Raw genomic sequence first — 140,795 nt, 5'->3', positions numbered from 1 at the left:
CTTGGTGCTCAGCAATCCCTCTTTGCTTAGCCCCGTCAAGCCAGAGAAATAGGTTTCTCAAAAGTTGTAAAATGAAGTCCTTCCAAGTCCTGGAAAGAAGAGCTTCCTTTCTTACTGTCACAGACCTGAAAGGACTCTCATGGATTCGCCCTAAAGCACAGGGTCTGCCCACCTCTGGCGGTCACAGCTGTCATAGCTCACCAAGAACAATCCAGGATGGTAGTCAGTTTGTAATCACAGCGGCATAAAGCTAGTTATCTCAGTCACCCAGGCTCTCCCGCCAGCATGGAGCTAGCAAGTTGCCTGACCTCAGCAAAGCCCAAGGTTTCTGTAGGTCAGAAGCCGGCTGATGAGGTAAGTGGCAGCAAGGGTCATAGGGACCGTGGCCACGAATAATCAAAGACAATCTGGGCTTTTTAAAAGAGACCAGCACAGAGATCCTAGGCAGTTAATCTGGATGGTCAGTAAGCGCCTACTATGGTCACCCCAACCTGGACCCTGGCTGGAATGCATTTCCATCTGCCTGTGGTACGAGGTGCAGGGTTGTTCTCTGTGCGTTTCTATCAAATCAACAGGGGGAAACAGCAGCCCCAGATACACGTCATTAGAACCTGGTATTATCTTGTCATATCCATTGTCTTCACTCCCCATGCACCTAATCTTTATCCCAAACCTAATATCCTGCTCTTCATTCAAGGGCCTTGCAGCTCCCACGCTCTCAAAAGCTTTTCAACTCCCCCCGCGCCCCCCACCCTCCACAAATTAGAATTCCTTCTCTCCGTTCTGCATCCCTTTTCATGGGTAGCTCTTTGTGAGCACACACCACAGTCCACTTTGCCTTGCCTCTGCTTGTGTATCCGTCTGCCTGCCTCCACACTTGCCTCTGGATTGTGACATTTAGAAGGCAGTGATCCAATTTTGTTAATCTGCTGATTCCACCCAGCTCCTACCCTGCTCTGTGTACACAGAAGGTGCTCAATACATGTCTGTTGATCCACTACATGGACATTTTACGATGGTCAATTTCCCTTGTCAACTTAAGAAAGATTTCAAATACACATAAAGGTACCAAGAATAATAAAACCACCCTCAGAGTGGCATTGGTTTCTCCCGAGGCATTTAGAATCCCAGGCAGTATAGCCTAGAGGTTAGCAACATGGACTTTGGAATCAGAATAAGGTGGTTTGGGATCTCAGCTCTGTTTCTTATTAACTATGGGTTGGGAAGATCCCCTGGAAGAGGATATGGCAACCCACTCCCATGTTCTTGCCTGGAGAATCCCCACGGAGAGAGGAGCCTGGCTGGCTATCATCCCTAGGGTCGCAAAGAGTCTGATGACTGAAGCGACTTAGCACACGTGTCCCCAGTCAAATTTCTTCATCTCTCTAATCCTCAGCTTTCCATCTATAAATTGGGGCTTTAGCAGCAGCAGCAGCAGGAGCTGGATTGCTTTAAGGATTAAATGAGATAATACATGCAAAGCACTGGCCACAGTGCCTGGCACACAAGAATGCTATAAAAGGCAGCCATTGTTAGTGCTGTAAGCGTGACCACAAGCTCCTGTGACCCCAGACACGGTCATCCTAAATGTCAAAAACTATATTGGTGGGACTTCCCTGGAGGTCTAGTAGTTAAGACTTCACCTTCCAACTAAGGGAGGGGGTGGTCAGGGAACTAAGCTTCCACATGCCTCCTGGCCAAAAAACCGAAAACACAATACAGAAGCAATATTGTAATAAATACAGTAAAGAGACTTTAAACATGGTCCACATTCAAAAAACCTAAAAAAAAAAAAAAGTTTACTATTTAAAAACTGATGAGGTGGAGAAAGAGCCTACAGACCAAAAGAAAATTCAGAGACGTATCAATCAGTTACAGCACGTGCTGTGCTAAGTCCCTTCAGTTGTGTCTCTTACATCTCCTGCATCGGCAGGCAGGTTCTTATCACTAGAGCCATCTGGAAAGCCCTAGTTACAGAATAGGGGATCTCATATAGATTCTGACGGACTCTAATGGAACACTGGCTGTGTTGGGATTAAAAAATTACTGTCAGTTTTTTAGGATGAGACAGTGGTATCGCAGCTATGGTTTTTAAACAGAAGAGTACTTATGTTTTAGAGGTGTATCCTGATACCTTCACAGATTAAAATTTATAACACCTGCTTCAAAATAAGCTGCGGTGGAAGAAGGAAGCAAATGATGAAATAAAATTGGCTGTTAATCATAGAAGCTGAGTAGTGGGAACGTGGCAGTTCCATTTATTTGAAATTTTGGAGTTTTCCATAAGTAGTCCCTTGGACAGCAAGGAGATCAAACCCATCAATCCTAAAGGAAATCAACCCTAAATATTCATTGGATGGACTGATGCTGAAGCTGAAGCCCTGATACTTTGGCCACCAGATGCGAAGAATCAACTCACTGGAAAAGGCCCTGATGCTGGGAAAGATTGAGAGCAGGAGGAGAAGGGGGCGACGGAGGATGAGATGGTTGGATGGCATCACCGACTCAATGGACATCAGTTTGAGCAAACTCTGGGAGACAGTGAAGGACAGGGAAGCCTGGCGAGCTAAAGTCCACAGGGTCACAAAGAGTCAGACACAATTTATCGACTAAACAACAACAAAAAATCAAACTATGCAGTACTTGCTAGAGTCTGGATGTGAGGCAAGGCTTGGGGCACCAGGGTGTGTCCAAACTTGCACAGAGAAAGAGGCCATCCTCCAAATATTGGTCCCGAATGGCCACCGTGTGTTACAGTGCTGGCGCAGCATAGGCTGTGAAATGGCAATGACCACACTTTTTCACAATATTGTTTCTGTAAAAGAGATCATTAATTTAGTTTTTGTTCAGGGACTACATTTCCATTAGCTAATAACAATATACTTTCCAATGACCTTTGAATCTAATGAGATTCTCATTAGAATATCACAGAAGCTTTAGGTAGCCTGTGGTTAAAAAAAGGGGGAGGCAAGTCTGTCTTAAATATTGAACCAATGTCTATAATGTTATACAAACTATAAAGACAGTCTGAATTAACATTTTAAGTCAAATTCTGACATAGGTTGAAGTATTCATAGAACTAAATTAATTACAAATTACCTTTAACAGAACTGCTTACAGATTGGGTGACAGAATATATCAAGATTATTGTCATTACTATTCTATCTGGGATTCCCAGGTTTTTCAGTGGTGAAGAATCCACCTGCCAATGCAGGAGACCCAGGTTTGACCCCTGGGTCAGGAAGATCCCCTGGAGGAGGAAACGGCAACCACTCCAGTATTCTTGCTTGGAGACCAATGGACTATGGAGCCTGGCGGGCTACAGTCCACGGGGTTGAAAAGAATCAGATGTGACTGAGCGCTGAGCACAGCATATTTTATCTAGTTTAATGAAAGAACCAAAATGCTTCATTCGAAAACTTCGTTATGATCCATCTCCTTCTGAGTTCCGGCCTATTTCCTTGAAAAGGACCAATCACATTAAAGTCTCTGTTAATTATTTTTTCCTTTTCAGTACTTACATAAATATAGTCAATAGCTATAAGAGTACAAAGTAATGGCCCCAGTAGGGCTTCTTGGACTGACCAGTGGACATTGTCTGAGAATGTCCTGCCAGGGCCATGATCCCTAGGGACCTAGGTCCTCAAAGGTAGGATGTGGTTTTCCTATCTCAGAGCACTTTCATCTGCTGTTTTCTTCACCTAGAGGGATTCCCCCTAGATTTTCTCATGGCTTCGTAACTGCTAGTTCTGCCAGTCACTGAGCTCTCAACTCAGATACAAGCTTCCCTGGTGGCTCAGATGGTAAAAGTGTCTGCCTGCAATGTGGGAGACCCGGGTTCGACCCCTGGGTCAGGAAGATCCCCTGGAGAAGGAAATGGCAACCCACTCCAGTACTCTTGCCTGGAAAATCCTGTGGACGGAGGAGCCTGGTGGGCTACAGTCCATGGGGTCTCAAAGAGTCGGACACGACTGAGTGACTTCACTTTCACCACATCACTCACATTTCTTCACAACACTGCTCTAAAATTATTTTGTTTATTGTCTTATTCCTTCTCATTAAATAGAAACTTCATAAAAGAAAAGGAGCTATAATCTTCAAGGCTTTATCTAGAACATCTAGAGTCAACAGGGATTGGCACACATTTTTATTAAGGACCAAAGAGTAGATACTTGAGGATTTATTGACCACAGAGTTCAGTCACAACTACTCAACTCTGTCATTATGGCATGCAAGCTACCATAGACAATATGTAAGTGTATGGACAAGGCTGTGTTCTAATAAAACTTTATTTACAAAGAACAGTCAGCTGGCCAGATTTGGCCTATGGCTGTAGTTTGCCAAACTTTACTCTAGAATATTGTATTGGAATGTAGTACTCAGTGTTGGTCACTCAGTCATGTCCGACACTTTGCCACTGTCCATGAAATTCTCCAGGCAAGAATACTGGAGTGGGTTGCCATTTCCTTCTCCAGGGGATCATCCGAACCCATGTATCAAACCCGGGTCTCCTGAATTGCAAGCAGATTCTTTACTGTCTGAGCCACTAGGGAAGCTCCATAGTATTCAGTAAATATTTTTAAATGAATGAACGTACATTTTTTTTTCACCTAGACTGATACAAAGAAATGATTCAGTTCAGTTCAGTTGCTCAGTCGTGTCTGACTCTTTGCAACCCCATGGACTGCAGCACACCAGGCTTCCTTGTCCATCATCAACTCCCAGAGCTTGCTCAGACTCACAGTCCATCGAGTCAGTGATGCCATCCAACCATCATCTACTTGTTACTCCACAACAACCAAACAACAATGTATTGTTTTGTCATAAATCCTTAGCCCTGGTAATCCTGAGTAAAAGATGCACTAAATTGTTGGAGGTAATCAAGCAGCACCAGTGTGGCTTCATCTGGTTTTACTCTTATTTTTCAGACTGATAGTCTTGGGCTACACCCAGCACGCTCCAAAGAAGGAACCCAGAAACAGCAAAACAGACATCCAAGTCTTAAAGGACGGGGGACCTCACAAGTCTGAAACAAAAGGTCCTGGAGCAATACCCCCACCATGGACAGCAAAGGGCAGGCAGAAAGCAACAACAACCTTCACGCCTCAGGCAAGAAAGAAGCTACTATTTCTTGGCGAAACTGATGGCAGGGTGGCTCATCAGTTACCAGGGAAACAGGCAGCTGGGACGGGGGCAAGCACAGAGGCACTTAATGATTAAGCCCTGTAATTAAGAGGGTTGGTTAACCAGATGAGTGAAGTGGGACTGGTCAAGAAGGGGATGCTGCTGCTGCTGCTAAGTCGCTTCAGTCGTGTCCGACTCTGTGCGACCCCATAGATGGCAGCACACCAGGCTCCCCCGTCCCTGAGATTCTCCAGGCAAGAACACTGGAGTGGGTTGCCATTTCCTTCTCCACAAGAAGGGGATACAGAGTGAGCAAAGAAACAGCCACCTTGAATGGCCTGACCATATACACCAGGACAGAGCTTTCTTTACACAAAGGAAAGCATATGGCCATGGAAAGAATGTGATTTCTAGGGTCGGTTTCTATCGTTCGCCAAAAAACACAAACACTCTGAAGAAAAGCAGACTGATTTAAAGTCACAATAAATTATGAGTGATCCATACAAGAGAACAAGTAATAAAAGAAAAATCTTATAAAAGCATATTTATTGCATATTAATTATGGACAAATGAATGGGAATTCATGTTATCTCTGGTCAGAACGTGAAGATATGATCCCAGTTCCGTGTTAACAGGGGTAGAACCATTTCCTTTTTCTATTTAATGAAATAATTAGTGGGAAAAAGAATACCTTCTGGCATTTGCCATCTCCTATGTTCCTTTATTGTAGCAACAAGAAAAGCCGTAATTTATTTTAAGTGATGGATAATAATATATCCGTGACATTTTAGACCTCCTTCTGGACCTGTGGGCTGATAAATATTTTAAAGTAATAAACAAGAATTATCAGACCAAATGGGAAGTATAATTCAAAATTTAAGGGTTTACACATGTGAACCTGGTGTTCTTTGCAAGGTATAGATGACATCAATGGTATAATTTCTACAAGCAAAGAGCAGAACGCTTAGCGGCTAGCTGTCACACTCTCCCCCCTTCCCCCACCTCCGCCATCTTGTTAGAAAAATAAGACTAAATCCTTCCAGAGATGACGGACTTGTGTTCTCAAAATGTGGTCCGTGGCCTACGTGCCTGCATCAGCCTCACTTGTTATGCTTGTTAAAAATTTGTATTCCTGATCTGCAGCTGAGAGCAGCTTGATGCATCCAGGTCTCTGTAGTTGATTAAATCCTCAGGTGCAATTTATACACAATAATGTCTGAGAATACGTTGAGAATTCACACTGCGTTACAGTAGATTAATCATACAGTGACACTGAGCCAGTCTTTTCCTAGTTGAAGGTCCAAAGAATGTGAGAACCATTTTTGTGGATTTAAAATTATAAAATAATACGTGTTTTAAAAAACCCTGAAAAATGAAAAAATATTAAGACAAATCATTTCATAATACGGCTATTGGGGGGAAAAAACAATTTGGGGTGAGTACTGGGGTGAATTTCCTTCCCACACACATTTTTAATTCAAGGAACAAGACCATCCTCTTGAGCCAGAGCCTCACGCGAGACAAGGGATCTCCTGCGGAGACTGACCAGCTCCCGACCTCATCCCCGAAAGGAACCGGACTGACCCCTCCATCTGACCGCTGCATCCTGCAAAATTCAGGGTCATCCTGCATCCCAAGTGGGAGCCTTCATCTGCCTTTAACGTGTGCTTGAAAGCCCTGGAGCCGAGTCAGCGAAGGACGAACGACGACGTCCTGGCCCCCTGCAGCCCCCTCTTCCCCCAGATCGGCTGCGCTGGCAGCCTCCGGGGCTCGGGGTGGGTGAGACCGGGGTACAGCCGGCGGGCGATGCCTCGGGTCCTGGCTGAGCCTCCGCGAACGTTGAGCATCCGAGCGCAGCGGGCGCCCGCGGGGCCTGCACCTCGCCGCCCGGTCGGTAGGGGGCGCCGGTGTGTATGTGTGTGTTTGTGGCGGGAGCCGGGCCTGCACATCGCCGCCCGGCCGGCAGGGGGCGCCGGTGGCGGGGGGTAGCCGCCGCCGCCTGGCCCGCGCGCCCCTCCCCCGCCAGCCCGCACGCGCGGCGTTCCGCGAAGCCCGGGCGAGGGGCTGGGCGGGGCGCGGCGGGCGCCCGAAACGGCCCTGCGGCGGGGGGCGCGCGCGCGAGCCCGAGGGGGCGGGGCGGCGGGGGCGCGCGGCGCGCGGGGCGGGGCGGCGGGCGCGCGCGGCGGGAGCGCGGGCAGAGGACGCCGGCTACCCTGGACAGCGCACCGCCGGCCGCCGGGGTCGCCGCGCCTCCGGCCATGGTGAGTGGGCGCCGCGCGCCTCTCGCCGCCGCCGCCCCTTCCTCCTTTCCGCCACCGACGCGCGGGGCGGGAAGGGGGCCGAGCGGCCGGCGGCGGCGGCGGCGGCGCGGGGGGCTGCGGGTTCGGCCGCTGGAACCCGTCGCTGTCGGCGGGCCGCGCCGCGCGGGCCTGGGGAGGGGGTGGCGGACGTTTGGGGACGGGGGGCGCGCGGGCCGCGCCCGGGCTCGCCGTGTCGCCGGCTCCGCGGTCCCGCCCGGCCCCTCCGGCGCCCGCCGCCGCGTCCAGTCCCCTGTTGCATGCACGTGCCCTCCGCGCCGCCCCCCTCGTCCCGCGGCGGCCGCTCCACGCTCCGGGTCCGGGGGACGGCGCCCCGCTTCGCGCGGGACCGGCCCCGCCGCGGGACTCACGCCGGCTCCGGGGCGCTAACGGTTGAATTCCCGCCTGCACGGAGCCTGCAAGCGCCGGGGGTGTGTCTGCGCGCGGCCCCCCCAGGTTTGCACGGCGGGGTTGGGGCGGGGTGTCCCCGTGTGAACCGGGGTGAGCGGGCCTCTCTGCTCCGTTCTTCTCCCCCCGCAACCGCTGTCTCCGCAGGCTCCGGCTCATTTCCCAGTTTACGAGGCTTTCTGCTGGATCTTAGGCTTAGTTCCCGGAGAGAAAGGGGCGTGTGTGTGTGTCCCCGCGTGTCCCTGACCCAGGCATCGCTCGAGACTGTTGGTGGCAGAGCCCTATTCTGTGACTCCAAAAAAAAAAGGAAAGTGTGCGCGGAACTCAGATGTGAAGTCTCGTACGTCCTCGGTGGCCCCTGTTTATCTTTGCTTCTCTCCTCCCTCCCAGATGGTCCCCTCTCCCCCACTTCAGGGCTCGTTAAAAGAACGCGCATCTCCTTTCACCCCGCTCCAGCTGACACCAGTCAGTCCTAGATTTTTGTCCACCCTCTCCCCTTTCGGGCACACGCAATCTCCCTGTGGACGGAGGAGCCTTCTTTTTTGGCCACTCACCGCAGTTCGTAGGACCCTAGTCGGCTTCATTTTCTCCCCGCCTGAAGCATCTCTATTGTTTAACACACTCTCTATTTAGTTTATGGACTTTCTTGAATGCGTTCCCCACTGGACTGTCAGTTTCGGTAGGGCAGAGTTGGGGTTTTTATTTTTATTTTTTGTCATTTTGTTGACTGCTCCATTCCTGGTGCCTGCACAGATGCCTGGCCAATCGCCAGTGCTCCGTAATCTGAAAAAAGTAGCCCAGTAAAGGAGCATACTGATGCTAATGTACAAATAAGAAACAGCAGCACGACTATAGGTTTATCTATTCAATTAACAGTTGTAATGATGAGAATCACGGGTGATGTTGAGAGGAGACATGCTTTTGGATGAGAGGGACTCAGTGTGGTGGCCCTTGATGGTAAGAGTAGAGTTGGCCGAGCTTTTGGTAGCTTGGCACCTGGGTGGACAAAGGGTTTTTAGGGCTAACTGGCTGTGTCCTTCCGGTCCTGAACCTTTGCTCCAAATTATTATGAATTACAACGAGTAAGGGAAATGTCCAAGAAAGTCTCCTTAACTGAATGGAAGAATCATGGGAACCTAAAAAAGCCAGAATAAAGGGCAAGCTGATACTGCCTGAAGACAAGCATTTTTCAGAAACTTCGGGTCTTCAGAGAATTATTTCACTTGTAAATGTCCAAATCCGAGTCTTCCCACTTGGAAAAAAAAAAAAACGATGCAGAGTGTGTGAAACTTCAGGGTTTATAAGGTAGTGGTTTGGTTCAGAGACACCCCTCTGGATCCAAGTCCAACATGAACAGTCTCTCAAGGTGTGTCTGCTAATTCATCTTACTCCAAAACCCGTTTTTCTTTCAAGTTCCGTTTTTTCCACTTCCAGAGTATAAATTTATGGTAATCCTTTGTTTAAAGCCTGGGAAAGTGTGCTTTTATAGTCTGAGCCAAACTGCTTAATCTACCTGGTTAATGCTTAATCATTTCTGTAAATGATGTGATTTTAACCATCATTGTGCAAGTCTGTGGTTCTGACTACTGTCTTGCCCAGATAGGTAGTAAAAAATTAAAGATAAACAGGAAAGAAAATTTTCTTTCTAATTAAAAACTAGCAACCAACTAAACCAAATATAAGATATCTCATTTTTATGCAAGTTTATATTTTTAGGAGATTTTGCTATGTATGACTCCAGTCAAAATATCAAGCCATTTTTTTCTTTTCTTCAAAAGCATATCAAATCCATTTTAGACGCATCCAGTTGGGTAAGCTTACTTTTTGGTTCTCCAACAAAAGGCTGAAATTTTAGCTTCCTCCAAGACATGTTTTTTTTTTTTTTTTAGTTAAGATATAATCGATCCCTTCAAAACATGTTAATCACAGTTTTGGAGTCTTGTCTATCTAGTCATCTTCAGGAGGCAGGGCCCTTCTGGTTAGAGTTAGTTGCGTCCAGGATCACCTGCCTTGGACATGCGCTGTGTACAACCTAATTCAGCAGGTTTGGGTGTTAGGTGTAGACGTTGACTGAAGGCACGGAGCCGCACTGGAAGCTCTTCTTTAGGCTCAACATAGACAAAGGAGGTCAAATTGCTGCTGCTAAGTCGCTTCAGTCGTGTCCGACTCTGTGCGACCCCATGGACTGCAGCCTACCAGGTTCCTCCGTGCGTGGGATTTTCCAGGCAAGAGTACTGGAGTGGATTGCCATTAGTTCCCATAATTCTGAAGTTACAAATTTGCTCACTTGTGTTTTTTCTTAACCTTGGAATTAGGACATTGCTGGTATTTCACCAGCTCTTAACAATGAACTATTACAATAAATTGCTAGTTTAAATACAGCCATTTAAAATTTAACAATTTAATAGCAGAATATCAATTGTTCTGGGGTTGATGTAGCAATTTGGAACCTGAGGCATGGACTCAACTTTGGGTTTGAATTCCAGCACAGCATTTAACTGTGACCTTGGGCAGATTAACTTCTCTTGGCCCCAGCTTTTTATTCTGTGAAAAAAAGATGCTAATGTTATTCCATAAGGTTGTTTTCGGAGAAGGCAATGGCACCCCACTCCAGTACTCTTGCCTGGAAAGTCCCATGGATGGAGGAGCCTAGTGGGCTGTAGTCCATGGGGTCGCTAAGAGTCAGACACGACTGAGCAACTTCCCTTTCACTTTTCACTTTCCTGCATTGAAGAAGGAAATGGCAACCCACTCCAGTGTTCTTGCCTGGAGAATTCCAGGGACGGGGGAGCCTGATGGGCTGCCGTTTATGGGGTCGCACAGAGTCGGACACGACTGAGGCAACTTAGCAGCAGCAGCAAGGTTGTTTGAGGAACAAATAAGATAATGCACTTGATGTGGCTCATTTAGTCCTGCGCATGTTCAGTAAATGTTAACTGTTATAATGACGTGTTTTTTTTTCTTTCTCGCATATGTGTTTGCAGTTCAGACCCTCCTAAATGATGTATGTGATTCTTCTCAGAATTCTCTTCCCCTTATGTGGTCCTAAAACATTCCTAGTATTGTTCTGTATGTGTGCCTTCCAGGAGAAATATAATGCAGGCCATATGTGTGATTTAAAATTTTCTACTAGTCACTTTAAAAAGTAAAAAGAGACAGGTGAAATTAATTTTTAACATATTTTTAACCTAATTCACAAAAATGGTATTTCAACATGTAGTAAGTGTAGAAAACAGTGGGTGCTTTTTTTGTTCCATGTGTAATCTTTAAAATCTGGTATGTGTTTTATGCTTGGAACTTGTTCTATTCAGCCTCACCACGATTTCTCAATAGCCACACATGACATGGTTCGAGGTCGAGGTTACTGTGTTAGACAGAACAGCTCTGGGGTGATCCACACCTTCCAGATGTACCTCCTGTCTGCTGGGCCCTTTGCACTTGCGAGAGCCTCCCTGCCACCTTAAACCCAGCATTACTGAAAGAGAGCTCCTCGCCTTTCAGACTTGCCTCCGGTCCGCCTTGCTGTTAGTAATTCCACCAGCTCCGGCATCTACGGTGTCAGAAATCTGATTCTTACTCTTTCTCTCTTCTTTGTGTTGTTTATCGTCTAATCTCATATTTTAACTTGAAAATGTCTTTCACTGTCTCCAGCCCCTTTTCCACTATTGCTTTTTCTCCAGGTTTCCTCTTCTGTTGTCTGATTGTTTCTTTACTTGAAGCTTGTTCTTTCATCATCGTTTTCACGTAGCTCAATGCTGGGGGCTCTCTCCTAATATTTTCACTCCCTCCCACCTCCCCAGCCCCCTGCTTCCCTTCCCCAAGCCTGCCTCTCTCTCCAAACCACCAGCCTCCACACCCTGTCCATTCCTTCACTGGCTGTTTTTCGTGAGTCACAAATGGTTTCCATTTGATCGCTTCTTTCCGTGTTGAACATCTTTTCCTTTATCAAATATCCAAAGAAATAGACTTACTTTAACTGATGATGGACTTTAACTGATGATGTGGTATTAAAACGAACCGTCCAAGGAAAGCAGCACAGGTAGAGGGAGGAGAAATATCAACCACAGGCCGCGCAAAGGATGTTACTGTTGAGCTTCATCTACTTTCCAAGAACTGTCAATGGACCCGGTTAATAGCAGCAACCAGCACATCAGTGATGACACCCTGCCTTTCTCAGTGCCCTAGCGGGACAGGGCACCGCCCTCTGTGCCTGGAGAGCAAGGGCACAGAGCAGAAGAAAGGCCTGAATGGGGAGCCAGGAGCCCTAGCCTCTCGTCCTGGGTCTGTCGTGGACCAGCTCTGTGCCCTTGACCAGGTTACTCTGGGGCACTGGTTACTCATCAGCAAAATGGGCTCCTCTCGTTTTCACAAGATGATTTTGTCAGAAGCAAATGGGGCCTTTACACTGGCTGTTCTCTCTGGCTGGGTGTTTCCTATGCGAGCTGTGTGGTTGTCTTCCTAATACCTTCTTAGTTGGGCTTACCCCAACATCACTATTTAAAACTGGAGCCTGCTCTCGGCCGAGTTACATGCATCTCCTTACGGCTCTCTGCTTTTTCCATAACACTACAACTTTATAATTTACTCATTTACATAGCCCTGGGAATCTTCTGATCATTTATTACGTTGTGTGCTTTCTTGTCCTTCCTACATGAAGGCAGGCTTCGCAAGGCCAGGTGTCTGTCTGCGTTGCTCAGTGACGTAGCTCAGGCACCGAGCCTAACCCCTGACGGTCGGTGAACGCTGAGCCACTGTTGACCAAGTGCTGGCAGGTTCTGCTGGCTCCCCGAGCAGTGCTCCTGTCTCCTTACGTCCCATTTCCCACCTGCCGAGGACGAATTGGGAAACGAACTTTTGCTTTGCAGACATATCCACAGTAACTTACTTCAAAGGACAGTCTCTTAATGCGTTTAAAATCACCACCATTCAGTTTAGGCCTGTTTGAGCAATATAGATACTTCACCAAGGCACAGACGCCCGAGTGACCTGTTAGTAAATGATCATGTGTGTGTATTCCCACATCTGTATTATACTTCATAATCGTTATATTTATGGAAGGTTAGGTTATTTCTAAATAGGGAAACCTGTAATTTCATAAGTTCTTATTGAAATCAAAATGTGTGTGCATTTCTGTAATTCTGCTTGCATTTCATAATTTGTAGACCAGGCCAGATTATATTGTTTTTACATAATGAAATCTATAATTATAGATTTAAGTTCTATAATTATACAATTAAGTTCTTTAAAAACGAATAGTTTAATAATATAAACAAAGTTATCATGCATAAATTTACTGAATAATTACATATGTTGCCTTTTTTTGGCTTTGAGTTATCACTTCAATGCACTACAAGTATAGTAATATTCTATAGTTATTAATCAGTAAGATTTTTTTAATGCATTTTTACACACATTATCTGGTTTGAAGCCTCACAAAAGACTTTTGAGAGAGACAAGTCCTGTAGACTCTACCAATTTACAGGTGAGAAAATTGAGTTTAAAACAAGAAATGATTTACTCAGGATCACATACTACAGGTAACAAAACCAGGCACAAGCCTTCTGACTCCAAAAATGTCATCTCTTTTGCTAATCCTGATATCCTTATCCTAGAACCAGCGCAAATGTACTCTTCTCATACAAATACGATGAAAGAAGAGCTGTTTCTTGTTACTGTAGATGAGAAGGGAAAAATCAGAATGACTTCCCCATGTAATTTTTTTCTCATAAATTAAAAGAATAGGTAGGTAGATGGATAGAGATATACATACACACATACATTCAAAAGTAATGAGTATACATAAAACCTAAAAGTCTGTTTCATTTGTATGGAAATGGAGCACATAAGAGAAAGCCATTTTAAATGGAGGTGATCATGAACAATATATGTGTGTATCAAACCTAATCTACTTACCAGTATAATAAATATGGAAACACCTGAATAGTAGATAATTAATTTACAAAGGAAGTAAAGTCTGTTTTTGAGTAGAATGACTGCAGTGTTGAGACATCACTCAGACCAACAGCAACTCTGCACAAGAATTTTTGGTTCATAATGAGAGTTCACCATTTGGGTTTATTTCCAATACTTAAACAATGTACTGATTTTTCTATAAGGCTCAGTAGAATTTGGTTACTAGAATTTTTGAGTTTAATAACAGATGCTATGGCAACTTGGGAGACCGTAATTTTTTTTTTTTTTTGACCAGGTTCAAAAAGTTTATTGACCAGTATGCTGAAGAGTTAGGTTAAAAATTAACTCGCGCCTTTCAAGAAGAAATCAGAAGGTGTGTATAAGGCAAAAATCAGTGAGGCCACTTGAGTTTTCCGGAGGGCTCAGCCTGAGAGCGACTCTCCTCTCTGCCTCTGGGGGGGTCCATGCGGGGCTCACCAGGCACCGTGGGAAGGAGGGCCGCTGCGCTTCGACTTTCTCAAAGGCTTTCGTCCCAGGAAGACACCCTCTCTTGGAGCCAGCAGCTTCCTTGATTTTTGGAAATTACAGATTTCATGGCTGTTTAATGTCGGTGAAGTTATGCCCGAGAGAGGGTGTCTTGGGTTGTCGGCAAAATACTCTGCTGTCAGAATTGTACCTGGAAGCTGTTTCACATCCCTTCTCTCCACGGGCTGAAGAGTTGTTAGTTCTTTGTATATTCAAGGAAAGCATTGCTGTCCTTTGGCCTCTTATCTATTCCGATTCCTAAAAAGGAATGGCATGTGTCACAAGTCATCTTGGGATTTACTGGCTAAAATCTGTTTCAGACTCAAAGCACACTGCCTTCCCTACTGTGTTTCTTCAGCAACGGTGTCATGCTTACCTTGACCCCTTCAAGATCCTGCCTCTCCTACTAAAATGTTTCTGTGGTTTTTTGGTTTCTTTGTAAATTAGATTTCAGTTCAGTTCAGTCGCTCAGTCGTGTCTGACTCTTTGCGACCCCATGAATCGCAGCACGCCAGGCCTCCCTGTCCATCACCAACTCCCAGAGTTCACTCAGACTCATGTCCATCGAGTCAGTGATGCCATCCAGCCATCTCATCCTCTGTCGTCCCCTTCTCCTCCTGCCCCCAATCCCTCCCAGCATCAGAGTCTTTTCCAATGAGTCAACTCTTTGCATGAGGTGGCCAAAGTACTGGAGTTTCAGCTTTAGCATCATTCCCTCCAAAGAAATCCCAGGGCCAATCTCCTTCAGAATGGACTGGTTGGATCTCCTTGCAGTCCAAGGGACTCTCAAGAGTCTTCTCCAACACCACAGTTCAAAAGCATCAATTCTTCGGAGCACAGCCTTCTTCACAGTCCAACTCTCACATCCATACGTGACCACTGGAAAAACCATAGCCTTGACTAGACGGACCTTTGTTGGCAAAGTAATGTCTCTGCTTTTGAATATGCTGTCTAGGTTGGTCATAACTTTCCTTCCAAGGAGTAAGCGTCTTTTAATTTCATGGCTGCAGTCACCATCTGCAGTGATTTTGGAGCCCAGAAAAATAAAGTCTGACACTGTTTCCACTGTTTCCCCATCTATTTCCCATGAAGTGGTGGGACCGGATGCCATGATCTTCGTTTTCTGAATGTTGAGCTTTAAGCCAACTTTTTTACTCTCTTTCACTTTCATCAAGAGGCTTTTTAGTTCCTCTTCACTTTCTGCCATAAGGGTGGTGTCATCTGCATATCTGATGTTATTGATATTTCTCCTGGCAATCTTGATTCCAGCTTGTGCTTCATCCAGCCCAGCATTTCTCATGATGTACTCTGCATGTAAGTTAAATAAGCAGGGTGACAATATACAGCCTTGACATACTCCTTTTCCTATTTGAAACCTGTTCCATAAATCTTTTTCTCTTTACAATTTAAAAGTAAGTGGATTTGTCCCTGTTGTAACAGATTTCTGAAAAGAACACTGATCTTAGTGGTGCTTGCTTTGTGTAAGATAGAACAGGTGTCTGTCATAGTCGTAAGTCTTTGGTGCACACTTTGCGAATTGATAGAATTGCATTGATTTTTGGAATTGCATTAAGTTTTCTTTTGATGAAAAGAGAACTGTTCTCTACATCGAGTGCCATGTTCTTTAAAATTGACATCAAGGAGACATGGCCGTACATGCCTCAGTGAGCCTTTGAGCAGGTGTGCCCACTGGTCATTCATCTGGCACGTGGTCGTAACAGGCAGTGTGCTCGGCACTGTCAGTCAGCCGCGCAGCGGGAGACTCCTGAGTCCTCCAGCAGGAGCGTATGCCCAGGTCAGCAGCCGAGACAACCAGTCACTCAGGCCAGTAAATGTGCTTTATGTAATATTTTATCCAGTAAGAAGACTTACATGATAAGGTGAATAGTTGTGTTAGTAAAAAAAAAAAAATCTAAACCCTGCAATACAAGGCACGTTTGCTTCAATATCAGGCCAAGAATGTGATCAGGACCAGGAGGTGGCTGGTAACTGAAGAGCTGGAAATCATCAGGGTTGATAAAACTGAGGTCAGGATTTGAGTCTGTGACACCAGTGTACTCAGAAGAGGAGGCAATTCAGTGAGAGGGAAAAACATCAAACCTATCATCGGAGAGCTAGCGTGGGTCGAAGGAGCAGGAATTTTAAATGTACATCTCCAGACTTGGTGAAGCCACACGTGCGGACTCAATCTGAATGCTGGCTGTGGAATCTGTTCGCTTGGAATCTCGTGTACATGAATGTGGAATCTAGTGTTCTAGATGGAGTTCTCAAGGAACGAGGGACACTTCGTAGCAAAGGTTAGTGTATGATCATAAAGGTGTTGGGGGTCAACACTGGATCTTGAGTAGGTTGGATTTTAGTAGGTAGGAAAAAGGAAGGTAGAATTGAACATTCCATCTAGGGATATAACTTGGTAGGGAAGCAGAAAGCAATAACAAGTGCATTTGAGTAAAAGCTGTGTGCTATGAGCAGCTTGTGGACAAGGACACATCTTTGCCGAGCCTAGCACAGAACGGGTGCTCAGAAAGAGTTGAGTTGGAAGGTTAGAGACCAAGGGGATTACGGGATGAATCGAGCCAGATTTTGAAGAGTCTTGAATCTGAGGCTGGGAAGTGTCTTCTAGATTTTGTAAACTGGATTTTGGAATGGAGAGCCAAATGATGAAAGCATTGTTTAGGAAGATTAAGCTGGTTTCCATAACAGCTGGGGCTGGAAGAGCCTAGATAAGGAGGTTATAAGGGGGCTAGTTCAGTGCATTAGTTCTCTTATTTTCATGTTGTCAACTTTTGAAAACAACTCTTTCACCACACACTCCTAGGTTCAATTCTCTACTCCATTTATCTCATCTATAAAATATATATAGTAACATAAGGTGAATATTAGATCAAATAAGATAATATATAAGGCCCCTCTTAACATATAAGCTAGCCAAGAGTAAATACTCAAAACTGGTGGCTGTTGCCCACAGAAACTTCATCATATTCATATTTACAAACCTAACTTTTCTCTGTGCTTGGGATAGAGATCTTTTAAAATCTAACTTGATTGATATATTTACATTAAAAAGTTTTTCATATTCCTGAGATTTTAGTTTTGACATTCAGGACTTTTTCTGGAGAGAATTAAAAAGTGATAAAGACTTTATTCTTTGTCCTTTTCTTTAGGCTGCATGAATTCTGTTAAATAGTGAAAAATGAAAGGTAAACTGTGTTCTCATCTTAGAGCAGTTTTTCTCAATGATTCTCACCCACAGCTGCAGTCACATAACTGAATGTATTTTGAAAACTGTTTAATGGATTTGAAGTACCATTTTGGAACCTGCTAAGAGTGCCATGTAATCAGATTAAACTTCAGCTATTTTCCCAACTGCCCACATCAAATTGCCTGTGTCTTGAGCCTCTTAATTGTGCTTAATCTAATGCCTTAACCCTTACAAATGTACAAGAAAACAGATCTTCCGTGCTCTGCCTTTGCCACCAGATTGCCATTACTTCACATACTAAAACCCTAAATATAGCTGATTCTTGGATTGGTATGTTGTATTGCAAATCATGAGGAAAGAATATATCATATATATATGATATACATGATTTTATATATTTACTGCTGCTTTTCCTAATTTTCCCCTATCAGTTTAGTAGTGGAAATTGATTAGAAATTTTAGTGTATTTGTAAAACCAAACAAAATAGGTGGACGATATGGGGCTTATTACTTTTCATGATCTAGGAGAGGACAGTGTTAGAAGAGGCTAAGATTAGGTGAGAAAAGTCAAAGACTCGTGGGGTGTGTTGCGGGCAGGGAACAGACCCATCTGCCTGGCATGAAGTTGTTGCTTAGAGGACTGGTTCAGGCGAGGCTGGAGGAGGACTTTGAACCAAGGGAGGGAAGTCTCCAGGTTGCTGGTCCATGATGCCCTCGCACATGAAACCCTTTCCTACCTAACAGTTACTTTGCCTTGTATGGTTCATTCTTTTTTAAAAAGAAAAAATAGGATAATTCTACCTTCAGTGTGTGAGCAACCTTAGAAGAACTTTCCACAATGTCCCTCACAGTGATAATCATAACACGACATATTTGTATGCTTTTCAATTTACAGAACACGTTCACAGCATCTCAGTTGTAGGTTAATTGCTTAGTTCATGATCTGCCTTCCCCTCTGCAGTATAAGGTCTGTAAGGGCAAGAACTTTGTACATCCTGCTTACCGCTGCAGTTGCCACACTAGGATGGTGCCAGTATGCAACAGATACCCAAAGAATACTCGCTGGATAAACGGTCAGATGTGTCCAGCAAGAGGAAACAGACTTGGGTTGTTTTATTCAGAGTCCTATGACTAGTACATGGTGGTTTGAGGATTGAAGCCCACTCTATACCTGCGTCTCATCCACCATCGCTTGTTTCATTATAGTAATTGACTTTCCTGCTACCCATGGTAATTTCAGCAAGACTGAAAAATCACAAATCATAGAAAGTGACAGGTTTGATCACATCAAAATGTTAAATTTTGACATGACAGAAGACACTATTAGGCAGAGATTTAAAAAACAAGCAACAGACCAGGAGAAGGTATTTGCCATCTGTGTAAGAGTATAGATTGTTATATAGATGACTTACATAAACTCAGTAGATGAAGGCTTCCCAGGTGGCTCAGTGGTAGAGAATCCGCCTACCAGTGCAAAAGACACAGGAGGTATGGGTTCAATCCCTGGGGCGGGAAGAACCCCTGGAGGAGGAAATGGCAACCCATTCCAGTATTCTTGCCTGGAAAATCTTATGGACAGAGGAGTGTGGTGGGTCCATGCGATTGCGAATAATCAGACATGACTGACCACGCACACATAAATGCAAACAACAGATAAGCAACCTGTTAGAAGCATAGATGGGCAGCCGTTATTAATGGCAGCTCACTGCAGAGGAAACCACAAGTCAATAAACATTGAAAGGCATGCACAACCGCAGTAGTAATAAGGAAATGCAAATTAAAGCCACGCAACACACATGAACTTGACAGAAACTTAAAAATGCTGACAGCAAATCCTGTAACTTTTCGTAGAGCACTATGGTAGTTTTTACCAAAATCAGAAATTTTAATAAACAACATGGCAATTCCCAGAGAAATTCTCGCTTATAAACACAAGGAGACTTGTATAAAGCATCATCATTTGTAATAGCCCCCAAACTGGAAATAACCTATAAAGCCTAAAAAACCTATAATGCATAACATTATAGAATATTCATATGATGAGATACATACAGCAGTTACAGTGAGTGAACTGGAATAGATGAAGCTGCAGAAATCAAGTATAATTTATATGCACCCTTAAAATGTACAAAAGCAATGTGATTTTTGTTTGAATATCTATAAATATATAAAAAATGGACAAGAAGGCCTTATATCAAAACGATTGCAGTGGTTATATCTGAGGAGGGAACAAGGGACTCAGGGTCAGGGAGGCATACAAAGGGAAGGGCGACTTTATCAATTATGTTTTATTTCTCTATTCCCAGCACCTGCTAGGTGTATTCAGTAAATACTGAATTAGTTTTAAAAGATTTGAAACAAATGTGATAGTTTTAACACGTGATACTTATTTTACTCTTCTTTACCTTTTTATGCCTTTCCGTTTTTTTCTTAAGTTGAAAATGGATGTGGGATCTGCATTAGAGATCGGATATGAATAGCACATGTAGGACAGATGAGCTGCAAGACAGGATGGTCTTCTGTTTTCTGAGACCCTAGTCCATCCTTTTTGGCTGGCGGAACCAACTCTGAAAGAAAGACCTTACAGGGTCAGACTCAGTCGCCATGTGGTTTTAGAGGACTAAAGGATAAGCTGCACATGGGCCTGTTTGTTGTTCTCAACATTCATCAGAGGAAGAAGGGTGTTTTCCCAGGAGCCATAAATAGCCAAACACCAACAATAGCACCTGATCACACTTAGTAAGCCAGAGCTCCAGGAACTCTCAGGGGAACCTTTCCTGTATTTACTCATCCTCAGGGCAGGCCTGTGAGGTGGTACCAACACCTCCTTTTAGCAGACAGGGAAATCGAGGCAGGCTGGGGAGAGACGCTCGTGTGTCCTCTCAGGAGGCCGTGGCGAGGGACTCTGAACGCCTGCACGCAGCAGCTGTTCGCTCTCTCTAACTGCTAACTTAGGCAGTGCTGTCTCTGCGAATATTCACGTTGAATATCCCTTGGGTCCTTTTCCTGTGTTATAACTCAAACTAGAATTTCGTTCCTCTCCTTTTACACTACTGCACTTCCTCTTCTAATTTTTTGAAAAAGGACCATTAAAAAAAATTTTTTTAAAAGACATCACTGTTGAGATAAGCCTAAATTCAAGAAGGGCCATTTCTCCTATGACATCACTCCCTCTAGATGATCCAAGGGTGATGGTGGAGAAGAGACACAGACGTGACAGTGTGCTGCTCAGTGGGGGCCTGAAAATGCAGGGAATGAATGAACACCTGTTAAGCGTCTGCTTCAGGCGCAGGCCCATCACAGATGCTTTCACAGATATGACATCCACTAAGCTTCACATAAGTTAGGATACTTATTTTATAGATAGCAAAGATGTTACTCTCAGATGATTATCTTGCCCAAGGTTATACAACTACTTAGTGTCAGAACCAAGACTAGAACCCTTGTAAAACTCCCATTCTTTCCAAGGAACCACCCTGAATGCCATGCTGCCTCCTTTAACATAACCCCCACACACACAAGACCCAGGATTGGCTAAAAATAATCACCAGCTGAGTGGGTGGCAAGAAGGCACAACATTCCTCTAAGCAGAGGGTAGTGGTTCATCATTTATTAGCTCATGGAAGTTAGACAAGTCGCTTTACTTCTCAAAGCCTCACTTTCCTGCTCTGTTGAAGGAGGTGAAAATACCTATTTTATAGAGTAGCTGAAAGAATTAAGTGAGATAATAGTATCTAATATCCCCAATAAATACAACAGCTTATTCCTGATAAACACATTCCATTTTCATTTATTACTGCAATTATTATTATCTGTGTGTGTGCTGTGTGCTCAGTCGTGTCCGACTCTCTGCAACCCCATGGACTGTAGCCTACCAGGCTCCTCTGTTCATGGGATTTCCCAGGCAAGAATACCGGAGTGGGTTGCCATTTCCTCCTCCAGAGATCAAACCGATCCTAGGAGATCAAGCCCATGTCTTACCGACCCAGGGATCAAACCCACGCCTTAAGTCGGCAGGCAGATTCTTTACCACTAGCACCACCTGGGAAGACTATTATCATCTAGTTTCTATAATGAAGAAATCAGTGATATTGGAGGTAATTCTGAAATTAGGAATTCCTCATTTTTTAAAATTCAAAAAACTTTTTTTTTTTTTAAATCTTGCTTCCTGACAGCTGTAGGTAACTAATGAAGGAGAATGTAGTGCTTTCTTTATGAACCAGTCAGTAAGTAAAAAGAAGGAAAGGAGAACCTACACCCATTTTTACAACTCGTAGGCAGTTCTCTGCTGATGGAAATAGTTACTCTGGGCTGAAGCCATTCAATCACAGATCAGCCTGTTCGTTGCCACCAGCTTCTTGCCAAGAGTAAAATCTATAAAAAGTGGCCAAACTGAAGAGTCAGATAAATGTAAAGTTAAATGAAGCTGGAGCTTATCAGAGCAGCCACCGCAAGGGAGGTGTATAGCCTTCTAGGGCAAGAAGCTATTCTATTCCAGAGTTAAAGCGCTACATCCAAATCTAAGGCAAAACCAAATCCCCAAAGAGATTAAGCAACTCATACACTACATTAAGAAGCTCCATAGTCATCATTTAGTTGATGGAAGAGAAGAGAAATCTGTGTCGGTAGATTCTCCCCAACAAAAGTCCAATTTCAGCCCATTTGGAGGTATGGTATTGGAGGAAGTTTTTAGGCACAGGCAAAAGGAATTGGTTATATCAATGGAAATTGGTTACTCCTATTCACAGTAAGGTAATAGTTCTACCACATTCTGAAAATGTTCACTTCTGAAGGCTCTGTATTTTACAAAGATATTGACAGACTAACTGGAATAAATCCAGAAGAGAAAGCTGAAGAAAGCGAGGGTCGAGAGTGCCTGTCACGTTTGTGGATGGGTGTCTGATAGTTTATGAATTAATGGGAGGAGGAAGAAGGGAGCAGGAAAGGCCAGACAACAAAGTTGGGAGTGAGAGCAGGGAAGGGGAGTTTACTGAGGCTTTTGGAAGAAGTGATGGCTTGGTGTGAAATGTCAGGTATGTTCAGGGCTCTCAGGTGAAAGGAAAACGGTCCTGGTCGTGTGTGATTTTAGAGAGAACTAGGACTGGTGGGTAACCGTTGGATGGAGAAAGATTTTTAACCCAAAATAAGGAATGGTTTCCTAAAAATGAGAAACACTCTAAAAATAGACTGTGCTACCTTGCCAAGCAGTGAGAAGTGTTTCTCTAGAGGTTTTCCAGTTGGGTGGGTGGGTTTCTATCAGAATTATCGTGGAAATCAAGCATTTCCGACTTCAGCTGCAAAGTTGAATTAGATGCCTTGATTTTTCCCCCCATATTTTGTAAATGAGGTTCACGGCCACAGTACTTGTTGGTGCCGGTTTCCAGGCAAGAACTGGGTCCCTTAACTCGTGTTCCAGTGCTTTCTGCCACATGAAGATGGTTGCTGACTTTATAGGGAAGCAGTCATCTTTACTAAGTGGGTAAATAAATGTGTGGGCATCTCCTTTAAGAGATCTCACGGAACTGGGAAAGCCCCTTCTGGGAGCTTTAATTAATACATGTGTAACATTGAGTCAGTCCTACATTCTGACACTCTGCCAAGTGCATGCAAGTTACCCTTATGAGACTGACATGAATATATTTTATCCTAAAAGATTTTATCCTAAGCTAAAATAACTATTGGAAGGACTGATGTTGAAGCTGAAATTCCAATACTTTGGCCACTTGATGTGAAGCACTGACTCATTTGAAAAGACCCTGATGCTGGGAAAGATTGAGGGCAGGAGGGGAAGGGGACAACAGAGGATGAGATGGTTGGATGGCTTCACCGAATCAACAGACATGGGTTTGGGTGGACTCTGGCAATCGGTGATGGACAGGGAGGCCTGGTGTGTTGCGGTTCATGGGGTCGCAGAGAGTCGGACACGACTGAACTGAACTGAAAATAACCATTGCTGTCATGGAGTTACATAGCTTTGTCTGTGAACATATTTAAGTGACTCTATTAGGAAATTCTTGAGATTGAAGGAATAGCAAGCTAGAATAAGTCCCTGGTAGCTCAGTCTGTGAAGAATGTGCCTGCAGCACAGGAGACCCAGATTCAATCCCTGGGTCGGGAAGATCCCCTGAAGAAGGAAATGAAAATCCACTCCAGTATCCTTGCCTGGAAAATCCCATAGACAGAAGAACCTGGTGGGCTGCAGTCCACTGGGTCACAGAGAGTCGGGTACGACTGAGTGACTAACATTTAGGCTTATAAACAGTTAGGTGAAAATCGGGCTCCTCCTCACTCAGAGGGAAGAGAGAACCGGGGGAAAGCGTGTGTGTGTTGTAAGGTTTTCCCTTTGATGTTAGCAGCTGCTGCCTCATGCTGCGTGTCCTGGTGGGCTTAAGAGCTCTATTTTAGTGAGACAATGGACACGAAAAAAATAAAATGCTTCCATTTCCCCACAATTTCTAGCTTGTCTGGTGAAGAAACCAAGGAGACTTGCTATTTAAGAATCAGCTGCTTGGTGGCTGTCCCAGAGATCTGTAATATAACACCTAACCCGAGTCCAGGATTAACGTGGAAGAGTTGGCTGGTCCTTGGTGTTACAGCCGAGAAGGATTGCTAAGGATTTCCCACCACGTGCTGCGCAGCTGAAGCTCGCAGCCCAGCCGGCGTCTTCTGACCTTTTCGCCCAGCCTGCTGCTGGCTGCGGTGGTCTTTCCATTTTCAGCCTCCGGGCTGTTTAAAAGCCATGCAAATTAGTTGGTCAGACTTTCTTTAAAACAACAACAACAAAGAAAACCAAACAAAAAAAAACCCTGTCTAACATCTCCTCCTTTGACTTTCCACATTTATCTAAGTCCAACACCCATTTTCACACACTCAGACTGGGGAGCTTTTTCTGTCTCTTAAGTCTCTAGGGTCTAAGTTGGGCTACAACTTGAGAAATAACTAGAAACAACTAGAATCAAGTGAGGTCACCAGTGAAGTTCACATGCTCAGCATCCTGTGCCTTCCTAAATAGAACTCTGGAATGTTGCTCACCCCAGTTCTACTGCCCAGAGGTGGTACCCGTTAGCATTACTGAATTTATCTTTTCTCTTTTAAAGACTGGGAGGGAAAACACTGTGAGCCTTTTATAGCTGCTTTAGCTGGGTTGGGAAGATCCCCTGGAGAAGGGAATGGCTACTCACTCCAGTATTCCGGCCTGGAGAATTCCATGGGGTCACAAAGAGTCAGACACGACTGAGAGACTTTCACTTCTTCAGGCATGTATTCACTTTAAAACATTTCTTCTACTCTATTAGAAGTTACATGGCAGATAAGCATTCAAAAGGCCTTGCTTGCATAAAGTTAAACTAAAAAATTACTGAATGAAAATGAGTGAAGTAACCCAGCTTGCCAAAGAAACGACTCAGTGTTCCTCTGAAAGGCTGTGGATTCGGTTTCACCAACTTCAGTCCTGTATGCCCAGTTCATTTCCAAATTACCTGTTGGGCCAACATACTTCAGACACTGGCACCATACATGAAGTTAAACATATTTTTATTTAGTTATAAAGTAAATCACTGTGTTTTATGTTGATCTCCAGTAGTAGCTTCAAAATTCTTATATAGGCAAAGAAGGGGACGGCTGTCTTAATTGGAAGAATAGATAGAGGGTGGGGACCACAGAGGAGGGCTTGAAGCATCTGTTGCTTAGCACTTTAAAGAAAATTGAGAAAACACACTACAAAATACTTTCTATTCTCCACTGAATAGAAATGACTTGTCAATAAGATTAAGGATAGTGAGCCTTCTCTGGTGGTCCAGTGGTTAAGACCTTTCCACTGCAGGGGACTGAGGTGGTCTGGGAACTAAGATGCCACATGCCATGAGGCTAAAAAAAAAAAAAAAAGATTAAGAATGGTAATACTTCATAAAAGTGCTCATCTAACAGGATTCAAAACAATAGCTTGGGAAGAACTAGGAGAGATTTGTGATGCAATGCTGTTTTAAATGGAGAAGGAAATGGCAGCCCACTCCAGTGGTCTTGCCTGGAAAATCCCAGGGACGGGGGAGCCTGGTGGGCTGCTGTCTATGGGGTCACACAGAGTCGGACACGACTGAAACGACTTAGCAGCAGCAGCTGTTTTAAAAAATATGGGTGTCAGAGACTTATATTTATGTAATTTTCTTTATTTTGACATGGTATCTTGGCAGAAATAATCGGCTTAGCCATGCATGATGTATAGTTATAATCATTGTATCTTCTGCCTTATCTCATCTGTCAAATAGATAATACTTCTCACTGCTCTCTTCTCTCCACACCCCCCATAGAGTTGTCTTGTTTTTATCCTCAGTGCAGTGTTTTGGGAGACAGTGTTGGCCTGATGGTTGAATGTTGATTGATGACATTAATTAAGGTGACATCCAGAACGTGCTCAGAATAACATGAGGTACCTAAAATCAGTGTGTAAAATTCTGACGTCATCATAAATGTCAGTTCAGTTCAGTTCAGTTCAGTCGCTCAGTTGTGTCCGACTCTTTGCAACCCCATGAATCACAGCATGCCAGGTCTCCCTGTCCATCACCAACTCCCGGAGTTCACTCACAGTCATGTCCATCGAGTCGGTAATGCCACCCAGCCATCTCATCCTCTTTCATCCCCTACTCCTCCTTCCCCCAATCCCTCCAGCATCAGGGTCTTTTCCAATGAGTCAGCTCTTCGCATGAGGTGGCCAAACTATTGGAATTTCAACTTCAGCATCAGTCCTTCCAATGAACACCCAGGACTGATCTCCTTTAGGATGGACTGGTTGGATCTCCTTGCAGTCCAAGGGACTCTCAAGAGTCTTCTCCAACACCACAGTTCAAAAGCATCAATTCTTCGGCACTCAGCTTTCTTCACAGTCCAACTCTCACATCCATACATGACCACTGGAAAAACCATAGCCTTGACTAGACGGACCTTTGTTGGCAAAGTAATGTCTCTGCTTTTGAATATGCTGTCTAGGTTGCTCATAACTTTCCTTCCAAGGAGTAAGCGTCTTTTAATTTCATGACTGCAGTCACCATCTGCAGTGATTTTGGAGCCCAAAAAATTAAGTCTGACACTGTTTCCACTATTTCCCCATCTATTTCCCATGAAGTGATGGGACCAGATGCCATGATCTTCGTTTTCTGAATGTTGAGCTTTAAGCCAACTTTTTTACTCTCCTCTTTCACTTTCATCAAGAGACTTTTTAGCTCCTCTTCACTTTCTGCCATAAGGGTGGTGTCGTCTGCATATCTGAGGTTATTGATATTTCTCCCGGCAATCTTGATTCCAGCTTGTGCTTCTTCCAGCCCAGCGTTTCTCATGATGTACTCTGCATGTAAGTTAAATAAGCAGGGTGACAATATACAGCCTTGACGTACTCCTTTTCCTATTTGGAACCAGTCTGTTGTTTCATGTCCAGTTCTAATGGTTGCTTCCTGACCTGCAAATAGGTTTCTCAAGAGGCAGGTCAGGTGGTCTGGTGTTCCCATCTCTTTCAGAATTTTCCACAGTTTATTGTGATCCACACAGTCAAAGGCTTTGGCATAGTCAATAAAGCAGAAATAGATGTTTTTCTGTAACTCTCTTGCTTTTTCGATGATCCAGCAGATGTTGGCAATTTGATCTCTGGTTCCTCTGCCTTTTCTAAAACCAGCTTGAACATCTGGAACTTCATGGTTCACATACTGCTGAAGCCTGGCTTAGAGAATTTTGAGCATTACTTTCCTGGCCTGTGAGATGAATACAATTGTGCAGTAGTTTGAACATTCTTTGGTATTGCCTTTCTTTGGGATTGGAATGAAAACTGACCTTTTCCAGTCCTGTGGCCACTGCTGAGTTTTCCAAATTTGCTGGCATATTGAGTGCAACACTTTCACAGCATCATCTTTCAGGATTTGAAATAGCTCAAGTGGAATTCCATCACCTCCACAAGCTTTGTTCCTAGTGATGCTTTCTAAGGCCCACTTGACTTCCCATTCCAGGATGTCTGGCTGTAGGTGAGTGATTACACCATCATGATTATCTTGGTCATCAAGATCTTATTTGTACAGTTCTTCTGTGTATTCTTGCCACCTCTTCCTAATATCTTCTGCTTCTGTTAGGTCCATATCATTTCTGTCCTGTATCAAGCCCATCTTTGCATGAAGTGTTCCCTTGGTATCTCTAATTTTCTTGAAGAGATCCCTAGTCTTTCCCATTCTGTTGTTTTCCTCTATATCTTTGCATTGATCACTGAGGAAGGCTTTCTTATCTCTCCTTGCTATTCTTTGGAACTCTGCATTCAGATGCTTATATCTTTCCTTTTCTCCTTTGCTTTTCACTTCTCTTCTTTTCACAGCTATTTGTAAGGCCTTCTCAGACAGGCATTTTGCTTTTTTGCATTTCTTTTCCATGGGGATGGTCTTGATCCCTGTCTTCTGTACAGTGTCACGAACCTCATTCCATAGTTCATCAGGCACTCTATCTATCAGATCTAGTCCCTTAAATCTATTTCTCACTTCCACTGTATAATCATAAGGGATTTGATTTAGCTCATACCTGAATGGTCTAGTGGTTTTCCCCACTTTCTTCAATTTAAGTCTGAATTTGGCAATAAGGAGTTCATGATCTGAGCCACAGTCAGCTTCCAGTCTTGTTTTTGCTGACTGTATAGAGCTTCTCCATCTTTGGCTGCAAAGAATATAATCAGTCTGATTTCGGTGTTGACCATCTGGTGATGTCCATGTGTAGAGTCTTCTCTTGTGTTGTTGGAAGAGGGTGTTTGCTATGACCAATGGGTGACCATCAAAAAAGCCTCTTTTTTTCCTTCTTCACATACAGCTCAGACTGCATTTTGCCTTTCTATGACTTCTTTTCGTCTTAGAGCCTGCTAACGGTGCTCAGTTTGATTTGACATCTGGATTAAAATGTTAAGGAAAAGGTATGATTTTCCCTTATCTTTTAGAAAAGGCCATACATGGTGAAGTGCGACGCAACTGTCACTATCACTAATACTTGAAACAGAGAGGATGTGATGAGGATCTCACTCAGCAGGGAGAGATGCTGGATTGCTCAGTAACTCCCGCTTATCGGTTGATTTTTATAGCTTGAAAGGAGGAGAATATAATATAGTCTCTCCATGTGACTCATAGATGTCTCTTAGGATTAGCAGTACACATCTTTTGATGTTACCATGAATTTACTGAAATGCTGTGGGTATTGTTTTTGAGTTTTTTTTTTTTTTTTAATGTGGACCATTTTTAAAGTCTTTATTAAACTTGCTACAATATTGTTTCTGTTTTAAGTTTTGATTTTGGGGGCCTGAGGCATGTGGGATCTTAGCCCCCCGACCAGGGATCAAACCCACACCCCCTGCGTTGAAAGGCAAAGTCCTAACCACTGGGCTGCCAGGGAAGTCCCTGTAGATATTATTAGACCATATAGAAATAGAATATAGATGTATAAATAGGTAGAAGACAAAGGTGTGATTATCGCTAAAAATTAGAAATAAAGTCTGGCCCATGTCTTTTACAAGAAACCATTAAAAACATTGCTTTGTTTTCATTTTTGGAAGGATAGCACTTGTACATGCAGAACAGCCAACCTGCCTCCCCTCTGGTCAGCACTTGATAACCAGAGCACATACAAACAGAATCTCCTTTCATCACTGCTGTTAATTGTGAAAGAGCTTCATTCTTCCCCATGTGCCCAAACACAGAAGCTGGTACTGTTCCAAGGTGTCCTGAATACAACTATCTGGCCTTGGGTTAAATCTCCAAGGAGTTTGGTATTCACTCACAACTTCCTGGGGAAATAGAAGTTGTAGTAATCATTGCAAATATCTTGCATCGCAGCCTTAGCAGCTTTCCTGGCTCCTCACATACCCCGTATAGAATCCCTGAATGGCTGTATTTTCTAACTGTGAGATTGACTCTTTTTCTGTATAGCAGATTTCACTTTATACACTTGAAATTAAGGCAAGTTATTTAATAATATCTTTTAATGAGACCAGAATATTATAAAAGAAATAATGTTGGTTCAGTTTTCTTTCCTTATTCTTGAAGAGAAGGTAATAACTTGCAAAACGACTGGCAGGGGAACCTAATATAATTAGGGCACTAATCCGATCATGAAGACCCACCCTCATCAGGTCATCAAAATCTAATTATCTCCCAAAGGCCCTGTCATTGGGGGAGAGGCTTCAACATACCAATATGAGAGAAACAAACATTCAGTTTATAACACGCAGACTATGCCACTTGTTTTAATTAGTAATTTGAATAAAGGTGCCGAGACTTTAAAAGTGACTAAGCCCAAAGGGAAAATAAATATTTGGAGTTTGCATAATCTTCAGAGTACAAGGTGGGGCTGGAAATGAAGATAAATTCAAAAGGGATAAAGGTCTAAATTCCATTCAAGTAAAAAAAAATCAGTTGTGTAAGTATAGAATGGGTAAAGCTTGAATTTAATAGCAATTAACATGAAACATAATGACAACCTCGGAGATGGCAATGGCACCCCACTCCAGTACTCTTGCCTGGAAAATCCCATGGACGGAGGAGCCTGGTGGGCTGCAGTCCATGGGGTGGCTAAGAGTCAGACACGACTGAAGGAACTTAGCAGCAGCAGCAGCAGCATAATGGCAATCTGCTCTAGTACTCTTGCCTTTAAAATCCCATGGACAGAGGAGCCTGGCTGACCACAGTCCATGGAGTCGCAAAGAATCGGACACGACTGAGCATGCACACACGCAACATGAGACGTACCTGGAAATGCTTGTTGACAGTGACTAACTGGTGTGAGTGTGAATGCAGGCTTCTGATACTTTAATAGAAATACAGCATCCTGATCAAAAGGGGCCACCAGTTTCTCTGCACTCTTCCTCAGTAGGCCACTTTCAGCATATCGTATTCAGATACAACACATAAACGAAAAGTGATTTTATTTCTGTTTCCACAGTGCAGACGCTGTCTAATGGGTTTGTAGAGACAGGTAATTACTAAACTGCCTGTGATATGTGTGGCCACATAACCAGTGTACAGTTACAGACTCACAGTGTACAGTGAGTGTGAGTTTCACAGAGTAGAATATGCAGTGAAGTGCTCGGTGCTGTGCTCAGTCACCTCAGTCATGTCTGACTCTGTGATCCCATGCCTGCCCGGTTCCCGGTCCATGGAGATTCTCCAGGCAAGAGCACTGGAGTGGGTTGCCATGCCCTCCTGCAGGGGATTTTCCCAACCCAGGGATCGAACGTGCGTCTCTTACATCTCCTGCATTGACAGGCAGGTCCTTTACCACTTGGGCCACCTGGGAAGCCTTGATTATAATCAAAGCACATTTCAAGAGCATGAAATTAGAGCATGGAAAACTTTTAGTTGTGTTCAGTGAAAGCTTTAAAAAAGAAATCTATGATGATGTCCCCAAACTTTCTTTTATGAGTGACGCAGTACTTCAGGTAGAGTGAAAGTGAAGGATGATGTGATATCGATGGGTGGTCTCTGAAGGCGGGCGCAGGCGTCACCTGGGTGACCCCCAGCACTGCTCCGGGGGTGGGATGCTGGGGGTGTGGGAGGGAATGCTGGCGTGGCAGTGAATGTGGTCAGGTGGGCGGAGGTTAGCTGGCTCTGGGTTGAGGCTCTGTGATCAGGTAGAGACATTTCGGATGCTCTTTATTCTTCTCTGTAAATGCTACTTTCCATATGGAATCATTTCCCACTAGATTTTTTTCCCTAAAGAACAACACCCTTCGCACACCTTGGGGTGTCGTTCTGCTGCTAGAAATTCTCTCACACGTGTGTATGAAAACGTTCCCTGTTTCCCTCTCATTTTTGAAGGCTATTCTGCTCCTCTCTCCTGCTGCCCTGGGCAACCACTGATTTTGTGTCACACAGATAATTTTTTATTTTCTGGAATTTCATGTAAATGGAAGCTGTGTATTTTTGGGGGGGGGGTCTAGCTTCTTTAATGCAACATCATAATTTTGAGATTCATCAACACGTGTTTGCATCAATAGTTCATTCCTTTATGTTGCAGAGTAGTATTTCATTGTAGGCTATATCACAGTCTGTTTATCCATTGATCTGCCTGTGTTTCCACACGCCAGACCCAGAGTGCAGCTGCGAACTCGGTACCCAGGCTCCGCTCTCACCCTTTGCTCGGAGTTCGTCCTGGGTGACTAACGCTGCCCCAGCTCTGTACTTCAGCTTACCTTTTCCTGACCCGGTGGGAACTCTGATTTGTTCTTCCGAAGCCATCTCATCCTTGTCTTTTTAAACTGCATCCTCAATAACTGTTTTAAAGAACTCAGAACCAAAGAGGTAATTGTCCTCAGGTTTCTGACCTTCCCCGGTTCGCTTTGCTTCTGTCTGTCAGAAAGGTCACCAGGGGCCCTGGCCACGAGCGTCTCCCAGCTGAGCCTCGTCTCCGTGTGTTTGCTGCTGCTTTCTCTTCGTCTAGACGATGTCCTGGAATCCTTCAAAACTCAACAAAGCGGCAGCTCCTCCTTGGAAGGCTAAATTTATAAGAGATTTAAATGAAATCTAGTATTTTTCCTTTTGTTTCGGGTGTACAGTATAGTGATCTGGTATTTATAGATATTGCAAAATGAACACCACAGTAAGTCTAGTTAACATGAACAGTTACCATTTTTTTCTTGTGATGATAACTTTTAAGATCTACTCTCTTAGCAACTTTCAAATACTCAATACAGTATTGCTATTATTTTGTAAATTGGAGTATAATCGCTTTACAGTGTTGCGTTAGCTTCTGTTGAACGACAGCGGGAATCAGCCACAGTGGCCTGCTGTTAGTTGCTCAGTCATGTCTGACTCTGCGACCCAATGGACTGTAGCCTGTCAGGTTCCTCTGTCCACGGGATTCTCCAGCAAGAATACTGGAGTGGGTTTTGCCATTTCCTTCTCCAAGGATCTTCCCAACCCAGGGCTCAAACCCATGTCTCCTGCATTGCAGGGGATTCTTTATCATCTGAGCCACCAGGGAAGCCCAGCCAGCAGCCATAAGTATACACATCTCCTCTGCCCCGCTCCCCCCAGCCACTCATCTAGGTCGTCACCGAGCACTGAGCGGAGCCTCCTGTGCTGTGTAGCGGCTTCCTACGAGCTGTCTATTTTACACACGGTGGTGCCAACACAGTGTTGCTGACTGTGGTCACCATGCTGCACGTTGCATCGCTGGGGCTCAATCTTGTTTAATAACTGAAAGTTTGTACCTTTTGACCCCTTCAGTGCTTCTCCCACTTCCCAGCCCCCACCTCTGGCAACCAGCGATCTGTTCTCTGTATCTCGGTTTGGTTTTGTTTCTTTCAGATTCCGTACGTAAGTGAGATCATATGGTATTTGTTTCTCTCTCTGACTTATCTGTTCACCCAGCATCACGCCCTCAAGGTCCACCCACGTTGTCACAGATGGCAGGATTTTTCTTTTTTTTTTTTTAAAGTATGTTTATTTTTTTAAAACTATTTATTTGGCTGTGCTGGGTTTTCGTTGCTGTGCAGGCTTTTCTCTAGTCGGGGTGAGCAGGGCCGACTCTAGTTTCGGTGCTTGGGCTTCTCATCGAGGCGGCTTCTCTCGTCGCAGAGAGTGGGCTTCAGTAGTTGTGGCTCCCTGGGCTCTCGAGCACAGGCTCAGTGGTTGTGGCCCATGGGCTTATTAGTTGCTCTGCAGCATGTGGGATCTTCCTGGACCAAAGATCAAACCCGTGTCTCCTGTCTCGGCAGGTGGACTCTTTACCACCTTCTTTGCCACCAGGAAAACCCAGGACTCCCCCCGCCCCCCACCTTGGGAACAACCTTCTTTCCCTTTTTATTCATGTAATTATGAACAATATACTCAAGGACGCTTTTTTATGGCTGGAGTGACTTCGCTTTCACTTTTCACTTTCATGCATTGGAGAAGGAAATGGCAACCCACTCCAGTGTTCTTGCCTGGAGAATCCCAGGGATGGAGGTGCCTGGTGGGCTGCCGTCTATGGGGTCACACAGAGTCGGACACGACTGAAGCGACTTAGCAGCAGCAGCAGCGGCAACATTTCCTTTCTCATGGTTCTTACAGCGCACCACTGTTAACCCTTCCTATCATACTTAAGAAACTGACCCCTAATTACTGATGACTTGTCTGTTAGCCTATGTGATGATAAGGGCCATGCCTCATTTGACTTCATATGTCAGCATCTAACATGGTGCTGTTACATGGTAATGTCCAGAAAATTGGTTAATAAATCATGAAGTTAATGAGAAAGAATTCATTCATAGTTATCTTTCATTCTGTTTACTCTTCCTGTCTTCTCTTCTTAGCTTTTCTTTTGTTTCTGTTTTCCTCCACTGTGACTGAATTTCTGAAAGATAATAGAAGTAATACAAGCCTTGTGACTTTCAGCATTGTATTAGATCTGCTGACACTGGAAGATGGATTTTGAATGCTAGCAAACAAACTGGGAAAGTTTAAGCATTGTGGGTAGATGTGGCAATGGAAAAGATTTCGTTGGTGTTTGTTGTGAGGGTGGGTACATCAGCGAGGTTAACCTTCTTTGCTCGGGAATGAGAGGCCTCTAGACAGGTCTGCCCTATTTGGACAGCAGCGCAAATAAAACCGTTTCACCTTGAGATGTTAGGTAACTGACCTTTCCCCAATCTGGAGGTCTCCCAGGATGTCCCTCATGGAAACCAAAGATAAAAACCCTATTTAAAATCTTCCAAAGTGGGTTTAGTTCAGATAGTTGTTTGTTTGTTTTTTTTCTAATTTATCTATTTATATATTTTTGGCTGTGCTGGGTCTTCATTGCTGTGTGGGCTTGTCTCTAGCTGGGGCAAGAGGGGCTCCTCTGTAGCTGTGGTGCGCGGGCTTCTCATTGAGGCCTCTTCTTGTTGCAGAGCACGGGCTCCAGGCACACAGCCCAGGCTCAGTAGCTGAGGCGTGCGGGCTTAGTTGCTCCGCCGCATGTGGGGTCTTCCCGGACCAGGGATCAAACCCATGTCTCCAGCACTGGCAGGTGGACTCTTTCCCACTGAGCCACCAAGGAAGCCCAGTTGAGTCTATATACTTTCCATAGAGATACAGTGAAGTAATAAAGGTCCTAATTCACTGGTCAGCAAGTCGTGGGTGCTCATAAATGCTCGTCTTTCATCCTCATCCTCCTCCCCAAGCTGCCTGAGGTTCCCAGAGACCTACGTTTCCTTGAAATTCCCTCCAGATCAATGTCATGAATGTGGGACAGGTGCAGACAGTAAGTGCTGATCACCAACACACACGTCTTCTTTTCTGAGTCTCCTCTGTGGCACTTAGATTTTCTTTGAGAATAAACTGCGTTTGACTGCACACCAGCTGTTGATCAGGGAGAATGTTCTGCGTGAACTTCCTGACAACCATCCAGGAAACTCACTTGCTGTCAGAGACCAGTCCACTCACCTGAAATCCTTGTCAGAGTTCCCTTTCCTAGGAACACTGTGCATTGTTCTTCTCTTCCTACCTTTCCTGGAGGAGGTGCTCCAGACCTTAGCAGCAGGGGAAGGGAACACCTGAGCAGGTATTCTGAGCGGTGTGATGGCACTCCAGCGTGAAGAGGGGCCAGCAGCCAGTTTATCAGCCACCCAATGCTCAGCAGAAACTCTCCAGTCCCACCCTGAACCCACTAAAGTGGTGGTAATTAATTTGGGATACCCTAGTGACACTATCTATTGTAATAGTAAATGGATGCTAATGTACTGAAAATGTTTTGAAAAACAAAACATAAAGACAATGGGAAAAATAGCCATAGTACCTAATTTCCTTCCTTGAAAAATGAGTTGTCTTTGTAGTTTTATGTTTAGCTTTGTGAAATACAGTTCAGCTGAATTTTTCTTTAATATTAGGTTGTGTCCTGTGGGTGTAGACTCTCCCTGTGGCTTGCACACAGATATTTCACACATCCTGCGAGTGTAGACTCTCTGTGGCTTGCCCACAGACGTTACGTGCATCCTATGGGTGTAGATTGTCCCTGTGGCTTGCTCAGACATTATGTGCGTCCTGCGGGTGTAGACTCTCCCTGCGGCTTGCCCATAGACGTTAGATGCGTCCTGCAGGTGTAGACTCTCCCTGTGGCTTGCACACAGATGTTATGTGCATCCTGCGGGTGTAGACTCTCCCTGTGGCTTGCACACAGATGTTGTGTGTGTCCTGCAGGTGTAGACTTCCATGTGGTTTGCACATAGCCCAGGAACTGCAACGGTAGGAGTTGTTTGTGGAGAAGCTTCTACCTCTCTAAGCATCCTCAAAGGACATGGGACAGTCAGTCACCCTTCAGCGTTTGAAGGTTCCAAACTGTCCTCCAGGACTCCTTTTACCTAAGAAATGGAAAGAGAAACTGTTTCCTTCCCAGTCCTTACAGGCTGGTGATGGTGAGGCCGCATCCCTGGTCCACCTCCCATAAATCTCCGCAGTCAAAAGTCCCCGAGGCCAGGACCCTTGGATTCTGTCAACCGTGTGTTGTTGGCAGTGGTTCATTTTGAGAGATTCCAGAAGCATCTGCTTAAATCATTTTTTCTTTGTCTTTTCAGGAGCATCTAAAGGCCTTTGATGATGAAGTCAATGCTGTTTTGGACAATATGTTTGGACCTCGGGGTGAGTGAGAACTTGAGAACTCAATGTGGAAGGAGCACCGTCTAGTTAGAGAAGAGGATGGTGCCCTTGCAGGTGTCTGGGGAACAGTCTGGCGCCTCCCCTGAGAGACCTGCCACCCCTCCCCCCGGGGCCCCTCCTCCCCTGAGAGACCTGCCGCCCCTCCCCCGTCCCTGCAGGGCCCCCGCCTCCTGCCCTCCAGCCTCTCCTGGGGGCAGGAACACAGCCCAGTGCCATCCGTGTCTCTGGTCCCTCCGCGGCTGCCATGGTGGCAGTCCTTTCCTTCCAAGCCTGCTTCTTCCTCTCTTCCCCTCCTCCACCCGCCTCCCACATCCTCACACACGGTCTCTCTGCCCCTCCCTGTCCGATAGACTCCCTCTAGACACTCTGGGCTTTCCCTGCCCAGAGCCACGGTTCAGACTCCTCAGCTCCCAGCCATCCGGAGGGTCCTGGTGGTTCGTCCATCACCGCCCACTCAGACCACGGGGGGCCTCCTGACGCGGCTGCCCTTCCTCATCGTCTGCTCAGCGGCAGCTGCAGTAAGACTTCAAAAGCCTAAGTCATATTGTGCAGCACTCTAGCTTAAAACCCATCAGGTCTTCCCTGCGTCCTCAGGATAAAACCCAGCTCCTCGTGGACCACGCAGCCCTGTACTGTCCGGCCCCAGCTGTCCACTCTCCCCATGCTCTAGACATCTTCTCCTTCCTCTGAGTGTAAAGTTCATTCCTATGCTGCTGCTCCCCAGCACGGTCAGCTCCTTCTTACACTGTCAGATGTCCGCTTAACTGTCCCCTCCTCAGATAGCCTTTCCCTCACCAGGACGGCGGAGATCTGCCCTCAAAAGCAGCGACTCTTAAACCTGTCATTATGCTCTGTTTCAGCTTCTGTTTATTTCCTTCATGCACTTGATTAATAGCTCTTTCTTCCATGAGGACAGGACCCATGACTGGTATCTCCACGGTGTCTTAACGGTCCTAGGAACCAATTAGACACTATGTATTTTGCAAATAAATGAGGAAAGTCTCAAGAGCATGCTTTTGTTTCCCTTGAGCCTTGCTGGTTCACAAAGCTGGAGAATTTACAAGTTGTCTGCTCAGCATTAGGGGGTGGGAGGAGAGGGAAATGAGGTTTTCCAGTTTCTCAGAACCTTTAAATAGAATCACGCTGGGACACAGGCTGCGTAAACTGTCCTGAGCGTGACCACTTGCATAGTGTTAGTGAGATGCTACTCTGATTGTAGAGAGCTTTCAAATATACTCATCTGTGTATTCACATTGTCTTTGGTCTTCGTTTTGTTTTCCATTTCCTCCTTGTGATGACGCCGTGGGGCGGGCAGAGTGGGATGTCGGTCGCTCGTAGCCCGCTTTGTGTGACGTGCCCTCTGTGGCACTGCTGTAGCAGGCAGTGTCGAGGACATGGCACTCCAGCAGGCACGCGGGGCTTCTGGGTGACGGGCCAGCACGTGACGTCTCCACCAGAGACTTAACAGGCAGTGTCTGAGCCAAGGTCACACTGAGCTTTGGCATCAGTGAGGCCACTGTCACCTGGAATTACGTGGACAGGAGCAGTTAAGGACGGGATTGCAGTTGTTTGCTCAGTTTCGGTCATTTTTATGGAAATTTCCTTTGCTGCGAGGAGACTGTGAGGTTGACAGTTGATCGCTGATCAGGTGACGTCTGTGGTGACAGGAGGCTGAGCCTCCCGGCCGGCAGGCACCCTCCTCTCCCTTGAGAAGTGGGTGGGCTGAAATCATGTGGCAAATCCCCTGGGGAACCGACAGGCATCCCCAAGCCTTTTCCGGCTGTACCCGTGCCATGTTGGCACCATCCAGAGAGATTGTTCTGGGCAAATACCTGACCCCGCTGCAGAGTTAATGTCTCAGGTCCCAAAGACGATGATTTATAAGTGCTCGGTCCTGAGTTTTGGTTAGGGCAATTGTGAGCCTCCCTAACAACCATGGCCATTGTTTACAGGACTGTGACACAAGACAGTCACAGCCTTGAGCACTGCATCACGTACTTGACCTGTCGGCGGGCATGCGTTTGATGACTGTCCCCTTCACCTCCACATTAAGCAGCTGTAAGTTATGAGTGAGACTGAGTAGAAATACAAGGTAGTCTCACCTCTCAGAGTACACTGGCTGGGGCCTGAAACCACAACCTCTGAGACAGAAAGCGCAGAAGTCAACTGCATGTGTTCGTTTCCGGGGCTGTTGTAGCAAAACTCCCACAGACTGTGCGGCTTAAGACAACAGCAGTTCATTCTCTCCCTGTTCTGGAAACACGGTGTCAGCAGAGCCTTGCCCGCCCTGCGCTTCCGGGAGCGCTCTGTCCACACCTCCCGCTCAGGGCTTTCCGGCCGCTGCCCTGGAGCTCCATCGCTCCATCACCCCGGTCTCTGCCTCCGTCTCCACGTGGCCTTCTCCTCCTGCACCTCCCCTTCTTCTCAGGACACAGTTCCCTGAGCAGGGCCCACCTCACCTGGTACAGCCTCATGTTAGCCGGTTTGTGTCTGCAAAGGCCCTATTTCTCAGTAGGACCGCATCTACAGAGACCAGGAGTTTGGACCTGAACACACCTTTCTGGGGGACACTGTTTAACTCAATACCATAAGCAGAGGCAGGGTAGGGTTTAGTGCAAGTTACTTAACTGTTTTACTCAGTTTTTCTCTATTGTAAACCAGAGATAATTCCACCTATAGGATGGAGTTATCCATCACCTTGACTGTGGTGTTGGCAGCACAGGGGTTTGCATATGAATGGCACCCCACTCCAGTAATCTTGCCTGGAAAATCCCATGGACAGAGGAGCCTGGAAGGCTGCAGTCCATGGGGTCGCTAAGAGTCGGACACGACTGAGCGACTTCACTTTCACTTTTCACTTTCCTGCATTGGAGAAGGAAATGGCAACCCACTCCAGTGTTCTTGCCTGGAGAATCCCAGGGACGGGGGAGCCTGGTAGGCTTCTGTCTATGGGGTCGCACAGAGTCGGACACGACTGAAGTGACTTAGCAGTAGCAAACTCATCAGATTGTACACAGGAAAAGTGTGCAGGGTTTTTTGTATATGGCAATGACACCTCTATATAGCTGTTCAAAATAAGATCACCTATATAATTAGATTGTTTTGAGAATTTTAAGTTAACACATATAAAAGGCTTTAGGTCTGTGTGTGGCACAGAATCAGTGCTCAGCAAATGTTCATTATAAAAACAGTGCTATAGCCACATGGGCTTCCCTGGTGGCTCAGATGGTTAAGAATCTGCCTGCAATGCAGGAGACCTGGGTTCAATCCCTGGGTCAAGAAGATCCCCTGGAGAAGGGAACCCACTCGAGTATTCTTGCCTGGGAAATCCCATGAACAAAGGACCCTGGCAAGCTACAGCCCATGGGGTCGTGAAGAGTTGGACACGACTGAGCGACCAGCACACACACTATCGCCATGATAACATGCAAACTGTAAATTGATCACTGTTTTGTTACACTGAAGAGTTGTAGTTATGGAAGAGCAGTGGGAAGTGGCTTCCCTCAGAGGCCAGGCCCTTGACGTGGGCCTTGAAGGACGCGCAGGCTTTAGATGTGGAGGTGGACATTAGGAAGTGGCACGGTGTGCAGACCTCAGGACAGATGGTTATGAGCCCCTTGTGCAAAAGATAACTTGTTACCTGCAGGAACGCTCCCCTTACCTTTCAGCTCCGTCACAGATGTGGGAAGTTCACAGCATCAGTGATGCCACAGAGCTCGAGAAGGCACTTGGCTCATAGAAACTGTGCTCTGCAGGATGGGATGTGGAGAGCCAGGGGCTGGGTGGGGTGGCAGGGAGCAGAAGGGGAACTGGGGCTCTGGGGACCAGAGGGATCCCGGAAAGGGAGAACCCAGCTCCAACAGCTCTGTTTACAGAGATCGGAGTCAGTGTGAAGTTCTCATAATTCTGGGCCAAACCATTTTCTCTCTCTAGACTACAACAAAAAGGAGCAGAACAGAGAACAAAAATCACTTTGTGCCTCCAGTTATTTTCTAATTACTGACTGTATTATAGTTCTATTGTGTATGTTTTCTTTAGGTTGTTTTTTTTAATAGTGAAAACTTTTATATTTGGAATTAGCTAGCTGGACTCCGTTTCAGTTCAGTTCAGTCGCTCAACTGTGTCTTGATTCTTTGTGACCCCATGGACTGCAGCACGCCAGGCTTCCCTGTCCCTGACCAACTCCCAGAGCTTGCTCTAATTCATGTCCATTGAATCAGTGATACTGTCCAACCATCTCATCCTCTGCCGCCCCCTCCTCCTGCCTTCAGTCTTTCCCAGCATCAGGTCTTTTCAAATGAGTCAGTTGTTTGCATCAGGTGGCCAAAGTATTCGAGTTTCAGCTTCAGCGTCAGTCCTTCCAATGAATATTCAGGACTGATTTCCTTTAGGATGGATTGGTTGGATCTCCTTGCAGTCCAAGGGACTCTCAAGAGTGTTCTGCCACACCACAGTTCAAAAGCATCAACTCTTTGGTGCTCAGCTTTCTTTATAGCCCAACTCTCAGTTTACATGATCCCAATTTTGTTGGCAACATCCAAGCATCATAGTCCGGAGCCAGTCAAACATATGCCTTCTCCTCTCCATCAGGCCTGATCAGGGTGTTGACCTTGGCCACGTCAGCATTAGAGGGCTTCTCCACAGCCTGTTGGATTGGGCGCTTGTTGGCCTTGACACCCACAGTGGACACCCGTGTGGTGTGGTCTTCTGTCTTCTTCACGGCTGACTTGGTGGTGAGGGGGAACTTGACGATGGCACAGTGGTCCAGTTTGTTTCTCTTGGGGGCGCTCTTCGAGAATGTTTGAGCTGCCTCCTGAGCCACAGTGTTCTGGGCCACTGGAAGGTGGGTGACGTCCGGTCTTTGTTTGTGGCTGTGGATGCCTTTCAGCACAGCTTTCTTGGCCTCAAAGCCTTTGCTTTGGCTTTGGCTTTAGGAGGGGTTGGGGCTTCCTTCTTCGCCTTTGGTGCCATCTTCATGAAAAGCTTCTTTAGGTTTGTACGTGTTCACTCTCCAGAGTAAGGGACACTTGCCTCCTGGCTGTGCGTACTCTTGGTCCACGATCAGATTTGGATCCTTGGTTTGTTTCCTGTTCTCCATTCCAAACCCTCAGCTCCAAGGCTCGTTCCAGCCTCTCGCCCTCGCCCTCCTGTAATCCCGCTGCCCTGTTTGGACCAGCTGGACTCTAACCACTCCTGGTTTCTATAGTGATCCTAAGCTGATTCCAGGGGGTGCGGGTGCTGGAGCTAGGGCGCAGTATGGACGTGTGCTCTGTCCCGCCTCCCAGAGCTGCTCCATGGAGGCAGCAGCAAGATGCAGTGACCCAGGAGCTGGGTGTGGATTCACGTCCTGACAGCTGCTGACTGCCCGATGGCCTCCTGCAGGTGCTGACGCTTGCTTAGCCGTTTGTGTGGGACAGCGTAATACACATGCCTGCTGCTTACTGAGCGTAAACACAGGACTCTGCCACTTAGACATCGAGAACCGTCACTTCCCACCTCTCTGATTTGTCACTGCGTGTTCGGCCTAAGCCCTGTTGGCGCCGTGGAACCTTCCTTAACTATTTCAGCCCCACTGGTTTCTTCTTCCGAATGGAACCCGAATCCAGCTTGCTCACGCTGCGGCCCACGGTTCCCTGCTGGGCCTGGTGCGACACACGCAGCGCACGAGACGGCATCTCCTTACTAAGCACGCAGGGTGCTCTGTGGGATTCTCACTGTGTGTTTCTTTTCAGATTCTCGAGTCAGAGGATGGTTCATGCTGGACTCCTACCTCCCTACCTTTTCTCTCACTGTTTTATACCTGCTGTTGATATGGCTGGGCAACAGATGCATGAGGAACAGACCTGCTCTTTCCCTCAGGGGCATCCTCACCTTGTACAATCTTGGAATCACACTTCTTTCCGCATACATGCTGGCAGAGGTAAGTGTCCGCAAAACAGTTACGTCTGGCATTCCAGAACTTTCCACGGTTTCTATCAATACTGATCTTTAATATCTCAAGAAGCTGTTCCAGCGTCTGATATTATTCCTTCCACATGGGTGGAAGTCTTTGTTTCTAACTTGAATTTTTCTTATTGTAATTTAGACCTATTTCTTTAGTCCTTAGTCTTTAGTTGTAATTTAAAATCACAATTTAGATCTGAATGGGCTTAAAGATCATGTATTATTGTTTTCTCCTTTTATAGATTACCATACTGAGGCTTAGAAAAGTTAAACTGGTTTGCCTGAGCTATTGAGTAACAGTATTTTTTTCAATTAAACATTAAATACAGTTAGTCTGACTGAAATGCAAACATAACATCCCTTAAAGGATGCTCCTCGCATCTCCGGGCCACTGTGTGTCCTGAGGACCACCTCCCGGAGGCCTGGGGTGACATCCCAGCTTGGCTATAGTAGCCTGCATTGCATCATGTCTTCCCTATTCCTTTATAATCTGCCAAACCTGAGTGATTTCACAAGAAAAAGAACAAGTAATGATGGCCCTGCCTACACAGCCAAAGGGTATTTACTGTAATACAAGAGGAAATCTTAAAGTGTTAAATAAACCTCGAGAGAGAGAGAACTAAAACAGAATCTTTTTGGAGAAAAATTAGGATAAAATCATTCATATATATTATAAATGGCTAACAGTGGCACACACATAGCTGCCTTCCTGGGCTCCTTGGATTCTGAATGGAAATAAATTCTTGTCTAAAACATAGGCCCTCTCACCCCTAGTTTTTAATCTGTGTTTAATTAGCCTAATAGGCACCATCCTAATGATGGTTAATAACCATCATCTAAAATGTTTTGAAACGCTAATTATGGGACTGGAGGCATCAGAGTGCAGGTGGCAGAGCTTGGGGTCAGGAAGGCCACCCTGACAGCTCTAAAATCACACCACCTGAGTCTAAACGGGGAACTTGCATTTTAGTTTCCCTCCTGGCTCAATTTTAGTTTTCTCTTGCGAGAGAGTAATTTACGGGCTTATTCCTCCCTGTGCAGCAGGGAGAGGCACTCTTCCCGGGGCGGGTCTCAGCGGCCACGCGTCTGCAGGGCCCGCCTGGCGGGCTCACTCGGTCAGAGGTGTGAGCCCCGCGGGAGGCGTCGGCGCAGCGGAGGCGGGAGGCCCGAGCGCGGTGGCGGCTCTCCACGTCCTCTGCGGCCCTGGGGGACTCACTCAGCCAGCTTAGCTGTAAGATGGAGACGCGACGTCTGTCCTGCCTCACTCCCTCCTGGGTGTCAGGACGTCAGTTCTGTTCAGCCGGCACTCAGCGAGCCCACGCTCGTTGCGGCCCAGGGGCCACAGCGAGGTCAGAGGTGGTTCCTGTTCTCGAAGAGCTCACAGACGCGCGCAAGTGCAGGAGACAGTCAGTCCTATGAGTCAGGACGAAGTCCACAACAGGCACCGACGGCAGGAACGAGAACGACAGTTCAGTGCCTGAGCCGCCACATACATGTACGGGGTTTGTCTCTTTTAGGGAGAAACCCCTGCACAGAGCGCATTCTCCACTGTGAGCTTTAGCTCCCACTGGTCTGCTGTTTCTCTTCTCAGACTTTTCCATCTCTCAGTTCAAAATCACTGCTGGTGGTTGAGTGCCTCCTAGTCTCCTGACCTAACCTCTTTCGGGGTTTAAGGTCTTCCCCCTTACACTACAGGCTGTGTTCGTAGACTAGTCAAGGGGTAGCTTACCTTAACCTTGCTAACCTGTTACACTCAGGCCAGACGTGTGCTTAGGCCAGGAAGCTGCCCTGAAACCACTAACACTGTTCCAGCAAGCGCACCCTGCAGGCCCTGCACGGTGTCAGGTCGAGTCCCAGGCTCTGGAGCACAGCCTCGGCCCAAGTGCAAGAGGGAGCACTGGCCCAGGCGGGGTTGGGGAGGCCTCTCTGAGGAGGCGATGGCTGAGCTGCGCGCAGTGATGAGAGCAGGCCAGGCAGGTCAAGATCTGGCGAGGCCTCGAGGCCGCAGCAAGCTCAGGGTGGTGGTCGAGGACCACGAGAAGCAGCGGTGTGCCAAGGAGAGTGGACAGAGACGGGTGATGCGAGACGAGCTGGACGGGAGCAGGTTACCCAGGGCCTCGCCAGGAATTTGGCTGTTCTTAGGAGGAGCCATCGAAGGATGTTAATGGATGAGTGATGGGATCTTCTACATGGAGAATGGACTCAGCGAGTTGGGGCAAGCATGGAAGCAGAGGCTCTGCTGGGGGGACTTGATGGTGCTACAGTCACAGACACCAGTGGTGTGGACTCGGAGTGGATTCTAGTCATATTCTGGAGCGAGTTGGCCCACACCTCCTTAAGGCTGACAGCCCTGTTTGAAAGCCTGGTTTCCTCCTCTTCAACACTCAGGTTGGGTGCTTCCTGCAAACCAGCACGCCCAGGGCAGCAGGAGGGGTCTGGGGTGAGGCACTCTGAGCCTTCCCCAGCCTGGCTGCTTGCTCTGCCACTCAGTCTGTCAGATGGTTCTGCAGGGGTGCGGTGGGGAGGGGACAGCCGGGGGACAGCTGACTAAGCAGAGCATGGCCTGTTCTTTCCTACTGTGGTGTTGCTATTACATAAACACGGTAGATGGTAGAGCCCCGAGCTGCAGAACTACAGCCTGACCATGGAGGTTTTTAATTAATCTTTCTAAACAAAGTTAAGTAACTTTATTTTGAAAAAGGCAGAAAAAATTTACATACACTTCTAGATATTCCTGGATCCACTGGGGCCTCCCACCAGCTCCCATTTGAGAACCAACATGGACAGCTCTGGGACCTGGGGGTGACTTGATCTGTAATAGACCCACCAGGAAGGTTCAGTCTCTCTTACTTTCCCTGGATTCATTTATCCTGATAACCTATACTTATCACAATGTTAACTGGGGTGATTTTGTTAGAAGAGAAGCAGTGGAGGATATGGAAGACTCATGAAGGTTCTGAAACATTCTGTGTTCTTTGAGTTTATCTCTTTTTCTTGGTGTTCAGTTCATTAACATCCCTCCCTCCCTGCTCTGTCTAACAGTCGGTCCCTTTACACCTTTTTGATAAGCTACAGAAAATTATAGGCTTTCACATATATCATATGTAAATCAAAGCCAAAGACCTTATAGTCTAGAATTTTAAGTTTCTTAGTAACAGTGAGCAAGAAGGCAGAAAACTTTTATAGAATTTCCCACAAAGAAAGTTCATTTCCTTAAGTTGTAGAAGCAAAACTAGACAAGGAATTAGAAGACCTGAATCCAGTTGTCATTCTACTACTTACAGTCGTGTGATTACAAGCAAATAGTCATTGAGGACTTTCTCTGTGCCAGGCATTGGACAAGGAATTGTAGTTGCAAAAAATGAGCAAAGAAGGAGGCATGGACTTTATGGAGCTTTGTTTTTTGAGCATAATGGGGAAAACAGATGTGTATCAGTTATAATCGCAAAAATGACTGATTACAACATAGCATAAACACAATGAAGAAAATGACTTCAGAATGTCTGTGAGCCCTGGTTTTCTCATGGAAAATGGTAATAAGTACATAATTCATAACTTTGGGATGATCAAATAACAAATACATGTAAGCCAATAAAGTACTTAAATTTTAGTGTAGTTTCTTCACATCTGTTTACATTTAATTCTATATTGTATTTGTAGAGCATATGATTAGATAATTGCTTACGGAAAATATTTTGTTACTCAAATGATAGCTAAATTCTGTTTCTGGTGGCTGTGAAGGTTAGAAGTAAATCCTATATTAACCAAGGATTTTAACCACTGATACCAGTTCAGCAGCAAGAAATTAGGTCCTTTGATACTGTGTATTTGGGAACAGGATTGAGTAAAGCTCATACTGGGAAGAACTCAAACCTTGAATAGATGCCAATCAGAAACATGAATAGGAAGTTGAGTTTTCGTCCAAATTTTTGCACTGATTTTTTTCCTCTCCTTTGTTTCTTTGGCAGCTTATTCTCTCCAGTTGGGAAGGAGGGTACAACTTACAGTGTCAGGATCTGACCAGTGCAGGGGAGGCCGACATCCGGGTGAGTCAGCTGTTTGTAACCATTTCTCACTGAAAAGGAGAGAAAGCTTTCTCCTCCCAGAGACGAGGATGGAGGCTGGGCTTAGATAAGCAGGGGTCTCCGTCGTAGTAGAAGTGCTCATTTGGGGGACAGATGGAACAAACCTTGAATAGATCCCTTTGCAAAGTGGAATGGGGATGACCTCTGTCCTGATACAGAATCATCTCCAGGATGGAGCTCAGTGAAAACAGCAACCCACAGACCATGCCTATAGTACAGGGCCTCATGTGCAGAAAATGATAGGAATATGCGTGTCTTAGCTTTTAGTTTATTCTGCCATTGTTTCTTTTTAAAACCATAAGCAAACATGCTTGTTTCCTTTTAGGGGAGGGACCAGGGCAGAGTAGATAGAGGTGGAAATTGGACTTCTCTGAATGTCCCTTGTCTAATTTTCAGAAACAGTAGGTGTTTTCACATAATTATAAAGCAAATTTTAAAAGAATGCAAGGCAGCCTCTTATTCCACATCTTGGAAATAAAATAATTACCCGTATATTAAGTTGCTGACATAACCACCCAAGGAATTCTTTCATGTGCCTTTAAACAGTGTTTGAGTGCACACCCTGAGCGAGATGACCTCAACGGCATTCAGTAATTTGGAAAGGGGGGCTGCTCTTATTAATAAAAATATTGGTATTGCTTTTTGTGGGACTATTACAGGTATGCTTAAGATAAAGTACATAATAATGTTAATATCATTACAACTAATATTTGAAACATAGAAAAGAGAAACCAAGACTCAGTAATCATAGATTTAAATCAGAAATATCAAAATGAACATTCTTTCTAAAACGTGCTTTTTAGCTCTGTTCACAGGAGAGGTCTAGTTAGTCTCTGAGAAACCAGCAGTGATACCCACATCATGCTCTCTAAATATAATCCACCAGGAGGGTTTAGTGCTCTTAGAGAGTTGACCGATTCCTGTTTGGTTGGGGGGAAGTACATATATGAGAAGAATCCAGGACATCATGTGACAGAGCCAGGAAGCTGGGGTCACGACAAGAAGATGTAAGGGCCAGCTTAAAGGGACTCCCACAGCTAAAGTGGGACAGTTTGAGTATCAAAAGGAATACTGACAAATTTATAAAAACTAAACGAGTTTAAAATGACACTAAAAAAAAATCGTTGTTACTTTTTGAAGGTTACTAGGACACCAAGTAATTCTAGAAAAAAAAAATTGAATCAAACATCTATCCTGCCATTCATATGTAAGTTTCCAAATAGCTAAAGAGGAAGAGCTTCCCTGGTGGCTCAAACAATAAAGAAACTCCCTGTAATGGGGGAGACCCAGGTTCGATCCCCTGGGTCAGGAAGATCCCCTGGAGGGCATGGCAACCCACTCCAGTATTCTTGCCTGGGAAATCCCTCAGACAGAGGAGCCTGGAGGGCTATGGTCCACGGGGTCACAGAGTTGGACACGACTGAGTGACTAACATCATCTCACCTGCTATGTAAAGTTTCCAAATAGCTAAAGAGGAAGAACTATTTCTATAAAGACAAAAACATGCACGTAAGTATGAAGAGAATTTGAAAAGCACCATTTTGCAGCTTCTAGTGAAGGGTAATGGGCCCAGACGGCAGTCATCTGTAAACGATGAAGCTACCGGGTGAAAGCTGAGTGGAAGCTTCGCGATGATTAGGTGAGGCTGTTAACACCTGGACTCTGCTGCTGTTAGTGTCAGCGGGCCACCCAGAAGCTGGGTGCCTCTTGACGTGATTCCACAGGAAGTACACAGACCCACGCCTGAAGTACAGATGACCACTAAACCACGTGGGTTTGAATTACACGGGTCCACTTAATACACAGACTCTTTTCAGTACTAAATACTAAGTGCTGTACAACCCGACACGGAGGAACCATGCTATGGAGGGCTGGCTGTAAGTTATACACAGACTCTGGCCTGTGCAGGGGGTCAGTGCCATGACCATCCCTGCCCCGTTGTTCAAGGGTCAACTGTAATCTTACCCCCAACCTTAAACCTGAATCCAGCTAAGCCTCTGTCATTGCTCTTTACAGAAAACGTGGAGGATAGAGAAATAAGTTTAAACAACACTAGGAAAAATAAGTCACCTAAATCCATACTATTAGGAATTCTATACAACTGATCAAGTTTAAGAAATAAAAGATCAGAAAGAAAACAGTGGAGCACGGAAAGGGAACAGACTTTTTGGTCCCCCCCAATATTTTGGAAAGGTACAATAATTCCTTTCACTAGATGGGGCTGGATTGCTGGGAATAAGGAATAGATGGCAGCAGAGGCCGGGTGAGACGGTTCTCGCTGGTCTGGGAGCAGGGCGGGTGAGCCGGTGGAGCATGGCCCGGTGCCCGCAGGGGCAGGTGGCCCCGGGCAGCATCACAGCTCACCCTGTCTTCCTCCCGCTTGACTTCTCGTACAGGTAGCCAGGGTGTTGTGGTGGTACTACTTCTCCAAATTAATAGAGTTCCTGGACACAATTTTCTTTGTGTTGCGGAAAAAAACCAGCCAGGTCACCTTTCTCCACGTCTACCATCACGCCTCCATGTTTAACATCTGGTGGTGCGTCTTGAACTGGATTCCTTGTGGGCAAAGTAAGTATACATCTGTCGGTTCTGTGTAATGGGCCTCCTGCCCGTCACACGGGGAAGCACACGTTTGCTGGTGGCCGTTTCGTTTCTCATCTTTGATCCTGGCAAAACCTTTGAGTATTAGGATAAATTTTAAAAATGTCTTCTCTTCCATGCACCATACATCTGATGGCAGGAGCGCGTGCCCCAGCTGGAGCAGGTTACCCCACGCCCTGGGCTGGTAGAAACAGCGCCTTCTAGTCACGACCCCTCGGCTGTGGTACAGATGCAGTCATTTCAACTTCGGGGGCTTGTTTATCCATTCTGAAAAAATAAAATCACATCCCTCTGACCCACCAGAGCAGTGGCTTTCAATTTTTTTTTTTTTTTACTAAGACATCAATAAATATTACATTATATCACAACCCAGGGCACTCATACTGAATGAAACAAATTCCATGAAACAGTATTTAGCCTGGCTCTGTGTGATTCACTTAAAAAAAAATTGACCTCACTTTTTCAAAAAGTTAATAACTCTCACTGCACTGACTTTCACAGTTGACATGTCAGTTCTGACCTGACATATCAACACAGCGCTCAAGAGAGAACAATACTTTTCTATTGGATATTTATTGGTTTATACCCAAGAATTCAAAAGTATTCTATGAAAAATCAGGTACAACTCAGGTCAGAATGATTTTCTCCTAGGATATAGGAACTTGTAGAGATGATACTTAAAAAAACAAAACAAAACTGGGGTATCTGCAGCACATTGACTATGAAGATGTAAATTTAAACTCCAGTAAGCTTGCTGGAGGCACAGTGGACAGAAGAGACCCTTTTCCACCTCTCCTAGACTGACATACTCTGGTTTCAGTTTAGTTATTAAGAATATAGTAGACTGATGATATAATCAGTATGTAGACTAAAATCAATACCAAAGGACAGTTGTCAAGGCTAAGTATTTTTTTGATTATCAAGTTTCATTTCTAAATCACTAAAGCATCTAAAAGTCGATCTTAACCATTGTGTAAAGACATTGTATTTCATTCACGGGAATTCTGTGTGTGTGATGGTTTCTTTTCAGTCTAGAATACTATGAAAATTATAAGCAGCAACTACTTTTTTAAAATTAATTGATGGAAATGAAAACTCAGGTTGGTAAAAAAAAAAATCACTAATATTGTGCTGCCTGGTACTCTGAAACTATATTTGTGCTTTCATATAAATCCAGTGTCCTGACAAGTCATTCCAGCCAGTGTATAAGGACTTGCTAGAGTCCTGGTGCTGTTCCTCTTGTCATATTCACTGATTTGCATTGATCTATCCAGATTGTTAATCCAGGACTGGGAAACCAGGCAGGAGAATTTAAATTAATTAACCCCCATATGTGCAGTGCCTTTTAGTTTATATAGTTAACCCCATCACAACCTTAAGTGGTACTTACTTATATCAGTTTTCCAGATGAGAAACAAAATTTACAAAGTAATATATGCAAGGGGACAGAGCTATTTAGGTGGTCCTCCAGCTGCACAGCCCGTCTCTTGGGCAGCTCACAGACCAGCGGCCTGGATCCTGGACCCGCCCATTGCGCTCACCTTCTGCGCGCCCCGTCCGGAGCCCTTCACGTAGGCTGGCGTTGTTCTCACACCCTGCTTCCCGCTCCTTGGCTTGTGCACTTCCTCACCTCTTGCAGCTCAATCCTTTGACCCTTAGTTGAGCCAACACAGGGCTTAGCCCTTGCTCCTTAGTTTCCTGAAACACGACTCACCCACGTGGATGATAGCACCTGTCATGAAGGTGACGGCAGGGGACCGGGGGCAGGGGGGTTCCCCGCCACAGCTCAGCATAGCAGATACCCAAAAGTGTTAGACACCCCTTGTCCCAGAAGTTCAGGAGGCTTCCTGGCCACTGGGAAAGTCCCCAGCCCAGCTCAGCCTCTTCTCATCCTGCGGGACCTTCCCCGATTCACATTCTGCAGCATCTCCTGGTTCTAGGTCCCTTCCAGGGAGATTCCATTTACCAAACTATGAAGGGCAGTACATTTTCCCTGACTCTCAAGTGCCCTGTTCAGCCATGTATGAAGGCTATAATCATATAGTCTGTCTACAACCCAAATGGCTGGAAGGTTTAGTGAAAGCAAACACATGTTCTTTCTGAAATTCTGCCTCCTGGTTAGATGGTAGTCATGACAGAGACTGCATAGCCCTGGCAAAACGGTTTTCAGAGTCCCAGCCAGTCCCGGGTGAGCCCCCTCTCTAGGTGTCTGGTGGAATCCTGCGATGATGGCACAGGAATCGGGTGAGTCACGTGAGCGCTGGGTTGTTTGTGCTCAGTTATGTCAGGGGGAACAGTGCTTGACGAAGAACGGCCGGTCCTGCCTTCCAAAGGAACGATAATGCCTCCTGTGCTCTCCTAGGTTTCTTTGGCCCCACCCTGAACAGCTTCATCCACATCCTCATGTACTCCTACTACGGGCTGTCCGTGTTCCCGTCCATGCACAAGTACCTCTGGTGGAAGAAGTACCTGACGCAGGCCCAGCTGGTACGTCCGCCCCCGCCAGCTCCGCCCCGCGGGCTGCGGCGCATGCTCGGTCCCAGCCCTGGAAGCTGGAGGCACGAGGCTGCCAGGCTCTCTCTAAAAACGGGCTTTTAAGAGTAAAACCTTGTTAAAGTGTCCCTCGTGTACGGAATGCGTCCTGTGCGTATGGAATATGCAGCTAGCTCACTCCTTGCTGTGAAATGTAGACGAATACTTTTGAAGTTACTCTGCTGAAGCGTTTCTAGCTAAATGGCCTGAGATGTTCCCCAGAGAAAATTAACGATGGCCAATTTTACACACTTGCTAACTTCTGACAAAACTCCCAGAGAGGAGAGTGGGCCCCTCGGGCGCTTTGGGGGCTGTCTCGCCCCGGGAGCAGGCTTGCAGCAGAGCCAGAGCGATCCGCCCCTGCCGCCCACAGGTGCAGTTCCTGCTCACCATCACCCACACCATGAGCGCCGTGGTCAGGCCCTGCGGCTTCCCCTTGGGCTGCCTCATCTTCCAGTCTTCTTACATGATGACGCTGGTCATCCTCTTCTTAAACTTCTACATTCAGGTACGTTTAAACTCAGTCAACAGCGAAACATGAGACTGAGCACCTCTGCGTTACGTTCTTAATTTTACCAGTTAAACGTTATGGGAGTGCAGGCTTGTTGATCAGCTCAGATAACAGAGGTGCACAGAGTCCACCCTGCAACCTGCATTCCTAACTCATCTCCCTGCACCTCCTCCACAGGAGAACTAACCCCTGTTACTGCTCTGGTGGGCATTCTGCCAAACGTTTTTCAATGCATGCCTATGAAGTTTAATCAAAAATACTATGTATTTGAATCTTGTATTTGCACCAGGCTGCCAAAGTCTCACCTCTGAAAGTTAAACACTGTGTATAGTAACACAGATCTAGGAAATCTCTATGAATGGAGGAAAACATCGACTAAATGAACCTAATGGTGAAAACCTGTTGCCATTAGCTACTGCAAGGTTGTAGACTTCCTGTTTATTTGAAAACGTTCTTTTGAAGTGAACCAGGATGAGAAGGTCACATTGACTTTTCCTTAGGTGCCATTTTCTTTTTAACAATTTACGTGGAAGGGATTTCCAAAACGCAATTTCAGAGCAACTCTGTTCTAAAGAACCGGTGGCAGCAGTGACAGCACAGGCCTCAGGCGGTCGGTTTTGAATTGCTCCTCTGTGGGCTGCGGAAATAGAAAGCTTTGTAATAAAAATGAGAATATACAGTTCATTCAGAACAGTACTTCTGAAATTGTATTGGCTGTATTTTCTCCCGCAAATAAACAAGTGCCCACTGACTTTAGTTTGGGTTGACTTTGAGCAAATGTATGGTGGTTTTATACAGAATACGGCTGGGGGAGCAGAACTTCTGATAGCTTTTCAGCTCTTGTGTTTTGGAAATTGGACTGGCGAGGCTTTGTCTCCTGTGAGATAAAAGTTTCCTTTGAGAATTTCTAAAGCAGCAACCATTGATAGAACCAAACAAAGCCACCCCTCTCCTAAAAAAAAAAAAATGATGAACGTTGCTGGCAGACTAAGGGAATCATCTTGGTGTTGAAACTTGAAGGAATCCATAGTCCAGCAGTGGGGAACAGTGGTGCTCAAAGCCGTAGTCAAGGTCAGCCCTGATCCTGAGTTGATACTATTCGCTTTTTTTAAAAAAGTGAGATCATATATTTTGTCTGAATAGGAAGGCTGTACCAAGACATACATCAAGCCAAAATCTCAGGTACCAGTACTTTTGAAATAACAGCACTTTTTCACTTGAATTGTATTTTTTTTTAAATTTCTATCCTTAAGTAAGTCATAGTGCATACTTGAAAGTTGCTGAGACTAGATCTTAAAAGTTCTCATCACAAGAAAAAATTCTAGTGGGATGGGAAATGTGGTAAATCCTGTATGTGGGATGGTAAGCTACACGGTGTGACCACTTACCAAGCAGTAAATCATTTACAAGCATTAAATCATGTTATACACCTGAACTGATGCACTGAATTTCACTTATACCTTGACTTTTTAAAAAGACTTCAAAAAAATCATTCCCTCCATGTAAGCAACTAATGCAGAATTTGAATGCTAATCCCATAAAACAATATATCAATACTAACCTGATGTGGGTAAGGTGAGACAGCTTTTCCTTGGAATTCATGCATTTGTCTTGTTTTTAATCAGAAGCTTAACAACCATCATTTAACAAATAAGCATTCATACTAGAAAGTTCAGTACCCAATGAAATCATGCATTGTTTTAGACCCTAAGTCACATTACAGACAAGGTTCTATTAAAGAATCCCTTTCTCTTTTTCTCTTCAACATGTACACATCCCAACAGACATACCGGAAAAAGCCAATGAAGAAAGCCATGGAAGAGGCAGGGAAAGAAGTCAAGAATGGTTTTTCCAAAGCCTACTTCAGCACAGCGAATGGAGTAATAAGCAAGAAGGCACAATAAGTGTCGTGTCTCAAAGACAAAGCATATATAATAGCCTAACAGATCCGCTTGTTTTAAAGCAAAGACTGAATTGAAAGTTATATATGTTTTAGCATAAACTAATTTCTTTTGAGTTTATAAATCATTTGTATCCGGAACGTATTAATATATTGCTGTTGGGTTGATCTGTTAACTGAATGCTTTCATCAGCAGTGAGGCGAGAACTCCGCAGAACTCAGAACCGGTGCGCCTTCTCTCCTCTCCCCACCAACCTAGCCCCGCCCCCCCACCCCGCCCGGACACGGTCCCCACCACGCCTTACACACCTGCAGAGCCAGGGCACAGGGAGCACTGTTTCTCACAGCAAGTCTGCAAATAAGTTAGTTTTGTTCAGATTAAAATGTTTAAAACAAAATGTTATTATCTTCTAAATACAGGGTATGCTCTAATCTATATTTAGCAATAATTGTCAGTACACAATCGGTCCATTTGTTCCTTTAGGAATCAACCCCAGAAAATATTAAAATGGTCACATAGATGGACAACCCAGCAACCCCTTTTCTCTCTCAAGTCTGTCTTGTCTCCAGAATCTCAGATTCCCACAATTACTCCTAATTCTCAACTTAGTGACATGGTAATAGTTTTTTATTCCTTTTTTTTTATTTTGAAGAAAAATCTCCCAGACCCTCATAGCACAAGGGCTCTGGATAGGCCTAGTTCTTCTGTTTTAACTGGGTTTCCTTAGTTATTCATGCATTCACATCTACATCCTATGTTAAGGTACCCTGGGTTAGGATAACAGTGTTCATTTTAAAAGTAGGATCCGAATTTGGCTGCCTATCTCCTCTCTGAACAAGGACTCGAGCCCACTAATCTCCATCACTGGGCCCTTAGAATGATCTGTCAATGGACTATCTGTAAGTTAGAATTAATAGAGCATCGAGGGAAAAATAGATACTGACCTTGTCAACGATTTCTTAAGAGCCTACTTGAGAATATTATCCCCAAATAGCTGCTGTTTGTCTTTACAGGTTAGGTTTTTGAAAATAGGAAGAAAGAGAGGGCTATGGAAAGGTTCCAGCACTGCCCGCAGTAAAAAGCGCCGGTTTGGCAAGCCCAGCACACCCTTGCCCTGCTCGGGTAACCGGAGCCCCGCAGAGAAGCACACAGAGGAAGGCGAGAGGGACCACTCCTTTCTCCCCAAGGGCAGGGCGGTCATCTACCATTAAATTGTCCCAAGAATGGAAACAGGGTATTATCCGAAGATCTGATACAGATTTACACCCTATAAAATAATTCATACCCTGTAAAAACGAGATTTGCGCACTTTGACACTCTCTCTGCTTTCCTGCCTTACTTTAAGAAGTTTTTAGGTCGTAACATTGACATCAGAGGCTTAAATGCCCCAACACATTACAGCACAAAAGGACTTTGTCCTTTGGGGACCATTTCTGTTTTCTGAGCTTCCGTTTGAAAAAAAAAAATTTTTAATGGGAAAACAAAAACACAGACTGTGGTACTGACGTGTACACTGACACTGGGCATACTGACACTTCCAACGTCTGTTTCTTGTAAACGCCCCTCGGGGTTCCGCTGCCCTGAAAGGCAACTGACCTTACCAGCCTTCACGGCGAGGGCATCGTGCCCTCCAGCCCCTCCTCTGCCAGCGGACCCATTTCTCCGGAACAGACATCTTCCGTCTGATGTCCGCTTTCTCTTGGGTCTTTCTAGTCTCCTAAAGCTGTCTTGTTCTAGGGTGCTCAACCCCCTCCTTCCATCACATCATGCCTGCACAGCTCTAAGTACTGTGTCCTCCCAGAAACTCACTTTAAAACAAGGGCTCGCTTTGAGTATGACTCTCCCTGCTCCCGTAACAAAGTCCTTGACAGACTGGGGAGGAAGCCCCTCGGAGGAGCTAGACTTTGGTGCAGTTTTAGGTCTCAGAGGGGAGCTACAATGTTATCAAAATGCACTCACCGCAGGTAAAAATGAGGCTCAGAAGGCAGAGGTCACGGGTCAGCTGCTGTCTCCAGCTTCCCCTCAGTCATCAGGCCCCGGCTCTGCACTCAGCCTCGCAGCTGCAGTTCCGGAGGCTCCCGTGGGCTCCATCCCCACACGGCCAGGACAGAGGCGTCCTTCAGCCGAGGCAGACCCAGACAGCTGGAAACCACTGATCAAAGGGGAAGCTCGGTTAGTTTACACTCTCCAGCTCGATTTGGATAGAGGCTTCAGGATGCTTACTTCTGACTTGATCTGTAATCCTAGGGAAGCTTCATGAAACACTTTATAGCCTTAAACCATTCAAGGGCTGGTTAAAAAAAAATACAGGGTTATGAAGTCTTAGTCACAAAAACTGAATCAGGTAACTATCTTCACCTGTTATTAAGTGTTACAATTTTAAACAAAATGTTTACTTTTAATGTGATTTTCCTAAAGCAAAGCTGTTTTTAAAAAAGTTCTGTATAATTTGTTAGAAAAAAAAAGGGAAGTTTTCCCCAAATAAATTTCTCCTCACTCATAAGAATGAAAACAGTTATATGAGTATGGTAAGCATATGTTTATTCCAATTTTTCAAACAAAAGAATGTTCACTTACTGGAATTAAATACAGAAATCTCAACCCATCAAAATTACATACTAAACTATTTAGACATATTGAGGGGAAAGTCCTCCCCACATTGGAGAGGTATTTTTAAGGCAAAAGGTTACTATGATGGACAGAACTTCATTTCTTGTGTAAGAAACCAGTCTAGTTCTTTCCAGTATTTCCATTTCATTTTATGTTTCTGGGGACTTCCTTATTTGGAAAATAAGGATAGCACTTTTTTGATTTTCCTTGGAAAACACTTATATCTTAAGAACATAGTATCATGACTGAGGTGGCCAGGGAGGCAGGAGAAGCCATTTTTTCCTTGTAGATAAAAAGCATCTGTATGATTGTTGTATAATAAATTGATTTTTACACTAAAGTATGTCATGATTCCTTTTATTCGGTTCAAAGAAGTTAAAATGTGTTCTGCATGCTATTCCAAATGACCTATTACTCAGGAATTTTTTTTTTAACAAAGTTATATTTTAGCAATTAATTTTGGAGGTGTAATTCATTTCAGTAAGCAGTGGGCTTTTATATAACAATGTCACCTTTATGCAGTATTCATATACCAAGTTAAACTCTTTCAGAAAACGGTCATTCGTAAGGAAAAGTTAAGAGTAGACTAGCAGAGAGGATATGGTGGTGGTAATGGTAGAGTCTACCTGTCGATGCAGAAGATGTAAGAGATGCAGGTTCAATCCCTGGGTCAGGAAGATCCCCCGGAGAAGAGCATGGCAACCCACTCCAGTATTCTTGCCTGGAAAATTTCATGGACAGAGGAACCGGGCGGGCTCCAGTCATGGGTCACAAAGAGTCGGACACAACTGAAGCGACTTAGCGTTCTGCACAGCAAGCAGAGGATAGAAAGGTTATAACAAAAACAGCTACACAGCACAACCCAGGGGAAAGTGCAGGACTGGCTGAAGAGGCTAGGCTGGGCACAAGCAACGTGCAGCCACGCTCCAGCCCTGGGCACTCTCTTCGCAGGGTCAGGCAGACAGGAGGCCGCTGCAGCAGCTCAGGAGTGGGTCTGAAGCCTGAGGCAGACTTAATGGTCGTGGGGCAGATCACAGACTGGCCTAGTGTCGGTGTAGAGAGAAGAGGTTTAATGTGACGTTGACAGCAATGCGCAGAATGGTACAAGAGAGCTCCAAGTCTGCTTAGGAAGTGGCTTAAATTCCTGGACAGTAACAAGGATGGGGCAGAATATCCTGAAGAGCAGGAGCGGAGGAGAGTGGGAGGTGGCCCTGGAGAGCGGAAACTTCACCTCACCTCCCCAAACGGGGGCCACAGACCTCCCCATCACCTCCTGGGGTTTCCTTACCTTAAACAGTGGGTGCAACCCGTTCATTAAAAGCCTAATAACTTGTTGCAAATTAAAAGCTGCTTGTACATGACAAACGTTCACCTAAATAAGTTTCAGTTTCTCAGTATAAAGAGAAATTCAATGTGTTTTTATTATTCAGTTTATTATTACCACTTAAATTTATTATTTAGGATTTCTTCAAAATCAAATTATATTCACATTAAAGAAGAATTCTAAAAATAAAAAATAAAGGGTTCTACTCCAGGGCAAGTTAAAATAATAATCACTCTTACAACACCTAAACGACACTCACCTAAAATATCCCTTGACCTTCAGTAACACATGACTTTCAGTCATGGGTAGGTGGGGGAGCAAAAGCTATCGATTTGTAGGTCATTTTTCTGTCTTGAGAGGCAGCACTCAGGAAACACTGGGATGACACCAGGAGGACAAGCAGATGTGAAAGTCAAACCCTCACTGAGCACTTCGTGAATCAGTCAGTTTGGCTCTTGGAAGCAACCCACTGGGAGCCCATTATAACCCTGTGTGTGTGTCCCCAGCTGCTAAGTCATGTCCAACCCTTTGCAACCCCACGGACTGCAGCCCGCCAGGCTCCTCTGTCCATGGGACTCTCCAGGCAGGAGCACCACAGTGGGTTGCCACTTCCTCCTGCAGGGGAACGAACCCACGTCTCCTGCATTGGCAGGCAGCTTCTTTACTCCTGAGCCACGTGGGAAGCCCCGTTATGACCCCATCTGAAGCCAGATCCCATCTGACAGTGCAGCCGGGCTGCAGCAGGCACAGCCACCCTCCAGCCCTGGCAGGTACCTTGGCATCTGTACGCACCAGTCTGACCCTGAGATGGGAGCTGTGCTCTTGTGTGACCAGTTACCACCACTCATCCTCTTACATTCGGCCTGTTCACCCAGGTGACCCCCGAAGGCATCTGCATTTGTGACACCTGAGCACTGAAGAACAAAAGGAAAAATTCTGCACGGTTTTGCCTAGACCGAGTTCACACATTTCAAGGGAAATGAACTTCACTTTCCTGTTGACTGTGACCCTAATGATAAATATCACAAGTTGCAAATTTCTCTCAAAGTTTAGGCACTGTCCCAAAGATGGTCTGTGTACAGAGCTAGCCTTTATTTTTTAAGTCCAGTTTAATCCTATGAGCCTTGATAAACTCTGGAAATAGTCATGTTCAATTGCAAAATTCATTAAATCTACCTTCCCAGTGCTGTATGTTGTTATGGTGATACAGAAGTGACCCAGATGAAATATTTGCCCTTCCGAGTTCATAGTCTTGTAAAGCAAATGGAGAAACATGTAAAATAATAGAAATATGGAAAACTGCTTACCAAGAAAACTTTTCCAAAGGAGACAGTGTCTGGGCTTAGCTTTAATGGGTGAGGAATTTTCCAATGAGACAGGGAGGGAACTTTGTCCCAGCAAATCCCAGAGGTTAAACACCTAGGATTTTACCAGGACTCACCATCCTTCCACAATGAGGAGGCACTTCTCCAGTGCCCCCCATGTGGCTGGCATTGTACCAGGGCTTTGGAATAAAGTAGTGAAGAGATCAAACAGGGTCTCTGCTCAAAGAGCTCAGGTTCTGGGTGGAAGATGGGAGGTTGAAGAGGGAGGGGACATATGTATGTATCTATGGCTGATTCATGTGGATGTATGGCAGAAACCAACACAATATTATAAAGCAATTATCCTTCAATTAAAAAAAGAAAGAAAGAAGGGCTCACAACCAGTGAGTACCTGCTAGAGGAAAACAGGGGTTACCGCAAAACTGCAAGAACATGCTGTTGGTGCTGTTCCAGGTGTCAGGATTCGGTCTCCCCGTGTCCCGTGGGGAACCAAAGCCGAATGCTGAGACCACTGTTTGCACCTGATTCAGCTCCCAACACCACTCTGCTACTCCTGGCTCGAGCAGAACGACCCAGACAGCTGAAACGCCGTCACCACGGGTGAACAAGCGCACTTTGGGAGTCTATTTGAAGTTTTCCGTTCTTTTGGTAACAACTGCACTGTGTATTCGGGTGCAAGCTGAGCAGCAGAACCGCTAGGTGACAGCCACGTAAATCCCCCAGAACCTGACCTCACACAGCTGCGGGAATGAAGGAGGAGCCTTGGGAAGGTGGCTGTCATCAGGTGTGATGTGGGCGTTCAGAATGCACACCGCAGACATTCGGGAAGAGAATATGGACCTGGGGTGGGGAAGACCGAGAACGAGCCTGAGCTGCAGCCCACGCAGACAGACAGGTGCCTCTGATCTCAGTGGTGAAGGTGACCTGCGGAAGCCAAGGCCTGTGTCCCAGAGCCCTGCACACACCTGGCCCAGGAGGAGGAGCTGATAGACTGCTGGGGAAGCGGAGCAGCTGCAGGGCCAGCACGTGCCTCAGGGGGAGCCTGCGGACAGGCCATGAGGCAGGCATGCAAACCAAGCCCAGTCCTCTGCCCGCAAGCCTCCCCCTGGACACCCCCCCGTGGCCACTCTCACCAGAAAGGTACAGGGGCACGAGTCGCCCTGCCCAAGTCAACAGGTCGCAAAGCCACCATGTCCTGTGGCGACAATCGAAAGTGCCGTGCACATAGAGAAAGATCCAGCAACCCCAGCTTAGCTTACCTGAATTCCCAGAAAGAGAGGTCTCAGTCAACAGTGGCCAGTCCTCCGGATCCGAGACGGTGTCTGCTTCTGCTTCTCTATTATCTGGTCAGTAGTAACAACCGTATCATAAACGGGAGAATCAAACCATTCAAGGACCAGAAACGTAAGCGCTCAGCCAAGGACAGCTGGGCCTCCGCCTCAACAGATCCCAGTTCATGTGGAAACAAGTTTCTCCAGCTTTCCTTGACCCAAGGCAAAGCCGAGGTTTTTTGTTTTGTTTTGTTTGTATCTTAATTAGCATACTCATTTTCTAAAAGCATCAGAATGCTGAACTGACACCTATTGTCCATATGTTCTAACCACTCTGACCCCCTTACACTTTCCTGTCACACACATTCACAGACACACACACACACACACACACACACACACCTTGCATTCCGTAGGCTCCTGGGAGAGGTCTCAACTACACTGGATTGGAGACCTGTATTAGTCAGGATTCTCCAGAGAAAGACAACCAATAGCACATAGATATAAATATCTTGATGTACAATTTATATGTGTATATAACATATAAACATATATATAACATATACACATATAAATTGTATATAAAGAGAGAGAGGGAGATATCATTCAGCAGTTGGCTCCCAAAATTGTGAGAGCTGGCCAGTGTGAAATCTGCAGGGCTGGCCATCAGACTGGAAACTCAGGCAGGGTTTCTAGGCTGTAATCTTGAAACAGAATCGCTTCTTTCAGCAACCTCAGTCTTGACTCTTAAAATCTTCAACTGATTAGGCGAGGCCCACCCACTTTATGGCAGGTAATCTGCTTTACTCAAAGTCTACTGATTTAAATGTTAATCATATCTTAAAAAAAGAAGCTATTAAATAAGTGCTCTGATACTCTTATAGCTTACAATATACTAAAACATAGCTCATTAAAAAATTCAAGGAAAATGACAAATTGGGATTATAAAGACTGTTTTAGGCATATTAAACTATAACTAAGCTATATTATATAACAATTATATACTGTAAAATCTGGCCTTCAGTGTACAGTCTTTAACTGCAGTTATCCAATCATGTTCCTTATAGATGGGCTTAGCTTATGTAGGTTTCATTTTTCTAAAATAAATCCAGTCAGCTGTATATACAACTCCACGCACCAGACTTTATTAGAGCATTTAGTAATTATCAAAAGATGAATATTTCTCCTCTGCTAAAGCTGGAAGTTTTGTTAAAGTTCCAGAGAAACCAGAATATCTGCCAAACAGAAGAAGAACTATTTCAAAATACAACACTGTTTTCATCTGAGCTCTTTTCATCCCAAAGTAAGCTCTCCCTTAAAGAGACACGCTAAGTGGTATATACACACAGATGCTGAGGTTTCCCTTCTCCAAATAACTTGAAGCTGCTTCTCAAAAATCAATTTTACTTTCAAAAATTAAAAAAAAGGGCACCATCACTCCAAGTTGCTAAACATCCTGAACTTCTTATTTTCTGACCAAATTTAAATACAAAAGGTAAACCTTTGTGACCAAATGGACAAACGACCAACATATTTCAGTCTATCCCGACTTGGCAGGTCTCAGGAACTCCACTTGCTGTGAACGTGCACAGAGCACTAAGGCACAGCCTGTGTGGCCGGAGGCTGCTTTGTCTCCTCCCCGTGGCTCAGGCTGGTGGAAAGGGAACAGGAGAACAGCTGTTAGTGAAGCCTGAACCATCCCCTTCCTAGGCCCTAGAACTCAGGGAGCCAACGTGAATGTCACTCCCTGTCATCGGCTACTTCCCTAACTCAGATAATAACTTAGCTCCACTGGGAGCTAAGGTCACTGCACTGGGGGGAACTGCCCAGGGTCAAAATCACTCTCAAAAATCTCTTAAACGTGCTGCTTTCAAGACTCACGTATCATCTCTCCACAGTCTAATGCATGATTTTTTTTTTTCCTTCGGTGTTGGAGAAAAGACAGCTATTTCTTGGAGGGAGGGCCAGTTAAAGTGGCTGGTCTGACCTTTGGGAAAATGCCCATTGTTAATAAGCAGACTGAGTCCAGTTGGAGGTTCACAAAACAAGAGGTGGGTAGGGCCCATATTCTCCCATCCTAAAGTGAACACTAGGGCATGTGCTCATTGAGAAGAACAGACAGAATCACCTCTGAGATTTATTTCTCAATCTTCTCCTGCATTCAGCACATACAATTTAATTTGGGCATGACAGACATTGCTGGTTACCTACCCAACATCTATACTCCCCTTTCTCCTTATTAACAGAATCCCACTTTGCGGGAAGACAGTAACAAGCTCAGTTTAAATCTGTAGCCCCAGATTCCCTTGTAACTAACAAGCTTCATGTGATTCGGTTCCGGCCAATGGAGACAAAAGTCTACTGATTCAGCTTCCATGAAAACTATTTCCCTAATTTTTTAAAAAGAAAAGAGAGTCTACTGGCACACATCTTTTACCAAATCCTTCACCATCTGCCTGCCCCTCCCTGCCTGGAGAGCAGATGTGCTTGAAGGTAGAGCTGCTGTTCTGTGACCATGAAACCCAAAGCCAAAGGAAAGATAACAGAGCAGGAAGTGAAAACAACCTGCGTCCCTAACTAGCACTCAAAGCTGCCGTACCAGCCTTGGATGGGTTTCCCCGATGACTCAGCCAGAGAAGAATCTGCCTGCAAGGCAGGAGACACAGGAGATACAGGTTTGATCCTTGGGTTGGAAAGATCCCCTGGAGAAGGAAACGGCAACCCACTCCAGTATTCTTGCCCTGGAGAATCCCATGGACAGAGGAGCTTAGCGGGCCATGGGGGTCTCAAAGAGTCAGACGTGACTGAGCTCAGCACCAGCCTTGGACAAAATCCCTCTGGGCTACTGCTCACAGGATTCAAACAAAACCTCTATTTGGTTCAGCTTCTGGAGTCTGATTTCTCTTATACATGACTGATCATAACACATACATTTAATTCGCATTAGATCCAATTCCCCACTAGGGCTGGAATTCTAATATACTTAGCCCAGATTAGGCTTTTATCCATATCCTCTTTTAGTACTATTTTGACTTGGAGATTTTGTTATTTTTGTTTTCCCCAAATAAAACTGTAATGTTTCCCTGATACTGAAAGTCATTCAAGATACAGTTACAAGGGTATTCACTAAGATTTGTTTGTGATAATTTAAAATAATCTGAATGCTCATCAACAGTAAATCAAATGTGAAAGTATAATAGACCCATAAACTAGAACAGCTACAGTTATTTTAAAAATCAGCAGATCCTTATTATTGACTTGGAAAGAAATCCTACTTCTGTTACTGAGAGAACAAAGGAAGAACAATGCACATAAAACGTAGTTACGTCATTTATGGTACTTAAAATACACACACTGAAACTTATCAAGATGTTTGTATATATTCTTATGTAAACATAGAAACATAGCTGAGCACCGAGAAATTGATGCTTTCGAACTGTGGTGTTGGAGAAGACTCTTGAGAGTCCCCTGGACTGCAAGGAGATCCAACCAGTCCATCCTAAAGGAAATCAGTCCTGAATATTCATTGGAAGGACTGATGCTGAAGCTGAAACTCCAATCCTTTGGCCACCTGATTCGAAGAACTGACTCACTGGAAAAGACCCTGATGCTGGGAAAGACTGAAGGCGGGAGGAGAAGGGGATGATAGAGGATGAGATGGTTGGATGGCATCACCAACTCGATGGACGTGAGTTTGAGCAAGCTCCAGGAGTTGGTGATGGACAGGAAGCCTGGCATGCTGCAGTCCATGGGGTCACAAAGAGTTGGACACGACTGAGCAACTGAACTGAAACAGAAAAAAAATCAAGAAGAATATATACTAAAGAGATAGTTCTCTCTGGATCATAAAAAAGAGGGAAGGTTAGGGAGAGAGGAAAATTCACTTACTTGATAAATGTTATGTTGTTTGAGTTTATTACACAAGAGTCATTTATGAAAGTGAAAGTGTTAGTAGCTCAGTTGTGTCCAACTCTTTGCGACCCTATGGACTGTAGCCCGTCAGACTGCTGCATGAATTCTTCAGGCAAAAGTACTGGAGTGGATTGCCATTCCCTGCTCCAGGGGATCTTCCTGACCCAGGGATCAAACCCAGGTCTCCTGCAGTGCAGGGTGGACTCCTTACCATCTTAGCCACCAGGGAAGCCCAAAGTCATTTATATCTTGCACTACATCTAAAAAAATACAGAACAGCCTAAGTTAGAAAAGTCAAGTCACCTAAAATGTCACCACACAGAAATAACCATGGTTGACATTTTGATGAAAATCTCCTAGAATCCAGACCTCTCACTACATATGCATGCGCACACATCTTCTCACCTTCTGCAACACCACCCCCTCCTCGCACCATCCTCTCGCCCTCTTCTGCTGGCTTCCTCTCCCTTACCAAACTTCAGCTCCCTGGAGCATCCCGAGGATTCTGTCCTGGAACAACTTCTCTCTGTAACTGGTCCCTAAGTCAACTCATCCGGTCTCATTGTCAGACCCTCCACCATGAGTTTCAGTCTTGACTATCCGGTTACCCACTTGAGAGCTCCATTCAGATGCTGAAACCACAAATCTAATGTACACTCACACCCAGCCTTTAAGATCCAGCCACACCCCTTTCCTTCTCTCTCCACCAATAAAAGCAGAACTTTCCCAGTCTACACACACACACACACACACAAACACACACATACACACACACCCCACTACCAGCAGTTCCCAAAGTGTGAGCCTTTGGGATGTCTAAGTTTTCAAAGATTCTGTGAGGTCAAAACTATTCTGGTAATACTGTGATGAAAACTAGCACAAAATTTGCTTCCTTCATTCCTACTCTCTCTACAAACATACAGTGGAGTTTTTCAGAGCCTACCTGATGTGTGGTGTCATGATGGATGGAATTCAGAAGCAGATATAGAGGCCCTTATTAAGGCAGACTGTGTGGATCACAACAAATTGTGGAAAATTCTTAAAGAGATGAGAAAACCAGACCACCTGACTTGCCTCCTGAGAAACTTGTACAGAGATCAAGAAGCAACAGTTAGAACTGGACATGGAACAACAGACTGGTTCCAAATAGGAAAAGGAGTACGTCAAGGCTGTATATTGTCACCCTGCTTATTTAACTTCTATGCAGAGTACATCATGAGAAATGCTGAGCTGAGGAAGCACAAGCTGGAATCAAGACTGCCGGGAGAAATATCAATAACCTCAGATATGCAGGTAACACCACCCTTATGGCAGAAAGTGAAGAAGAACTAAAGAGCCTCTTGATGAAAGCAAAAGAGGAGAGTGAAAAAGCTGGCTTAAAACTCAACATTCAGAAAACTAAGATCATGGCATCTGGTCCCATCACCTCATGGCAAATAGATGGGGAAACAATGGAAATAGTGACATTATTTTCTTGGGCTCCAAAATCACTGCAGATGGTGACTGCAGTTATGAAATTAAAAGATGCTTGCTCCTTGGAAGAAAAGCTATGACCAACCTAGACAGCATATTAAAAAGCAGAGACATTACTTTGCCAACAAAGGTCCATCTAGTCAAAGCTATGGTTTTTCCAGTAGTCATGTATGGATGTGAAAGTTGGACTATAAAGAAAGCTGAGCACCAAAGAATTGATGCTTTTGAACTGTGGTGTTGGAGAAGACTCTTGAGAGTCCCTTGGACTGCAAGGAGATCCAACCAGTCCATCAAAATCAGTCCTGGGTGTTCATTGGAAGGACTGATACTGAAGCCCAAGCTCCAATACTTTGGCCACCTGATGCGAAGAACTGACTCACTGGAAAAGGCCCTGATGCTGGGAAAGACTGAACAGAGGATGAGATGGTTGGATGGCATCACCGAGTTGATGGACATGAGTTTGAGTAAACTCTGAGGGTTGGTGATGCACAGGGAAGCCTGGTGTGCTGCAGTCTATGGGGTCGCAAAGAGTCGGATATGACTGAGCGACTGAACTGATTAAGCCAGACATTAGAGATCTGCAAAAGCACAAAACACTAATCTTCTCATAGTTCTTGTTTTGAAAAGTCTGGTTATTTTTCATAAAAATCTGTTATTTATATCAATAGGTAAACATTTATTACTGTTCTTTTAATTTTTTAAATCTACTTATTTTTAATCGAAGGAAAACTGCTTTACCATATTGTGCTGGTTTCTGCCATACATCAACAATTACTGTTCTTTTTAAAGGAACACATTTCAAAAACTGTCTCAGAATATTTCCTACATGACAATAAATATACTATTTTAAAATTTAAAAAAAACTCAGTCTCAATTTTTAACATGGAACATATTCACAGACAGCTGACAAAGCCAAAGCTTTCTGGGGATCCTCAATAAATTTTAAAAGTGTTAAGAGATCTTAATTCCAACCAGCTTGAGAACCATTCTTAACAACCATGGGCATTTAGTGAAGAGATCTGAAATGGCTATCCACTATCATCATGCGTAATGAACAGTGCACGGAGTGGGATGTGTGTTTGGAAGAACTTTGGAAATCTAGAGGCTACACTGTCAATGTTATTTCTTGTATTAACTGAGAAAACAGTAGGATGGCTAATTCAAATGCTGACAGTTTTTGTTCTGGTTTGAAATACCTGATATGATCAGAATAATATCCTTTTTGAAACCACATGACAGATTTCTGTGACAAAAGCTGATTCTTATGTGATAGAGAAGGCTTTAGCTAGTGTAAATTTATATAGGGATCCCTTTTGATTCAAGAAAGAAAAAAAAACACTAGAATTCCTCCCAGGGCACAAGCACCAGAGTAAAGGACTTCACTATCCATTTGCCCACTTCCTCCCCTCTAGAAAGAGGAAACGATTCCAAATGGACAGAAGCAGCAGCCTCAGAATGGACATGGGCTAACCACAGTGAGAGGAACACGCAACAAGATAAACCCACATGTTGTTTTAAAATGTATATATACATGTTTAAAACTGGACTCTCCTGGTGGTCCAGTGGTTAAGAATCCGCCTGCCAATGCAGGGGACGCAGGTTCGATCCCTGGTCCGGGAAGATTCCCACATACCTCGGGGGCACCTGAGTCCGTGCACCGCAAACTCCTGAGCCTACACTTGACAACTACGGAAGCCCGCACGCCTAGAGCCCTGCTCTGCAACGAGAAAGCCGCTGCAATGAGAAGCCTGTGCCCTGCAACAAAGAGCAGCCTTCCCTCACCGCACCTAGAGAGACTTTGGTGCAGCAACAAAGACCCAGCGCAGCCAAAAATAAACCACGTAAATAAAATTGAAAAAAAAAAAAAAAAGTCTACATATACTACGTATATAAGGTGTGTAGAATGTACTCTATCAAGTACACAGTTCAGTTTAACTGAAAATGAACTGTTCACTCAGGAACCTCGATATTTTTCTCAAAATCTGTTTTAATTTTTTAAAATCTTGCTTAAAAAAAAAACAATGTGTATCCAAAAAAAAAAATGAAGTTTTCATGATCCTTTTTATGCTTTTCAAAATGTATATGTCTTGATGGGTATTGTAAGCCATACTCTATGCCCAGGGAGTCCCACAGAAGCAGCTGGTTAGAAAAGATGCAGCTAATTAGCTACCTAAGTAAGGTTTTACTAACATCAACCACTCATGCTTTAGCTAAATACCTCCTACTTCAACGAAGATACTTCTAGGAAAGATCCTTGTTAAAAAACAAACAAAATACCTCTGCAGCTGCAGTTCACAGAATGATTTCAGGTCAGCTGACTGCTTCCCCCAAAATTCCTAAAATTGAACAAGAGGTGGGTTGGTTGAAGTGGTTGACAGTTTTTCTACACCAGAACACATTCTCTTAAGTCACAGAGAATGTTCCAAACAAAAAGAACTTACCAGAACATCGTCCTCAAGGCGTTGAAGAACCTCGAAATCCTTGTCAAGATTGCTCAGCTCTTGAAGAACAAAACTGTGAAACTGTTCCAGTTTATTCAGTCTGAGAAAAAATAAGAGCAACAAATTTCACCAGACCGCTGGATGTGACAAAGACATCTCTAATCTTATTGCAAAGATACTCCATATTTTTCTCTAGATGTTTCTTGTCTTAAGAATATACATCTCCTTTCTCTTCTTTCCCCTTGGAAATGTTCTTTTGAGGAATCACAATTCCATAAACTTGCGTTGAAACCCAACACTTACCTGCGATGATGTATCTGGTTTAAAAGTTCTATCAGGCAATCTGGTACTTCCTTTGCATTTTTTGAATAAAGTGGGCTCCTTCTGTACCTAATCTAAACCATAACAACAACAAAATGAGCACATCCGGGTTAAACAGAACTACATAAATTGGATGTAGTCTTCATATTAAAAAGATGTTGCCCGCACATAATATTCACAGCAAACATCACTAAAGCACTGTGCATTTCATATATTACCTCAGGTTTGATATCAATAAAGGACAATAAGCTAAAATAGGAAAACGTGTATTCATGCCACGGATACACATATTGAGTATCACAAACAAATTTCCATTATAAACTAGCTTACATTAGTACTGCAGAAAATAAGACTGGAGATCTTTCAAGTTAGTTCAATGAATATACGTTAGGGTGAGATCGTAAGTACTTTTCTCAAATGTGCTAACAAATAATTCCTTAGGGATTTATAAACAGTAGGGAAATGGACGGGACACAAATGGTTTCAAAGTCCTCTTGCAGACAAGGTTCTGTGACAGCCTGCATGTGTGGCGTCTCGAAGATTTGCCCTAGTCAGCTGACCACCCACACCCAGTCCACCTGCGTCTCCATCCCAGACGCCTCTCTCATCCCCACAGTCCCCTGGTCCTCCCTTCCTTGTCTATCGCTGTGACCAAATCAATGCTTCCCGCTTGTCCAGTTTTCTGAGACTGCAATCAACAAAAACCAAAGCCTTTCCATACAGGTCCATCTGGTCCCATGAGAGCAAATGGACATGGAATAGCTGCCCTGGTTTAAGCTGGGGTTTTGTTTTTGGGTTTTTGGCGGAGAGCCACACTGTGCAGCATGTGGGATATTAGTTCCCCAACCAGGGATCGAACCCACACCCACTGCAGCGGAAGCTCTGATTCTTACCCACTGACCACCAGGGAAGTCCCCAGAATAGCTGTCTTATAAATACAAACCACAGTTCACAAAGACATTAAATTCAGCAACCACAGCTAGAACAATGTACCTCCCCAGAGACTCAGGTACACCTTCACACAGGAAGGACCACAGTGGTGTTAATGAATGTGAACCTGTTACTTCAAATGCATAACGAGCTAGCTTTTCATTTTTACTGGACCATTACCTCATAGTTTCTTTTCAGTTCTCTAGTGAAGTTTTCAAAAGCAGTGATCATCACAGAACCTTTTAAGTTCTCTGGCAGAACGTTTAAGGATGAAGTTGAAATGCCTTCTGCACAAGAAGAATAGAACATTAAGTAAAACTAACAAAGGGCTCAAAGTAGGTATGCTCAGCCTGCCTGCTGCCCAGAGCATGGGAAGTCCTTTAGAAACTCAGGCATGACCCAAAGAAGACCCGCTGGCTTCTGTGGGTCACGGACTTCGTGACCCACAGAAGTCCATGGCTGCAGCAAGACTGACTCCAACCGTGACTGACCAGACCAGCTTGAGCCAAGAGTCCTCAGCTGATGCTTCATGCAGCTTCCCACCAAAACTCACTGTCTGGCAAGGGCTCATTTCAACAAACTTTCCCAGCACCTTGAATCAGAGCAACTGATCAGATCAGATCAGATCAGTCACTCAGTCGTGTCCGACTCTTTGCGACCCCATGAATCGCAGCACGCCAGGCCTCCCTGTCCATCACCAACTCCCGGAGTTCACTCAGACTCACGTCCATCGAGTCAGTGATGCCATCCAGCCATCTCATCCTCTGTCATCCCCTTCTCCTCTTGCCCCCAATCCCTCCCAGCATCAGAGTCTTTTCCAATGAGTCAGCTCTTCCCATGAGGTGGCCAAAGTACTGGAGTTTCAGCTTTAGCATCATTCCTTCCAAAGAAATCCCAGGGCCGATCTCCTTCAGAATGGACTGGTTGGATCTCCTTGCAGTTCAAGGGACTCTCAAGAGTCTTCTCCAACACCGCAGTTCAAAAGCATCAATTCTTTGGCACTCAGCCTTCTTCACAGTCCAACTCTCACATCCATACATGACCACTGGAAAAACCATAGTCTTGACTAGACAAACCTTTATTGGCAAAGTAATGTCTCTGCTTTTGAATTTGCTATCTAGGTTGGTCATAACTTTCCTTCCAAGGAGTAAGTGTCTTTTAATTTCATGGCTGCAGTCACCATTTGCAGTGATTTTGGAGCCCAGAAAAATAAAGTCTGACACTGTTTCCACTGTTTCCCCATCTATTTCCCATGAAGTGATGGGACCGGATGCCATGATCTTCATTTTCTGAATGTTGAGCCTTAAGCCAACTTTTTCACTCTCCACTTTCACTTTCATCAAGAGGCTTTTTAGTTCCTCTTCACTTTCTGCCATAAGGGTGGTGTCATCTGCATATCTGAGGTTATTGATATTTCTCCCGGCAGTCTTGATTCCAGCTTGTGTTTCTTCCAGTCCAGCATTTCTCATGATGTATTGTGCATATAAGTTAAATAAGCAGGATGACAATATACAGCCTTGACGTACTCCTTTTCCTATTTGGAACCAGTCTGTTGTTCCATGTCCAGTTCTAACTATTGCTTCCTGACCTGCATATAGGTTTCTCAAGAGGCAAGTCAGGTGGTCTGGTATTCCCATCTCTTTCAGAATTGTCCACAGTTTCTTGTGATCCACACAGTCAAAGGCTTTGGCATAGTCAATAAAGCAGAAATAGATGTTTTTCTGGAACTCTCTTGCTTTTTCCATGATCCAGCAGATGCTGGCAATTTGATCTCTGGTTCCTCTGCCTTTTTTAAAACCAGAGCAACTGTCTGCACCTTAAATCAGAGTATGTCTAAGAAGCAGGCTGAGGTGTTGTTAGAGATCTCTAGGATAATGTAATGGGTAAGACATTCTAGGGACTGGCGTTTAACAGCTTCTGGGTACCAAGAGGCTTTACAAGGGCTCACGAAGGGTCTGGCACTGTGTGGACCAACTCATTTAATTCTCAGAAAATCCAAGTGAAGCCGGTACTGTTCATGTCACTTTTCACACAGATCACACAACTGGTGCGAACTCACACTGACAGCTCCAGGGTCAGAACGCAGGGCTGCCCGGCTCTCACCACCCACTTCGAGTACCTGGGGGCCTCCAAATTTGCCTTCTTAGAGCCTTTGGTCTCAAAGGATAGGCGTGTTGCTCATCCAGAAGGCCAACCCCATGTACGCAGACACTTCAGATCATTCTCCTTCATCTGTGGAGTGGATATTTCTAACACAAACATTTGGCTATACTAAAGCAGATACCTGTAAGTTTAAGAACACTTGGGGCCTGGAAATTGCCACAAAGACTTAAGAGGCAGAAATCAAAATGCCAGGAGGAGACAGTGCTTGCTCTTATCTACAGTGTGTGCAATGATTTACTTATGTCTGAAGACAAAGCACTTCGTTTTTTGGCTCCTGCAGCCACTATGATCTTAAAACTCTAGCTGCCTTGTAGTTCACATTGGGACTCTAAGTGCTCACACATCTGAAACATCTGGGTGCCCGGCGTTACCTGCCAACTCAGCTTCTTCTGCCACCGAGGAAAGGGCCCCTGGTTCACCACCGTCTTCCAGCCATGGCTGTTTCCACTTAGCACCGTGACGGTCAGCTCTGTCTGAAGGCAAGCGGAACACACTGATAATCACACACACACGTCTCCTTGTTCCCAGATTTATCTTGCTCTTTTTCGCCAGTGAATATCTAGCCATGATGAGCGGCAAGTGAAACGTGTTCCTGCCTTGTTACAAATTGCTTATCATTTGGCACGTTGACTAAGGGCACGTCTCAAAGCACGAGGTGTGCTGTTGCCTGAAAGAGGACCCGAGCATCCTTCGATGAGCTCAGTGACATGCAGGAGCACTCTCCTTTCCAGGATACGGGCTGGCTCAAATGGAAAGCAGTAATGGTTGGCATCAACCAGGGCTCCCGGCTAAAGGGGCAAGGTAGCAAGGTTTCCAGGCCGCCTGGCCCTTGGAAGCTGATCGGATCAGCTCAAGGAGGGCACCACCTGCTGGTGACGTGGAGCCTCAGCACCGGACTGAGGACTGTCTCACGAAGGAGGGCCTCACCAGTGTGAGTGATCACATTTTCACTCGGAACCTGAAAGAGCTCACAACCAGCTTCTCTTTTTTTAAAAAAAAGTGAAAAGCATAAGCAATACTCTCAACCTGGAGAGGTGCAACTATCTCTTTTCACTGCTCTAAGATTCAGGTGTGTTCCTTTATTTGAAAAGTATCAGTTCAGTTCAGTCGCTCAGTCGGGTCTGACTCTTTGCGACCCCATGAATTACAGCACACCAGGCTTCCCTGTCCATCATCAGCTCCCGGAGCTTGCTCAAACGCATGTCTATCGAGTCAGATGGGTATTTGCTAGGGAGTCTGGAAAAGACTCTCATGCTGGGAGGGATTAGGGGCAGGAGGAGAAGGGGACGACAGAGGATGAGATGGTTGGATGGCATCACCAACTCAATGGACATGAGTTTGAGTGAACTCCGGGAGTTGGTGATGGACAGGGAGGCCTGGTATGCTGTGATTCATGGGGTCGCAAAGAGTCGGACAGAACTGAGCGACTGAACTAAACTGCACTGCACTGTTTCAAGGCTAAATGATTTTTTAAATCCAGGGAAGAATCCAGACACAGCCCAGTCCTCTTCCAGCCTCTAAACAAATGGCACTCAGGCTTAAATCTCACATGGTGCCTACACCCCGGTCAAGACCCAAAGAAACCACTTAGAAAGAATTCTAGCTAGCCCCAGTTAGGCACCCATGAACAACTACTATGTTTCTTTACATTTCTCTCCTTTCTGCCTCTTTTGCCTCTTCTGGTTTCCCCCCCCCCCCCCCGACATTTGTAGCAATAGCTCAAAGCATGGCCTTGAATGTTCATGCCCCACCTGTGGAAAAACAAAGCATCTACTGGCATAGACAATATAATAGCTACCTCCAATGGAGAGAGGAATCCAGGAACCCTGTATAAACAATGTGATGGTTCCCTGAACAAGCTGCTTGGAATTTGTGAACCTACTATATGGGGATCATCCCAGAGGGCCCACTTCAGCGACATGGAAATAATCTGGCACAGAAAACCCTTTGGAAGGGGCAATCCTGTAAATTACTTTACCTGAAATAGAGGAGCGGCTCTCCAGAGAGAACAAGTTCCTCTAGGGAAACCAGCGCACTCCTTAAAGCATGCAGGTCCTAAGTGATGCAGCTGACTCAGCTTTGTTTCCATGGCAACTGCATGCCTCTTTGAACCAGGACCTTTGGACATTCTCATAAAGGGGCTAAAACTATGTACATGCAGCACTTAAAAAACAAACACAGTCAGTAAACACACCGTGGCCGAAACTAAGGTGATCTCGAATGAATGCTGGTTCTCTTGGTGGCTGCTAAAGGAGTGTCCACTTGCTTTCGGACACAGGTGTCTTCATCGCTGTGAAAGCTGAGGGCTTTTGCAATCTGAGGAGCTTCTGAACTTATTTTAGGCACAGGTTGTATGTAGTGAATAATCTGGTGTCCATATTGCATTTACTCACTCATATTTCCGATGAAAACAGTTTTTAGTGCATGAATACCCAAGTTCTCCCAAGTTGAGGCATTAAAAGAAAATCTTACTCTGAAGTGACACCGTGTGGCTATAAATGATAAAGGTCAAGAGCCTTCACTACGACAAGAAAAGTCTTTTTTTATCGAAATACCCTTCCTATGGAGGTACTTTCCTAATGTCAGTTCCTCTGTTTATTCTACCAATGTGTACTATGCTAAGAATCTGAAAGTTAAAGACAATCTTTACTGTTGAATTTATCAGCCTGATGGAGACCACTGAAAAATATTTTGTCTGGACTAATGCATTTCGATTGCCAATGCAGGAGACAAGAGCTGTGGGTTTGATTTCTGGGTTGGGAAGATCCCCTGGAGGAGGGCGTGACAACCCACTGCAGTGTTCTTGCCTGGAGAATCCCATGGACAGAGGAACCTGGTGGGCTACAGTTCATGGGGTCGCAAAGAGTCAGACACGACTGAGAGCATGCACACAAACCAACTAATAATAAATACTGATTTCTGAGTATGTATGGATAATTATTCAAACACAGAATTCTGCAGAGGTTCGTCACTACATGACAGCATGTTCTAAGTTTCTTATTCACTTTCTAAGTTTCTTATTCTTCTTTCTAACTTTCTTATTCTTCTTTCTAACTTTCTTATTCTTCTTTCTAACTTTCTTATTCTTCTTTCTAACTTTCTTATTCTTCTTTCTAAGTGGTGTTGTTGCTGTTTAGTCATTAAGTCACGTGTGACTCTTTGCGACCTCAAGGACTGTAGCCTGTCAGGCTCCTCCATCCATGGGATTTTCCAGGTAAGAATACTGGAGTGGGTTGCTATTTGCTTCTCCAGGGGATCTTCCTGACTCAGAGATCAAACTCGGGTCTCCTGCATTACAGGCAGTTTCTTCACTACTGAGCCACCTGGGAAGCCCCTTTCAAAGAAGGTACACGATGAGGGCAAAATGCAAAATCATGAGTAATCAGTCATCCTGTCTGCTCACAGCTCTGGGAGCCCAGCACATCCAAAATTCCAGAGAAAACATTAAAACAACAGCCCATGAGCAAAAGAGCCAAACAGGAGATACCAAGGGAACATTTCATGCAAAGATGGGCTCGATAAAGGACAGAAATGGTATGGACCTAACAGAAGCAGAAGAAATTAAGAAGAGGTGGCAGGAATACACAGAAGAACTGTACAAAAAAAAGCTTCACGACCCAGATAATCATGATGGTGATCACTCACCTAGAGCCAGACATCCTGGAATGTGAAGTCAAGTGGGCGTTAGAAAGCATCACTACGAACAAAGCTAGTCGAGGTGATGGAATTCCAGTTGAGCTATTTCAAATCCTGAAAGATGATGCTGTGAAGGTGCTGCACTCAATATGCCAGCAAATTTGGAAAACACAGCAGTGGCCACAGGACTGGAAAAGATCAGTTTTCATTCCAATCCCAAAGAAAGGCAATGCCAAAGAATGCTCAAATTACCTCACAATTGCACTCATCTCACATGCTAGTAAAGTAATGCTCAAAATTCTCCAAGCAAGGCTTCAGCAATATGTGAACCGTGAACTTCCAGATGTTCAAGCTGGATTTAGAAAAGGCAGAAGAACCAGAGATCAAATTGCCAACATCCGCTGGATCATGGAAAAAGCAAGGGAGTTCCAGAAAAACATCTATGTCTGCTTTATTAACTATGCCAAAGCCTTTGACTGTGTGGATCACAAGAAACTGTGGACAATTCTGAAAGAGATGGGAATACCAGACCACCTGATCTGCCTCTTGAGTAATTTGTATGCAGGTCAGGAAGCAACAGTTAGAACTGGACATGGAACAACAGACTGGTTCCAAATAGGAAAAGGAGTATGTCAAGGCTGTATATTGTCACCCTGCTTATTTAACTTACATGCAGAATACATCATGAGAAACGCTGGGCTGGAGGAAGCACAAGCTGGAATCAAGACTGCCGGGAGAAATATCAATAACCTCAGATATGCAGATTAACACCACCTTTAGGGCAGAAAGTGAAGAGGAACTAAAAAGCCTCTTGATGAAAGTGAAAGAGGAGAGTGAAAAAGTTGGCTTAAGGCTCAAAATTCAGAAAATGAAGATCATGGCATCTGGTCCCATCACTTCCTGGCAATAGATGGGGAAACAGTGGAAACAGTGTCAGACTTTATTTTGGGGGCTCCAAAATCACTGCAGATGGTGATTGCAGCCATGAAATTAAAAGACACTTACTCCTTGGAAGGAAAGTTATGACCAACCTAGATAGCATATTGAAAAGCAGAGACATTACTTTGCCAACAAAGGTCCATCTAGTCAAGGCTATGGTTTATCCAGTGGTCATGTATGGATGTGAGAGTTGGACTGTGAAGAAAGCTGAGTGCCGAAGAATTGATGCTTTTGAACTGTGGTGTTGGAGAAGACTCTTGAGAGTCCCTTGGACTGCAAGGAGATCCAACCAGTCCATTCTGAAGGAGATCAGCCCTGGGATTTCTTTGGAAGGACTGATGCTAAAGCTGAAACTCCAGTATTTTGGCCACCTCATGGGAAGAGTTGACTCATTGGAAAAGACTCTGATGCTGGGAGGGATTGGGGGCAGGAGGAGAAGGGGATGACAGAGGGTGAGATGGCTGGATGGCATCACCGACTTGATGGACATGAGTTTGAGTGAACTCCAGGAGTTGGTGATGGACAGGGAGGCCTGGCGTGCTGCGATTCACGGGGTCGCAAGGAGTCGGACACGACTGAGCGACTGAACTGAACTTCCCCAAAGGACACCGTTTTTTGAAAATCACCTGACAAAGGGGCTTTGTGGAAGTCTGAGCATCCAGTGTGAAGACCTGACACATTGTTGGACAAGGAAAAATATCCAACTGGACGCATCCAAGAGGATAACAAGGACCATCACTTGAGCCACATCAGCGCGTGCTCAGGGCAGCCCAGCTCAGCACCGAGAGAAACCCTCTGAGCTTGCAAGCTTTCTCCCTTGGGGGAAGGCGAGAGCATCTGGGTGAGTGCTCAGTTACCCCAGGCGAAGAAGACAATTTCTTTCTTGCTCCAGCCAGAATCCTGAGGTACACTACATGGCCTGGGGTGAGGAGGGGCTTGGAGAACAGCATCCAGGGTTCTCAGGGAGCATCGAAGGGACGCAGATCCTGCTACCTGCCTCAGGTGCCCCATAAGGAGGCTTTCTCAAGAGCTGCTGGGCACGCATGACCTACGGGATAACCCTGCAGCTGGTCCACGGACACCACAAACAATCTGGACGGCTCGCCCATGCACAAGCCCACCCTGGGGCTGGCTCATTTTGCACACTCCCAAGAGCACACCAGGATTCCTGCCTGGGAAATCCCACAGGACAGAGGAGCCTGGTGGGCTACAGTCCACGGGGTCGCAAAGAGTCAGACACAACTGAGCGATTAAGCAACAACAAAGCTCACTGACTGTGAGCATTCATAAGACGCCAGGCCTATTCGGCAGGAAGCACTGAGCATGAGCACCCCCTAGCCCCAGGGGAAGCGACCAGAGGCTGCCAGCACCCGGCCTGGCTGTGCAGGTTGCAGAGAAAACGCAGTCTGCAGAGGTTCCCTGGAGAAAGAAAAGCGTGGAGCAGGAACATCCCTAGAAAAGGCCTGGGAAGGCTTCAGGATCCCTAGGAGACAAAACACATTTCTCTCTTGAAGCCAATCAGTATAGACTAAATATGAAGACAGCAACACAAAACTTCAAGGAACATGAAACTCAAGGAAACGCGACCTGTCCAAAAAACACAACAATTATACAGTATGCTGGCCTGGAGAATTCCATGGCATGTATAGTCCATGGGGTCACAAAGAGTCAGATGTGACTGTGCAACTTTAAAAAAGAAAAGAAAAAAATACAGCGACTGACCTCCACAAAAAAAAAAAAAATGGAGCTCTGCAATTTGCCTAAAAAAGAATGCAAAACAGCTGCTCTAAGGAAGCTCGGTTAGCTATAGGAGCACTCAAAGGTACAAACTTCCGGTGACAAAACAAGTTAAGTCCTGGGAATGAAATATACAGGCAGCGCGGTGACTACAGTTAAGACTTTATTTGAAAGTTTCTGAGAAAGTAGACCTTAAAGGTTCTCATCACAAGAAAAAGACTCACTATCTGTGGGGACAGATGTTAACAACATTCATTGTGATCATTTTACAACATGCATGAATAGCAAATGATTATGTCGTGCACTTGAAATTAACATGCTACCTGTCAATGATAACCCAATTTTTTAAAAAAGGAAACAATCGATACTTTTCTGGAGCCCCAGAAGGAGAAAAAAGGGAAAAGGAGCAGAAAGCTACTTAAGAAAATAATGGCAGGCTTTTCGGGTGGCTCAGTTGGTAAAGAGTCTGCCTGCCAATGCAGGAGACGTGGGTTCGATCCCTGGTCTGGGAAGATTCTACATGCTGCACAGCAACCAAGCCCATGCGCTACAACTACTGAGCCTGTGCTCTAGAGCCTGGAGACCACAAGTATTAGCCCACGTGCAGCAACCATGAAAGCCTATGCATCACAGCAAGAGAAGCCACCACAGTAAGAAGCCGATGTACTGCAACAGAGAGTAACCCCTGCTCACCGCAACTACGGAAAAGCCCAGGCAGCAACGAAGACCCAGGTACAGCCAAAAATAATAAATAAAATTTAAGAAAATAACAATGGCTGAGAACTTCCAAAATCTGGGGAGAAATCTGGACATCCCAGTTCAGGAAGCTCATAAACTCCCCAAAGATTCCCTCACAAAGATCTTCTATAAGACACACTATAATAAAACTGTCTAAAATCACACACACCCACAGAATTTAAAAAGCAGTGGAAAAAAATTCCTCATGGTTCAGTTCCTAAGTTGTGTGTAACTCTTTGTGACCCCCTGTAGCCCACCAGGCTCCTCTGTCCATGGGATTCTCCAGGCAAGTATACTGGAGTGAGTTGCCATTTCCTTCTTCAGGGGATCTTCCCTGCCCAGGGATCGAACCTGGCTCTCCTGCATTGCAGGTGGATTCTTTACCAACTAAGCTACCAGGGGAGCCCTGTCCACTTGCATAGAATACCTTTTTCCGTTCTTTTACTTTGAGCCTTTGTGCATCCTTAAAGCTGAGCTGAGTCTCTGTAGACAGCATATAGCTGGGTCTTGTTATTTTTATCCATGAAGCCACTCTCCATCGTTTGATTGGACAGTTTAATCTACTTACACTTAAAGTAGTCATTGATTTTTAAGGACTTACTAACACCTTTGTATTACTCGCTTTCTGGCTCTTTTGTAGTCCCTCTCTTGCTCTTTGCTTTTGCGGTCCATTTTCTACAGCGGTATGTTTTGATTTCCTTTTCTTTATCTTTTATGTATCTACTATAGATTATCAGAAAAATGGACTTTAGGTTTAAAAATGTAACGAGAAAAGAGGGCCATTACACAATGACAAATGGATCAATTCATAAAAAGAAGGTAACACACTGTAAATATACGTGCACCCAGTATCGCGGCACCCATGTTACGCAAACGTGAACAGATTGGAAGGGAGAAACCAGCAATGCTACAATAGAGCGGGATTTCAGTACCACCCCGGGGGGCAGAGAGGAGGTGGGCTGGGTGACGGGACCCGGATCCCAGGCCACGCGCTTCCTGACACAGACCTTCCTGTTTCGCGAGTGAAACCCCTGCTCCTCCCGTGCCGGCTTACCACTCGGGGCAGGGCAGCAGACGGCACTGCCCTCTCCAAGGTCTGGCAACTGTCGCTCTGTATAGTGATTATATCTGCCTCAGTTTGAATAACAGCCCTGTCAGCCAAAATCAGATTAATTTTGCTTAATTCTGCAAAATAAAAAAGTTTAGAATTCTCTCACCTCTGTCCTCCACGTTCTGCAGTTTATGTTTGAAAGTAGTACTTTTCATCAATGACTCTGGGGCCACAGTCTTAAAAAAAAAAGAGGTGGTCAGAAATACATGCATTTATGTCAAAATAAGCAATATGCGGTATTACATCATCCCTCAAGAAGGAATAAGCCAGTATATTAAGTATAATATCAATTCTGGAAAACAGATAAATAACCAACAATTAAATAGTACCTTCGATTCATTTTCTTCAACATCTGAGTGCTCCAGCGAAGAGAGATCGCTCAGTGGGCTGGGGCTGTGAAGTTCTGAGTATTGGAAGAATAAATAGTTATAAGAGAATAAACATGCTAAGAAGCAAATGAGGAAATGACATTTCACTATCAATCTATAAATTAAATTTCAACATACCCTGCCCCCTGTAAGGGATACAGTTATTAAAAAAAAAAAAAAAAAAAAAACTCAAACCAAAAAACATTTTGTATCTTTCAAAGTATACATGGGTACAAGGTTTACAAGTTTGCGGATAAAATGAATAGCCAGTTACCTCCACTAGGCCAGCATCTTTTGTGGCTGCCCATGTGGCCCCAAATACATGGCGAGAGCTCTATCATCTCACCGCGGTAGTTCTCTTGCCTCTCTCAGATCTGTTCCTTTGTTCCCCTCACTCTCTAATGCTGTGTTTCCCTCTCTGCTATTTTTCTTTCCCCACTTCTTTTCTTCCAGTGGCAGCCAAATTAAGAGGCTGGCACTCGTGCCTGCTAAGTGCCTGCCAATGTGCTAAGCTGTAGAATGATAAAGGTGAAGAAACAATATCCTGACTCTCACCAATTTAAAAGATGTGAATTGTTTCAATAAAATACAGTGGGGGCTGAGATAAACCTTATAAGTCAAGGGTTAGCACACCCTGGCCCCTCAGGTCAAATCCCATCTGTCACTTGGTTTTATAAATAAAGTTTTATGGAAACACAGATACAGCCATTAGTTTACATCTTGTCTGCGACTGATTTGGGACTATGAACACAGAGTTGAATAGTTGCAACAGAAACTCTAGGGGCCAAAAAAGCAAAAAATAAATACTACCTGTTCCTCTACAGAAAAAGTTTACCAAACCCTGCAATCAACCACCATTTGCATTTGTTGCTATTTTAAAAGCAGATGAACACCGGCAATTCTTACACACAAGGTGATCTCAAATGTTAAACGAAATTAAAACACAAAGTCCTCTGTCTTTTGTTAATCAGGACAAGAAAGAGAAGATTAATCAATCATACCTTCACACTTTCTTCAACAGATATCAAGAGAAACATATTTTGCTTTTTTAAACTACCATTTTCAAAATATATTTTTTTCTATGTAAATCAACAGAAAATCACATACCTGTTTTCTGGGCAGAATCTTCAGGAGTTAAAAAGGCAGAACTACTTTGAAATTCGGTTCCAGAAATTTTGGGAGGTGTGACATTATTTTGCCTGGAGGAATCTTTCCGTAAGGGTGTTAGAATTTTAACCTAAAACATAGTACTTTTTACAAAGTGCTAACAGTCACAATCACTCAAAGCAAGTTATCAAAACATTCCAAGACACTTCCAATTTCCTTTTTAAAAATGTTTAAGAATTGGACATGATCCATTTGAAAAAAGAAACAGTAAGACCATAAGATCCCAGGGCTAGAAGCACATTAGGTCATGAATCAATAAACTAACTCAAAGCTGACTCTAAGTTCTCAAAGTGTGGTCCCAGACCACAGCCTCAGCAGCACCTGAGAACCTGATGGAAATGCATATTCTTAAGCCCCACTGACAACACACTCAATCAAAACTCTGGGGACAGGACGCAGCGATCTGCATTTCTGGTGACCATTCTGGTCATTCTGATGATCACCAAAGTCTGAGAACCACTGCTCTAAGCCAGGAGTCAACAAACTACAGCTCTCCAGCTCAATGGGAATGAAGTTTTTGTAAACAAAGTTTCATTGGAACACAACACATCCGTGCACTTGGGTATTGCACGTGTGGGTGCCTGCATGCTACAATGGCAGAGTTGAACAGTTGCATAGAAACCACCCGCCCCATACTGCTTGACCCTCCACAGAAAAGGTTTGCCAACCCCTGCTTTAAGTTCTTTTCTTAAACTCCAGCACAGAGACGTCAGTGTCAGCTACCAATGTCTCTATAAAGACAGCAATGCCCTCACTGAGAATCACCACAGACTTCCTGGCAGCTGCATATCTTAAATCTGTGGATTCTTAAAGCTTGGAGGTTTTTTGGTACCTAGTTTTTTTAAAGCTGTATATTGTTAAAAACTGTTCTTTGTGCCTATTTCTTTTTTTTTTTTTTAAGATTTTTTGATGTGGACTATTTTTTTAAGTCTTTATTGAATTTGTTACATACTGCTTCTGTTTTATGTTTTGGTTTTTTGGCTCAGAAACATATGGGATCCTAGCTCCTCAACCAGGGATCAGACCTGCACGCGTTGCCCTGGAGCCAAGTCTTAAGCACTGCACCACCAGGGAAGCCCTTCTGTGGTCTATTTTTAACCGATAACTCCTTATCTCAGGTTGAACTCCTCAACAAATATTTAGGTACTTGCTCTGGCTTATAGTTTGAGCTATAAACACTCCCTGTCGTTGCAGAACATAAGAGTCCCCCTGGGCAGATGGAAGAAGGCTGGTAGGGGGAGGGCAGTAACAAGCTATGATTAGAGCGCTGTGCTGTGCCAAGTCGCTACGGTCGTGTCCGACTCTATGTGACCCCAGGGACTGCAGCCCGCCAGGCTCCTCTGTCCACAGGATTTCCCAGGCGAGAATACTGGAGTGGGTCGCCATTTCCTTCTCCAGGGGATCTTCCCAATCCAGGGGTCAAACTCACGGCTCCTGCATTGGCAGGCGGGTTCTTTACCTCTAGCGCCACGGCCAGATCCCATTAGGGCACTAAACACATTATATTTTCGTACAGGTGGGCAGGGTGCTGTTGATGTCCTCAGAATCCCAGCACTGCTGTAGAAAATCCTTAAACACTTCACACTATATTCTTTAGTGTGTCTGTGTTTTCATGTGTATATGCACATTTATACAGAAGTGTATGTATTCTATATATATGTACAAATTATATATAATATACATATTATATACACGTGATTATGTATCACATTATATATCATATATAAAATATATTTCATATATACATGATTATATGTTATATGGCAACCCACTCCAGTGTTCTTGCCTGGAGAATCCCAGGGATGGGGGAGCCTGGTGGGCTGCCGTCTATGGGGTTGCGCAGAGTCGGACACGACTGAAGTGACTTAGCAGCAGCAGCAGTGAAAGTGAAAAGTGAAACTAGAAAATTCTTGAACACTTTGCACTAATTCTACAGTGTGTGTGTTTTGTGTCTGCATATACACACACACACATAAAAATATGTGTTACATATATACAAGATTATATGTGTATATATGTATATGTTTTATATATGGTATATAATGTGATATATAATCATACACATATAATATATGATATATATTTATATACATGATATATTATATAAAATATAATCATATACACACATACAAGGCCAAAAGCCAACTGCTAAGAGAGGTAATTCCGCTAAAAACATGGTAAATTAATCTTGGAATTGGTCTGGAGGACACTCATGTCCATGTTCTTAACTGCTTTCCTATAAAACAAGTATAACTGAAGGGATTTAAGAAACCTTCAGGGTTTATTCAATATTTATGTAAGCCTGAAGGTATTTCAACCTCTGGCAACATAAAGATTTAAATAATTAAAATCTATGTGAATAACATGTCCACAAACTGAAAACTAAGAGAAAAATTAAATCAAGAAGTTTAAAATACAAATTCAAAACAGCACATATTTGTAGGAAATCAGAATAGCCCAGATTTCAAGCATTCTTTGTAATAAACATCTTTCAATAAATTTTCAACCAAAAAAAAAAAAAGATACTAAATCTTTGCCCAAGATTCATATTAAATGTGTGGAACTCCTTGAAGTTTCTACTGAAAGTGGTTTACATACTAGTAAACCACTGGTTTGTTATTTTTCTCTTCCAGAAAGGAGTTTTTTTTTTTAAATAAACGTAGTTCAAACCTAAACAGATCAACTTGTTTCAAACTTACCCCATAAAGGGCACATGCAGCACAGAAAAAATTTACTCACTTGATCTTTCTCAAGGTCACTGCCACTACTGGGAGGAAAAAGAGGCAAGACTAGAAGGAAAGGAAAGGAGAGCCCAGTGGATACGTTTACTTACGAGAAACACAAAATACTCTCTAGAAGCAATCCCCACTTCCCACAGCTTGCTGAAATGTCTAACTCTCTAATTATTAAGCTTTGTTCTTCTCTGGCCAGCAGGAATTCTTTGCTCCAGATACTGTTTCTGAACGCTCTTCCCACGTTCTTGCTGTTGTTGTTCAGTCGCCAAGTCGTGTCCGACTCTTTGCGACCCCACGGACTGTAGCACGCTAGGCTTCCCTGTCCTTCACTATCTCTCGGAGTTTCCTCAAAGTCGTGTCCATTGAGTCGGTGATGCCACCCTACCATCTCGTCCTCTCCCACCCTCTTCTCCTTTGAGCTGCCATCTTGCCCAGGGACCGGCCCATGTTCTTCTAGCTTTACCTAACCAGAATACTTCCTCTTCTCCATACTTCTTCAAATCCTATTCTTTTCCCAAGGATTAGCTGAGGTCCCACCTAGCCTTCCTTGAAGCTTTTTCTGAAGATTTCAGCTTAGGTCAGCTTACATCAAACTCCTCTTACCTGAACTCTTTACTCCATTTATCTGTAGTTCATATTTCACAATTATTGGTCAATTCCATATTCTTTAGTACTGTTTCACATACGAACATTTTCCCTTTCCCGTGTAACGGTAGCAGGATCACGTGATCATACATCTTGTTGATACCCTTTCTCATCACATCCCGCAAAAGTAACACCTACTGATTCACTTGAAAAGTGACTGGAAAGAAAACACATATCAGACTTACTTCTTAGGCTGCTTCTTCCGGTTCTTGTCTTTTTCCTACTAGTATACGACTTCAAGGATTTCCTTTTTCGGTTACCGGCCCAAGACAGCTCACTGCCGCTACTACTTGAATCTTGATTACTCTCCGAGAAAAGGTGTTTCCTATAATCAAACTTTTACAAACACAGGTGATACATGAGAGCTGCTGAAAGGATGCCAGTAGCATTTATGTACAATTAAACACATGACTATGAAGTTAGGCAAAAGAGAAGTAACTCCTTGAGAAGACTGGGCTGTCTTACACAATAAAAGGGCACAGAAGTACAGAGAAGGGAGAAAAAGAAGATGATTATATCCTTAGACAGCTGCTGTTGTAAAAGATAACAAAATCCCCTCTAATCATAATTGTAGAGATGGTAGGTAACTTTCCAAAAGCTGATGCACCTGATTACATGCTATCACCAACTTCAAAATGCTAGCCCATAGGACTGAGAACCACAGCTAAAAGAAAGCCAGAAGGAACTTTGCTTGTTTGGAATCCATGATCTCAATTTTAGGAACAAAAATCTCATTTATTGTTCACATACAGATTTCTTTTTTAGTGCACTGACGATAGACTTAAAGCACTCTGCTTCCCACAAGAAGAGCAGCAGAGATGGAAGCGGACATGTAGGAACAGAGCAACATCATTGACTTAGAACAAAACATTTCTTTTCAATTCATTAACACTTCTGATTCTATTCAGAGGAAATCTCAGCTGCTAGAAAGTCTTTAACACTTCTCTTTTACTTCATAATCTTCTGTTAAATTTACTTTTAATTTGGAGGATAATTGCTTTACAATATGGTGTTGGTTTCTGCCACACAACAACATCAATCAGCCTTAAGTATACATGTGTCTTTTTTGACAAAGCAAGGACAGACGTTTGGCTCAAAGCCGAATACAAGGAGAAGTATCACAATTCGATAAAACTTTGCTATTCTCCTTGTACTTACTTGGGGGCTTTACCAACTAGTTGTTAGAATTAATGCTGATTTTCCACTTGAAAGTGAAATACTTCCTTTTAAAAAGACCTTAAGATAAATTTAACTGAGAAACATAAAGACGCAGAGCCAAGGCAAAGTTTGAAGATGGTATGCAAATAACTAAAATGGGAAGGACTGCCCAAAACAATCAAAGTGATCCCATTACCGACATCCGTGTTTCTTGCTTTCTATTATCCTCGAAAGCAGAATCTTTCCTGAAAGCAAAATATATTGAATTAACGGAAGTGTGGCAGCAACACCTTCGCCCTTCTTTTTTCTGCCATGTGCCCTTTGCCTACTGTGAGCCCAGCGCACCAAAAGTGCCCTATTCCGTGACAAACTTCTTGTCTTGCCATCCATTTCCATACATCTTCTGCCTGCCAACAATTCGCTATTTAAAACAAAACCTATGTTGAGCCCATCTCCGTGAGGCACATAAAGCCGAGGATGGCAGGACAAAAAAGGGCAAGGCAGCAGCGCTTCCTACCCGGTTGTGTCTTAGACCCGGCTGGGCGCTACAAAAGCCTTTCTGGGGATCAGTGACGTCAAGCATCTTCTCACACACGTCTTGACCATTTGTATATCTCCTTTGCAGAAATGTCTGTTGAAAGCCTTTCCCCTCCTTTTTTAATCAGATGATTTTTTTTTTTGGCTATTGAATGTAGGCATTCCTTATATTTTTTGGATATTAACCCCTTCTCAGATAACATGGTTTGCTATTATCTATTTGCTAGCATACAGAAAGAAATTTGATTTTTGTATACTAATCTTTTTTTAAGGTTTTAAAATAACATTTATGTCTTAAAAGTTAACACATGCATAATAGGAAACCAAAAAACACAAGGAGCGAAAAAACAAAGTGATTCATAATCACAAGTACTTTACCACTTGGTGTGTCCTTCTAGGTCTCTTGTATCTTTCAATTTTGTTAAATTGGGGAGTTGTTTAGTGGGGACAGCATTTCAGGCGGGGAAGATGGAAAATGCTCGGGAGATGGGCGGAGGTGACGACTGTACATACAACAATGTGAGTGCACTTACTGCCACGGAACATACACTCACAATGTGAAGATGGCAAACTTTACATGATGTCTATTTTATCACCATTTTTTAAAAAGTCAGCCCTATACTAAATGTTATTGTGCATGTGTGTGTAGTCTGAAAAGGGATAGAATAGGATAATCAAAGAGCTAGTTTAAAATCCCACTTGTTGCCAGTCCAGGTTCGATGCACGATACTGGATGCTTGGGGCTAGCGCACTGGGACGACCCAGAGGAATGGTATGGGGAGGGAGGAGGGAGGAGGGTTCAGGATGGGGAACACATGTATACCTGTGGCGGATTCATTTTGATATTTGGCAAAACTAATACAATTATGTAAAGTTTAAAAATAAAATAAAATTAGAAAATAAATAAATAAATAAAATCTCACTTGGAGACTATAGGTAGACGGGGAACTTGAAGGAACTTTGGGAGACCAATGTAAGTTAATGATCACCCCAGAAAGCAAATGGAAAATCATGAAGCAAAGCAGGCTTGCTTAACAATGAAACTAACAACAGAAATACACATCAAGTCAATGATGTTTGCATCCTGCCGGTTGAGGTCACTAGGTTAATGATTCCTAGGACATGCTCCTCTGCATACATTAAAAACAAAAATAGAGGGGAAAGGTGACACTCCAAAGTGGAAACCCCTCATCATACCGATTGCTGTTGTCTAGTCACTAAGTTGTGTCCAACTCTTGGCGACCCCGTGGACTGTAGCTGCCAGGCTCCTCCGTCCATGGAATTCTCCAGGTGAGAATACTGGAATGGGTTGCCATCTCCTTTTCCACGGGGATCTTCCTGACCCAGGGATCGAACCCACGTCTTCTGCATTGATTCTTTACTGAGTCACCTGGGAAGCCCCATTATACTGATACCTGACATGCTTTACCATAGTCTAGCATACATAACCATTCTTCTGCTGATTTGAATAGTGCCATGATGGTCCCAGTTTGACCATGCAGAGACAAGAAAACTTCCCAGCCTGACATGGAGGAGGAGCCGATGATGGAAGCTTAACTCAAAAATAAGGAAAATGGTGGTCTTCTCCCTGCTGTTCCTTTAATTATAAAAATGTAACTTGTGAAGCGCTCAAAGCCCTCTCACCTGCCTGCAACTCGCACCTTTTTAGCAAGAGCGTGCTCGGCCGTTTCTGACTCTTTGGGACCCCACAGACTGTAGCCCTCTATCCAGGGAATTTTCCAGGCAAGAACTAATAAACTCTTTCCTTACCTGACACTCTGCTTCTCATTGAGTTCTTTATGCATTGAGACAGAAAAACCTACGCTCTTCTGAGCCCTGAATTGCATTCTGTGGTTTCAGTCTGAATGTAAAAGCAGTTGTACGTGCTGTTTTACTTATTTCAACACAAAAGAGCTAAAAAGCTCTGAGCAGTACCCAAGATTTCTTTGCCATAAAGGCATCTGAATGTCCCTTTTAATTGAGGTACTCGTTTACAGACAGAGAAACAGAGACCCAGCGATGAACAGATTACTCCAGTCTAGAAACCTTAGCTCAGAGTCTGTGGTGGTTTTGCTAGACGTTCTTGGGGAATTAGTACCCTCCGGAAGACAAAGACCTACCCTCTGCTCTACGTGGACATATTCTGCAGGATGACAAGTGAGCAGCCCCTTCCCAAAGACAAATCTAGACTTCTTGGAGCAGCAGCAACAATGTTCCACGCTTCCCAGAAGGAGACAAAGGATTCTCGGATTCAAGCAGGGCTGGGGAGTTCTCACATGCTGAATGGAGGATCAGACAGGCACAGAGAAGGGCAGCAGGTTTCTGGGAGGAACAGAGCCCCAGAAGAAGGTTGCTGGGTCGCCTGAGCCCAGCACACTTCCAAACCAGGCTCCAGCTCCCACTCCTGCTGCAGTGGGCGTGAGAGGAAGAAGTAAAGCCGGAAGAAACCTGGATTCCTCTACGGATCTGAAATGACGAAACACTGGATGCCTGGACAAGAAAGTATGACGAGAAGGAAGCAGAGTGGTGGTGTAGGTCTCTGCTCTCTTCTAATTGAAAGAGACCTCTGCCCAGGAAATGGCTAGCTTCAGCGATGATACAAAAACACTCCTTTTTAGTTCCTGGACAGCCTGACAGGCTGTAGGCTTCGAACTTTCATTTTTTAAGGTCAGACAGGAATAGATTTCACAGCGTGACAAAGAGTACTTTATTAATGTTAGTGAAAACATTAGTAAAAATGTTAGTAAAAACTAACATTATTAAAGGAGAAATAGAGCTGTTCATTGGTAAAGCATCCGCCTGCAATGTAGGAGACACCGGTCCGATCCCTGGATCGGGAAGATCTCCTGGAGCAGGAAACAGCAACCCACACCAGTATTCGTGCCTGGAGAATCCCATGGACAGAGGAGCCTGGCGGGCTACAGTCCATGGGGTTGCAAAGAATCGGACATGACTGAGCACAAATGCAGGTCCTAGAGCTGCATACGTAATTTACAACTTGGGGATTTACATATGTGAATTACATGTGTAATTTACAACTTGGAATTTACATATGTAAATTACACATGTAATTTACAATTATATATAAATGGTAAACCCTTAAAGCCCCCAAATAATAAATGCTGACACAGATACACAACACAGAAAGATATCTAATAATTCAAAGAAGAAGAATGGTGTTTGGGAGGTAGAGCCATAACAATATATAAAAACTAATGAAGTAAATAAAGGAAATTATCACTCACTGAGGATCCTTTGTGGGACTGTGTCTGGTAGAAAGAAGCAGCAGCCCACATCAGTACTGGATCTGTTCATTCATTCATTAGTTCATCCATTAGTGAAATTATATTACTGAACCTACTAATGAGAAAGTCTAGCAACCAGAACCCTCAAAGACTGTTGGTGCTAACATAGAATGCTCTAAAGACACTGGAAAACATCTTGGCAGGTTTTAAGAAGTGAAAGATACACCAACTATGATCCAGCTATCCCACTCCTATATATTCACCCCAGAGAAAAGAAAACATAATCTCTATACAGAGGAGTTTCCCAGGTGGCACAGTGGTAAAGAATCTGCCTGCAATGCAGGAGACTGGGGACCAGGAATGCAAGATTCCTGGGTCAGGAAGATCTCCTGGACAGGAAATGAAAAACCACTCCAGTATTCTTGCCTGGAGAATCCCATGGACAGAGGAGGCTGGTGGGCTACAGTCCATGCAGCTGCAAAGAGTCGGATGTGACTTAGCAGCTAAACCACCTCCACCTCCACACAGAGACTTATACATGAAGCCTAAAGGGCTTTACTTGTAACAACGAAAATACTGGAAATTCAAATGTCCATCAACAGGAGAATGGATAGACAAGTTGTGGTATATCCGTACAATAGATCCACTATTCTCCATACCACTCATAACATAAAGGAATGAACTGCTGATACAACGTGAAGAATCTCAAAATACTAGGTTGGCCAAAAAGTTTGTTCAGATTTTTCTATAAGTGATGAGAAAACCAAACTTCCTGGCCAATCCCAATAATTACAAGGAATGAAAGATGCTAGGAAAGAAAAAAAAAAAAAGAGTGCGTCCAGTTTGATTCCACTTAAGTAAGATTTTTAAAACTACAAACTCATCTATAGTGACAAAGCAGATCACTGATTGCCAAGGGTGGGGGTGGGCATGGAGAAAGAGGGAGGGATTTCCAAGGGGCAGGAAGAAATTCTTGGAAATGATGGACATGGTCCTTATCTTGATTGTGGTGATGGCTCCTGGGTGCAGACAAATGTCAAAACTCAAATTGTATACTTTACATAGGTACATGTTATTTCAATTGTATCTCAACAAAGCTGTAAAAAAAAAAAAATCACATGCATGGCCCATTCTTCAGAGGCCTACAGAGAAAAGTGGCAAATAAATTATTGCCAAGTGATACTCATTTTCTGTCTCGGAGTATCCAGTGTTCTGCTAGGGAAAACTACGTCACCAAAGATAACACTGGGGCTACAGTTTCCTCCCCCAGTGCTTTGTCAGAACTCTCCACCACGACCCATCTGTCTTGGGGGGCCCTGTAGAGCATGGCTCATAGCTTCATTGAGTTATGCAGGCCCTGTGGCCACGATAAGGCTGTGATCCTTGAAAGGGGTAGAGATCCACAGGACAAGAGAACACTCCAGCCCTGCTGAAATTATTCACAGAAAACTGCACATAACGCTCTCTCCTTGTGTGGGGCAAGGCCAGATGCAGGAAAGGGGAAAACCCAAATGGTCAAATTACAATTAACGAGTCACATTAACAACAATCTACGTGGTTTATGGGCTTCCCTGGTGGCTCAGATGGTAAAGCATCTGCCCGTGATGCAGGAGGCTCAGAGTTCGATCCCTGGGTTGGGAAGATACCCTGAAGAAGGAAATGGCAACCCACTCCAATATTTCTACCTGGAAAATCCCATGGACAGAGGACCCTGCTGGCTGCAGTTCACGGGGTTGCAGAGTCAGACACGACTGAGAGATTTCGCGTGGTTTATGACTTCTGAAAATCACTTACCTGGATGCATCGTTTAAAGTAGGAAACTGAATTGTTGCTGATGATTCTTGTAAATCTACAGAATACTCATGTTCTGAAGTAACTTCCAAGCATAAAAATGGAAAACAAAAATTGTTAAGCATCTGAAGTATTCATTGAAATATACCATTCAAGTCCTATGATAGAAAAAAAAAAATCTGACCTTTTTGTGTATCATCCAGTTTTGACTTTTTGGGTGAATTATCAGCTGTATTTGTTTGCTGCAGGAAAATGCATAAACATCTGCTTAATTAGGGTGCCTTTGAGACTTTTTGGAATCATTCTATACCTCCAAAGAAAAGCATTTGAGTACTAAGATATCAGGCTCTTTCTTCATTAAATTTGGTTCCAAGTGACTACTGGCTATTAAAAAAAAAAGATACCCACCCACAGGAGAAGGTTTACCACATCCGAGATAATCAAGAGTGTCTCATAGTCACTAAGGGAGACATCGAAGGAAGACTTACAAAAATGTCAACAGCATCATAACTGTTCAAGTTCCCCAAAAGACAGTCTATCTGTAGAAATAATCTTTGGTGTATATTTGTTTAAAAAATATGACACTATCATCACACTTCTCTACAGTCTGTCCATGTGATCAAACATAAGAAAATGGACTGAACATCAATACATGCCAAGCCTTGTGTTAGGTGCTTTACATATATTCTGTTTTTAGTCCCAAGAGGGCCACACTATAAAGCAGGTATTGTTTGTTTTCTCTAGTCACTTAAGTCATATCCAACTCTTTATGACCCCATGGACTGCAGCCTGCCAGGCTCCTCTGTCCATGGGATTCTCCAGGCGAGAATACCAGAGTGGGTTGCCATTTCCTTCTCCAGGGGATCTTCCAGGTCCAATAATTGAACCTGCATCTCCTGCATTGGCAGGTGGATTCTTTATCACTGAGCCACCAGGAAGCCCAAACCAGCTTTGTTCTATAGATGAGAAGCCTCAGTCCCAGGGATGTTATGTCATTTCCTCAAGTTCCCACAGTCAGTAACTAAATGCCAGGTCTGATTCCAGAAATGATGCTGCTTCTCACAAGCTCAGTCTCCAAATCCCAAATGAGGGAATGAGGCAAAGCCAGCCAAGTCACACATTCCACTGGAAACCCAAGTTGAGGGAAAGGCAAGCAAAAATAAGTACAACTGATGAACCTAATTTAGAGGAGGGAATCGTCAAAAAAAGCCATGCCTGGGCAGGAGAAACTGGAGAACCAGCCGGGAGAGTCAGCTTCCACCTGCCAGCACCCCAGTGGACACGGTTCAGAATCCTGCCCTCAGGTCCTTGTACTTACAGCAGGCTCAGACTGGTTATTTAAGGGGAGAGTTATCAGGTGGTGGTCATCTTCAGCCCTGGTTAACTCTGCCGGCTTGGTAGAGTCCTTTTCTTGGTCTGTACGCATGAAGAAAAGAGCAATAAAAAATGGTAATAACCATACAAAATGCTGCATACATCCTGCAAATGCTCGTCATGGGATCCACACTGCTGGTACAGCGCCATCTTCTGGTAAGAGCTGGTAATTGGGACCTGCCTCAAACACCAAAAATCTAGAGGCACCTTGGGCTTTGGGTCTAACTCATAAGAAATATTTCACCTGTGCAGGGCCAGCTTTGTGGGCAGACAGGCCCCTACATACCCCTAGCATTTGCCTCCAGCCACCCCATCATTATTTCTCCTTTGTCATTTCCAACTGACTCCCAAAGAGACTGTATCAGGTGGACAAAATAATTCAAGGTTTAATTTGCAACTTTTTTCTTCAAAGGTGTAACACATTAATTACTCTTATATGACCACAGGTTTTCAGTAACTGCTTTCAAGTAACATGTTATCACTGCTTCTACGGGGAATCCAGGTAAGAAATTTTGCTGTTTCCCAATATACCTGTCTCTATTTTGTGGCTGCTAGGAATCTCAGTGTCTTCTTTCTCTAATTCACCAAAAACGGCCGAGATTTTTGTCTGGTCAGGCATCACCTGAAATGCACACCAAAACCACATGGTTTTTAAAAGCAGTAATTCTTTTATAAATTTAACATTAACAGGTATAGAGAGAAATAGACAGCAATATGATAATAGTGAAAGTGAAGTTGCTCAGTCGTGTCTGACTCTTTGCAACCCCATGGACTGTAGCCGACCAGGCTCCTCCGTCCGTGGGATTCTCCAGGCAAGAGTACTGGAGTGGGTTGCTGTTTCCTTCTCCAGGAGATCTTCCCAACCCAGGGATCGAACCCGGGCCTCCCACATTGCAGGCAGATGCTTTACCATCTGAGCCACCAAGGAAGCTATGATAATAGTAAGGGACTTTAAATGGGGGCTTCCCAGGTAGAGCTAGGGGTAAAGAATACACCTGCCAAGGCAGGAGATGCAAGAGACGTGGGTTCCATCCCTGGGTCAGGAAGATCCCCTGGAGAAGGGAATGGCTACCCACTCCAGTATTCTTGCCTGGCAAATTCCATGGGCAGAGGAGCCTGGAGAGCTACAGAACATGGGGCTGCAAAGAGTCGGACATGACTGAGTGACTGAGCACACACAAGGGACTTTAATATCCCACTTACATCAATGGATACATCATTTAGATGGAAAATTAACGTGAAGACATCAGCCTTAAATTAATGTTAGATCAGATGGACTTGACATACACATAACATTCTACCCAAAAGCAACAGAATACACATTCTTTCAACACACATAGAATCCAGGAAACACTTATATATTAGGCCACAAAACAAGTCTTAATAAATTTAAGACTGAAATCATATTAAGCATCCTTACTGACCACACTGATGTGAAACCAGAAATCAATTACAAGAGAAAAACAGGGAAATTCATGAATATGTGGTGACTAAATGACACACTTCTGAAAAACCAATGGGTCAATGAAGAAAGCAAAAGAGCACTTAAAAATACCTTTTGGCAAATGGAAATAAAACATACCAAACTTATGCAGCAAAAGCAGTTCTAAGAGGGAAATTATAGTGATAAATGCCCACATCAAAAAATAAAGAAGAAAGATCTCAAATAAACAACATATCTTTACACTTGAAGGAACTAGAAAACGAAAATAAATGAACCCAGTTAGTAGAACGAAGAAAAAAAGAATGGAGATAAATGAAGTAGAGGCAAAAAAAAAAAAAAAAAACCAGAAAAGATCAACAAAACTAAGAGCTATTTCTTTGAAAATATAAACAAACCTGACAAATATTTCTCTGGAGTCACATATGTACTTTGACATAGAATATTACACAGCCATTAAAAAGAAGCAAATCTGCCATTTGCAACAATACGGACGGACTCTGAGGGCCTTATGCAAACTGAGGTAAGTCAGACAGAGAAAGACAGATTCCGTGTGGTCTCACTTGTATGTGCAATCTTGAAAATGACAACAACAAAAATAAGCTCACAGATACAAACAGCAGATTGGTGATTCCAGAGGAGGGGGTTGAGGGTAAAAGAAACGAGTGAAGGGCGTCGAAAGGTACAAACTTCCTGTTATAAAATGAGTATGTCAAGGGGATTTAACGTACAGCATCGTGACTATAGTTAATACTATACTGCATATTTGAAGTTGCTAAGAGAGTAAAAGTTTTCACAAGAAGAAAAAATTTCTAATAATGGTGATGACTATCAACTAGTCTCATAATGGCAATTATTTCACAATATATACAAAATGGAATTGTTATGATTTATACCTGAAACAAATGTTTTATGTCGATTATATTTCAATTTATAAAACCCCAATATGGAAATGAAACAGAAGAATTAAACACATCACCTGTTTGTCTTCTCCTAAAGCTTTAATGGAAGCTTGTGATATGTTGAATTGCAATTCAAAATGGATTTCTATTTTCGTCACTTCTTTGTTTCTGATATTAATAGGCTTCTTCAGGTAAATTTTGAGCATCTTCATCTCAGTTTCTAGCAAAAAATAAAGTCAATATAGATCAACAAACTGAAAGGGGTTGTGTTTTTAAATTTCATAATTTTAAATGACTGGGATATTTGCTCACTGTCCAGATTTTTCTGCAATGAGAAGTTGAAAAGACATTATTTAAATAAAGTTACTCTGAAATTATTTTTATCAAATGCACATGTGTTTTTATATACACACATTATGTTTAAGTAGTTAATCTTGCAGAAACAGAAGTAATTTAGCAGCATAGCAATTGAGACGGGTCTTCTAAAATTCAATCCAGTTTTTAAAAGAACGTTTGTGAATACAAAGCTATCATCTCTGACAGATATTTTACTTCTCAATATATTAAGCACAACCTTCATTCTCATTCTTTCTCTTAGATCCCACCCATTTCTATAATTCAAAATAAAATCCACCGTTTCCAATATACAAACTGAAATAATCCACACTCATCTCAACAGACTCCACTTGAAGAGAAATGGAAACATCCTCGGAGAGGCCTGCTTCTCAGACAATAGTCTCCTTGAGGGTCTCCGACCAGGACACCAGCTCTTTACTGACAAATAGTAGCTGGTTTTAATAGAGGAACCAGTTCAGACCACAATTCACAGCAAATCCAAGCGTAAGCCACAGCGAGTACAAGCTGCATTGGAAGCAGTAGGAACAAAAACTCATGAGAGCTGGCAAAGCTTGTTCACAAACTGATGAGAATGGAAAAAGGAAAAACAGACACACACCTGGATCCAGATCTGTGGCCCCTGATACTCGAAATACGGCTAGTACAACATGAGATGTGTTATAAGCACAAAACCACAGCTTATAAAGACTAGTACCAAAAAGAGAAGGTAAAGTATTTCACTGATTGTTCATACTGATTACATGTTAAACTGTGAATATTTTGGACATATTGAGTGAAATACACATTAAAATTAGTCCACTTGAAAAAAAACTTTAATGAGGTTACTAGAAAAATTTTAATTAAATATATGGTTCAGATCATATTTACATAGGATAGTGCTGGCCTCTAGTGAAATTCAACAATCCCCCAAAGGCTGATCTTACTGGACATTCAGTCTCTGCAGGGTAAGTCTCAAACTCTGCAGCAAAAACAATTTAAAACAATATCTGAAAAAGTAAATAGCTAACTGTGGTGTTGGAGAAGACTCTTGAGAGTCCCTTGGACTACCTGGAGATAAAAATCCATCCTAAAGGAGATCAGTCCTGAATATTCATTAGAAGGACTTATGTTGAAGCTGAAACTCCAATCCTCTGGCCACCTGATGTGGAGAGTTGACTCATTGGAAAAGACCCTGATACTGGGAAAGACTGAAGGCAGAAGGGGACAGCAGATGATGAGATGGTTGGACAGCATCACTGAATCAATGGATATGAGTTTTAGCAAGCTCTGGGAGCTGATGATAGGGAAGCCTAGTGTGCTGCAGTCCACGAGGTCACAAAGAGTCAGACACAACTGAGCGACTGAACTGAACTGAGCTGTGGGGCTAAATGCAAAGATACAAGGGTGAGAAAAAATAGCCCAAGAACTATACCAAACCCTCAACAGGCTCCTAAAGCACTGCCAACCCCTTAGCAGGAAGGGCTGTGCACACAAAAGGCAAGTCTTGCTCACCGAGTTTGCTATACAAGCCTCAGTTTCCTCAACTATAAAACTACCCCAAGTCACAGCTACCTCCACCAGCTCCTACGAAGCACTTTATGAATCTCAGAGTCTCCCCAAAAGGTGATATATTTATGAAGTATAGGATATTGACTTGGCAAGTGGGTTACTGAAAACCACCTCAGCAGCAAAATCCAGGGTTCAGAAACTTACAATATGCAAAGTAATATTAGGATGTGACCACAGTCAGATCCATGGGAAGTCTCTATAAAATACTGACTTCAGAGTAAACACCAATGATAAGTTATATATCTTAAATAGTAACAGGTGGTGACTATACAGTATCCCTGGTGACTCAGACAGTAAAGAATGTGCCTGCAGTGCTGGAGACCTGGGTTGGATCCCTGGGTTGGGGAGATCCCCTGGAGAAGGGCATGGCAACCCACTCCAGTATTCTTGCCTGGAGAATCTCATGGACAGAGGAGCCTGGCAGGCTACAGTCCATGGGTTTGCAAAGAGTTACTCTTAATTTATACTTATATTTAATTTAAATTTTTAGTGAGATGTTTATAAACCCCTTTCCTAGAGAGAGGGGGCACTTCCAGCTCAGCATATACTGTGACTACAGAACCGCTGGCTTCTGCTCCTTCCCATCTGTGTCACCATAAAAAATATACATTTGATCTTGACCTCGGTTCCTGACACAGAACTCCTAAAATCCATTTTAAGCAACGGGGTGCTAGAAGCATCTTTTGCTCTCATATTTGGTCTTTGACCTTGGTTCCTGACACTGGAGCTTCTAACACCCTTGGCATCTCCTGAGTGATGAGTGTGTTTTGTAAGTTCATGAGGTGACTGGGGGCTGGAGGAGCCTAGACAACTTCAGGATGCACACTGGTCCCCAGAAAGACCAAGGAATGGTTAGAGGGTTGGAACTTCCATCTTCCCAACCTTCAGGGAGGGGAGAAAAGGCCAGAGATGGAGTTAATATTGGATCATGCCTACATGATAAAGCTTCCATAAAAATCCCTAAACTATGGGGTTCAGGGTTCACAGAGCCGTCGGGCTGGTGAACCCCAACATTCCAGGAGGGTGATGCAGCCGACCTCCTCAGAAAGGCAGGCCCCTGCACTGTGGACCCTCTGGATCCTTTATTATGTATGTCCCCTATAATAAACTGATAAATGTAAACAAACATGTTTCCCTGAGTTCTGTGAACCATTATAGCAAATTATGAAACCTGAGGAGGAGCTTGTGGGAACCTCTGAGTGGTACCCGGGTGGTCAGGCATACAGGTGTCAACCTGTAATTGACTTGCAATCAGCATCTGAATGATGGGCGGTCTTTACCACCCTTTCCTTCTCCCAGCTGCACGGTGAAAGGCTCTCCTTCTGCCTCTTCCTCTACTGCCTCCTCATGCCACAACTTCCCTCTTTTTCTAATAATATTTAACAGAAGAAATTAAATAACGCAAGTGATTCTTGTTCATAGAAACTCAAATTGTGTTTATCAAACGCATCTATTTACAAATCTATTTGTGTAGTTCTTTGCATCTTCCTGGTTACTACATCTTACCAATGATCTCATTAACGGGGCCTTTAATCCACGTTTTATTAATGTATTTTTATGAGGGTCACCATGTCACCTTTTCAAAAATTATCCTTTAACAAAACACTGAAGTTAACTTATGTACCTAGGAAAGTCCAGCAAGGAACACTGGGGGCTGAGTGAGGTCCACCTTACCCTCAGGAGCCCCTTGGGAGAACCTCCAGTGAGAGTTTCCAGCTGGGAAGGATGGGTCCGCTCTCTCCAGGGCTGGTGGGGTGAGAATCAAGTTACACGTGGTCCCACTTTTCACCCTAATCTGAACCTCCACGGTGGCCAAGTTCAATTCAGCCTGCATGAGAGACACTGTCCTTCTTGTCTGTGGTTTCAATTTTCCATTTCTATTATTTCGGTATAAATAGGCAAGCTGCCCTAGATTCTTTGTGAAGTAAGCATAGCATCCATATAATTGCATAGTATTTTAACTCTTTAGTAAACCCAATTACTTCAATGATTATGTGTATGGAGTTATTTTCAAAACATCCTTGTATTTTTTTAAAGACCCAATTCAGGGATCCTGGTTAAGTGTGATTACATCTGAAATACTCAACTAGACCAGCACCTTACTTTTATCCACCCAGAAAAGAATCACTCCCCAATTCCATGCCCCTCAACTCTACCTACCAAGCAGAGAAGAAAGGTGAGTGGTGGAGATTTAAGAAGAGGGGGACAGAGGGCAGATATTTACATACATGTTGAAATTGTCCCTGTAACTCATAAATTGCTAGTGCAAATATGTGGGAAACAGAAGGGAGGTACCATCAGTTCAGTTCAGTTCAGTCGCTCAGTCGGTCTGACTCTTTGAAACCCCATGAACTGCAGCACGCCAGGCCTCCCTGTCCATCACCAACTTCCGGAGTTCACTCAAACTCACGTCCATCAAGTTGGTGATGCCATCCAGCCATCTCATCCTCTGTTGTCCCCTTCTCCTCCTGCCCCCAATCCCTCCCAGCATCAGAGTCTTTTCCAATGAGTCAACTCTTCGCATGAGGTGGCCAAAGTACTGGAGTTTCAGCTTTAGCATCATTCCTTCCAAAGAACACCCAGACTGATTTCCTTTAGAATGGACTGATTGGACCTCCTTGCAGTCCAAGAAACCCAAGAGTCTTCTCCAACACCACAGTTCAAAATCATCAATTCTTTGGCGCTCAGCTTTCTTCACAGTCCAACTCTCACATCTATACATGACCACTGGAAAAACCATAGCCCTGACTAGATGGACCTTTGTTGGCAAAGTAATATGTCTGCTTTTTAATATGCTATCTAGGTTGGTCATAACTTTACTGCCAAGGAATAAGCGTCTTTTAATTTTATGGCTGCAATCACCATCTGCAGTGATTTTGGACCCAAAAAAAATAAAGTCTGACACTGTTTCCACTGTTTCCCCATCTCTTTGCCATGAAGTGATGGGACCAGATGCCATGATCTTCGTCTTCTGAATGCTGAGCTTTAAGCCAACTTTTTCACTCTCCTCTTTCACTTTCATCAAGAGGCTCTTTAGTTCCTCTTTACTTTCTGCCATAAGGGTGGTGTCATCTGCATATCTAAGGTTAGTAATATTTCTCCTGGCAATCTTGATTCCAGCTTGTGCTTCTTCCAGCCCAGCATTTCTCATGATGTACTCTGCATAGAAGTTAAATAAGCAGGGTGACAATATACAGCCTTGACGTACTCCTTTTCCTTTTGGAACCAGTCTGTTGTTCCATGTCCAGTTCTAACTGTTGCTTCCTGACCTGCATACAGGTTTCTCAAGAGGCAGGTCAGGTGGTCTGGTATTCCCATCTCTTTGGGAATTTTCCACAATTTATTGTGATCCACACAGTCAAAGGCTTTGGCATAGTCAAGAAAGCAGAAATAAGATGTTTTTCTGGAACTCTCTTGCTTTTTCCATGATCCAGTGGATGTTGGCAATTTGATCTCTGGTTTCTCTGCCTTTTCTAAAACCAGCTTGAACATCTGAAGTTCACAGTTCACGTATTGCTGAAGCCCGGCTTGGAGACTTTTGAGCATTACTTTACTAACATGTGAGATGAGTGCAATTGTGTGGTAGTTTGAGCATTCTTTGGCATTGCCCTTCTTTGGGATTGGAATGAAAATTGACCTTTTCCAGTCCTGTGGCCACTGTTGAGTTTTCCAAATTTGCTGGCATATTGAGTGCAGCACCTTCACAGCATCATCTTTCAGGATTTGAAATAGCTCAACTAGAATTCCATCACCTCCACTAGCTTTGTTCATAGTGATGCTTTCTAAGGCCCACTTGACTTCACATTCCAGGATGTCTGGCTCTAGGTGAGTGATCATACCATCGTGATTATCTGGGTCGTGAAGCTCTTTTTTGTACAGTTCTTCTGTGTATTCTTGCCACCTCTTCTTAATATCTTCTGCTTCTGTTAGGTCCATACCATTTCTGTCCTTTATTGAGCCCATCTTTGCATGAAATGTTCCCTTGGTATCTCTGATTTTCTTGAAGAGATCTCTAGTCTTTCCCATTCTATTGTTTTCCTCTATTTCTTTGCATTGATCGCTGAGGAAGACTTTCTTATCTCTCCTGCTATTCTTTGGAACTGTGCATTCAGATGCTTATATCTTTCCTTTTCTCCTTTGCTTTTTGCTTCTCTTCTTTTCACAGCTATTTGTAAGGCCTCCCCAGATGGCCATTTTACTATAACCACTTCTTAAAACTGTGCTACAAAATATAACACTTCCCTTGTTAATCTTTTTAAGTGTAGAGTTCAGTGGCATTAAGTATATTCATGTGGTTGTGGAAAAGATCTCATCTTACAAATCTGAAACCCTGCACCCACTGAACAACTCTCCATTTGCCCCTCCCCACGGCCCCTGGTAACCACCATTCTGCTCTCTGTCTCCATCAACTTGACTTCACTTCAGACACTTCATTTTAGTGGAATCATACAGTATTCGTCTTTTTTGTGACTGCTACTGCTAAGTCACTTCAGTCGTGTCTGACTCTGTGCGACCCCATAGACGGCAGCCCACCAGGCTCCCCCGTCCCTGGGATTCTCCAGGCAAGAACATTGGAGTGGGTTGCCATTTCCTTCTCCAATGCAGGAAAGTGAAAAGTGAAAGTGAAGTCGCTCAGTCGGGTCCAACTCTTCGCGACCCCATGGACTGTAGCCTACCAGGCTCCTCCGCCCATGGGATTTTCCAGGCAAGAGTACTGGAGTGGGGGACTAGCATTTACTAATTAGCATGACATCCTTAGGGTTCATCTATGTTGTAGCATGTGCCAGAATTTCCTTTTTTTTTATAAGGTAAATAACAGTCCACTGTATGTACAGATTACATCTACTTTATCCATTCATCGGTCGATGAACACTTGGGTGTCTTCCATCTCTTGGCTATTGTGAATAAGGCTGCCATGAACATTGGCATGCAAATCTATTCAAGTCCAACTTTCAATTCTTCCAGATATAAATCCAGAAGTGGAACTGCTGGATCCCATGGTGACTCTATTTTCAATTTGTTCAGGAACTATAGCCATTTTTTACAGTGAGAAAATCAGGCAAGCCACTGAACCCCAACGTTACAGACTGGAGGAGTCACCAGTCCTTCCCTGAGCACAGCCTGGCTTCCACCACACTCACCAGCTCCCTCTACCTCAAGTGCAAGCAAAGTTCACCCTGAATTAACTAAGCATACACAGCAACTGTAAACAGAAATAACACTCAGCAGTAAAATGTGGAGTGGTTTAGAATGCACATCTTACCTAGTATGCTGAAATTCATCACTGCTTCCTTCAAAAGTCTTACTGAGTCCCACAGATCACTCTTGAAAAAAAAAAAAGTGAAATTCATGAGCACTTAACACACACTGGATATCAACATTCTCTAAGCACTGAGGTTTAAACAGGAATCAAACATGATTACCTCAGGATTGTTTATACAAAAAGTTACGCTCTGACTCCCTAGGTTGAAATCGATCCAAAATTTCTCTAATTTTTCATCTGCAGGTTTTCTCATCTGTAAGATATAATTTCAGCATTAATATGTGAAAGAGTCAAATGAAAATTCCACTGAAAACAGAACTTCTTTCCCTAGAACAATCCTACTTTAAGATTACAGGGTCTCCTATTGTCTCTCACTTCTGCAAAACAGGAAGAGGGTTTCAACTGTAATAGCTCACCTACTTCTGAAAAAACTCTATATACTTATAAAAACTCCATACTTAGCAACAGATGTTTAAATGTGTCAGATAACTATCCACACCATTTTTTTTTCTAGTGCAAGTCACAGAGGAAATAGTTCTCTGTGAAAGCAGTAACAGTCCACATGGCATATGGATAGGAACTTCTAGCAAGGAGGTGCGGTGATCAAATAAAAATGGTGGTTGGCTGTCTAACTTGCCACGTGTTGGAAGAAGGCTAAGACCTGAAGATTTCACGTTATCCTCATTTTCATTGATTACAGACACTCCTCCGTATCCATGGGTTCATTCAAACAAATGTGGATTGATTCAGAAAGTTCCAAAAAGCAAACCTTGATTTTTGCCACATGCTGGCAATTACTTACATAACATATTAACTTCTATGCAGAGTACATCATGAGAAACGCTGGACTGGAAGAAACACAAGCTGGAATCAAGATTGCTGGGAAAAATATCAATAACCTCAGATATGCAGATGACACTACCCTTATGGCAGAAAGTGAAGAGGAACTCAAAAACCTCTTGATGAAAGTGAAAGAGGAGAGTGAAAAAGTTGGCTTAAAGCTCAACATTCAGAAAACGAAGATCATGGCATCCGGTCCCACCACTTCATGGGAACTAGATGGGGAAACAATGGAAACAGTGTCAGACTTTATTTTTCTGGGCTCCAAAATCACTGCAGATGGTGACTGCAGCCATGAAATTAAAAGATGCTTACTCCTTGGAAGGAAAGTTATGACCAACCTAGATAGCATATTCAAAATCAGAGACATTACTTTGCCAACAAAGGTCTGTCCAGTCAAGGCTATGGTTTTTCCAGTGGTCATGTATGGATGTGAGAGTTGGACTGTGAAGAAGGCTGAGCACCGAAGAATTGATGCTTTTGAACTGTGGTGTTGGAGAAGACTCTTGAGAGTCCCTTGGACTGCAAGGAGATCCAACCAGTCCATTCTGAAGGAGATCGACCCTGGGATTTCTTTGGAAGGAATGATGCTAAAGCTGAAACTCCAGTACTTTGGCCACCTCATGCGAAGAGTTGACTCATTGGAAAAGACTCTGATGCTGGGAGGGATTGGGGGCAGGAGGAGAAGGGGACAACAGAGGATGAGATGGCTGGATGGCATCGCTGACCCAATGGACGTGAGTCTCAGTGAACTCCGGGAGTTGGTGATGGACAGGGAGGCCTGGCGTGCTGCGATTCATGGGGTCACAAAGACTCGGACATGACTGAGCAACTGATCTGATCTGATCTGATCTGATTGTATTAATATTTACAACTATTTGCACAGCATTTGCACTGTGTTAGGCACTGTAAGTAATCTAGAGGTGATTTAAAGTATGTGGGAGAGTGTGTGTTCATTGTATGCAAATACTAAGCTGTTTTAGATAAGGGACTTGGGTATCCACAGATTTTGGCATCCACAAGGGGTCCTGGGCCTGGCCCCCCATAGGTACCAAGAAATGATTGTATTACAAAATAAATACATGCTCTTAAAGAAAGGAGAAAGAAGGAAAGAAAGCTAGATTAAAACAGTACAGTACTTATGTGTGTGAATGTGTGTGTATGGTGCTTATAGAAAGAGTAAATATCTCCTTCTTTGTCCCCCAACTTCACAGAGGTCCCTTTTCATAGGAACCATTAACAATGCCTTTGTTTCTTCCCAGATATGTTAGACACGCTCAGCAAGCATATATAAAGTTTCTATTCCTCAGCAAGTGGGACAAACACTAGACTTACTATTCTCCCACTTGCTTCTCCAATAAACAGTATTTCTTGGCCAGCATTGCATCAGGCATGTCTACTTTTTATTAATGACAGCTACAGAGTTGAGCAAAGGTGTTAACATATGTCTGTGGCGTGGAAAGCCAATGTACGGACCCCCTACTGAAGCTGATGGAAATTTAGAAGTCCTAGAAAGAAGCAAGCAAGCAGGGACTGGAGTCCTCAGACAACCAGAAGGAAAAACAGACAGACCTGAGATGCAGGAACCAAGCTACCAAAATCAGTTCGAGAGAGAAAGAGTTTATCATGTAGTCATGATCTAACAGTTCAGCTCACAGAGGCCAAGAAGGGCGCGCTAGACCCAAAACAAAGAAAGGGTTAACTAAGACATTTAAGAGACATGATCCAGGAAACCTCAGTGAAGTCCAGGTCCAGAGACCTTTGAAAATTTTACCCAAAAAAAAAAACCTGAGATGGTGCAGGTTGGAGCACTTTTACATGAAGGATCTTGTTCCTCTAGGAGCCAAAGAAGAGGGTGAAAAGAGACTACACAATTTTGGACTATGAAGTACAAGGTAGAATGACCTAGAGAAAGGAGAGTGACCCCAGTTGCTGGGGACAGAGTGGGAGGCACTTACTGGAAGGAAAGAAGCAAGGGCCCTGCCCTGTTCCCTCCAATCCAGGTGTGAACAATGATGCCCATCACCAGGATAAAGTACGACAAGGTTCCTGTAACTGACCTTGTGAACAAAGTATATAAACTCAAAAATTCATTTATCAAGTAGTAACAGCAGGGCTCTTAAATAATAAGCTTCAGAGTTGAGGCCTCTAGGAAGAAAAGCAAGATTTCTTAAAAAAAAAACACACACACACCCTTCTGTGTAGCGAGAGCAGTTTGGCCTGATGTACATCTACCTATGGATCTCACTATATAGCACCCGACTTCACAGCCCCAAAGACAGACATACCTCATGCTCACCAGCAAAAGCAGCAGTGCATGGAAATGAATAGACCCTGCAAAACATCTCAGAATTAAAAAGTAAAATAAAATATGGATGGACCCCACACACAAGCTACAGACATTCTACAAACAAGCATGGATAACTAGGTGTGCTGTTAAGTCCCTTGGTACAAAGTATGGAAGAGGCTCTCAAAGCTGCAAATGGAGATCTATTACCGTGGGCAAAATTCACATCCCACCTGGCAGGTTACAGGCCAGGTTTTCCAGTACAATATACACCTCAACCCAGCTGCCTGGCAAGAGTCCTAAGGAAAGGAGTGAATTTAGCCAATATTTTCTCAAAGACTTAACTGTCCATAATATGTCTTTCTCTAGTTATCCTCAGACCTACAGGAAATCATTCTTCATAAAATCTCTCTGGAGGATATAATGTTACAACTGCTCTAAATCACAAATAAATATGTTAGACTGAATGAAACCATCTTACACACACACTAATGAATCGCTAGGCACAATGAGTCTTCTCTTCTGAGCGTTCTACTCAATGGATAACCCAGTGATGCCCAGTAAATTCTGTATTCTGTATTCTCCCCTAAAATAAAACAGATTCTAGATTTCTTAAAAAACATTAGACATTCAGTGATTTCTCTGGTAGGACGGGATAAGAATCTGCCTGCCAATGCAGGAGACACAGGTTCGATCCCTAGCCTGGGGAAGATCCTGCATGCCTTGGAACAGCTATGCCCATGAGCCACAACTACAGAAACCCATGCACCCCACGGCCTGCGTTCTGCAGCAAGAGAAACCACCCCAAGAGAAACCACCCCAAGAGAAACCCGTGCACCGCAATGAGGAGGAGCCCCCGCTTGTTGCAATTATAGAGAAAGCCCGCGTGCAGAAACAAAGACCCAGAGCAACCAAAAATCAAATAAAATTTTAAAAAGACATTCAGAAAAGAACTAGTTAATAAAGTAAAGCTCAGAGAAACGTCTTACCTTCTTTGGTCACCAAGTCTGTCATTTAGGTGATTGATAAACCGTCTACAATCCTTCAAAGTAAATAATGCAAACTTTTTGTTAAACAAACCAAGATATTCAATATATCTTTACCCTTTGCAGCATAACAGAGACCAGTGTTTGCTTCTACATTTTCAGGATCCAGTGACATCAAGACTCCATAAGGACTCATTATTAACCATGATAACTGTAACAGAACTTTGTATCAGAAAAAGGAGGCTCCAGGCTCAAGTTCTGAACCCCCAGCTGAGGAATACTTTATGTGCAATTATGTTTCCCTGGGTTAAAAGAGTGAACGAGAGGAATACCTCTTACTGATGATCTAGACTGTAATATTTGACTAACCCTTGGGCATCCATCTCCCCAGCACAAGCCAACCACAAACCCATAAAACTTATCAACTGGGGGTTTATCCTGGTGTATTTATCCACTGTCAATTTCCCTTATCAGCAGTTCTCTCTCCTGCTCCTCCCTGAAATCTCCCTCCTGCTATAGGTTCTAAGAATAAAGAATACGTCTAGAGTTCTCCTAATCAAAACCCATTAGGGAGGCAAACTTGCCAACCCCCAAATTCTAAAACTAGAGAAATACTGATCCAGGCGTTTTTCCCTCTTGTTGGCAGGGGATGTCTGTTGTGGTAAACAGTCCTCACGCTCCACGTCTACATTCAGCACTAAAGGGACACGGATGTGAGCCTTCCTCTAAAAGCAATTCCACTAAGAAATTGCTTTTCTGACGGAAAATGATTTGAGAAACAAGATAATTACTTTTGTTTTGCAAAACTGAAAGTGAAAAGTGAAAGTGAAGTCACTCAGTCGTGTCCGACTCTTTGTGACCCCATGGATTATACAGTGCATGGAATTCTCCAGGCCAGAAGACTGGAGTGGGTAGCCTATTCATTCTCCCGTGGATCTTCCTGACCCAGGAATCAAACTGGGGTCTTCTGCACTGCAAGCAGATTTTTTACCAACTGAGCTACCAGGGAAGCAGGTTACATGAAAGACACCAAAAATTATTGGCTTTTCTAGTGGCTCAGCTGGTAAAGAATCCGCCTGCAATGTGGGAGACTTGGGTTCGAACTCTGGGTTGGGAAGATCCCCTGGCAAAGAGAAAGGCTATCCACTCCAATATTCTGGCCTGGAAAATTCCATGGACTATATAGACCATGGGGTTGCAAAGAGCTGGACACGACTGAGCGGCTTTCACTTACTTCAAATTGCGGAGGTTGGAGGGCCCAGGTCATAACCACCCCACAATACTCCTCTGCCAGCAGAGCCCCCAGGCCAGCTTCAGCCTCCACCACCACCCCAGGTGCTCTCTGCAAGGCACATTCTTTTCTTCTCTGACTCTCCCTACCTGTCAAGGTTTGTTGAAAGTCACTTCCGGCTCCATGACATGGTCTCTGACTGGATCCATCAAATTCACACAGTTCTGTCTCCAGGCTGTCTCCTATAAAGATGTCCTAACTCTAAGCTGGTATTTGTTCCACACATACTCTATTTCTATTGTCCTCAACTTATTTTCACATAAGTGGGAAACAGGAAGCTTCAAAATGCCAACACAATCACACTCGAAGGAAAAAACCCTCCCCTAAGCCCAACATACACGAAGGCTCTGAGAAGTTGCTTCATGAATATTGATTAAATGGAATTTTCATGACCATAGATCTCACCGTCTCAAATTCTCGGTCGTTAATTTCTTTGAAAGCCTTAGCAATGGTGTCATCTTCAAACCACTGAGGGACAAAGTCCTCCCTGGATTTTCTGGTCGTCAATCTACACAATGCTTCACAAAGAGCCACCTGCTGGTCATAATCTAGAGATTAAAGACAGGGCAGACAGGGATGATTCTGGGCACCAAGCAAACGCAGCAACAAGGTCCACAGACCAGCATTTGCTCTAAGAAGCTCCAGCTTAGACGACTAGCACGTGGCTTCTAGTTTTAAGCAGCAAGCTGTATCCTGGAGCAATTATAATCATTTAAAGTGTGAACGTGTTAGTTGCTCAGTCGTGCCTGACCCTTTGGAACCCCATGGACTGCAGCCCGCCAGGCTCCTCTGTCTATGCAATTCTCCACGCAAGAATACAAGAGTGGGTTGCCATTCCCTTCTCTGGAGGATCTTCCCGACCTAGGGTTCAAACTCAGGTCTCCTGCATTGCAGGCAGATTCTTTACAATCTGAGCCACCAGGGAAGCCCCAATAATCATTTAAATTCATCTGTAAGAAATTTTAGGAGAAAAATCCAAACAATAGGTCAATAAGGAAACAATTTCTAAAAAAATTAAATGTTACTTCTGTATTCTGTATTTCAGATATATTAAAACATTCAAAACCAACTATGGCTAAGACTCATAGACATAGAGAACAAATTCGTGGTTACCAGTGGGAAGAGGGAAGGGGAGAGGGGCAAGATAGGAGTGAGGAAGTAGGAGGTACAAAGTATTGGGTATAAAATTAGCTATAAGGACATACTGCACAGCATGGGGAATACAGAAAGAATTTTACAGTAACTATAAACTGGGTATAACCTTTAAAAATTCTGAATTACTATATTGTATACCTGTAACTTATATAATATTATACATCAACTAGACCTCAATTAAAAAAAAAGGAGATTTTTTCCCCCCAGCCTTAAGAAATATTTCTACTATAACAAAATCTCAAGATAAACTATGGTTTTTCAGAGCAGATAAACAAAACTACATATCCCAACATATTTAAATATTAAACAATTTTAAAGGTAACAACCAAATAGCAACTGGATATGCAAACTTAAATTTGCAAAATAACAGTGTATGTTGCTTGTGGATATATGTATTAAAGTATAAACATATTCTTGAAAATGGAAAACAAGTCCAAGTCAAGGATTATCTCTACAGATAAAGAGGGGAATGGGATGGGAATTTGGACATGGGCCTTTACCTGTAACTCTGATTTACTTAAAAAAGAATTTGAAGCAAATGTGGAAAAATGATCAAATTTGACTCACTTCATTGGAGAGTAAAGGAATATTCATTAACTATTCTTTATGGTTTCAGCATGCTTAATGCTTCAATCATAAATTAAAAATAAAATTCTACTTCCTATTTTCAATTTGACCATACATTATTCCCCATAGTTCCAAGATGCTCATTAAACCCCCCCATGTCCAGTATTTAATATTCTCATATTTAAAATTCTAAATGCTTCTTACCACCCACAGTCAAGATTGTCCTTGCAAGGTCTTTCCTGAAATATTTAGATAAATTTCATTTTACTGGGATGAACATAAATAAGTAAAACTTTAATACATTGGCATTAAAATTTTAAACCGAGATGTATATTTTTTTTAAGTATTTCAAACTCATTATCAGAATGTCCTCAATGTCAAGAACATATTTTTATGGGAAAAGTCTCAAATTTATATATTGACTTAAATATACTTTTTTAAAGAGAAACTAGAACTACTACACATTATGAGATTCTAGTTCTTCTATAAATGAGTTTGATCCTCTCCAGACAATTCATCAAATGCTAAGATTCTGGAATTCTATAATCACCTCACCACCCTGTGAAGATATATATTCTTTATTATTATTATTACATAGCTTGACCCTGGAAGAAACGATACAGCAGGTGCTGTGGGTCTTTCCTATTGCTGTTTGGAATCAATTTTTAAAACTGATAAAGTTACAGATGTAATGGGGTTATCGCATTACTGTAACCACCAGAGATTCCCAAACTTCATGTTCATTTAAGAATTTCAATTAAATGCTGACAAGGGTGATGCAGATCTTTTTTAATGTCATAACTCCAAAGCTAAAGAATGGATTTTAGAAATCTTGTAATAGTTCAGTTTCTCATAATAAATGGATGGATTTGTCACAATTTAATAGAAGTCTTAGAATGGTCTTATCAAGAGTTCTACTTAATTTTATGTTTGCAGGTTTTACATTTAACTAGAAATGCAGAACATTCCAGATGAGAACATGCAAACGTTAAGACAGGACCATTGCATTAGTCTGAAAACTGAGCAGAGACCATCAGGTCGACTTCTCTCCAGATCTAAACACATGACTAAGGGTAATAATTAAACTAACGTATTCAAAGAAACTCAGCAGGAAAAATTCAGAGGAAACACTATCCTGCAAAGAGTTAAACAGACAAACACGGTGAGCTCCACAGTCACCAATCACCTTTTTCAGGTCTGTGCTGTGCATAGTTGCTCAGTCGTGTCTGACTCTTTGTGACCCCATGGACTGTGGCCCACCAGGCTCCTCTGTCCATGGGGATTCTCCAGGCAAGAATACTGGAGTAGGTTGCCATGCCCTCCTCCAGGGGATCTTCCCAACTCAGGGATCGAACCCATGTCTCCTGCATTGCAGGTGGATCCTTTACCATCTGAGCCACCAGGGAAGCCCACACTGTGATAAACTGGATCCCCTCCTCTTGCAGGCATGGCTGCGTGTCACGTGAACAACGGAGGGCCATAATGATGTCTCCGATGCTGACTGGTGCTCAGCACACAGTCACAGGTTCAGGCTGATATCTCTAAACAAGGTACTAGTGTTGCTTCCCATGGTCAACACGACCACCTTACCTCCAAATTTCAATGTCCCAGGAACCATGTAACTGTGAGTGTGTCACCAAAACCCCCAAAATCCATCCCGTGGAAAGTGCATTGCTGTACTGGGACAGCTAACAGCTGGTAACCTGTGAGTATCTGCTGTCTACCAGGTGATATGCTAATCGCTTTCAATGGATTGCCTGATTCGGCCTGCACTCTATCAATCAGGTATTAATCTTGGTTCCACTTTACAGGTGAGCAGACTGAGGTGTAGTGAGTTAAGACCGTGGTCTTAACCAGTGAACAACCAGTGTAAGTGGAGAAACCAGGATTGTATCTCCCATGAGTTGCTAATTCAGTTCACATTCACAGTGAAAAATAATCTAAAGCCTGAGAAAGTATTTCACCTCACAAATGTGATAGAACCAAAAAAAAAAAAAACCACCACCGCAAACACCTAAACAGAACAAAGACTGCCTGTGTGTTAGTTGCCTAGTTGTGTCTGGCTCTTTGTGACCCCATGGACTGTAGCCCATCAGACTCCTCTGTCCATGGGATTCTCCAGACGAGAATCCTGGAGTGGGTTGCCATGCCCTTCTCCAGGGGATCTTCCTGACCCAGGGATCCATCCCAGGTCTCCTGCATTGCAGGCAGATTCTTTACCATCTGAGCTACCAGGGAAGCACAACAGATTGGGGTAGTACAGTTCAGAGATTTTGCCCCTACATCACCACCAGATCAGGTCAAGGTCACGTACATAAGACGACAGGGACCTTCCAACAAGAGGAGCCGTTTTCTCTCTTCCCGAGGTACAGCTTGCAGAATGCCGTTCAAGGTCCTCAGTGCCTGTTGGGAGTTGGGAAAGGTTTTCAGAGGAAGAAACAAAAGACAGGACTAGGCACAAACTTCTCCACGGGGCCCAGGGCAGCTGCTGTCAGCAACTCACCTCCCGTTGGATCAAAGGATTTACAGCTTCTTCTGTCACTAGAAATCCCAAGGTAAATATGAAGGAATTCAACATCTGAATTTTCCCTGAAAGCAGAATTTTCGAAGAATCACATTGATGCTAAAAAAAAAAAAAAAAAAGAATAAGGAAATGATTGTACACAGCAGGAGTGGCAAAGGGTGAAAAGCCATGGGCAGCAAATGTTTCCGAAACTATCTAGGCTGGATAAGGGACACATGCTAGCCTACTGCAAGTTCTAGAAAGCCCCAGGCCACAGTAGATCTGCAGGGCTTTTGTTGTTGTTCAGTCGCTAAGTCGCGTCAGACTCTCTGCGACCCCATGAACTGCAGCACGCCAGGCTTCCTTGTCCTGCATGACCTGGACGCCCATGGAGAGAAACAGCAGCAGTGCCTGCAGAGTCTGACTGTGATCATTGCATCTCAGGCAAAGCTGCTTTGGTATCCAGAGTGAGCAACGTGCAAGGGCGGCTCCTGAACACAGTTTCCCACTGTTTCCATGCATTTCTCACATTTGTGTATTTTATGAAAGTCTTAGGCGGCTTCCCTGGTGGCTCAGACAGTAAAGAATCTGCCTGCAATAGGGAAGACCCAGGTTCGATACCTGGATCAGGAAGACACCCTGGAGATGGGAATGGCAACCCACTCCAGGATTCTTGCCTGGAGAATCCCATGGACAGAGGAGCCTGGCAGACTATGATCCATGGGGTCGCAAAGAGTCGGACACAACTGAGCGACTAAGTACAGCACAGCACATTCACTGCAGAATGTAGTGTGAATTTAGTAGTAGCTTTTCAAAAGGATGAAAAAGATGGAAAATAGGGAGAGGACATAAAATGTCCCCGATATCTATCCATCTTTGTTTTCTTTATTTTGAAGTGGAGGATAATTGCTTTACAGTGTTGTGTTGGTTTCTGGCATACAACATCGTGAATTAGCCGTAAGTATACATGGCACAAATTAGCACAAATTAGCCCCTCCCTCTTTACCTCCCCCACCCAAACCCACCATCTTTGAATGCATGGTTTCATAATTCAAAATGTGGAATTACCTTTAACGTGAGCCTAAGCTGAACAATATCACCCTAACATCCAAATAATCTACCTTTTGTGCTCTTGAAAGACAGAGAGAGGCACAGAATTGATTTTAAGTTAAATCAGTATTAGGTAATTTTGCTGGTTTGGATGATAAAAGTGGCTGTCCATCCCCAACCAGAACTGAATGATCAAATGGTGGTAAAAATGAAGTCGCTCAGTCGTGTCTGACTCTTTGCGACCCCATGGACTGTAGCCTACCAGACTCCTCTGTCCATGGGATTTTCCAGGCAATAGTACTGGAGTGGATTGCCATTTCCTTCTCCAGCAGATCTTCCCAACCCAGGGATCGAATCTGGGTCTGCCACATTGTAGACAGACACTTTACCGTCTGAGCCACCAGGGAAGTAAATGGTGGTAGAAGCAGCGAAATAAAGATGCACCAGAGGTGAACGAGGCACACTTTATGGCAAAATTCGCTGCAGCACCACCATCTGACTGCCATAAAACAGTCAGTTAATCCAAATATAATAGTTAAACCCACAGCACTTTTACATATCATTTAGATAAATATTCTTCTCTATTCAAGAATATTCTAGTAATGAGAGGTCAAAGGCCAATTAGTAGTAAATAATACACTTACCTTGACTACTACTTCTGGAAATAATCTAATGAAAAGAAAAAGTAAAACTTCTATTATTTTTTAAAAGCATTATCAACTGTAACATTAATGTATTAAGGCTGATAATTCTCTAACAGGCAGAAGTTGACTTTAATTACCATAGAAAAAAATTATAGAGAAATCCTATTTGACCTTCAATCCACTTTATTAAAATCAGCCTATTACCTCCAATCAGGTGAACAACATATTTGAAAATAAATCACCTTATTTTTCTATAACATTGGTTACACGTACTGTTTGTTACTATTTCATATAACATTTCTAATAATAAAATACGAGTCTTTTAGTAAAATCCACTTCTTGGAAAAACACAAGCTTTATAAACCACCTGAAGATTCCTGCAAATTACCAACGGTATCTGCTCAGTAAAGCACCCGTCCTTATCCTTACCAAGGCTGTGTCAAAAAAGTCTTCCGTCACGTTCTTCAGAGATGTGTCTGAGGCTAGGTCTGCCATGGTCAGAAATCCCACTGTTCTTTCAAACCAGGAAACCATGTACACAATAAAAGAAATACTTATACAACCTCTAGGACTAAATCACTACTCCCCATTCATTAAAATTTCACAACTCTATCATTTTAAAGACCTCTTTCCATTCCCTGTCATTTCGATTAGGTCTAGTCCTGAAGTCTTCATCTAGACCACTCCAGAATGGACTCAGACCACTACAGAGCTGCAGTAAGTTCTCAGATACCAGCAAGAACTGGAGACTTTGCCAGGATCATCCACACCAGAAAGCCTTATAAAGGGGCTAGTGAGTGGCCAAGAGAACGCAGGAGAAATTCCTCATTCCTGTAACCTCGGAGATTACAGAAAACAAGCCATCCAATATCAAAGGACAGCAGATTCCAGAGAGCTCTCCAGAAGTGGGCCAGTGCAGGACACAGGCCCGACCACCTTCCTTCCTTTTTTCTGCCAGAAGCTTCCAGCTAATTGGAGATCCCCACCCCTCACCACTGCCTCCCACCCCATAGGAACATCTATCTAAGTTCATATTACATCGCTAGAATTGGTGTGCTTTAATTAACTTATATAAACCTCCCTGCTCTGTGTGTGTGCTCAGATGCTCAGTCATCTCCAACTCTTTGCAACCCCACAGACTGAGCACACCAGGCTCCTCTGTCCATGGAATTCTCCAGGCAAGAATACTAGAGTGGGTTGCCATTTCCTTCTCCAGGAGATCTTCCCAACCCAGGGATCAAACCCGTGTCTCCTGCATGGGCAGGCAGATTCTTTACCTCTGAGCCACCTGGGAAGCCCATAAACCTCTCTAGAATATATTTATTCAATAAAGCGAAGGCCATCTTTGGATGTTTTTTGCAGAGACTAGACACTCTTATAAAAAAAAAGAAAGAAAGAAAGAAAATCTTGGCATGCACAATCAGAAATCAGTTGAACAAGAAGTTGGTGACATGAGTTTGTGATGAGAAACTCTTATAGGAGTGGGGCCTTGGAAACTCTCCACTTTAGAGTCAAGAACCCGAGGTACCATCCGAAGGCCACAGATGAGCCCATCAGCTCCCAATCTTGGCTGCACATTAGGAAATCCTGAGGAGCTTTAAAATGCCCTCATGAGTGAGACCACTGCAGACCCAGTAAATCAGAATCTCTGGCAATGGGACCCTCACATGATGTCTCAAAGCTCTTTAGGCAATTCTAAGGTACAGTGAGGTTTGGAAGCTCTATTAAGTTCCAGGTGATTTTCTTTTATCTCAAATCAGACAAATATTTGCATTTGATTGAATCATCCACCTCCTAAAGCAAACTTTTCTCCAACAGTCCATGGAAGAAATGTCCCAGAGGTCAGTGGGGTAGGGGATAAATTGAGACTGATCTATACATGGCACTATTAATATATATATATAACAGATAAATAATAACTTGTTGTATAGTACAGGGAACTCTACTCAACACTCTAGTGGCCTACATGGGGAAAGAAATCCTAACAAGTGGATATACGTATAACTGATCCACTTGGCTATATACCTGAAACTAACACGACACTGTGAATCAGCTACTCTCTAATAAAAAATTTTTTAAGTGTTCCTCTACAAGCAGAACTCACTGCTAAGGCACTTTTTTCTCCCTCCCTATACTCATGCTCAAAATTCTATGCTTTTAAATACATTTCTGTCACTATCCCCCCAAATCCTGTCCCCCTCCCCAGCTCATCAAAATCCACTGAGTATAGATTTAGAAAGCTGGGCAAAATGCCACATTATTTGATCAAAACCTGGACTAGGAATTCACTCTGAAGGCATCTCTGTGCCAAGATTAAGCGTAATAACTGTTACACCAGCTGCCCCTACAGCTGTGTCATTACCAGAAATCAGACAGATAATTATTGACGGGTGCAATAGCTCTTACTCGTGACACATATAGCAAAGGAGAAGTCACTCAGTCCTCCTGAATCTTCAAGTACAGGGCCAAACTTGCTTCTCTCTGTAGGAAATTCTTCTATGGTGAACCACCTTCCAGCACACTTTATGTTGAGCCTGTGAGCCCAGTGGGCTTTAGAAGTATAAAATCTGGTACCCCCCTCCGCTCTGATAATATCAACCTACACAAATTAACACTACATGCTTTACAAGGTGTTAACTTATGGCTGTGGCATTTACATCACCAGCTAGAAGTCTAACAGAATGTGGAAATTCCTATTTGGTTTCAAAACTCCAGTGGAGACTTGATCTGACACTTTTCAACCCTTGGGAAGGCATTCTGAAGTCTAAATATAGATTTCAGTTCAGAGCAGATCCCAATTCATCCCCCCAAGTAAGCTTCAGCTTCCAAGGTACCTTGGGACACCCTGCTCCATTCCTTTGGAGTTTGGCTGTTTGTCCCTGCTTCATATTACCTGCATAAGTAAGTATATCAGGGAGCTGTTGCTTAGTCACTCAGTCATGTCCAACTCTTTTAGACCCCATGGACTATAGGCCTCCAGGCTCTTCTGTCCATGGGATTGCCCAGGCAAGAATACTGGAGTAGGTTGCCAGTTCCTTCTCCAGGGGATCAGAGAGTTGGGTGGGGCTAAAATCAATATGAAATACACGTGTTAATATTTTTCTCTTTATGATATATATATACACACACACACAAACACACTACCATGTGTAAATAGATGGCTAGTGGGAAGCTGCTGTATGGCACAGGGAGCTCAGCTCAGTGCTCTGTGATGACCTAGACAAGTGGGATGAGGGGTGAGGTGGGAGGGAGGTCTGGGAGGGAGGGGATATATGTACATATATAGCTGATCAGTCCTGAATGTTCACTGGAAGGACTGATGTTGAAGCTGAAACTCTAATACTTTGGCCACCTGATGGGAAGAACTGACTCACTGGAAAAGACCCTGATGCTGGAAAGGATTGAAGGCAGGAGGAGAAGGGGACGACAGAGGATGAGATGGTTGGATGGCATCACCGACTCAATGGACATGAGTTTGAGTGAACTCCAGGAGTTGGTGATGGACAGGGAGGCCTGGCGTGCTGTAGTCCATGGGGTTGCAAAGAGTCGGACATGACTGAGCAACTGAACTGATAGCTGATTTACTTTGCTATACAGCAGAAACTAACAACACTATAAACAATTATACCCCATTAAAAAAATGAAATACACGACTTGCATTAAGTACAGCCCTTAGATTTCCACTCCATCCTGCAGGCCTCCCTCTACACACCAGCCGCTAACACTTTTATAGTCCCCGAGAGAAGTTAGGAAAACCTGGAGTTAACTCTCCCCCCGCCATGGAGGGGCAGCCCCATGATTATATGCATTTTAAAGTGAAAAAGGACAGACACATCTCCTTGGCCTAACCCGATCTTGATAAACTTGAGATGCAAGTACCTGCAGAGGGTAAGTAGAGATTTTATTGCCAGCTCTGTCACCCTTCTGTCCCCTACCTACCCTCATGTCCTCATCAACAATCAAGCTCAGGGCTGCAAATCTTATCATGGAAAAAAAACAAAACAAAACCAAAAAACGTGCAACAAGAGACTGGGAAAACTGCTTTGCTTCCAGATGCCATTATCAAAGGCACACACGATGTTACCTTCTGATTAAAAAATAGAACTGTGTAATTTGGGTGACCTAGAATAAGCAACAGAGAAAGCAATGGCACCCCACTCCAGTACTTTTGCCTGGAAAATCCCATGGATGGAGAAGCCTGGTAGGCTGCAGTCTGTGAGGTTGCTAAGAGTCAGACACGACTGAGCAACTTCACTTTCACTTTTCACTTTCATGCATTGGAGAAGGAAATGGCAACCCACTCCAGTGTTCTTGCCTGGAGAATCCCAGGGACGGGGGACCCTGGTGGGAAGCCATCTATGGGGTTGATAGAGTAGGACACGACTGAGCGACTTCACTTTCACTTTTCACTTTCATGCATTGGAAAAGGAAATGGCAACCCACTCCAGTATTCTTGCCTGGAGAATCCCAGGGATGGGGGAGCCTGGTGGGAGGCCATCTATGGGGTCGCACAGAGTTGGACACAACTGAAGCAACTTAGCAGCAGCAGTAGCCGCAGAATAAGCAAAAGATACTTTTGCCATGTGTTTTTTCAGATTTAACTAGGCTTTTAGGAAGTTGAAAAAGTGGCCTGTGGCAAAGGATAAACTGATCATTTATCTAGGTCCAATCTTGTTACTGGAAAAGACCCTGATGCTGGAAAGACTGAAGATAGGAGAAGGGGATTGACAGAAGATGATGGTTGGGTGGCATCACTGACTTGATGGATATGAATCTGAGCAAACTCTGGGAGATGGTGAAGGACAGGGAAGTGTGGAGTGCTGCAGTCCATGGGGTTGCAAAGAGTTGGATGTGACTGAGTAAATGAACAACAACAACAATCTTGTTAATAAAGTATATTGAAATAGTTATAAAGCTTTTGGGGGAGGGGTGTAATAGTCCACTCTCTTCATTCTATATTTAAGCTAAATTCACTGAAATAATAAAATCATACTATTACTGCATTGACTTGTCAAGGGGAGGAGAGGTTGTGTCTTATTCCTGTGCACTCCCCAAGTGTCCTGTCCATCCCACATATCAGGAAACACGTGGAACTTCAGTTTTGATTGGATATAGGCAACAAGCCCTGGCAGCAATTCCTTTTCAAATCTGACTTCAAAGGAATATAAAATACCAAACTGGGTAACTGAATCCTCTCTTGTTCTTTAAATTATCCAAATCCACACAAAATTAAAAGATGACACTTATCTTTGGGATCAGACCCTGCTTAATCAGTAAAGGCTCATCTTCTTTGAGGCCATCAATGAAGAATCGCTGGATACATTTCAGCAACAGAGAAACACGCTGGAATTCATTTTTATCCAGTTCCTTGGGATGAGACCAGGCCAAGTTAAAAACCTTACACAGTTACACATTGGTACTCTGATTACAAAACAAACAAAACTCACTTGCCTTATTTATTGATCTGTCGAGAAGGCGTAATAAAAGATTGTTATATCTTTGAGGAACATGGCGCTGTTCCTGAAAATATTCTTTGATTTTCTGAAATCCTTCATCATGGAATGCATTAGTAATAAGCGATTGAAGCTGGAAAGTTGACAGTTTGAAAATTACTCTTTTTCCCGAAGAATAATTATTTCATAGTGATATTTCTAACAAGTGTTATCAATAACAATTCAGTGCAGAAAAATTCAGTGCCGAAAAAGAGGGTAAGAATAGAGAGTTATATCTTGAACAGTAACCATGCAGGCAATGATTTTGGGGGCTTAAGACAGTAGTTTGCAAAACCACCACCAGCACAGCACGGATGTCACTGGGGCACGTGTTAGGAGTCAGAAACTCTGGGAGCAGGGCCCTTCAGGTGATTCTCAGTATGCAAAAGTCTGAGAACCACTGACTTACGGAAAACCACACCTGAATTACAGATATCTGTGGGCAGAGACTTTATCCCCAGTGATGTTAGAAACTCTAAAACACTACAAAATGCATGCCTATTATCACTCATTAAGTTATATACATGATATTAACAGGAGAAAACGAATTCAACAAATAGTTACATTTAAGGGAACTAATACACACAAATTGCTATGATGAATGAAATTGAACTTTTCTGCCTGAAAGTTAGTCAGTCAAGACCTATCTCTATATGTGTGTCTCTGTATGTGTGCTTGAATAAGATATATTCTTAAATATCTGTACTATAAAAGATATGATTTCTTCTTTAATCAAGAAAAACCCAGTCCAATCCTATAGGCTAACTTACAGTATTTTAATGAATCATTTTACTATATCTAGCCTGAAATTCCATCTATTCCTAGTATTGATTTAAATGAGGAGAGAGCATTTGAAATTAAACATTTAAACAGAATTTAAGTTATCATATATTAATAGTAAGTTTTTTTGAACCAAGGGGGTTTAGGCGTTCTGCAGATATTCTAATTTACTCCTCGCCACTGATCTAGGTGTTAGACTCTCTATCTGGGGATAATAATACAAGGCTGGGAAAGGTTAAGAACGTGTATAAGATCACCCAGCTGGGACTCACGTTCAGATTCTCTGACTCAACAGTCAGGCTTCTTCCTACTTGCAGCTTCTCTATACTCAGAACAAATCCAAACCCTTTGCCTTGGTCTGTAGGGCTCTGCATGATTTGATCTGTCAGCATATCCTGTCTCACTTCCCTTCTGAGTCCCAGAATAAGTCAAGCTCTTCCTGGCCTCAGGGCCTTTGCACTGGCTATGCCATGCCTGGACTGCTTCTCCCCACCACGTACCATTCTGGCTCCTTGTCACCCCTCAGTTCTCAGCTTTAGTATCACCTTTTCAGGGAGGTCTTCTGGACCTTATCTAAAGTTGCATGCATGTGCGTGCGTGCGTGCGTGCTCAGTGGTGTCCAACTCTTTTCGACCCCATGGACTATAGCCCACCAGGCTCCTCTGTCCATAGAATTCTCCAGACAAGAATACTGGAGTGGGTTGCCATTTTCTACTCCAGAGGATCTTCCTGACCCAGAGATTGAACCCAAGTCTCTTGCGTCTCCTGCATTGGCAGGTGGATTCTTTACCACTGCACCACCTAGGAAGCCCCTATAAAGTCAGTCAAGTGCAATTATTCTCCATCACAACATCTGTTTCATTTTCTTCCTACTGTCTTACTTTTGTCCTTATTCTGTCTCTTTGGCTCTCTGCCAGGCTGAAAGTTCTAGGAGAGCCAGTATTGTGACTATTTTGTTCAATACTGTCTACCTCCACCTAGAATAGTACAACGGAATGGCCTAGATTAGGATATTAGTAGGGTAATCAAAGAGATGGTGATAAGTTGATGCAGATTAGAAAAGTAGAAAAGGACTTCTCAGGCTTGAAGAACTGGAGGAAGGAAACAGAACAAGACAGCACACACGCAGAACACAAACTCGATCTTTACAGAGAAAGCATCCCGGGGCAGTCCACTCTCGTCCTTTTCCTGAACGGGCTGCAAAGGACCTTCGTTCTCCTGTGTACAAAACACATTAAAAAATTTTTTTTATTTCAAAGAAATGCACTAAGTTTTAAAAAGAAATAAGGTTTATATTATTTTCCTGAACAAGCTTTCTTCATTCACGCCACTGACTATAGGTCTAAGAAAACTATGACTTAGAAGGAAGCCCAAAAGCTTTATCCAACGCTCTTTAACACTTATGACAAATACAAACTACCGCAAGAAACAAAGTAAATATCATTGTAATAAATGACCACATAAAATAAATTTAAACTCTATAGCAGCAACTATAATAAAAAGAAAGGAAGGAAGAAAGAAAAGGCTTTGAATTAATGAACCATTTTCAGAATGAGAGCTTGTAAAATAAAGTTTTCTAAAGCGAGTTTCAAGCCCAGTCATGAGCTTAAGCTTTATATTTCTGACTTGCATGAATTTTAAATGTGACTCTAGGACTTACTCTTGCCTGGAAAATCCCATGGATGGAGGAGCCTGGTGGGCTGCAGTCCATGGGGTCCCTAGGAGTCGGACAGACTCAGCGACTTCACTTTCACTTTTCAGTTTCATGCATTGGAGAAGGAAATGGCAACCCACTCCAGTGTTCTTGCCTGGAGAATCCCAAGGGACGGGGGAGCCTGGTGGGCTGCCGTCTATGGGGTCGCACACTGAAGCGACTTAGCAGTAGCTAGGACTTAAAACTGAAACTTCAAGGATCAAAACAGCAACAAGAAAACTTACTAAACATTGGGTTGTTGCACATTTTCTTCAAGAAGTGATTCCTGGATTACCAACCTAGTTTTCACAAACACGCTAAACAACGGCATCTCACCTGCTCCCGACAATTAAAGAATAACTTAAAAAAATTTTTTTAATCTCTCTCCCAAAGAGGTTGTTTAAAAAAAAAAATCTAGCTTGGGTTAACAGTCCTTTGTGTACTGGACAAACTCCTTAAATGTCAACATATTTTACAATAATATTATTTATAAATGGGGGGGGGTGAATTCAAAGACTCAAATCCAGGCTTGTTTTTTCCACCAACAGTGTATTCAAGAAGAGGAATGAGGGAAAGTACCAACCCACCTTGCCCTCTCCAAACCCTGGGCGGCGGGGCTAACAGAAGCCCCAGAATCTTGGGGCCTGGGTAGGTTTGCGTCCTTGCACTTTCCACGAAACAGGAAAAACGGGCTGGGAAAACATCCCGAGCATCTCAAAAAGAACAACATCGTTGCCTTCGGACATTAATTCTCCAATTCCCCCTTCCCCAAACGCTTTACTGACGAGGGACCAGAAGTTTCTATTCTACCTTACGGTCTCCCTGAAAGCGACCAATAAGCTCCCAGCAACCCTAAGAACGGTGAAGCGCCGCAGCGCCCCTGCGAAGGGCCGGGGGCACGCCAGGCTTCCCAGGGCGCAGTGGTAAAGAATCCGCCTGCCAATGCGGGAGACACCGGTTCGATCCTTGTGTCAGGAAGATCCCCCAGAGAAGGAACTGGCAACCCACTCCAGTATTCTTGCCTGGAGAATCCCATAGACAGAGGAGCCTGGCGGGGCTACAGAAGCAGAGTCGGTCACGACTGAGCAACCGGAGCATTCTGGGCGAGCACGCCAGGCTCGGAGCCCAGAGCCCGACGGACGTGAGCCCTCGCGTCCCCCTGGAACGGTGGAGAGGGGGCCGGGGTTCTACGGTGCTCGGGTCCCCCCGAGGCCACTCACCTCCCCCATCCCGAGGCTCAGGCAGGACGCCACGTACCCGAACCAGGGCGCACGCCGGGAGCCGGACGCGCCGCGCTCGGCCTCCTGGGTTCCGCCGGCGAGGGCTGGGGTAAGCCACGGCTCCCGGACGCCAAGCTCCGCCCCAAACTCTAATTAATCATCCCGCCCCTGAAAACCCAGCAGAGTCCCGTGATTGAGAAGCGTGTTGAGAAACGCTGGCATGTTAACTAGGAATCAAGGTAAGGCCACCTGGGCGCACGCAAGCGCACCTTAAGAAAAAGCGATTTCTCCAGGGATGAAAACATGTCAATTAACAGACTTTAAAAGGGAAGTTCTAAGCTGATAGGCGCACCCTGTGCTGAAGCCGCAGTTTTCTCTCCACCTTTAAACAGATAGCAGAGCTGGTTTCGATCCACTGATATTAACAGACTGAAGCCGAACTTTCCCCATAGGAACCAGATTTGTACCCGAAACTGTGACTTTAAAAAGAAAGCGTTTTAAAATATACACACCTCGCTGTGCTCAGTCAAAATAAAATAAACATTTTCATCCAGTCTGCTTGTTTTCTGCCCACTTACTTTAGCCCCACAGGAATGTGTACCAGGTTTAGGCTGATCGTTTGTCTGATATGGGAACACGGTGACAAAAATAAGTTGAACTGGAATTTTCTTTAAAAAAAAAAAAAAGAAAAAAAAAAGCAGACAAAAGGACCTCTCAGATCCAAACATTCCTTGTAAAAAATTAACTTGTATGATAATTGGGTGCGGTGGGTACTTGGTGTCATGACCTTTACAGAAGATATTTGTTTGCATCAAAGGTAAACTTAATATAACCAGAATCTCTGCAAGTCAGCCCTGAACTCTACCTTGTATCTCCAGTCCATTCAATAAAGTACTTGCTTCAAAGCTCATCATATCCATTCCTGGTAAATATGATGTAATTTACTTATTTAAATATAAACCAAACTTTTAGATTCCTTTGCTTTTAAATTAATAAACTACGATTTCAAAATCAGCTGTGAATATAGTGTTCTGAATCAATGTAAGTATTAATGCAGAAAAATTTTAAGGTTGATAACAAATAATCAAATACAGTTAAAATGCACTTTATTTTAGAGAATAAAATAGGTAATACAGTAAGAATATAATGTATGACATTTAAGTCTTCTTGATATTAGTTTAAAAGTTTTAATCAATTATTTTCAGACTGTGGGGAAAATATAACAGCCTTTCAAACTACATGGTTGTTAATGGATTCAAAAATTCAGGAGAAATTAAAGACAACAACACAGACAACACCATTTATTTTTTTATGTTTTCACTTTGATTAACTTCTTTTACTAACATGTTTTACCCAGACATGATTTTAGGACAACTTGGAATATATATTCTAATTCTGCTCAAACAAAATACAGTAGAGACAACGACTTTTCTTTGGATACCAGAATCTATTTAGAAAAAAAAAGTACTTGATTAATTGACTTGGCTTTCTTTTTCTTTAATTGTGCTTTTTTATATTTTTGAAGGGTAAGGACTCTCTAGGAATATTCCAAAATTACAGAGAAAAGCAATAGTTTAACAATGGTTACAGTAAGACCAGAAATTAGTTTCTACATATTTTCACAAGTGATTTTAAGTTCGTTTTTGAAGTTATATTAAAAACATTTTGTTGTTAAGCTGTGTCTGACTCTTTACGACTCTATGGACTGCATTATGCCAGGCTTCCCTGTCCTTCACCAACTCCCAGAGCTTGCTCAAATTCATATCCCCTGAGTTGGTGATGCCATCCAAACATCTCATCCTCTGTCGACTCCTTCTCTTCCTGCCTTCGATCTTCCCCAGCATCAGGGTCTTTTCCAATGAGTTGGCTCTCTTCACATCAGATGATCCAAGAATTGGAGCTTCAGCTTCAGCATCAGTCCTTCCAGTGAATATTCAGGACTGATTTCCGTTAGGATTGACTGGCTTGACCTCCTTTAAAATGTTTTTAAAACATTTTAAAACGTAATATTATCTTAAACTTGACAAAGAAATGTCGATTTGTAATAAATAAATGAAAAGAGAAGGGTCAGTAATTTTAACCGTGGAAAAAGAAGACAACCCAAAAAGGAACTGAATTATAGAAGTTGCCAGGAGGTTCAGTGCGCGGTTGATACACTGAAAGTCTGTGGATCAAACTAGTGGGTGAACAGTGAACACATTTCTCTGTTTCCTCCCAGACTTTCGCTTCCTCCCAGACTTTCGCGGCAACTCTGTGAATGATTTTAATCAGAAACGCTGACCCACAAGAACATAGAAACTTTAGGGGCAGGGTGATCGCGGTAGGGAGGCTGGGGAATGAACTTGTCACTTTCTCTTACAAGAACTTTGCGCCTCTGCTTGGCGCGGGGAGGGGGGTTTGGGGGAGGGTGGGAGCAGAGAATCCCAGCTTGAAACTAGAGAGAAGAAAATTCGTGTCATTACCCAAATCTGGCTTTTACCCTCTTGGGAATTCTCTGCCCCTGCGCCGTCAACGGCAGCGGCTCTGAGTCGAACTTCACTGTTGGTTTGACTTGCCCTCCACCAGGAAAGTTAAGAAGACTGGGAGCATGGACGAGATTCGCTTCCTGTGGTTGTAAGTGCGCATCTCTTTCCTCACCTTTCGCCAGAGGCTGCAATCCTGCAAGAGGCGCTGGACTGGGCGTCCTTCCCTTAGGGTGCCACGCTGCATTTGCATGCGCGCTCCGCGATGCCAAATTCTAGGTGCGCGGGGGTGAGGATTTGGCGGGATGCAGGTTCCAAGCGTCCTCCTCTAACAGTGAACATCTTTAGAAGCCGGCCTCCATCTGGCTGCCTAAAGAATCTGCCTGCAGTGTAGGAGACCCGGGTTCTATCCCTGGGTCGGGAAGATCAGTGGAGAAGGAAATGGCAAGCCACTAGAGTATCCTTGTCTGGAAAATCGCATGGACAGCGGAGGCTGGTGGGCTGCAGACCATGGGGTCGGAAAGAGTTGGGCAGGACTGAGCAACTAACCGGAGAAGGCGATGGCACCCCACTCCAGTACTCTTGCCTGGAAAATTCCATGGACGGAGAAGCCTGGTAGGCTGCAGTCTATGGGGTCGCGAAGAGTCGGACACGACTGAGCGACTTCACTTTCACTTTTCACTTTCATGCATTGGAGAAGGAAATGGCAACCCACTCCAGTGTTCTTGCCTGGAGAATCCCAGGGACACGGGAACCTAGTGGGCTGCCGTCTGTGGGGTCGTACAGAGTCGGACACGACTGGAGCGACTTAGCAGCAGCAGCAGCAGCGCAACTAACAGGTCACTTCTGTCTGGCTATGCTGGTAGCAGGAGCGTGCCATCCCCAAGAACAAAGGCGCAGGGAATGAATTCTGGAAACCCACTCTCCCTCGCTAACCGAAGCGGCCAAAGAGCAACTTAAACCCCTTCCATTGGTTTCTTGTATTGGGCCCTTCCAATCACCCTAAGGAAGTGGGTGCACAGCTAAAGAAAGCTTGGTCTCAGCCCTGGGAAGCCCACAGCGCCCTACGCACTCACCTGGTTCTTCTAGTCTCCAGAGCCTCCGCAGACGGAATGGGTGTAAATACGATTTTGTTGTGATATTTCCACGACGATTTCTACGCGGTTAGGGAGGGGAAAAAATACTATTTTTTAAAAGGGTCGTTTCATGTGGATGGCGACTGAGAAATCCCCGAGCCTCAGATCCTTTTCCTAGCAGAAAGAAAACAGGCTCAGAAGTAGCCAGGGCGGCAGAGAAAATACAGGTTAGGGGGCGCTTGGGGGCCGCAGAGTTCCCCCCTCCTTCCCCTTCCCACTTCCTACCTGATGCGAAGAACTGGCTCAGAAAAGACTGAGAGGCCGGAGAAGAAGGGGACGACAGAGGACGTGATGGCTGGATGGCATCACGACTCAGTGGACATGTTTGAGCAAGCTCCGGGAGATGGTGAAGGATAGGGAAGCCTGGCGTGCTGCAGTTCATGGGTTCTCAGGGAGTCGGAGACGACTGAGCGACTGAACAACAACATCAGCCAGAACAAAATCCCCGAAAAGAACGCGCCCCAAAGCTAGTAGGCGTGCGCGCATCTTCTCGGACAAGGGCGCTCGGCCTCCCAGGCGTTTAGAGGTGGTTCCCGAACTGCCTGGGGACTGAGAATTGCCTCTTGGGGACTTTGCTGGAAAGGTTCTGTCTCAAAAGCCTCTCTCTAAATCCAGTCGGAAACCCCAGAGATGGGGCGCAGTTAGGAAAATGAACATGATTTTCAACTTAAACTAGACATTCCAACCTCCCCCGACTCTGGCCCGTCTAGGCTTCACTTTCCCGTCACCTCGAGGGCTCAGGTCCACCTCCCCTCCGTCCCTCGCCTTGCCTGGAAGTGGGGGACCGGCCCTGGCGGGCGGGGAGCGAGGAAAGGCGGAGCACAGCGCGCGGGGCCGCTGGGCGGGGGACCTTTATAAACGTGCGGGCAGCTGCCTGGCGCCGCGGTGTGCTCCAGGTGGAGACTTTCCAGCACTGCGACCAAGAACAGGGCTCCACCCGAGCCTCCCTGAACCCTTGTCCGCCGCTTCTGCATTTCTAAATCGGCTTCTCTGTCTGTCTCTCTCCCCACTTGCTTTTAAAACAGGGGGAAAACAATCTTGGGCAGCTCTAGGTTGGTTTGTTTTTCTTGTGTCTTTCAGGACCCTTGGCCGGGAGTGCCCGCGAGGAGGACCGGATGCCGGCGCCGGAGGCGCAGCTGGCGGACTGCGCGTGGTCCTACGGGATGAAGCTCAGCTGGGACATCAACGACCCGCAGATGCCGCAGGTGCGTGAAACCCGCTGCGCGCGCCGCTCTCCATCCAAAGAGGAGGGATGTCTTGGCAGGGACTGTGAACAGGCCGCCCTACCACCACCCTCCCTCCAAAAAAAAAAAAAATACACATCCCTGAGAGCCCGCCAGTGTTCAGGAACTCCATAAATGGCAGAGCTGGGGTTAGAGATGTGTCTTCTCCCACTTGTTTCCTCGAACCCTTTTGAAAACACCGAAAGGAGCGGGAACTGTCCAATTAGGCTCCACGTTTCAGGTCGTCTGGCCGGCGGGAGCCTGACACCTCGTCCCTCACTTTCTTTTAACGGAGGTAGAAATCCGCTGACTCTTCCTTGTCCATTCTTCGACATCCACTAGAAAGGTGGAGGGGCATCTTGGTGAATATAGATGCCACCTCTTCTCACGCAGCAGAACTGTGAGATAGGTCCATAAATTGCAGTGACTGAATCTTAAACAGCAGGACTTGGGCCATTTATCCTGGCTGCCAGGATGAAGCGTGGCTTTTGGGGGGCTTTGTAGTCATTCTAACCAGGTCACAGGTGCCCAGACAGCCTCTGGAATCCAGGTTTTGGACACAACTTCTGAGTTTACTTCTCTAGTGAGGAGAAAATCAAAGTCATCTGTTTAGGATGAATTTGTTTTCATTTTTAACAGAAGGAAGGGGTCTCAAGCCAAGTCCCAGGAATGGGCTGGGCAGTTATGCTTGGTCACGGTGGTTGGGAGCAAAAACTGGGGAGTGACTTTAAAGTCCTGGGTGTAGTGGAAGGAGAATTAGGAGTGACCCGGAAGCATTTGCAGAGGTGGACTTCTGGCAATGCCCTGGTAAGAGTGAGAGAGACTTGACCTTTATTCAGCATCTATACGTGCCATGCAGGTGTTCAGGTGGACAGCAATTCATTAGCAATGTTGTGTAGCCTCTCAAAGAGATAAGTACTTTTGGGGTACACATTCATGGAAATCTATTTGTTTGTTTTCAAGCCTGCCTACTTTAGAGTCACACTGCCATTCTGTGAAAGTGGACCTCAGTACAGCAAGGGCATCTCCTTCTTACTGACCTCTGTCCATGTAAATCCCCACGGGGCAGGGGGGAATCTGTTCTTGTATTTTAGAAAAGAGCCATATCCAAGTAAGGGAAGGATGGGTTCTCTCACAAGGATTTTCTAGACTTCCCATGTAAGTGTGAAGAACTTATCCTCTGGGAGATTAGTTCTTAAACAGAGAGTGAGTGTGCCGTCTCTAAAGAGGCAGGTGCTCTGGGCTGGAGAAAGAGGATCCTGCTCTGGCTAGCCCAAGGAGGAAGGGCTACCCTCAAGGTGTGACCTTGAGACGGTTCCTGAATTTGCCTTCGTCCCGGGTCATTCACTTGTCATCAAGCAGTGGAATTAGATAACGATCTTAAACTCTCATCCCATGTGTGTTTAGTGCACTCTAGAGTGAAAACAGACCAAATGCAGACAAATGTACATGGCCGTGTTCTAATACAACTTCATTATGGATGGCAAAATTTGAATTTCATGTGACTTTTCATGTGTCACAACATATAACTCTTTTGATTTGTCCCCTCAACCATTAAAAAATGTCAAAATCATTCTTAGCTTGTGAGCTGTACTAAAACAAATGGGAAGCTGAATTAGGCACATGGTCCCTAGTTTGCAGACCCCTGCCATAAAGAGTACCTGGTAAATAGTAAGTGTGCACAAAAGGGTAATTTTATATTAAACTTATAACAAGAAAGACATTGCAGTATAAATAATGCATAATATGGACAAGGACCACCAAACACGAATAGGAAAGCGGTGCTCAGTCTATTAGATATCACATTATTTTAGCCAGGCAGCTGTTTTTGTAGGAGAATGACAATCCATATTGCTCTGGAGAGAGGCCCAGGACTTAGCAGGCTCTACCAAGTGCTCGGGTTTATCTTATAGCCAGGCTGTCATCGTAACGCCCTTGTAAACCTGGAAGGCTGGGCTTCCCAGGTGGCAGTAGTGGTAAAGAACGTACCTGCCAGTGCAGGAGACATTAGAGAGAGACATGGGTTCAATCCCTGGGTAGGGAAGATCCCCTGGAGGAGGGCATGGCCATCCACTCTAGTATTCCTACCTGGAGAATCCCATGGACAGAGGAGCCTGGGGGCTACAGTCCATGGGGTGGCAAAGAGGTGGACACAACTGAAGTGACTTAGCACGTATGCATGCAAACCTGGAAGGCTACTTTGGGAAGCTGTTCTTGTCTCTCTCATGTTGTACTGGGTATCAAGCCAAGAGCTTTGGAAGAAAAACCTCTGGATGGAAGAAAAGATACAGGCTCAAGTGTATATCAGTGAAGAACTTTCTAACCACTTTCTGCCCTGGCACTTTAATACTTACCTTAAAAATATTTGTAATATGTAAATATACCAAGAAGTGGTATAACCTGGTGGTAAGGAGGACAGGCTCTGGAGTCAAACTGTGTGGGCTCAAATCCTACAGCCAGATCTTACCAGCTGTGTGACTTTGGGCAAATCGATGAAGCTCTCTGGCCTCCATTTACTATTCAGTTAAATAGGGATAACACTAGTGCCTATTGTCTGTGGGCAGTATGAAAGCCAGAGCTAATACCTGTACCATTTTTGTAGGAAGCACTAGAGAAGCATCAGTTTATAGCCAGTTGTCAGAAGCGTACACACACACGATGAGTGACATTTCGTAAGAGCACGACTTCTGGGTTTTACAGTATTTCTGGAATTAAAAAGACTCAGTTTTCATCCTGATATGCTTGGAGAAGATTAAAAGCTTGCTGCATGGCATTTGGGGTGAATAAACTTGATTGCTGTCTTTGGATACCTTTGCAGAAGCCAGCTCACTTTGACCACTTCTGCGAGTGGCCGGACGGCTATGTGCGTTTCATCTACAGCAGCGACGAGAAGAAGGCGCAGCGCCACCTGAGCGGCTGGGCCATGCGCAACACCAACAACCACAACGGCCACATCCTCAAGAAGTCGTGCCTGGGTGTGGTGGTGTGTGCGCAGGACTGCGCCCTGCCCGACGGCTCGCGGTTGCAGCTGCGGCCAGCCATCTGCGACAAGGCGCGGCTGAAGCAGCAGAGTAAGCCGTGGGGCCGGGTGGGGGTGGCCCTGCAGGCCTGAGTTCCCCTTCCCAGTGAGTGCGTTCCCCTTCCTTCCTTCCTTCCGGGGGGCTGGGAATTATTAATATTAATTAATTAATTTTGTTAACATTAATATAGTTAATATTTATTAATATTAATCATTAATATTTCACCACCTCTGGCATTGCAGAGAAGCCTTGTCCCAACTGTCACTCTGCTTTGGAGTTGATCCCCTGTCGAGGGCACAGCGGTTACCCTGTAACCAACTTCTGGCGACTGGATGGCAACGCGATCTTTTTTCAGGTAGATGAGGGAACCCCACAGTTTGAGATGGACAGTCTCATCGTATCACAGCGACCAGGCCACCTGCCAGGTGTCTCAGAAACTCTTGTTTCTGGTTTAGTCCCTAAGCTGTGTCCGACTCTTTGTGACCCCATGGACTGTAGCCTGCCAGGCTCCTCTGTCCATGGAATTCTCCAGGCAAGAATACTGGAGTGGGTTGTCATTCCCTTCTCTAGGGGATCTTCCCTACCCAGGGACTGAACCCCTGTCTTCTGTGTTGGCAGGCAGATTCTTTACTGCCTAAGCCACCAGGGAAGCCCCTTAGAAACTCTGGACCAAACCAAATACAGCTCAACTGGTCAGAAATAGGTGTTGTGGCTTCTAGCCTAGCCTTACTAGGCTCCTAGAAATTAGTTCACCTACTGTGTGCTCTCTAAGAGTGAACTTAGTTATAGTTCTTTTCATATTTAAAAGGACTATTAGGTCATCTTTTAAGATGTCTATTATTAGTGCAGTTTTATTTGTTTAAGAATTTTTCCCCCCGTTTCTTTGAAAAAACAACAACATGGGATGTTGGGAAAGGCATATTTAATTTTTGCCCAGCTTCGCTGCAGAGGAACACATGTGATTCATCCCTTTATTAATGCAGGCCAAGGGAGTTCATGATCACCCAAGACCAGAGAGCAAATCAGAGACGGAAGCTAGAAGAAGTGCAATCAAGAGACAAATGGCTTCTTTTTACCAACCACAGAAAAGGAGAATTCGAGAACCTGAGGTAATGGGGAGCTGATGTTACACTTGTGGTCTGTATTTGTTGTCATCAGAAAATACACTGAGAATTACGCTAAATAGGAATGCCATACCTTAATTTAAAAGGTTTGATTTTATGTGAAAGTTCTATGTCTCTAACAAAATGTCAATGAATCAAATTTTTGAATAGGGTTTCTAATCCCTTCTTCTCCTTGGGGAAAAAAAAAAAGAGCTGAATATCTCTACAGTTAATGATAGACCGGGGATATGAGCTGACATTCTACTACAAGGGCAATTATCCAACGGTCATACAGAAAAACATAGGTGCATCCCAGTGAGTTAACAGTACAGCTTTGAGAGGGCCCTTTGCATTATTAACGTAGAACAGATAAAAGTTCTTTGTGCAACTTGAGCCAGTTTGGCTTCTCTACCAAAGTATGCCAAGCAGGCAGAATATTTGCCTGAAGATAAGAGGCACTGGTCTTGTCTGAGCACTTTCTATGTGCCATGACATACAGGCAAAGAGATTTACACTTCTTAAGATCACAAAAGCCTTAAGAAGAAACTACGGTTATTGAGCCCCATTTTTAAGTGAGGAACCTGAGGCTCAGAGAGAGTAGGTAACTTGTCTAACTCATGAGGGACAGGCAGGATTTGAACCCACGTCTGCGGCAGGCTCCTAAGCCTCTGCTCTCCTGCACATAGTGTGCGGAAGACAGGATCGTCCACCACTGAGACCCACCCTCCCAGGCTATCCTGGACCCTCCGAGGTCAGCAGCGTGGAATTCAAGACTGAGCTCAAGCCGTGAAATTCCTGGACCGGGTGCCCAGAAAGTGTTTGCTTGTTATTTGGTTGGTTGGTGACTGTTGACAGGTGAAGATGTCCATGTAATTTACATCTCTATTTACAAATAAAAACTTTGGGTCATTTCTTTAGGCAGGAGAGAATCAGGATCACAGCAGACATTTCAACAACATCCCTTCCCTGGAGAACCCAGAGGGCTTGGATGTGATTCCTGACGCTGGCTTCCCTGTTTTGGGCCAGCACTGCCTTTCCTTTCCAAACTCGGATGCTTGCAAAGCTACCTGCGACCTCACCACCTTCCAGGGAGACATAGTACCACCCTTTCAGAAGTATTCGAACCCAAGAATCTATTTGCCCCGGCCCCCCTGCAGCTATGAATTGGCAGGTCCTGGGTATGCAAATTCAAGCCCGTATCCCACCTTTTATAAAGATGCCGGCAGTATCCCTAAGGACTCGGACTGGGTTCAGCTGAATGCGCTGCCGTACAACGTCAACACCTACAGCAGCTTTGAGAGGAGCTGTGATTTCACCAGTAACCAGCACAGCTGGAAACCAGCCCTTGGAAAAGCTGGCCCAGGGGAGAGGATGGACCAAGGACAGTTCCCGGTCGAGGCCACTCACCCTCAGCACACCCCACAGCCCCCCTGCAGGTACCTTGCAACCGCCCCGCCAGCCGCTCCAGCCCTTCAGACGGTGATCACCACCACCACCAGAGTCTCCTACCAGGCCTGCCAGCCCCCCACCCTGAAATGCTGTGACAACGTGCGGGATGCAAAGAGCCTCTCCAGCTGTGACTATGCTTCTGAAAACACCCAGATGTCCATCTACCCAGGAGCCTTGGACTTTCCAGCTCCAGTTGTCACGACAAGCTCTCCAACAGCATCGCTTCCTCTGAAGATTCCCAGAGATTGCTGGACCGTCAGACAACATTCTCTGCCTTATCCTCTAGGAGCAGCACCCTCCCGGACAGACGGAGCAGAGGCCTGGGAAGTGTGTTCCTCCAGACTGGGGTCTGCAGCCAACTATTCAGATCGAATCAGTCCATTCTTTAGCTGTGACAATGAGGACTTTTGAACAGCAGTCCTGGGCACAGCATAATACTGGTCTTCATGTACGCAGTGGAAGACGACATGGAAGCTCTCTCTTAAATTGGGAGATTCATTTAGCATGCAAAGAAATATATATTATATCAATGATATTTATGTACATATATATGATAGGAAAACCAATGATCAGAGTAAATTATAGACTGGAAATGTTTAGTTACTATAGTACATTTTGCACAGGAAAGCCTACTATAGTACATAGAATCAGGTCTGGAATGTGACTTCCAAATGAACAGATAAGCATGAAAGTTGGGTCTTCCAGGTGGCGCAGTGGTAAAGAATCTGTCTGCCAGTGCAGGAGACACAAGAGGTGAGGGTTTGATCCCTGGGTCAGGAAGATCTCCTGGAGGAGAAAATAGCAACCCACTCCAGTATTCCTGCCTGGAGAATCCCATGGTCAAAGGAACCTTGTGCGCTGCAGTCCATGGGATCACAAAGAGTTGGACACAACTGAGCACAGCACACACACACGGGCGTGCACGCATGCACACACACACACACACACACACGGGCGTGAGAGCAAACGTTAATGAGCTACGTCCATTTAGTTTGTTAGTTGGAGTAGAAATCAAGAATCTTGGTTCTCACTCAAAGCCTCCTCCATTGGATCCTATTAGAGAATTTCACAAATCTTTATTTGGCTCTTAGGGATTGTCAAAATGGCTTTGGAAAGATATCTGTACAATCTTAACCCCTGAGTCATTTCCTAAGACTTTCATTAAGCATTTACAACCTGTGAAAATACTTCAGGAAGTAATTTGCATAATTTTATCTCCAAAGTATGTATCTATAGCTTTTAAGGAAATCTACCATGTACAGTGATAAAGTGCAGTTGTTTCTAAGTGAATTTTGGTTTCCAGTATCAGTTGAATATCTTCTCTCAACGCTGATGAATGTTTGCCTAACAGAGACAGCCTAACACTGATGATGTGTATTTAATGGATTTTTACTGTACTAAAGCATATTTTTTGACTAGGTTTCAAAATTAGAATTGAGATGTTTTATTCAAATTTAGCTTTACTAGTTGTAAAGCTCATAAATGTATACCTCATAAATGTAAATGATAATGTTATTGATTAAACATAATAAATAACATTTTAAAATAATGTAGCTGAATCTTCAGTTACTTCATAACAAAAATAGACAAAAATTGTTCATAGTATGACCTGTAAAACACTTGTTTTAATAGATTAAACATACTAGTTTAAGTTTTGTTTATTTAAGAAAAAACTATTTGCTATCTAATGATAGAAATTCTCTTCCAAATACTGTGCATGGGACCTCCCTGGTGGTCCAGTGGCTAAGACTCTGAGCTCCCAATGCAGAGGGCCCAGGTTTAACCCCTGGTCAGGGAACTAGGTCTTACATGCCACAACTGAAGATTCCACAGGCCACAACTAAGACCCCGTGCAGTCAAATAAATGAATATTACCAAAAACACAGGACCTCCCCAGTGGCTCAGCTGGGGGAGAACCCATCTGCCAATGCAGAAAACAGAAGAGGTGCAGTTTTGATCCCTGGGTCTGCAAGATCCCCTGGAGAAGGAAATGGCCACCCACTCCAGTATTCTTACTTGGGAAATCCCATGGACAGAAGATCCTGGCCGGCTGCAGTCCATGGGGTCACAAAGAGTGAGACACAACTTAGAGACTGAACAACAACAACAACAAACTCAAAGAAAAAACAAAGCAGTGTGCATACATGCACACACACACACACTTCTGCGCAGCTCCAGCACACACACACGCACTTCTGCGCAGCTCCAAGTGCTTAATGAAAATGTTCAATTTTCAAATAAGAACAAACTGTAGAGATAAATTTTTGAGAATTGATGGGGAGGAGGATTATTCACAAATTTGATTACTGTGCTCAATCTGCATAACTAAATTGCAGTCAATCATATGCCATTTAAATCACTGAGCACTGTATATTTATTGCTACTGCTCACCTGATTCATAAAGCCCTCATACACTGCTGTAATGAATGCATGCATTACTGGCCACGAGATTAAAAAAAGTATAAGCACACTCCTGTTCCATGGCCAACTTTTTCTCAAAGGAAAGGATGCCTAATACATTCATGGACTACTTTTTTTCTTTAGATTTCCATTGCCAGAACTTGCAGCTTCTAATCATATCTAGCAATCACATAGCAATTATGTGGGCCAGATACTGTTCTAAACCCTGAACAAGTATTAATTTATTTGATCTTCATAGTAGTCCTCTGAGCTACCTGAGAGAGGCCAAGTGATTTTCACAGTGAGTGGCAGGGCTGGAATTTGAATTCATCTCCAGAGTCCCCACTTTTAGCCACATCACATTAGCTTTGATTATAGCTATTTATCAACAAAATCCCACTTGTACTTAGCAAGTGTTGTGCTTGGCATGGAGTAGCGAGTTTTATTACTGCCAAGTGCTTATCCCCTAACATTGGACACAAGGGTTCTGTACAGGATGGTAGATAGGGGAGGGGTGGGAGTGGACAGACAGACCCTGGGCAAAGCCCTGAGGTGACCATTCCCCAAAGTGTGGCACAAGGGTGTTCTGGGTGACAGGATGATTCTAGATGGTCCACAAATATTGTATGTTAATAGTTAGGACTTATTTTAATGTATAATAGGGAAAGAACAACACATCCCAACTATGATTTCAGGGTATTTTTGCTGAGACAGAGCAAAGCCACAAGGCAATTTAAGGAAAAATATTAAGCAAATAATAGTACAGATGTTACAAGAAATGCCAAAAAATCATCGAAATTGTTGAAAGCCACTGAGTAAGAAGGCATGCGGTAACAGAGAAGAATAAACCTGACTCCGCATCACATCCACTCCTTTAGCAGTAAGCCCTGTGCTCTGTCAGGCTGACTCTCCACCTTCATAAAAGAACGTTGCCTAGAGCCTGAAATATACAAGATAGCCCACCATCACGGCTCTGCCTCCAAGTCTTTAAAGTAGGAAATGGCAACCCACTCCAGTATTCTTTCCTGGGAAATCCCACGGATAGAGGAACCCTGAAGGCTACAGTCCATGGGGTCGTAAAAGAGGTGGACACAACTTAGAGACTAAACAGCAGCATTCAACAATTAGGCCGGAAAATCAATAAGGATAAAGAAGATTTGAGCAATATAGTAAACTAAGAAAACTTGACAGGCATCAAAGAACACTCAACAACAACAGATATACAGTATTCCAAAGTGTGCATGGAACATTCTCCAGAACAGAACATACGTTACAACACAAAACAAGCCTCTGTAGATTAAAAAGATAAAAGTCCTACAAAGCAAGTGTTCCTACCACAATGGAATAGAAATCAATAATAGAAGTAATCTAGGAAATTCACAAATATGTATAACTTAAACAACATACTTCTAAATAATCAGAAAATCAAAGAAGAAATTGCAAGGAAAAGTAGAAAATATTTTGAGAGTAATGAAAGCAAAAGACAATACACTGAAACTTATGGGATTCATTTTATTGGATCTGGCAATGTGGAAAGCATTGGTGACCATGATAATAATAATTGTTTCCATGATGTGATGGGCTCTGTGTGCTGAGAAGCAGACAAAGCAGCTGGTGACAAAACGATTAAGCTCAGTTGGTAAAGAATCCGCCTGCAATGCAGGAGACCCCGGTTCGATTCCTGGGTTGGGAGGATCCCCTGAAGAAGGGAAAGGCTACCCACTCCAGTATCCTGGCCTGGAGAATTCCATGGACTGTATAGTCTGTGGGGGGTCCCAAAGAGTTGGACACAACTGAGTGAATTTCTCTTTCACATTCAATGTAGATTTGGACTGTAGAGAAAAGTCTATATTTTCAATTAAAAACTATATTGAGAGCTTCAAATTCCTTCCAGTGAAGTTTGTCTTAGTGATGGGGTTGCCAGAGTTAGCAAAAAATTTAGAGGGTTCCCTGTTAGATTTGAATTAAGACAAACAATAAGTACTTTCTGAGTGTAAGTATATCCCAAATAGGGCTTCCCTGGTGGCTCAGACCATAAAGAGTCTTTCTGTGATACAGGAGACCCAGGTTTAATCCCTGGGTCAGGAAGATTATTGCATGGACATACAAAAGTATTGCTTATCTGAAATTCAGGCTTAACTGGGTGTTCTGTATTTTATTTGGCCTTCCTTCTTGGGGAGAATGTTAAAATGTAATTTCATTCCTGGTCAAAATGTGGTAAAGGACATTTGATAAACTAAGAGGCTGAAAATGTCATTACCTAGAACAATTTGGCTGCTGAACTTTTGTGTGGGAAAAACATATTTTTACGAGTTGTTTACTTAATGGGAGAGAATATATTTGTATCATTCTTTAGAATGTAAAAATCATGGTATGCGAATCTCCAATTATAGATATTTTTGTGTTTTGTTTTTTAAAAACATAGTTTGACATTATTTCTAGCACCTATACGTTTTTATGCTTATATCACTTTATTAATGATATTGCTGTTTCCACTTGATACTTCCCTCTCCTTTCCAAATCTAAAACTACTGCTTCATGAAAGAAAAATATACTCGCATATTTTCTTAAAAAAAAGCTAAAAAAAATAAAAATCAGAGATAACTTAATAAAGATTTTAAAAATCCAAGCACATTTATATTTACCAACCTTGCGGGTCGGACAAGCAGAGTCCCACGACCTACCCCTTCAGCTGATGCTCACCCTGTTTATTTCTATTTCTATGCCGCCTGCTTAAAGCAAAGAGTGTTCTGCACCAGTAATGGATTTTCCATTAATCAGCCCTTGAGAACTGGGTCTTCTGATTCTCTCTCGGGCAGCTGCGCTACCCACATTGTGTCTTACAGCTCGTCTGATGAATCTTCTTTGAACACGAGGCAGTCCGAGCCTCGGTGTGGGGGGAAGAGGGTGTCTAAGCCTTTCCATGCTCTCAGCCACCTGTGCTGCCCCGCTGATGAATCAGAAGGGCACTGCTGAGTAAAAATGCCACCTGGCTACCTATGCGGGCCTCTGCCTGCGGAAAATAAGCATTCTCTTGTTTAATGTTTCTAAAGGGCGAGATTAAAAAAAAAAAAAAAAAAGCCAATGGAAAAGCCTTCTGCCTGGAAACGTTCTCTCCAAACAGACTACACTGCTGACCCAGGTTTCCATAAACCACCTGAACTCCTTCTCTTAACCACCCTAACCACTGTGCTTTTAAAGACCTTTTCTAACTGTTGCCAAGATGTAGCGAAAAAAAAAAAAAAAAAAAACCCACCTTAATTCAACTGCACAGGGAATTCCAGAGAGGGGATGTACAGATGCCATCTATTCCAGTCTCTATGTTCGGGCATCAGTGCCCTTGGTTATAGGTTATAGAGAAGAGTATAGTTTAATGCCCTAATTTCCCCCATCTCTGCTAGTCGGTGCTCCCTGTCTTTCCCCTCCAAAAGGCCTATTTTAATAAATTGAATCTGTTTAAATAAATACCCCACCTTCTGCATCCCACCTTTGACAGCGGACTCCTACACCCAAAGGAACGGTAGAGCAGAGCCTTTCAAAAGAAGGACAAAAACGTCCTTCTCTGTGTATCCAAAACCTCATGGCCTGCTTATGTTCTATCGAAAGGCTTTTTCTAGTATAGGATTTTGATCCAACTGGTGCTTGGACCAAATTTTTGTTGTTGTTCAGTCGCTAAGGTGTGTTGACCAAATTTAGTAAGAACCAATATAATATACCTCTAGATGAGATTATGTCTATATCCTTATTCATTTCTAGGGCTTCCCAGGTAGCTCAGTGGGTAGAAGAATCCGCCTGCAATGCAGGAGGTGAAGGTAGATGATAGTTCAGTCCTTGGACTGGGAAGATCCCTTGGAGAGGGGCATGGCAACCCATTCCAGTATTCTTGCCTGGAGAATCCCATGGACAGAGGAGCCTGCTGGGCTGCAGTCCACAGGGTCACAGAGAGTCAGACACGACTGAAGCGACTGAACATACACATCCATATCTATCTATCTACCTGTCTATCTGTATACGAAATTGGCTCACAACTGTCAGATCTGACCTTCAGAAATCAGTAAGGCAAGTCCACAGGCTAGAAATTCTGGCAAGAGTTGGTGTTACAGTCCTGAGTCTAAATCCCACAGGGCAGCAGGCTGGAAATTCAGGCAGGGTTTCTGGCTCCTGTCTTGAGGAAAGATTGCTTCTTTTTCAGGAAACCTCTGTCTTTCCTCTTAAGACTTTCAACTGGTCCTGTGAGGCTCAGGCACACAGTGGAGGGCTATGTGCTTTTATGGGAAGTCTACCAATCTAAATGTGAATCACGCCAGTACACACCTTCACAGAAACATCTAGAATAAGGTTTGGCCGAACGATTTAGCCCAGTAGCCTTGTATAACTACCCAACTTACTTGATAAAGGTGGATTAAAGGGACCAGGAATATACAGCTAGAAAAAGAGACTCAGATGGAATGTGATAAAATCTAGAAGTATTTGCAGTCATCTCCAGTACATATGGGCTACCCTGTGGCTCAGCAGTAAAGAATCTGCCTGCAATTCAGGAGCCTCAGGAGACATGCGTTCCATCCCTGGGTTGGGAAGAGCCCCTGGAGGAGCACATGGCAACCCATACTGTATTCTTGGCTAGAGAATCCCATGGACAGAGGAGCCTGGTGGGCTACAGTCCATGGGGTCACAAGTCAGACATAACTGAGGAGACTTAGCAGGTATACACAGATGGCGTTGTAGTACTGGGTGGCGTTTAGGGACATGAGCTTCAGACAAAACTGAAAATAGCAGAGGAAAGGTTCTGCTGGGACTCTCACAGCTGTGTAGTGGGAGCTGAGATTTGACCCCGCCCTTCCTGCCACTGTGAACACTGGGAAGGCTGTTCCTTTTGTGGGACGACTTGAGGGCTGTAGTTCCTTCCTCTCAGTTCAGTTCAGTCACTCAGTCACGTCCGACTCTTTGTGCCCCCATAAATTGCAGCATGCCAGGCAGCACGCCTGACCATCACCAACTCCTGGAGCTTGTTCAAACTCATATTCATTGAGTCCATGATGCCATCCAACCACCTCATCATTTGTCATCCCCTTCTCCTCCTGCCCTCAATCTTTCCCAGCATCAGGGTCTTTTCAAATGAGTCAGTTCTTCGAATCAGGTGGCCAAAGTATTGGAGCTTCAGCTTCAACATGAGTCCTTCCAATGAACACCCAGTACTGATTTCCTTTAGGATAGACTGGTTTGATCTCCTTGCAGTCCAAGGGACTCTCAAGAGTCTTCTCCAACACTACAATTCAAAAGCATCAATTCTTCGGCACTCAGCTTTCTTTACAGTCCAACTCTCACATCCATACGTGACTACTGGAAAAACCATAGCTTTGACTAGATGGACAC

At 44.1% G+C, this 140,795-nt stretch overlaps 3 protein-coding genes and 1 long non-coding RNA gene across 4 annotated transcripts; 2 read left to right on the top strand and 2 right to left on the bottom strand.

The window, feature by feature from the left end:
• Positions 1-7,276: 7,276 nt before the first annotated feature.
• On the top strand, positions 7,277-53,982 carry ELOVL2 (ELOVL fatty acid elongase 2). The gene is made up of 8 exons (XM_070360993.1): positions 7,277-7,385; positions 36,005-36,068; positions 41,819-42,006; positions 45,998-46,075; positions 48,511-48,682; positions 51,078-51,202; positions 51,621-51,755; positions 53,543-53,982. The coding sequence occupies exons 1-8, from the start codon at positions 7,383-7,385 to the stop codon at positions 53,660-53,662; spliced, it is 885 nt and encodes a 294-aa protein (XP_070217094.1). The 5' UTR covers positions 7,277-7,382; the 3' UTR covers positions 53,663-53,982.
• On the bottom strand, positions 51,812-55,748 carry LOC138984979 (uncharacterized). The gene is made up of 3 exons (XR_011462213.1): positions 55,619-55,748; positions 53,968-54,010; positions 51,812-52,395 (listed from the first exon to the last, which is right to left on the bottom strand). It is a non-coding gene; the product is annotated as an uncharacterized lncRNA (long non-coding RNA).
• A 4,535-nt stretch (positions 55,749-60,283) lies between these two features.
• SYCP2L (synaptonemal complex protein 2 like) lies at positions 60,284-118,658 on the bottom strand. The gene is made up of 27 exons (XM_070361006.1): positions 116,338-118,658; positions 113,445-113,469; positions 111,751-111,836; positions 111,562-111,650; positions 109,452-109,486; positions 107,931-108,073; positions 106,238-106,290; positions 105,250-105,295; positions 102,282-102,374; positions 102,122-102,182; positions 95,031-95,173; positions 93,142-93,232; positions 92,555-92,652; positions 91,421-91,478; positions 91,240-91,321; positions 85,860-85,908; positions 84,691-84,841; positions 83,865-83,914; positions 81,066-81,195; positions 79,920-79,993; positions 79,697-79,766; positions 71,801-71,902; positions 69,447-69,553; positions 68,319-68,410; positions 68,016-68,115; positions 67,852-67,910; positions 60,284-61,840 (listed from the first exon to the last, which is right to left on the bottom strand). The coding sequence occupies exons 1-27, from the start codon at positions 116,341-116,343 to the stop codon at positions 61,786-61,788; spliced, it is 2,148 nt and encodes a 715-aa protein (XP_070217107.1). The 5' UTR covers positions 116,344-118,658; the 3' UTR covers positions 60,284-61,785.
• Positions 118,659-125,356: 6,698 nt separating this feature from the next.
• Positions 125,357-133,433, top strand: GCM2 (glial cells missing transcription factor 2). Its single transcript, XM_005905496.2, has 6 exons — positions 125,357-125,402; positions 127,308-127,432; positions 130,269-130,521; positions 130,713-130,825; positions 131,454-131,579; positions 132,492-133,433. The coding sequence occupies exons 1-6, from the start codon at positions 125,357-125,359 to the stop codon at positions 133,431-133,433; spliced, it is 1,605 nt and encodes a 534-aa protein (XP_005905558.2).
• Positions 133,434-140,795: the final 7,362 nt, after the last annotated feature.

This window comes from Bos mutus, chromosome 23, assembly GCF_027580195.1.
Source record: "Bos mutus isolate GX-2022 chromosome 23, NWIPB_WYAK_1.1, whole genome shotgun sequence".
Classification (NCBI taxonomy): domain Eukaryota; kingdom Metazoa; phylum Chordata; class Mammalia; order Artiodactyla; family Bovidae; genus Bos; species Bos mutus.
The sequence above is the reverse complement of the archived record's forward strand: the minus strand, read 5'-3'. Positions and strand labels throughout refer to the sequence as shown.

Excerpts from the sequence above, each read along its gene's own strand:
- ELOVL2 (XM_070360993.1), top strand. Across the intron at positions 46,076-48,510 it reads CAGGGGAGGCCGACATCCGG|GTAGCCAGGGTGTTGTGGTG; the intron begins GTGAGTCAGCTG and ends CTTCTCGTACAG. Across the intron at positions 51,203-51,620 it reads ACCTGACGCAGGCCCAGCTG|GTGCAGTTCCTGCTCACCAT; the intron begins GTACGTCCGCCC and ends TGCCGCCCACAG.
- SYCP2L (XM_070361006.1), bottom strand. Across the intron at positions 84,842-85,859 it reads AGCAAGAAACACGGATGTCG|TTTGATTATAGGAAACACCT; the intron begins GTAATGGGATCA and ends TGTTTGTAAAAG. Across the intron at positions 68,116-68,318 it reads AACCAGATACATCATCGCAG|ACTGAATAAACTGGAACAGT; the intron begins GTAAGTGTTGGG and ends ATTTTTTCTCAG.
- GCM2 (XM_005905496.2), top strand. The coding sequence starts at position 125,357 with ATGCCAAATTCTAGGTGCGCGGGGGTGAGGATTTGGCGGGATGCAG. Across the intron at positions 127,433-130,268 it reads ACGACCCGCAGATGCCGCAG|AAGCCAGCTCACTTTGACCA; the intron begins GTGCGTGAAACC and ends ATACCTTTGCAG. Across the intron at positions 130,826-131,453 it reads GCAACGCGATCTTTTTTCAG|GCCAAGGGAGTTCATGATCA; the intron begins GTAGATGAGGGA and ends TTATTAATGCAG.